Source organism: Callorhinus ursinus, unplaced genomic scaffold, assembly GCF_003265705.2.
Source record: "Callorhinus ursinus isolate GAN/ISIS: 27379988/994484 unplaced genomic scaffold, GSC_fseal_2.0 scaffold50, whole genome shotgun sequence".
Lineage (NCBI taxonomy): Eukaryota > Metazoa > Chordata > Mammalia > Carnivora > Otariidae > Callorhinus > Callorhinus ursinus.
This window is the reverse complement of record NW_027397112.1, coordinates 5315246-5447675: the sequence shown is the minus strand read 5'-3', so window position 1 is coordinate 5447675 and position 132430 is coordinate 5315246. Positions and strand designations below refer to the sequence as shown.

At 48.3% G+C, this 132430-nt stretch overlaps 1 protein-coding gene across 4 annotated transcripts; it reads right to left on the bottom strand.

The window, feature by feature from the left end:
• Window positions 1-26142: 26142 nt before the first annotated feature.
• On the bottom strand, window positions 26143-90461 carry RGS9 (regulator of G protein signaling 9). 4 transcript variants are annotated; one of them, XM_073883229.1, is made up of 20 exons: window positions 90055-90128; window positions 89000-89095; window positions 80281-80377; window positions 77952-78002; window positions 76195-76301; window positions 75941-75992; window positions 75619-75677; window positions 74206-74282; window positions 68259-68340; window positions 61825-61896; window positions 54056-54085; window positions 53269-53330; window positions 51259-51372; window positions 48086-48201; window positions 44293-44380; window positions 42311-42449; window positions 39853-39938; window positions 37514-37631; window positions 28124-28602; window positions 26143-26564 (listed from the first exon to the last, which is right to left on the bottom strand). In XM_073883229.1, exons 3-20 carry the CDS (start codon window positions 80354-80356, stop codon window positions 26414-26416), a joined length of 1959 nt encoding a protein of 652 aa, XP_073739330.1. In that variant the 5' UTR covers window positions 80357-80377; window positions 89000-89095; window positions 90055-90128; the 3' UTR covers window positions 26143-26413. The 4 variants fall into 4 exon arrangements, with proteins under 4 accessions (XP_073739330.1, XP_025745772.2, XP_025745771.2 ...); XM_025889987.2 differs by lacking the exon at window positions 89000-89095 and having other exon boundaries at window positions 61834-61896; window positions 90055-90461; XM_025889986.2 differs by lacking the exon at window positions 89000-89095 and having other exon boundaries at window positions 90055-90460.
• Window positions 90462-132430: the final 41969 nt, after the last annotated feature.

Genomic DNA, 132430 nt, shown 5'->3' with positions numbered 1-132430 from the left:
TTTTTTATTTTTCATTTTTAGAGTCATATTTTATCCCTTCATAGTAGATACCCTTATTTTTGGCATATAAATTGTTCTCTCTTTAAAATTTTGAGATACAGTTTCTTCTAACAGATCAAAATATACCCTAAATCACTAGTGTATGGCTTTGTTCTAGTCTCCTGCCTGATCACATTCTCTCCCTTTTTTTTAAAATTTTCTTCTTTCTTTTTTCAAACAACTTCTTATCCTATCAATTCCTTTTATAAAATCTTTTATAATTTTCATCTTTATAGTCATCCTCCATCCCTTCATTGTATCAACCCTTATTTTGTACATATATGTCTTTCTTCCTTTAATTTTAGGAGGCACTTTTTTCTAACAGACCAAAATACGCCCAAAATCTAGTGTGTGGCACTGATCTATGCAATAGGCTGATCATATTTGATCATATTCGGGTTTTTTTTGTATTGTTCTGTTTTTGTTTTTATCTTTTCTTTTTGTTTTTTTTTTCCTTCTTTCTTTTCTCTTTCTTTTTTCTTTCTTTCCCTTTCTTTTCCCCTGGTTTCAGGTCTTTTCTGATTTGTATAGAGTATATTTGCTGGGGACGTTGTTAACCTGTTAGCATTTTGTTCTCTCATTCATCTGTTCTCTGGACAAAATGACAAGATGAAAAAAATCACCTCAGCAAAAAGAACAGGAGATAGTACCGTCAGCCAGGGACCTACTCAATATGGACATTAGAACGATGTCGGACCTAGAGTTCAGAATCATGACTTTAAAGATACTAGCTGGGCTTGAAAAAAGCGTGCAAGTTATTAGAGAAACCCTTTCTGGAGAAATAAAAGAACTAAAATCTAACCAAGTCAAAATCAAAAAGGCTATTAATGAGGTGCAATAAAAAATGGGGGCACTAACTGCTAGGATAAATGAGGCAGAAGAGAGAATCAGTGATATAGAAGACCAAATGATGGAAAATAAAGAGGCTGAGAAAAAGAGAGAGAAACAACTGCAGGATCACGAGGGCGGAATTCGAGAGATAAGCGATACAATAAGACGAAACAACATTAGAATAATTGGGATCCCAGAAGAAGAAGAAAGAGAGAGAGGGGTAGAAGGTATATTGGGGCAAATAATAGCAGAGAACGTCCCTAATGTGAGGAAAGAAACAGGCATCAAAATCCAGGAGGCACAGAGAACCGCTCTCAAAATCAATAAAAATAGGTCAACATCCCAACATCTAATAGTAAAACTTACGAGTCTCAGAGACAAAGAGAAAATCCTGAAAGCAGCTCGGGAGAAGAGATATGTAACCTACAATGGTAGAAACATTAGATTGGCAACAGACCTATCCACAGAGACCTGGCAGACCAGAAAGGACTGGCATGATATCTTCAGAGCACTAAACGAGAAAAATATGCAGCCAAGAATACTATATCCAGCTAGGCTCTCATTGAAAATTGAAGGAGAGATAAAAAGCTTCCAGGACAAACAAAAACTAAAGGAATTTGCAAACATGAAACCAGCCCTCCAAGCAATATTGAAAGGGGTCCTGTAAGCAAAGAGAGAGCCTAAAAGCAGCACAGATAAGAAAGGAACAGAGACAATATACAGTCACAGTCACCTTACAGGCAATCCAATGGCACTAAATTCATACCTTTCAATAGTTACCCTGAATGTAAATGGGCTCAATGCCCCAATCAAAAGACACAGGCTATCAGATTGGATTAAAAAACAAGACCCATCTATATGCTGTCTGCAAGAGACTCATTTTAGACCCAAAGACACCCCCACATTGAAAGTGAGGGGGTGGAAAACCATTTACCATGCTAATGGACACCAAAAGAAAGCTGGGGTGGCCATCCTTATATCAGACAAATTAGATTTTAAAACAAAGACTGTAATAAGAGATGAGGAAGGACACTATATCCTACTTAAAGGGTCTATCCAACAAGAAGATCTAACAATTGTAAATATCTATGCCCCTAACATGGGAGCAGCCAGTTATATAAGGCAATTAATAACAAAAGCGAAGAAACACATTGACAACAATACAATAATAGTGGGGGACTTTAACACTATCCTGACTGAAATGGACAGATCATCTAAGCAAAAGATCAACAAGGAAATAAAGACTTTAAATGACACACTGGACCAAATGGACTTCACAGACATATTCAGAACATTTCATTCCAAAGCAATGGAATACACATTCTTCTCTAGTGCCATGGAACATTCTCCAGAATTGATCACATCCTAGGTCACAAATCAGGTCTCAACCGGTACCAAAAGAATGGGATCATTTCCTGCATATTTTCAGACCACAATGCTTTGAAACTAGAACTCAATCACAAGAGGAAAGTCGGAAAGAACTCAAATACATGGAGGCTAAAGAGCATCCTACTAAAGAATGAGTGGGTCAACCAGGAAATTAAAGAAGAATTAAAAAAATTCATGGAAACCAATGAAAATGAAAACACAACTGTTCAAAATCTTTGGGATACAGCAAAGGCAGTCCTGAGAGGAAAGTATATAGCAATACAAGCCTTTCTCAAGAAACAAGAAAGGTCTCAAAAACACAACCTAACTCTACACCTAAAGGAGCTGGAGAAAGAACAGGAAATAAAGCCTAAACCCAGCAGGAGAAGAGAAATAATAAAGATCAGAGCAGAAATCAATGAACTAGAAACCAAAAGAACAGTAGAACAGATCAACGAAACTAGGAGCTGGTTCTTTGAAAGAATTAACAAGATTGATAAATCCCTGGCCAGACTTATCCAGAAGAAAAGAGAAATGACCCAAATCAACAAAATCATCAATGAAAGAGGAGAGATCACAACCAACACCAAACAAATACAAACAATTATAAGAACATATTATGAGCAACTCTATGCCAGCAAATTAGATAACCTGGAAGAAATGGGTGCATTCCTAGAGATGTATCAACTACCAAAATTGAACCAGGAAGAAATAGAAAACCTGAACAGACCTATAACCACTAAGGAAATTGAAGCAGTCATCAAAAATCTCCCAAAAAACAAAAGCCCAGGGCCAGATGGCTTCCCAGGGGAATTCTATCAGACATTTAAAGAAGAATTAATACCTATTCTCCTGAAACTGTTCCGAAAAATAGAAATGGAAGGAAAACTTCCAAACTCATTTTATGAGGCCACCATTACCTTGATCCCCAAACCAAAGACCCCATCAAAATGGAGAATTACAGACCAATATCCTTGATGAACATGGATGTAAAAATTCTCACCAAAATACTAGCCAATAGGATTCAACAGTACATTAAAAGGATTATTCACCATGACCAAGTGGGATTTATCCCTGGGCTGTAAGGCTGGTTCAACATCCACAAATCAATCAACGTGATACAATACATTAACAAAAGAAAGAACAAGAATCATATGATCCTCTCAATAGATGCAGAAAAAGCATTTGACAAAGTACAGCATCCTTCCTTGATCAAAACTCTTCAGAGTATAGGGATAGAGGGTACATACCTCAATATCATAAAAGCCATCTATGGAAAACCTACAGCGAATATCATTCTCAATGGGGAAAAGCTGAGAGCTTTTCCCCTAAGGTCGGGAACGCGGCAGGGATGTCCATTCTCACCACTGCTATTCAACATAGTATTAGAAGTCCTAGCCACAGCAATCAGACAACAAAAAGAAATCAAAGGCATCCAAATCGGCAAGGAGGAAGTCAAACTCTCACTCTGCAGATGATATGATACTGTATGTGGAAAACCCAAAAGACTCCACCCCAAAACTGCTAGAACTCATACAGGAATTCAGTCAAGTAGCAGGATATAAAATCAATGCACAGAAATCAGTGGCATTCCTATACACCAACAACAAGACAGAAGAGAGACAAATCAAGGAGTCGATCCCATTTACAACTGCACGCAAAACCATAAGATACCTAGGAATACATTTAACCAAAGAGGCAAAGGATCTGTACTCAGAAAACTATAAAATACTCGGGAAAGAAATTGAAGAAGACACAAAGAAATGGAAAAACGTTCCATGCTCATGGATTGGAAGAACAAACATTGTAAAGATGTCAGTGCTACCTAGAGCAATCTACACATTCAGTGCAATCCCCATCAAAATACCATCCACTTTTTTCAAAGAAATGGAACAAATAATCCTAAAATTTGTATGGAACCAGAAGAGACCCCGAATAGCCAGAGGAATACTGAAAAAGAAAAGCAAAGCTGGCGGCATCACAATTCCGGACTTCCAGCTCTATTACAAAGCTGTCATCATCAAGACAGTATGGTACTGGCACAAAAACAGACACATAGATCAATGGAACAGAATCGAGAGCCCAGAAATGGACCCTCAACTCTATGGTCAACTCATCTTTGACAAAGCAGGAAAGAATATCCAATGGAAAAAAGACAGTCTCTTCAACAAATGGTGTTGGGAAAATTGGACAGCCACATGCAGAAGAATGAAACTGGACCATTTCCTTACACCACACACAAAAATAGACTCCAAATGGTTGAAAGACCTAAACGTGAGACAGGAGTCCATCAAAATCCTAAAGGAGAACACAGGTAGCAACCTCGTCGACCTCAGCCGCAGCAACTTCTTCCTAGAAACATCGCCAAAGGCAAGGGAAGCAAGGGCAAAAATGAACTATTGGGATTTCATCAAGAATAAAAGCTTTTGCACAGCAAAAGAAACAGTCCACAAAACCAAAAGACAACCGACAGAATGGGAGAAAATATTTGCAAATGACAGATCAGATAAAGGGCTAGTATCCAAAATCTATAAAGAACTTCTCAAACTCAACACCCAAAGAACAAATAATCCAATCAAGAAATGGGCAGAAGACATGAACAGACATTTTTCCAAAGAAGACATCCAAATGGCCAACAGAAACATGAAAAAGTGCTCAACATCGCTCGGCATCAAGGAAATCCAAATCAAAACCTCAATGAGATACCACCTCACACCCATCAGAATGGCTAAAATTAACAAGTCAGGAAATGACAGATGTTGGCAGGGATGTGGAGAAAGGGGAACCCTCCTACACTGTTGGTGGGAATGCAAGCTGGTGCAGCCACTCTGGAAAGTAGTATGGAGGTTCCTCAAACAGTTGAAAATAGAGCTACCGTATGATCCAGCAATTGCACTACAGGGTATTTACCCCAAAGATACAAATGTAGGGATTTGAAGGGGTACGTGCACCCCAATGTTTATAGCAGCAATGTCCACAATAGCCAAACTGTGGAAAGAGCCAAGATGTCCATCGAGACATGAATGGATAAAGAAGAAGTGGTATATATGCACAATGGAATATTATGCAGCCATCAAAAGGAATGAGATCTTGCCATTTGCAACGACGTGGATGGAACTGGAGGGTGTTATGCTGAGTGAAATAAGTCAATCAGAGAAAGACATGTATCATATGATCTCACTGATATGAGGAATTCTTAATCTCAGGAAACAAACTGAGGGTTGCTGGAGTGGTAGGGGTGGGAGGGATGGGGCGGCTCGGTGATAGACATTGGGGAGGGTATGTGGTATGGTGAGCTCTGTGAATTATGCAGGACTGTTGAATCACAGATCTGTAACTCTGAAACAAATAATGCAACATATGTTAAGAAAAAAGAAAAAGAAGAAGATAGCAGGAGGGGAAGAATGAAGGGGAGTAAGTCGGAGGGGGAGACGAACCATGAGAGAGAATGGACTCTGAAAAACAAACTGAGGGTTCTAGAGGGGAGGAGGGTGGGGGGATGGGTTAGCCTGGTGATGGGTATTAAAGAGGGCATGTTCTGCATGGAGCACTGGGTGTTATGCACAAACAATGAATCATGGAACACTACATCAAGAACTAATGATGTAATGTATGGTGATTAACATAACAATAAAAAATTTTAAAAAAATAACACAGCTTCTCACAAATCCGTATTTTCCTTGGGATTAAAACCAAGACACTAAATGGCTGGGTTAAATGGTATGTACATCTTCTAAAGTCTTCTGACCATTAATTTGACTAACCCTCTGTATACCCTGCCCAGGGCCCCTTGGTCAGGCTGCTGCCCCTGCCTCCCAGCTGTGGTCCATCTTGACTGCAAAGGGTTCACAGCTGCCCCATTATCTGGGGAATTGCCGTTTGCCTACGGGAGCCACATCCCTAGGAAGAACCTGGAATGTTAGCCTGCCCCCAGAGCAGCCTGCAGCCGATGGCTGATTGATATAGGGTACAAAGGCCAGCCCCTCACCTCAAGGTGGGACAACCTATGGAGTCATTCAAGCCCCATAGTGCCCCAAGGGATGAGCAAAGACCAGACTTCAGCTGAGCTACATCTTTGTTGGGCTTCTTCCTCTATCCTGCCTCCTTCATTTCCTCAAAGTTACTTCTCCAAGAACCTCCTTCAATAAATACATCACTTACATGAGTACCCCTTACATTGAATCTGTCCTAAGAGACTCTTCCAATAGTGGGTGCAGAGGTGCTCAGGTGGGAGGTCTTAGGTGCTATACATAATGTCACTCTTTAAAACTACCTTCAACAGAGCTGGGTAGGATGGGGTGTGTGCTGGTGGAATGGGGTTCTCAGTCACAGAAAGCCCCTACTCCAAATGGTTCTATCTCCCCAAATACATGTGTACAGGATGCCCGTCCCCAGCCAGCCAGTGGAGTCTTGGAGGCAAAGGGCCAGCAAGCCATTCGATGACCTACGAGCCCATCGAATGAGAGGGAGACATGGCTTTACTACCCTTCACAAAGATGGACCATGGAAGCCGGGAAACAGAACTGCGGGGACCAGGAAGTGGCTAGAGGGGTAGGCAGGCTGAAGGTGAACACAAAGGTAGCTGAGACAAAGTTCAGAACGGGGCCAACGTGAAAAATGAACAGTCTGCCCCAGTTCACGTATAACCATTTAACAAGGACACTCAGCAAACCACCTGATGCTTGCATCCTAGAAAAAAATAATAATAAAACACCTGGTATTGCCTTTGGGTTGATAAGCCAATATCTTTCATCTTTCTCTTTCTTTCTCGCTCTCTCTTTTTTTTTTCTTGATGACTGAAGTACCCACTCTGTGCGGCCTTCTGCTCAATCCACACTGGTAATAGTGACAAGACTTTGATGTCCTCCTCATTCAACAGAATGTTGTTTAGTTCAAAGTGAAGAACAGAGGCAACTCTTTGCTTTTAAATTATTAGCTCCCTAAGTCTTCTGTAATGATATAGTTTGACTGAAGTGTGCAGTTTATTAACTACATAAAGACGACATTATCAGAGCGGAGAAAGGCCGCTGTGAGTTTTGCCTTTCAGCCTAGCAGCAGGGGTTCTAGATACTTTGATCTCAATCAATGCTAAATGTCTTTGTGAGGTAGAGAGAGGGCTGAAATTATCTTTGGCATGGCGGCTGCTTCAATTATTCAAGCCCTTTCCCTTATGAATTAAAGTGTTCTTCAACTTCCACCCCACTTGTGGGTTTGGGTTTTTTTTTCTTTTATTGTTTTTCCAGTCAGGAAAGGCACTTGGAATAAATCTCCAAGCGTTCTCTAACCATACTCGAGCTGACCTTTGAAAATCCACATCCACCCCTCCTCCTCCTCCTTCCTGATTGCTCTCCCCACCCTCACTCCCAGCTCTGGTCGGAGGTGACCTGAAGGACGATTCAGAGAAAAGGGGGACATTGTTTCTATTTGGATGCATGCCAGGATGGTCAACAGAGGCCAATGAAGTAGCCCTTGACAGAAGCATTGGTTTGAAATCTGATGAAAAGGAGACGTCCGCAGGCTGTGAGAAGCCCCCCAAGCTAAAGTCAGCTGCTCACTGTGCCCCCTCAGGAAGAGTTCAACTATCAAATTGCCCTTATGACCAAGACCCAGTTCTCTTTCATATGTCCACCCTCTGGGATGGTGGTTTTCAAACTGCAGACAGAGGCCCATGAGTGGGTCATCAAGTCACGTTAGTGGATCGTGTCCAGCAGAATAGAAGGGGAAAGAAAATATCAGAGTTGTTCGATGGGTTTGAGTAAGTATTGTTTCTTGAAACTTCTGTTTCAGAGATAGGCGTACCAGATCATGATATATCATCACCACCTTGCATCCAAAGAGAGCCTGAGACAAGGCTTTGGGGCAAGTAGCTTATTTGGGGGTGGGAGGATGATTCCAGAAAGTACGGTGAGGTAGTGAAGTAAATGAGACAGGAAAGGAGGAAAGCCAATGAAACATGCATTAATGACTGAACTACCACTGTGAGCCACTGGAGCTCAACCCTCCGGGGACCCTTTATGAGACCCCGTGGAAATGCCTCAGAATGTCCTCCTGAAGCACTGGCCAAGAAACATCCATCCCCCATCGGTTAGGGTCTCACCTGGGCATTAGCTCCCTAGCACTTCTGGGATGCCCCACACATAAACCAAGTATGTCCTCGTGGCCAGGGACACCTTCTGGCAGAGAGATAGCGCAGCTGTCAGAATGCAGAAGAACTTTCTGTGATGACCTTGGAATAGACCAAGGGAATCTAGAGCATCAACAAGGTCTGCTCTGTCATGTAAAATGTATTTCTTATCATGGATGGCAGTCACCGTGCTTGGTGCTGTGGGGAATCAAGCCCTTCCAGTGCTGATGATCTGATTGGAAGATAAATGCAAGCACAATATGCCAGCTAGAAAACAGCACGCAACCAGTCACCCACCAAGTCAGAAATGAGGACTTGTCCTAGTGTGATGGTTAGTTTTATGTGTCAAGTCGGCTGGGCCATGGTGCCTAGGTTTTTGGTCAGTTATTCTCCATGTTTCTGTGAAGATGTTTTTTGAATGAAATTAACATTTAAATTGGTGGACTTTGACCAAATGTACAGAAAGGTGGAAGTGCCTGGGGTGATTATATGGAAAGAAGCATGAAATCCTGTGAAGCATTGCTTACATTTCATAATTCCCCTGTAAGAAGATACTGAAGGTACTCTCCTTTCTTCTGAAATCCATCCTTTCTTGGCTTCTTCCCCTTCCCTGTCCTGCTCTCCCCATTGCTTGACTGGTTTCTCCTAGAAGCACTTCCATAATAAATCACTTGCCTGTGGATCCTCATCTCAGGGTCTGCTTTTAGGAAACCCACCTACAACATTGCTGTTGATGCTTTAATGCATCTTCTTCCTTTCTTTTTCTATACATACAGTGTATATCATATGGTTCTGATACATTGTACTTTATGAAAGATTTGGCTCTGATCTCCCCAGAAGCCAGCACTGAGAGAGCCATGATTGGTCATATGACTCATGGCATCCATGAGATCCAAAAAGAAAAAGTCATGACCAAGGAGGAGAAGTATTTTCTGGCATTAAGTGCAGAGAACATTTTCTCCTGTGGCTTGTAGAGAACCACATCCTCAATGGCTTCCTGCAAAGATGATAATAATGAATTCCATAAGATGATGACAAGGAGCCCAAGTGATGTGGTTGAGGGAAATAGCTTTTGATGCTCTGACAAAATCCAAGGATTAAATTCAGTGTGTAATGAGGGATTGCATAAGCAAACGCCTACAGGGGCAAAGCAGGTAATGTGAATGAGGTACCATGTAAGAAAAAAAACCATGGGAAGGCACATTTCCCATCTGAGGGAGCTGCTACTCAGCTCACATTGGGAGTGACCATGGGAGAACATTGCTTCCAGATTTTCAAGAGGACCTGGCATTTTCAAGAGGACATGGAAATCAGAATTTATATGTAAATTAGCTCAGTTTCCAAATTTTGAAGATGGGGCACCTGGGTGGCTCAGTTGTTGAGCATCTGCCTTCGGCTCAGGTCATGATCTCAGGGTCCTGGGATCGAGCCCCACATCGGGCTCTCTGCTCGGCGGAAAGCTTGCTTCTCCCTCTCCCACTCCCCCTGCTTGTGTTCCCTCTCTCACTGTGTTAAATAAATAAAATCCTTTTTAAAAATAAATAAATAATAAAAAAATAAAATATTGAAGATTAATTTTTATTTGTAAGACACTGTGCCAGATATGACTGTGGACCAAATTCAACCCATGACTTAAAACTTGCAACCACTGTTCTTTTTTTTTTCTTAATTTTTTTTTAAGATTTTATTTATTTATTTGACTGAGAGAGAGATAGCGAGAGCAGGAGCACAAGCGAGGGGGAGGGGGGGGGGGGGAGAAGCAGGCTTCTTGCCAAGCAGGGAGCCCAATATGGGACTCGATCCCAGGTCCCTGGGATCATGACCTGAGCCGAAGGCAGACGCTTAACGACTGAGCCACCCAGGCACCCACAACCACTGTTCTAAAGGGAAAAATAATGCCTACTCTTCAGATAAGCCATCAAAACATCTTCCTCACACAATTTAGCTTTTAATTGCATTTTTCTATTGCTAAAAGCAATTGTATAGTCAGTTTTATATTTCTGCTATTTTCTTTATCATAGTATAAGCGTTTTCATACATCATTAAATGCCATCCATTAAAATAATTTTAATGGCTGCAACGTTGAAGTACCATGATTCACTTAACCATTCTGCATGTTTAATAACTTAGAAGGCTTGGGGTGCTTTAGGTGCTTTTCAGATGCTTGCACCTGCAAACATGTATTTCACACCCTGTAGCTGCAATTTGTCTGATCTTGTCTAGAATTAGGTGACATGACTGGGCTCCAGGCTTTGTCTGAGTTCTAGCCTTCATTCCTGGGCATGATCCAAAAGAGCTTGGGTCACCTGGGATACACTTTTCTCAGACTGGAGGGCAGACGGTCCAAGAGAGCTTGTTGGAAACTTGCTGTGCTTCTTAGGACCTCAGCTAGGAGTTGGCACATTCTCACTTTCTCCCCCACTCCCATTGGTCAAAGCAAATCACATGGTTCACAGGGAGGGAAGTATATACTCTAGGGAAGTCATTGCAAGAATGGGGAAGGAAAGAAAAATTTTACACAAATAATAAATCTACCACACTGGTAAACCAGAAAGTCACTGAATTTTGAATTACTGTCTTTAATCCTCTTACTAAATTCTTAATTGATTTAAGTAACTTTAGGTGATTCTTTTGAGTTTTCTGTATTTATAATTGTATTATTTACAAATAATATTTTTCTTGTTTTCTAGCTCCAGTCTCAACTCTTATTGCATTATTATTATTGCATTATTTTAGCAAAGAAAATGGAGATATCTGGTTGGCTCAGTCTGTTAAGTGGCTGACTCTTGATTTCGGCTCAGGTCATGGTCTCAGGGTCGTGAGATCAAGCCCCACGTGGGCTCCAGGTTCAGCAGGGAGTCTGCTGGAGATTCTCTCTCTCCATCTCCCCCTGCTCCACCCCCTTCTCACTCTCTCTCTCTCTCTCTAAAATAAATAAATCTATTTTTAAAAAGAAAGGAGGAAAGAAAGAATAAGGGGTACCTGGGTGGCTCAGTCAGTGAGGCATCTGACTCTTGATTTCAGCTCAGGTCATGATCTCAGGATACTGAGATTGGGCTCTGCACTCAGTAGAGAGTATGCTGGAGATTCTCTCTCTCCCTCTGCCCCTCCCCCAGCTTGTGCTTGCTCTCTCTCTCTCTCTCTCTCTCTCTCTAAAATAATCTTTTTTTTTTAGAAAGAATGATTAAGATGGTACAAAACTACTATAATGAGAAAAATATGATATTGGTGTAGGGACAGCAGAAAGATTTAGTAAAATTTTTGAGAGAGTGTTATATATGCAAAAATTTAACTTGAGGGAAGTATACCAAAATGAACTTTGTATATCTTATTACTATGGTAGATTGTAATGACATTTATTTATATGTCTGCCTTCCTAAGGAGACATTCAGTTTCTCAAGGGAAGAGACAATTTCCTATATATCTAATGTCCAATCATTGTTTATGGCATTGATATTTGAATTAATGAATTTATACCCTGGCTAATAAATGTCCCTGAAGACGTATATTCCTTCTGTCATATAGTGCTCTGTCTCTGTGTAGACTGCTTCTTTGGAAACCCACATGACCTTACTTTGCCACATTCCTGACCTGAATCCAATTCTACCAAACACTGCTTTCTTATCCTTGACCCTCACTCTCCTGTATCCCAATGGTCCCCCAAGTCCTGTTAACCCTACCACCTACACATCTTTCAAATCTTTGTTTTTCTCCATTGCCACTTCCTTAATTCAGTTAATCCATTTTCCCTTCACATCGCTGCTAGAGAGAAATTTCAAACATGCAAATTGTACCCTATCCTTGATTTGAAATCTTTTGATGGCTTTCCACTGTATTCATGGAAAATCTCATATTTAGAATGGCATTCATGATCTGGCTTACCCCTCTAGCTTTATCCCCGGTCCTTCCATCTCTCACACCAATTTTCCAGCAGTGTGAAAATTCTTGCAGCAACCTGAAAATATCAGAAGAGCTAAGGATCAGAAGGTCTGATTGGGAGATATGTAACTTTTAATTAATAAAATGGGAAAATACTAAAGAAACACCGTTTCTTAACTCCTTTCAAATCTGGTAAATGTGGGTGGAATGGGGTATAAAAAAGTCTTTAGTGGTGGGGCGCCTGGGTGGCTCAGTCAGTTAAGTGTTTGCCTTCTGCTCAGGTCATGATCCCAGGGTCCTGGGATCGAGTCCCGCATCGGGTTCCCTGCTCTGTGGGAAGCCTGCTTCTCCCTCTCCCACTCCCCCTGCTTGTGTTCCCTCTCTCGCTGTCTCTCTCTCTCTGTCAAATAAATAAATAAAATATTTTAAAAAAAAGTTTTTAGTGGTGTGGTTTAGGAACCACTGAGATACAGACGGAACATAAATGATCATAAATATGTAGGAGGGAAGGAAAAATAATATTATCACCTGTATGCCCCTCATCACATGTGATGGGTGGAGGAGGTGGGGAGAAATGTGCAAGAAATGTCATGAGTTTATCTTCCCGCCTGATTTCCCAGTCCCTTCCCATGGCCGCTCCACTCTCTAGCGCCCTGGGTTCCATATCTCAGCCAGAGTTCACCCTGTCCTTTCTGCATTGTCACACTCCAGGTCTGTTCAGCTCCTTGGACTGTGCTTTCCAACCTCATTGCTGTCACCAGAGCTCAGTCCCCTTCCTGCTGCAGTCCTGGGGAGATCTCAAAAACTTCTCAGTCCATTTGATCCCTGCCCCCAGACTGATTGTTCAAAAGTGCAGCTCCAGTCAGCCATCTCCAGGCTCAAAAGCTCCCCATGGCTCCCCATTGCCTATCAACTGAAGTGTCTCCTCCTGAACTCAGCCCTGGGACCAACCTAAGTTTATAACATTTTCTCCTATGTTCCTTTAATAAAATGGAATCCTCACTGTTCTTGAGCACATCCCCTTTCTCTCCCCTTGCCGTACCATTGTCCTCATGGTCCCCTCCAACTGGAATGCTTCCCTTTTCCTCTCCTTGTCATGTAAGGTTCAACCTAAACTCACCTATGAAAACCCCAATGGTACCAGTGGGGTGATTCTCCCCACTCTGAAACTCTGTATTCTCTAAGCAATTGATCATTCTGCTTTGTACTATTTTAATGCATGTTTTAGTGCCCTGATAGCTTGGAAAGTTCTTGAGGGTGGAAGCCATGGGAGCCATCCTTGCTCCCCCAGCAATAACCACACAGTAAGTCCTCATAACGTGTGTTGAATGAATCCTTAAAATATCGGTGTTGCTGAGACTCCCTGAGCCAGGCCACATCTACCTCTTCCTTAGCTCTGCTATGAAAAACACATGCAAATCATCACGTTTGTGCTTTCCTCTTAAGTCCAGCGGGGCACGCACATCCCCTCAGTACAGACCCATCCAACTGCTCTCTCTTCAGACCAGAGATCTCTTGCCCTGAGGGTTTCAAGCCAACTCCCCCAGACCAGAATCTCAGGCTCAGAGCTTAGCCAACTTCTGAAAGCCTCGTTCTCTGTCTTCCTGTCCCCGGCTTTCTGCTTCTGGGACAATCTCCAGGCCCAGGAGCAAAGCCAAAGTTTGACCCCAAGGCAGTGTCCCCTCAGAACCAGCTTAAGAGCAAAAAAGAAACTCTGCCTTCCCTGAGATCAAAGCTCTGTGCAGCCAGAGCACCCAGTGGCCTAATGCCACGCTGCTATGGCAACGTGAATTTTAAGCAGTCATCTGCAGAACCTGCTCTTCTAGTTCCCCAAGCCTGGAGCCAGCCTCTTCAGGATGGGGCTCCCCACAATGAGGGTCTAGGGTGTACCTGAGGAACCTGAGTGATTTGTGGGGGGGCGATGGTCAGGACAGCCTCAGCTGGTATCTGACATCCTGAGACCTGATATGGGGAGGAAAGGTGGTGGTCACATTTATGTCTCCAGACATAAAGTACATTGCTGGGAAAGCCATGGGGGCACCGGCAGCTTCAAGGATACAACCCTAACACGGAAGCTGAAGATAGCTCCTCGCTTCTCTCCCCTCCAGGAATCCAGGCTCCTCTCTGCCTTTTGCATCCACACAAAGATGACTGAAGTACTACCCAATCCTGAAGACGTAAGCATCTCTCCAGGAGATAAATCACACACTGAAACAACACAAAGTATATTGCAACTGAGGTCATCATAAAGAGTCCCTCACTTCCCATTAAGCTGAACACCAGACACCGATCAATGACTGGGGGCACCAAACAGACAGCCAAAGCCCCAGCAAGGCTGGAACGTCCCAGAAGACAGGCAGGGAGGCTGTGGTTGTCCTCACTGTCCGTCTTCCCAGGGTTAAGAGGGTGCAGGGAGACCACAGCCCCTGGCATTCTCAGCCTCGAGCCCTGGGCTCTAGAAGAATGTGCTCGACTCCCCGTGGTCTCACTGCTGACCAAGTAAACACCAGCACAGACATGATCACAGTGTCAATATCAGCTCTCTCAGGAAATGATTGCCCTGGTACATTCGTCTTGGTAGAAATCTAAGTGCCTATAGACTTCTAAAAAGGCAATCTGGCATGGGGGATTGGTCTGTGACACAGGCACACTTTTTGACCCAGCAATTTCCTCTTGTTCATTTCTGTCCCGGGAATGCACCCGGTGTTCGTGACAACATTGTTGTCATGAAAAATTGGAAACAACTTAATGTTCATTTATAGAAAAACCAAGCCATGTTATAAGCATAATGTATTAGTTTCCGAGAGCTCCTGTAACAAAGTGCCACAAACTGGATGACTTACAAGAACAGGAATTTATTCTCTCCCACTTCTGGGGGCCAGAAGTCCAAGGTGTCAGCAGGGCCGAGCCCCGTCTGGAGGATCTAGGGGAGGCTCCTTCCTTGGCCCTCCCAGCTTCTGGTGGCCTGAGCAACTCTCAGCAATTCTGGGCTTACAGCCACATCGGTCCCATCTGTGCCTGTCTTCACATGGCAGTGTGTGTCCCTGTGCGTCATCTCCTCTTGGATTCAGGGCCCACCCTAATCCAGTATGACTAATATTTCAGTAAAGTTACCAGTAGGGACTTTTTTCTGGAAAAAAAAAAAGACACTAAAAATCTCAGGCCAGTAACTCCTATGAAGTCATTGACTTTTCATCCTGTTTCAACAAAAATACTAGAGATGTGAAAAAAAAGTAGTAAAAAGGCCACTGATTCGCAATATTAGCCTTAATTTACAAAGTGATATAAGTGGGCATTTGCTGAATAATCAGGAGATTTTTATCTTAATAGATGATCCAACATCTTCAACACCCCACATCCCAAACTGAGTGAGGCACTGCCTTGGGCTCTGGACAAAGATGAGGCTGTGGTCATGACTCCTGCTTTTTAGAGTTCCCATTGTTGACATTTATTGGGATGAGAGTAATGAGCTGTACAAATAAAATTCAATGACAACCATGACATAGTGACAGAGGCATGCCCTCAAGTAGTCTAGAGGCTTGGCCGAAAATCCCAGGAGTGACATGTTACTACAATGCTTCAAAATCTCCTTGCCTTGAAGCCCAAGGAGAATGAGAAAACATTTAGGATTGACCCAGGGAAGGACCAGAGCTGGGGCTCTATAGGAAAGCAGAGAACTCAGCAATCTAGGTCGTTCTAATGTCTAATTAACACAATAAAAGTTATTGATGTGTGTCAGGTGTTTGGACCCTACTGGGTACAAAGCTCGTTGTCCTCTTGGGGTGTGTAGCCATGTTTCCCTGATGGCTGAAATATGCTCTGCTCCTTCCTTGCTCCTTGGGTCTCCAGGAACTGGATCACAGAAGATATATTATGTCAGCTTCTTACTGAGGTGGATGTCTCCTTCATTCTGCACTCTCTCGTTTTCATATGGATAACATCTCACCATGTTCTGTTGCATTTTATTGAAGGTGAGTGTTCTGAGATTATTTTTATATGTTCCTGGCCTTTCCTACCACATTCCCTCATGGGAACTAAAACTTTCCATACACTAGCCCAACATATACACAGAGCCACATTATGGGGCCAATAAGATTTTCTAGAGGTTCTTTTTTCCTTCAGTACCACCTCATATATAAAAATAGCAAATATTCATCAAGCACTGATCTGAGCTTTTTACACAAATTAGCTCATAATCTTCACACCCTTGTACAAGGCAGGTATTACCTTGATTTCAATTTTATGGATGAGAGAACTGAGGTTTGGAGGGCTTTAATAAAATGCTTAGGTCACTCGGCTAGGAGAGAGTGGGACCTGGATCTGTCCTGCAGCAGACGAGAGTAGGGTACACCAGGCAATATGCTCCTAGCTGTCATGCTCTTGCACCCCCTGCCAATACAGTGTACTCTGACTCTTAGTTTAAAAGTATGCTTTCCAACTCAACTATGAATCCTTGAGAGCAGGACCTAACTTTAGTCATGACAGCATACAAATTGTCTAGTAGGCACTTGATGAAACTTGGATGAATGGATGGATGGATGGAAAGATGGATGGATGGATGGAAGGATGGATGGATAGATAGAAGGATGGATGGATGGATGGAAGGAAAGATGGATAGAAATGTTAGGAGAAGAAAAAGTTTTTCCCTCTACCAACTTATGTTCAGGGATTGGGGGAACCTGAAAATTAACTGACAAAAGAAAGACCAACAGATTAATTAACAGAGATTAATCCTCAGAGTAACAGAGAAAAGACTAAGTTTATTAACATGCATGAGAGCACACAAAGAAATGGCTCTTGGGGCACCTGGTTGGCTCAGTCGGTTAAGTGGCCGACTCATGACGTCTGCTCAGGTCACGATCTCAGGGTGGTGAGATCAAGCCCTGCACTGGGCTCTACACTCAGTGGGGAGTCTGCTTCTCTCCTTCTCCCTCTCTCTCTCTGCCCCTCCCCCCAACCCCAGCTCATGCATGCTCTCTCTCTCTCTCTCTCTCTCTCTCAAATAAATAAGTAAATCTAAAAAAAAAAAAAGAAAAAAAGAAATGTCTCTTCAAACAGCTAGAGTTAAGGGCTTATATATCATCCTAATAGGAAGAGGGGTTAGGATTTCAAGGGAAAGCAAATGGTGGGAAGTAATGAGAAACAAGTAGGGAAACCAAGCAAAAGGAATGAAAGGAATAGAAAATTTTGGTGAGGTTTTGTTTATGTAACTTCTCATCCAGGTGCAAGAGGTCCATCTCCTCTCTAACTGTAAACCTCCCAGAGAGGGGATTTTGAGAGACATTGTTTAACAGGAAAAAAAAAAGTTTAGATATCTTTTTTTCTATGTCTGCTGTTCGTTTAGATGTTTTCAGCTTAAGTTGAGCTTCATGCCACATCAGCGGGTCCAAGCGGATCCCATTAGTTGGATGGATGATTGGATGGTTGGATGGATGATTGGATGGTTGGATGGATGGATGGATGGATGGATGGAATGTTGAAGGCAGATGGTATAGATCCATTTGTGTGTTTATGATGGAGAGTGAAGAAACATTTCATGGCAGGGCCACACCCAGAGTCAACCTCATAAATATTCACTGAGTGTAAATCTCCCTGCCCCCAAATTATATCCACAACACGTTTGGTGTCTACCATTCTAAGTTTGGAGTTGCATTTCCTTGAACCAGAGGTCCCTGTTAAAATGGAGCTACAATGAAGAGGGAAATACACACACACACACACACACACATGAAATATATGTATATAATAATAGGAGAGAGAGAGAGAGGTGGCTGTGTGGCTGTGTTGTGGTAAAAAGAAGGTCCTGGGTGGACTTCTAGTTCCAGCAACAAGACAACTGAGCTAACACGGACTCCCCTGTTACAAAATGTGGAAATCATACTGAATGAAGGTAAAAATGACAAAGGCCCTGAAAAAGAGCAGTAGGGGGCTGCTGGGGCCCAGAGACTTGGAGGATCTGACCTAAGACCCCTCCATCAAGCTGGGATCCCAGAAGAGCTGGTCAGGACAGGAAAAGGAGACTCAGAAAAAAGGAGGGACTTCAGTCCAAGGTATAACAAACATATAATAGGAGCTGCCAAAAGAGAAACAGAGAGAAGGTGGAGGAGGAAGAAACATTTGAACAAACAATGGTTGAGAATCTTGAGACTGAAAACCAGACCTGAGCCCTCAGACTGAGGAAGCACCACCAGAGCAGGACACCCACGAGCCCATCCATACCTAGAGGCACTGCAGGAAAACTGCAGAATGCTCAAGACAAAGACCAATGCTCGGAAGCAAAGTAGAAAAGAAATCTATAAAATAACAGCAATTGGATGTCTCATCAGCAGCAAGATAGGACAGCAGATGATGATATAATATCTGAAGTGCAGAGGGGAAATTACTCTTAGAAATTACTCTTACCCTTTTTTTTTTTTAAAGCAAGCTCTACACCCAATGCAGGGCTTGAACTCACAACCCTGAGACCAAGAATCACGTAATCCACCGACTAAGCCCGCCAGATAGGTGTTCCTCAACCCATCCTTCTTTATTCAGGCAAACAATCATTTAATAGTAATGAGAAAGATAAGAATAGGGCACATTTTCGAGCAGAAAACTCAATTTGCTTCTCTGAGCCATCAGTTAAAGAATCACTAAAGATGCACTTCAGTACAAAGAAAACAGGACTTGAAAGGGAAAAGTAGGGCACTAGGGGCAGAGGTGAGCAAAGAGCTGGGTAAATGTGAAGCTGAAGCTACATAAGCATTCACCATAATACACAATACTAACAATCACAATGACTCATTTTTCAAAAAACCATAATGAAGCTCATAACACAGAACAAAGGTTGGCAAGCTTTGACCCTGGAGCTAAATCCAGTCAGCAGCCTGTTTTTAGATAGTCCTAGGGTAGGAACACTGTTTATATTTTTTATTGTGGTAAAATATAGATGACATAAACATTACTTTAACCATTCCTAAGTGTACCGTTTCATGGTGGAAAGTACAGTCACATTGTTAAACACCTGTTACCACCATCCATCTCTGCAACTTTCTCAGCTTCCCAAACCGAAGCTCGGTTAAACAATGATTGCTTAATAATGGGAGGTTTTGAAACAATAACTTCCCAACCCCTCGTCCCCCAGCCCCTGGCAAACCCCAACTTTACTTTCTGTTTTTGTGAATCTGACTACTCTAGGGACTTCACATAAGTGGACTCATACAGTATTTTTTTCTTGCTGGATCCTATAGTGATGCTGGTTTTAACTTTTTGAGAACTGCCATACTGTTTTCCATAGTGACTGCACCATTTTTTTAAGGTTTTATTTATTCATTTGACAGAGAGAGATAGAGAGAGCATGAGTGGAGGGGGAGGGGTGGAGGAAGGGGGAGAAGCAGACTCCCCCCTGAGCAGGGAGCCCGATGTGGGGCTCGAACCCAGGACCCTGGGATCATGACCTGAACCAAAGGCTGACGCCCAACCGACTGAGCCTCCCAACTGACTGAGCCACCTAGGCGCCTGGTGGCTGCGCCATTTTATGCCCCACCAGCAGCACACAAGGGCTCCAGATTCTCCACAGCCTTGCCAACACTTGTGGTTTGGGGGTTTATTTGACAGTAGCCATCCTAATTGATGTGAAGTGGTAACTCACTGTGGTCTTAATTTGCATTTACCTACAGATCTGTGATATTAAAGCATCTTTTCATATGTTTACTGTACATTTGTGTATCTTCTTTGGAGAAATATCTATTCAAGTCCTTTGCTCATTTTTTCATCAGGTTGGAGGTATTTTTGTTGTTGAGCTGTAGGAGTTCTTTACACATTCTGAATATTAACTCCTTGTCAGGTATAGAAAGATTTTACTTTTTATTTATTTATTTTTTTTAAGTAGGCTCCACACCCAGTATGGAGCCCAATGCGGGGCCTGAACTCATGACACATGACACTGAGATTGAGACCTGAACTGAGATCAAAAGTTGGACACTCGACCAACTGAGCCATCCAGGTCCTCCAAGATTTTACATTTTTTATGTTTTTTTTTTTAAAGAAGAATGTGTGACAGAAATCAAATGTAACCTGCAAGCTCTAAAATATTTAATAACAAATACTTACTGAAAAAAATTGCTGACAGATGCCTTGATTTTTTAACACATCACAAGTAATTAGGGCAAAATGTAGACATGAGTTAATTCTGGGCATATTTTTAATTCCAAACTTTAAATATAACACACAGAGAGAAAGAAAATCAAGTGCACTAGACGTCAATGGTAGTGTTTCTACCAGATGTAAGTGGGAAGTCACATCTTCAAATGAGGCTAGTGGTGCTGTCCTCCAACAGCTCTGTAGTTGAGGATAAAATTCAAGCAGGAACTCATGGGGTGAGTCTTTAGATGCCAGCCTGTGAACCAGGGCTGTCCAGATCCCTAACTCCCTTAGATGGAGAGTTGAGGAGGAGAAACAGGGGTTACCAAAGCTGGAAGATTCCAAGAAGAGACCCACTGTAAATGTGCTGGGACCAGTCCAGAGCATGGCCTTGACCCTGTCCGCTGAACCTCACTGCACCCCAGGCCCCTGGTCTAACACACTGTGCCCACCTCTCCCTGAATGTTTGGGTCAGGGAGATAGGCATTCTTCATAAACATCTAGTTTCTCAAGAACATTCTTGTGGTGCTTTCCACATGTACCATGATCTCCAAGTTCACCGTCGAGTGACTGCTGTGCTGGGATGCTCGTAGTGTGGCCTCCGTAGCCGGCATCAGCCCCCCATCCACAGCATCCCCTGCATGCACCACACAGATGTTCCATGCACCCACGGCCCACGGTGAACACATGTGGTCCCACCTAAGTGAACACACACACTTCTCTGCACATGGCAGGACTCCTCTCCCTCTTGGATGTGATGGGTGCTGATACACCAAGCCGGCTATCCCTACTATACCCTTCCTACTCACAGGGACCTTTAAATACCCTTGTTCCACTGTGTGAGAAGCAAAGGAACCTGCTCCTCCCTTGGACCCTTGTCATATGGCCACACACAGGTCCCTCCCATCAGCAGAGAAGTTGAAAACCGTGTTTTCTGATACCATGCATTTGCCCTAAATATCACCATGCTGTGGCCCCTCTGCCTGTCCCAGGCTTCCATCTTCACCTGCTTAACAGAGGGGCTGACAGATCACTGGGGCCAGGAAGCAGACCCTGAATGAGGCCCCATCAGCTCCCAGTCCTACGGGGCAGAGATTTGCACAAAGAAGTCCCTCAAAAAGTGGAATTCTATCACTGGTCTGTGAGCAAGGGAGAGAGTCTCTTTCTGTGGGACTTTCCTGCAGAATGTCAACCCACACCCAAAGTCAGTAGGAACAGAGCATCAGCCCTCGTCCCCACCAGAGCACGGCATCCTGGAGAACCCTGCGGGGGGTGGTGGGGAGGAACAGCCAAGAGCAGTGAGCAAGAAGCTTCTCTCGCAAGGTCCCCACCTCTGCCAGTTCCAGGGGCTCTAGGGCTGGGGACAAGAGAACAAAGCTCATAGGGGAGGCCCAGTCCCTCCTGCTGCCCCGAGCACACACCCCCCCCCCGCCGCCCCCAGTCTGTACCTCTCTCCAAGACCCCTCTGACTTCTCCAATGCTGGGCTCTGGATTGCTGAGGGGAAATCTCAGCCACCTCTCTTTAGGGATCTGTGAGCCGTGGACTCCCTCTTCTGGTGAAGTGTGAGGAGATGGTGCCCAGAGCAGAGGGCCGGGCCTCTGAGGCCGAGGTGAGTGGAGATCCCACATCCTCTGACCCTCCCCTGCTCACCTTCTCTGCACCCGGGGACCCTGCAGTACTTGGCTGGTACAGACTCCTTAAAGATATTTCTTCTTTTCTTTCCTAGCAAAGAAGCAAGGGGCAGCACTGTCTCTTCTCAGGCTCAACGCATTCATAGCTTCACACAAGCCACCAAGGGTCCCCTCCCCAGAAGGCAAAGGCACAACCACCTTAGGACTCCCAAAGACATTGCTCTGCTCGTGAAAGTGTGACAAATAAAATGGAATGTTAAAATAGGATTCGTTCTGTCTCCATTTCTGCTGTGGCCCCAAAGGCCAAGAAGAAAACGGTAGGTGCCAACCACTGGCCAACCAGGTCCCAGTGAAGTGCTGGACACGTGGGCAGGACTACCACAGGGGTGGTCCAAAGTCATTCTTGCAAACCCACTCCCTGGGGAAGAGGGTCCTTGGCTATTAAGCTAAGAAAGGAGTTTTATGAGTCACTTAGAGGGCTTGACTTGGGCAGTCAGAGTGAGAGGGAAAGAACCAGAAGAAAGCTGAGATCAGGTAAAGCCACGCAACAGAGAGGAGAGGAAAAAGGGCAGGGCTGCCCGACTGGGGCAAGGATGCCAGGGTCTGAAGGGTCTACACAGAAGGGGGCTGGCGCACAGTCATTTGACTCTTGCCCCAGCAACAGGGGATGTAATCACAGCCGAGATGTGGACCATGGGATGAATTCCTCATGCAGCCGGCTGGAGGAGACTCGTGGTCCCTTCTGACCAAGGAAGGGACCAGAAGACCCCAAGAATCCAAGAAAACCCCAGCTAAGGAAGAGCCTGCGGGTGAATCCCAGCAAGCACCATGACCGATGCTTTTTGTGTCTGTCAACTAAGAACTTCCTGGCTCGCCAGCCCACCCCTCCAGGAGCCACGGGCTACATGGTGAGTGGGGAAGAAGAAAAGCAGAGCAAGACAGGAAAGAGAGAAGAAGCTGACCCCCTTCCCCAACCTGGCTCAATTCAAGGGGAGGAGGGAAGGAACTTTACCTCTGGATGAAGTTCTGAGTTTTGCTCATTACACTAACATCTGAACTGCATGCGGACAGAGCTACATTGAGATGGTTCTTGTCACTGACAGTGCTTGGAGGATTTATTAACTGGAAGGGATCAGGAAAGTTATGGGACTTGCCAGAGCTTTCAGCCAGGGTTGGAAAACCAAACTAACTCACAGTGTAGGTTTACAGGGAGGGAGAGGTGGGTGGGAATGGGTGGTGGATAAAGTTGTTTCCTTCTTGCCCCCTATAAAGTTCTGAACAGGCAAAAAGTTTTATATGTATCATTGCATTTTATGTGTCTTCAAATAACCCCATGAAGACGGTCGAGTTAGCAGCCCCAAGCTCGAAGATAAAGGAATCGAGGAGCTGTCCCACACTGGGAAGGGGCAGGGTAGGGGTAATCTTGTGTCTACCAGTGACCTGTAGATCTGACTTCCCCAGCTTGCCTCTGAGCAATAACAGAATTCCATGAGAGAATCAGCTGCACTCTTAGCACCTCACCTGGGGTTTGGTATTCATTCTGAATGAAGGCAAAGCCACCCAGCCACGGAATAGAGAAGAGGCATTTTGTAGATATTGACCCAAGATTTGGCCAAACACAAACGGATCAGCCACTCTCAGCTTCTCTTGCCCCACCTCCTACTTTCTGCCCTTTTCCACCACACACTTTCCACTTCTTCCACCAAGACTGTGTAATAGTGGGGGAAAGACTAAATTCCACCAATATCCGTCCTACCCATCTTCCTTCCTACTGTTGGAATCTCCAGAAGCTTACCTAGTGACAAGCTGGCCTAACAGGAGGCTACATTTCCCAGCATCCCTTCGGCTAGGCGTGGCCACGTGAACAAGTACAGACCAATGGGATGTGAGTGGAAACGGCAGCTACTACTTCTAGGTTGTGAACTTAAGACCCCACCACTTTCTTTTTTCCTATTGTCTCTCTGAGCATGAACATGGATGTGGGGGCCATGAACCAATTTCAATCACTACCCCAGCCTGGTGGTTCCCAACCTTGTCTGGACATGGGAATCATCTGGGAAAGTTTCTTTAAAAATCTTGATGCCAAGGCTCCACCTCCAGAGACTCTGACTTGATTGGACTGGGTGTGGCCTGAGCATCGAGATCTTTCAAGGTTCCAGCAGATTCTAATATCCAGACAAGGTGAATAAGCCATGCCAGTGACTAGGGGTTGGGTGGAGCCCTTAGATTTCCTCTCTTCCCTGGAATCTGCTCACCATAGTCTGCCTACCGCCTTTGGGCAGTTATGTGACAGAGTCAAAAACTCCTTCATGTTTGAACCCCTTCCTTCCTTCTGGGGTCTCTTTGTTACTGCCCTTGAGTCTGGACCTCACCTAATCCAATCAGCAAATCCTGTAGCCTCCAGTAGTTGATGCTGAAGATCCAGGTGGGCTTGGTTTCTCTTTAGGACCCTGGGGGCTTAAGGAGTGGAAACCCATTGCTATAGGGTGCAAGTCTGGGCACAGATCCAGCCCATTCTGTGTACTCTCTGCAAGAAAATTTCCTTACCCCTGAATGAGTGACTCTTGAGCCCCAAGGAGTGGGTTCCATAGAATGTAAAATGATAGGCTCTTTCAGTATAAAATCATCTGGGTCTCCCTGCATGGTTGGCAAGTCCTGGTTTTGGCCGTGCACCTAGCCACCATTCATCTCTAGAAGTATCAGGACAGATGACTCAGTAGCTGCAGGATTTATGGGCTCAATAAGGTAAGTTGTCCAACGTTCAAAGCAAGTGAGGGGCTTTGATCTACTAATTGAAATCTGATGAAGCTGGGGATTAGGGGGACGGGCATGATGAGTGGTTTGGCAACCCATTCGAATTTTTTTTTCCTGTGAGAACTTCCCATGCAACTTTTAAGAAATGTTTTTGTTTTGTTGTTTTGTTTTTCTTTTCTGTTTGTTTTGTTTTTCTTACCATGTAGCCCTTAATCTCAACCCACTGTTTAATCCAATCATAATCCCAGCAAGACCCCTTCATCTAATACTTCAGGGCTCTGAGCAGAAACCAATGACAAGGGGCACATGGCCAGCAACACAAGGCCTAACCTGTAATCTCTATTCTAGGATTTCTCAGCAAGGGCACCTGATATTTTGGACAAGATCATCTTTTGTTTGTGGCTGGGTAGGGGACTATCCTGTGCTTTGTGGAACTTTAGCAGCATCCTTGCCCTCTACCTACTGGATGCCGGTAGCATTTCCCGCACCGGTCTTAACACCCAAAAACATCTCAAGACACTGCTCAGTGTCCGCTAGGGGCAAAGCTGTCCCTGGTTGAGAACAACTGATCAAGACGAATTCCAGGAGGCCAGGAGTCTTACCCACAGCTGCAACCCCAGGGCCTAGCACAGGGCGTGGCACATAGTAGGTGCTCAACAAATACTTGTGGAATAACGACTAGGAGAAGAGGGTGGGGGCACCACCTCCAGGGGAGCCTACTGGGTTACATGCAGCCTACAGGAACATGTGTGCTCAGGTCCCCTGCCGCAGGGAGCATAGGGACCGAGGGCCACCAGTGTGTCTGTGCCAGGGCCAAGCATCTCCCCAGGGGTCACCAGCCAGTGACCTTGCATGTGGAGATCTTAAGGCAGAACCATTCCTGCCAGACACAGGACCCCTCCAATGTGACTTTGCCTCAGGGACACCCCAGTGGTGTGGCCAAAACTTTCTTGGAACTGCACTGCCATCTGAGACTCTCCCTACCTGCTCCTCCTTCCCCAGAGGCCAGCCCTGCACATGGTCCAGAGGCCCTCACCCTCTTCTTCTTCAGCTCCCGCTCTTTATCCTTCATAGGTGTTTCCCCCAAAAAATCCCTTGCCCATCTACTCCCCTCTTGTTTCTACTTCTTGGTGGATCTGAACAACACACCTGGCATTCTAGAAAGATGCTTTTCCCCAACACCTCCTTCCTGAATGGTGCCATACTATGGGGAGCTCCATTGATAAAAGTGACATGTAGAAACCAATTTAGACAGGGAGGGAGTTCTTAGAAGTGACTCAGTGTCCCTTTGTCCCTAAAACCAAAGAAGAAATGAGTTTAACACATAAACTCGTAAGTAACAGCTCCTAACTAATAAAACCAGGCACACACTAACATTCCAATCCAAAAGACTCTTACAAGTTAACCTTTTATCGGTTTTAAGGCAGCAAGTAAAGTTGTCTGGTCCACATGCCTTTCTTCTGCCCAAGGGAGGGAAGGTCAGGGGGAAGGGTAGGAACTGGCCATCAGGACCCCAGCCAGTGCACACCTCCCCATAATCCATCCCATCTTGTCTCTCTGGCCCCCAAATGTGATCGTAATGGACTCTGGTTCGAGAGCAGGCATGCCCACGGCCCCCTCTGGCAGGGTCTGCCAGGAGCGTCTTCTTCGTCCAGGGCCCCCGGCTCAGGTAGCTTTCGCCTCGGCCAGGCTCTCCCAGGGGCAGATGACCTCCTTTTCTATGGCCTGGTCACCCGCGTCTCCTGCCCCAGCGTCCTCTGAGTCCATCAGGCAGGTTCCACTCTGCGTAGGCACATCCATTTTGATCTGGAAAAAGCTTCAGGCACAAAAGGAAAGCAAGTGCATAGGGACAGGAAGGACACCAAATCCTCACCTTACCCTGACATCCCCAGAGAAGGGTGACTCGCAGGTGTATTTGCCAAAAGCTTTGTGCGCAGCAAATGGTTCGGTGGATCTCTGTAACTGGCGGTAGCAAGGGACTCATATTTTTCTGCTGAATTAAGGCGGAGTCAAAAGACGCTTTATCTTCATTTTTGAGGGGCCTGAATTTTTATGGTTTTGGTGAGTTCAGGATGTCCCTTTAGGACAAGCCTGCGCTTAATCCTCAATCTAGTTAGACTGCCTTCTGATGAAGAGGTAGCCCCTCAGCCAAGAGCCTCTTAAAAGCCCCAAGCCCATGTATGGGGCATGGCAGTGGCCGCGAAGCTAGAACATTCCCTGAGCAGGGTTAGTTGGGAAGAATCGATAGACAGGCTCACCCTCTGATCCCCACCCGCCTTCCTCCTGCCCCGACTGACAGAGGCAGCAGAGAAGTAATCACCTCTGCCCCCTGCTGTCCCCCAAGCACACTGCGAGGCAGAGGCGGGGGAATACTCAGGTATCCATGGCAACCTGAGATCTCTGCAGGGAGCGTTCCTTTCTCGCACCAGGCAAGGCCAAACACAGGAGTAGTTTGCTTGGTGCAGGGATACTCCTGACTGTCTCCCCAAAACCAAATAAAGGTGGGGGCTGGTTCTCTGTTTTGCATTGTCTACAACTTTCCTTTCTTCCACTGGTCTGGGAGCTATCGAGCACCCCTCAGAGTGTTCTGCACCGGGTAAGGTGCCTCAGGGCACTTGGGGTTCTCAGAAATCAGGCTTGTGGCACCACCCAAAATGGAGTCGAGAGGGCCACCTGTCGGAAGAGATTGGGTACTGTGGTTTTCACAGGAACGACTGTGGAAGCAGGGGTCCCTGCAAGCCCCTCTGGGAGTCTGCAGGTGAATGCAGGGGTGGGGGTGGCGAGGCGAGGTGAGGGCACCTCAGACAGGGAGGGGACTGGAGCCCCCACCCCCTGTGGTTCCCATGGCCGCCACTGAGCCTTCCTGCCCTTTAAAGGCGCAATGGGTTCATTAGACTAACATTCAGGGGATGAGGCAGGGTGGGGGCGGCACAGAAGGAGGAACAAGATGGAAAAGAAAGACACAGGTTCCTTTTCTTTCTCAGGAAGCAGGGGGGGACAACACCGAGTTTCTGGAAACTATCCAGAGGCTGAGTAGCCTGCTTTCGTGTCTGCTAGCCTAGAATCCTCATTACCCAACCCACCAGCCCCCAGTTCCAGACCATGTTCAAGCCACACAGCCCCGGTACCCACCACAGACATACATGCACACACATGCACACTCATGTGCCCACCGATATGTGTGCACACACGCACACTCACACAGAGAAACATGCATGCACACACACATACACATACAGGCAAATGTGCAAAGGTGCACACGTACACACAGGCATATGTGCACACATGCATGCTCACACAGAAACGTGTGTGCACACCCACAGACATGTGCACACATGCATGCACACACACAGCACAATCCCTTCTGCTTCTTACTTCGCTACTCGCCTGGATTTCAGTCGTGGCAGCTGCTGGCCCGCATCCCCCAGGGGCTGCACCTTCCCGTGGGACACAGGGGGGCACTTGGGTGAGAGCCTGGCAAAGACGGGGGAAGCTAAACAGCCCCGTCTCAGAAACCTGCTGAAGGACAGAGCCATGCGGGCCTTGGGCGGGGACTTGGGCTGGGGCCGGGGCCAGGGGTGCTCGGCGGCTGAGGCCTCGCTCCTGTCAGTGTCGGAGGGCCCGGGGCAGGCACTGGATCCGCTGGCCTCCCCCTTCTGCTCAGAGCTCTCCAAGGCCACCCTAATGGGCGAGGGGCAGATGGCGCTGCTGGGCCTCCGGATGAAGCGGCCCGGTGAGGGGAAGGGCCTCCTGGGGGAGCGGCAGGATGGGGAGAAGGGGCTGGAAGGAGAAGGGGGCACGCAGGTCCCGGTGTACACGGCCAGGTGAGGACTGGGAGCAGTGTGCTGGCCCGGCTGCAGGGAAGGAAAGAGAGAGCTCAGAGTGAGTGGCGTGGGCTGATGGACGGGGGCCCTCTGCTAACTTAGCCCCTTTCCGGTGCCCGGAGCTGGGCAGTTGCATCCCAGACTGACCTTCCTCTGGGCCTGGAGTGCTGTGGCATGGCCAGCTGGATTTCCAATTGCCCCTCAACTCCCATCCCCCAGCGAACGATGCTTAGTACCCACTACATGCCATGTCATCCCTCCTCCATCCCTGGTTCCCAGACTGAGGACTGGAGGCATCTAGACACGTGTAACAGAGCAGTGGACGTGATACCAGAAGACCCACGTGTGCCCCACTGACTCTGCCAGGCTTGAGACCACCCACCTGGTCCTGAGCCCCGGCCCATGTCCCACTGGCCATCCCTTGGGGATGGCCCAGCCCTGGCACTGGCCCGTGCCTCCTGCAGCAGAGCAGGGTGGCCGGAAAGAAAGGCTGAGTGTGGAGCCTGGACATGTCAGCAGAAAAGGGAAAGACTCTCAACCTCCCTGGGCTCCCGCGGCCCCAGAGTCAGGGAGCAGGGGGGCAGGAATCCTGGGCCAGGCAGTTTTCTTGCAAAGACGCCCAAGAGAGCTTTGTCTGAGCTGACAAAGTTAAAACTGGAATTTTCAGGGAGGCTCTCTGCTGTCCCTTTCCTCCACAGATGGGCCTCCAAGGGGCCATCAGCCCAGTTTGTCAGGCCCCCTCCTGAAGGCCGGCTGTGGCCTCGCACCACACCGAAACCCAGCTAGAGGGTGTGCTGGTCCTGGCGGGGAAGGGGCACCCTCTGGCACAGTTGGGGCGACACTGCCTCTGACGTCAGTGAACAACAAACCCTCTTGGAACCTGGCACGGCCACGCAGACGCCCGGCTTAGAGAAGCCTGCCTGCCCCTGGGGCCGGAGCACTGCCCCAGGGCCCCAGGAGGGCAGCTCCAGTCGCTGAGCTGGAGGCTGCTGGCTTCCTTGGGGCGTGGCCTGATTTCCAGGTCACCTGAGTGAGCCGATCCCAACCTGAAGAGGAAAGGGCAGGCATAGCCAAGGACAGTTTTTGAAGGAAAAGAAAAGCCAGGAGGCCACAGAAGTCTTTGCCACGGGGAGGGGCAGGGGGACGGTCTCCATTCTCCCCCACCAGCTCCCCGAAGCTCCAGCTCCATTCCATCCTGAAACAGCAGCTGGGAGTCGCTGATTCTGTTCCTCTGCTCCGACACCCACAGGCCAACCAACCAGAGCCAAGGCCCAGACCTGGGGCCCCAGGGCAAACAGACTCATCATAACTGGCATTGTTCATATGCAGTGAGAATTAGCAAATACGAGGTTCTGGGCTGAGCACTTTTCATGGATCATTGCACTTCCTTCCCGGAGCCACTCGGTGAGGTGACCAACTCTCATTATGCCCATTTTACAGATGAGAAAACTAATGCTTCAAAAAGCGAGCCCCAAGGACAGGCCACTGGGGACGGTGGGGCAGGCTTGGAAACCAGGCTCGTGGGCTGCAGAGTTCACACGTGTAACAACGAGTCGCACGTCCCAAGGGGGGCCTGCATATTAGCCCACCTCAGAATCACCCCGGGTGTCTGCTGCAAGTGCAGATCCCAGCCCCAGCCAGACCCACTGAAGGAGACTCTCAGGGGGTACAAGTGAGGGAAAGCATCTTCTACCAGACACCCGAGGTCACGGTTTTGTTATCATGCCCAGTGAGTTTGAGGAGCCCTGCACTGTGCTTCTGACTCTGTCCTTCTATGGGGACAGGGGTCTCCACCCAGGACACAGTTTGCAGACAAGAATAACAATAAAGGGGAGGGGCGTCTGGGTGGCACATTCGGGTCCAACTCCTGGTTTCCTCTCAGGCTGTGGTCCCAGGGTCCTGGGATCGAGCCCCGCATGGGGCTCCCTGCTCGGTGGGGAGTCTGCTTCTCCCTCTGCCTCTGCCCCTCCCCCTGCTCACATACTCTCTCACTCACTCTCTAAAATAAATAAATTTTTTTTTAAAAAAAGAATAACAACAAAGGGGAAAGCTTGCTCTAATTAAGGGTTCAGGAGACAACGGTTAGGGGAAAAGAGTATGACCCTGTCACTTATTAAGCACCTACTATGTGCTAGGTAATCTATGTATCTATAACTCCCCCATTTTAGAGAACAGAAATTTGAGGCCCAGAGTGGTTCATCACCCTCCCGAGGCTCTCACAACCACCAGGGGCTGTGGTATGTAGACTGCTACGTGGCCCCTACATTCTGCCCCTGTCTGCCAGGGTTGGTGTGAACTGTAAATGTCACATGACAGCCATTCCGTGGCCAGGCTACGTGCCATGGCATAGGTGACGTTAACAAAGGGTCATTTGAGCAAGCCTGACCTCATCACATGAACCCTTCAGATCTGAGTCTAGAGGCCAGAGACAGACGTCAGAGAGGTTGGAAGCACAGCAGGAATTCAACAAAGGAGAAATTCTCCGTTACTGGCTTTGAAAGTGGAAGGCGGACACCTGGAGAGGGATTAGGGAAGCTTCTAGGAGCTGAGTACAGCCGTCAGCTAACAGTCAGCAAAACAAACAAAAAAAAAAAAACAAAAAAAAAACGGGGGCCTTCAATCCTACAATGAGACACTGAATCTCACCAACAATCTCAATGAGTCTGGAACAGACTCTTCCCAAGAACCCCCAGATAGGAACATGACAGCCAAGCATGACCTTGAGTGTGAGACCATGAGCAGAGGACCCAGCCCAGCCTCACTTGGCAAACTATGAGCCGATAAACAGCTGGGTCCGTCCTACTTTGTTACACAGCAATTGATAACTAACACAGCAACTAAATGAGAACTCGATCCCAGGAGTGTGTAACCCCAGAACCCCTGCTCTGTCTACTGATCCATACAGCCATCCCATTGCCTGTGGGACTCAGATAGGACCTGGGGTCCTGCAGAGTGGGCTGAAACACCAAAACTAGGAGACAGACTTGTTAAGAGAGATAGAGTGGCAATAAATTGAGAACACCCCACCTCCGGTTCATTACCTTGAATCCCACTTTCTCAGAATCTGTGATGAACTCGTTATCACCCCCATTTTACAGATAAGAAAACTGAGGCTCGTGGAGATGACAACTTGACCAAGATCATACAGTTTATGACAGGCCATTCCGTTTACCTCCCTGCACCCCAAGTCTGTGCCCTCCTCCTCATTCTACACCTCCCTCAGCACTTTATTTTCCTGGATGAATGACAGGACAGGTGAGGATGTAGTCACTGTCCTGCTTGACTTACCTGGCCCGAGAAGGTCCTTTCTTCTGGGCAAGTAGTTATTAGCCCCATTGGCCCCGGCCGCTTGAAGTGGGACACCTTTTTGAGCCCATCCCACCATGACTCCGGCCCTTCCCACAGGGACCTAGCCCCGCCCCTCCAGCCCAAGCCACACCCACCACGGGTGGGAGGCAGCAAAGCAGCGGCATGCAAGGCACGTGGCAAAGAAACGTGACACGCAGAAACACAGTGAAGCTCTGAGAGTTCGGTTTGTTTTATCTTGTGCTGCTGTTTTATTATGCAAGGAGCCAGCAGAAGAGGGAGAGGAGCATGAAATGGAGTGGGTACATTGACACGAGAACACGATCACAGGCTTTTCGATGGAAGGCAAAGCAGGCGGTGCAAAGAGATGCGATTCATTTTCTGCCTAGAAACTGGCTGAGAATTTGAGGGAGACCTCGTGGCCACCTGGGCTCCCGCGTCCTGTGAGCCACACTCAGGTTCAGCATGCAGTGTTCGCAGCGCCCCCTCTGGTCCCTCCTTGCTCTCCCTTTCCCCACTGCCTCCAAAAGCCAATAAGCAAAGTGGGCTCCCTGGAGAAAAATCCACAAGTGTGAACACATCATTCTTCCTACCATCTCGTTTGGCACAGCCCAGCACAAGACCTTCTCTTACTGTAGCCATGGAGCTTGGAACCAAAGGACGGACCAGTAACCACACTGTTGCTGGTCAACCCTTCATAGACAGAGGACATGACATCAGTGCCCACTCTCCTCCCTTCAAATATCTCCTAATGGCCGCTGGAGAGCGGGGAGAGCCACACTGCAAGACTCTGAGAGAGGAGAGAAGTAAAATGGTTTAGGGAAACGAAGCTGTAAACACACCTCAGGAAATGCCCTAAATAACAAAGAATAATGAAGCACTGTACGGGACCGCACTGACAGATGCAAGAAAGCCCAAGCTTACTCTGAGACCATATGCTACTAGGGATGGTGATGGTGGGATAGTGGTGATGATGATGGTGATGGTGAGACAGTGGTGATGGTGATGGTGGTGATGATGATGGTGGTGATGGTGGTGATGGTGGTGATAGTGGGGATGATGATGATGGTGAGAATGGTGATCGTGATGGTGGTGATGATGATGGTGAGAATGGTGATGGTGATGGTGGTGATGATGGTGGTGATGATGATGATGGTGAGAGTGGTGATGGTGATGATGGTGATGGTGGTGATGATGATGATGGTGAGAATGGTGATGGTGGTGATGGTGGTGATGATGATGGTGAGAGTGGTGATGGGTGATGGTGGTGATGATGGTGATGGTGGTGATGGTGATGGTGAGAATGGTGATGGTGGTGATGATGGTGATAGTGGTGATGAAGGTGGTGATGATGGTGATGGTTATGGTGGTGATGCCATGGTGATAGTGGTGATGGTGATGGTGGTGATGATGATGATGGTGATAGTGGTGATGGTGGTGATGATGATGGTTGTGGTGGTGATGGTGATGGTGATGGTGGTGGTGATGGTGATGGTGGTGATGATGATGATGATGGTTATGGTGGTGACAATGGTGGTGATGATGGGGGTAGTGGTGGTGGTGATGATGCTTATGGTGATGATAATGGTGGTGGTTTTGTGGCAGTGGTGATGGTGATGATGGTGGTGGTGATGACAGTGATGTGAGGAGGAGGATGGTGAGGATGATGATCGTGACGGTGATAATGGTTGTGATACTGATAATAGCAGCTAGCATTTACTGAGCTCTTATTATATGCCAGGCATTATCCGATGTATCCTACCTATTGTCCCTAGCCATTGTATTACCACAACCCTCACAAGAAGAACAGTCCTCTCTCTAAAAACCAAGCTTGAAAATGCAATTCTACAAAGGAAATCCTGGTACTTTACCCCATAGTTTATATTCTAGCATAAGATATACACCACCATGGGTAGAGAAACTCAAGCTATTTAAAATATGGCATTAAGGAATTAAGATGGTACCTAAGTACACAGATAACATAGAATATCAATCATTTAAATATATCAATAATAGTGTCCAAACAAATACTATTTTTGAGGCTATTTGAGATTCGAACAGACCTCCTGGGGCTGCTGTTATGTCTGCCAACAAAAACAAAGTTAGCAGGAGAGCCGCTATCTGCTGGAGCCCAGCAGCAGACACTCTTAGGAAGCCTCTCAAAACTGGGCAGGGCCCCGTGGCTCCTTTACTACCAAACACGAGAACGTCCTGGTGGAGTTCCCCCCCCCCCCCAGTCCTCCAGGCCAGACAGACGATCCTCTTCCATCTCTGTTCTCTCCTGGGGTGTGGTATGCCACCCCAGCCTTGATCCCATTCTGCTTCAGCTGCAGCCATCTGTATCCATACACCCTTGTGAGCCCCTCAAGGGCGGAGAACCTCTCGTCCATTTTTGTATCTGCCATAGGACCCTTCGCTGGTTCTTACATAGAATAGGTGTTTAGGAAACACTCGTGGGATGGAACTGTTGCCATCCAGGAGTGAAGCCCTTTATCTCCTGCCTTCCTTCAGATGGGCAGTATCACAATACTTATTTACACATTTATCCCATAAGCATGATAAGCAACTTTAGTTACGTGCCTGTGTCTCTCATTAGACGGTGGGATCATTGTGTGTCTGACACTGAGAAGGTTTCCATTGATATGTGTGGTGTCCCTACCATGTGCCTGATACAGAGCCCTTGGCAGTCGGCTGGAGGATGGGAGACCTGTCAGGCAGACACATCTCACGTGTGGGGAGTGGGATGGCAGATGGTTGAGTCAAAGGTGAACACGCCATAGTTTGTAACGTGAAAAATTCACGATGCATTTGACACCCCACCATCCCCACCACCGTTGTGCCGGGCATGTGATCTCAGCCCCTGGGGGGTAACTAGAAGGGGTAGTGGATATATAGCTCTGGTTTCATGTTTCTCCAGCTTCCCCAAGAAAGTAGGACAAACAGCAGGAGAGCCGGGTAAACATCCTCCCCCAGGAGTCTGAGGGCAAAGCTTAAACCTGCCACAGCCAAGCATGAAATGCCACTGATGTCTCAATTTTTATCTTAAAAAATTAATGTCCATGTTGCATTCTAATTCATAATATATTCATGATTATTTTAATGCAAAAATTGAAAATTACCTGTTTCATCCCATTCCAAATCCTCAAGTAAAATGGAGGCCCCAGGCTGGGTACCTTCCTGGAACTCACAAAGTCTGTTTCAAGAAGCAAGAATCCGGTCCCAACCCCTCACTTCACGAATCAGGAAGCAGAGACAGTAAGTGACTTTTTCAAGACCACATGGCTAGTGGTAGAACCAGAGATCGAGAGGCCGTCTCCAAACGCACAGCTCTTTCCCTTCCTTCCTCCCTCCCTTCCTTCCTTCCTTCCTCCATTCATTCACGTAAGACATGTTTCTGCAGAACCCGGCAGGCCTCAGGCATTAGGCTCCAAGCGATGAGACATGGCCCCGCCTGATGTCACTCAATATACAATGGCCATTAACTAAAATTTCTGCTTGGGGTGCCCTCCCTGAGTTGGAGGACTCTGACATTCTTCAAAAGAGAGATGACCAAAGCATACCTCTGGTTGCCCTTCCAGAGTGTAAGCTAGTCTACAACTAGGGAAAACGGAGAGAGTAAATGGGATCATTTTGCTAACACAAAACCAAGAGCCACAAACTCCTTATGATGACCTAAAAAGTCTCTGATGACCTGGCCTTGCCCACTTGCCCACTATAAGCTCATGCTGAACCATTTCTCCTGCGCTCCATTCGCCTGGCCCTACAGTTCACTCGAAGCTGCTTCCCCCCAGTGGGATTTTACACCTGCGGTCCCTTCTGCCTGGGAAGCTCTCCCTGCCTGCCCACACGCTTTGTATGGCCCACTTTTTCTCACCCTCTTTTCTGTCACTGCCTAAGAGAGGCCTCCCTAGTGGACGCAACGCCCCCCTTGCTTATCATGGCACCATCTCCATTTCCTTTCTAACACCTGCTACGGGTTTTATCACATCTTTGGGTTGTCGATTACAACGATGGCCCTGATTCTTCATCCCTTCCTCTTGCCACATCTTTTGCAACAAGACTTTAAAATTTCTCTCACTAAGGAGACAGAGTCTATTTCCTCACCGCTTGATTCTAGGCTGGCTTTGTAAACTTGATTTGGCCAAGAACATGAGGTAGAAGACCACGCACTGGTTTAAAGCCTACACCTCAAGACCCTTACGCATTTCCACTCACTCCTCTGCAATTCCACCACCACCATAGATCATGCTGAGGCCAGGCTGTTGGAGGACAGGAGACATGAGAAGCAGAGAAGAATCATTCCCCTCATCCCAGCTCAGGTTCCCACAGACCAAGCCCCCAGGCAGGTCACCTCCAAGATCAACAGAGCCACACAGATGACCCTAAACCCATGAACAATGAATACTGATCATTGTATGCCGCTCTAGCTTTGTGGTTGTCAGCAAAGGTACTGATATGGTCGGCTTCATTATTGTTTGTCAGTCCTGGTCTATAAGCTCCATGAGACGGAGACCATGTCCATTGTGTTCCCAATGCCTGGTGCATAGTGGATTCTCAGTATATGTGTCTTTTTGCTGTGCAGTGTTGGTCCCTTGCTCGCTGACTTGTTCTAGCTCCTTTGTGTTCTTAATGAGGTGAGGCTAACTTCAAAAATTATCTTGTCCTCCCAAGGTCAGAGTGGGAACTGTCCTCTCCCTCCACCCTGACCACAGGGCTGACCTAGGCTACAGCTACACAGGAGGGACGCACCGACATCTAGAAAATATCCGAAAGAGTATTATCTTTGACCCTAACTCATCTTGAAAAGGTCCCAATATCTACCCTCTCTCTTCCCATGAATGAAGACATCAGTGCCTTTCCTTTATCCAGACTGATGCTCCTCAGAAGGTCACTTCCCCTTGACTGCTCTGGAGGCTTCCGGCCTGAGTTCTTCATCCCTACCAGCTACATATTCCCCTAGCAGGTATCAGGGGATGGGGACACAAAAGGGAAGGACCCTCCATAACTGTGACCAAGAACAAGCTCACCAGCAACGTCTTAGCAGGGCCTCTCCATGAAGATATAACAGGGGAGTCCAGGGGATGTGCATCTCTAGGGGACCCTGCAGCTAGTCCCTCGGAGGGATCCCAGACTGCTTTAGAAGCAGAGTCTCAATTGGAGAGGTGGCGTTTGGAGCTTCATTAAGCTATCTGAAACCGATGTACCTGAAAGAACGATGACTTGAGGGAGGAGGGGGGCCTTCTCGTTCATTCTCCAAAGCAAATGGTGGTACACAAAGCAGACTGTTTTCTCTATGCTCCCACTACAAGATCCCCCACAGTGAGACAGGCAGTCACACAGCAACTGAGTCAGGTGACCTCCCCCCACCACTGCTGACCCTGTCGCTTGGTGAGCTGGAGCAGGAGAAAGAGCTCTAGTTGCCGAGGCATTGGGAAATCCACCGTGAAGGAGGTCAGGGGAATATGGGATGAACCTGGTTGCCCCACTAACGGGAAATCGCATCCTCTAGACTCCGACAGACTGCCTTTCTTTGCTCGCCTCTCCCAAATGCACACCCCCACCCCCAGGAACTGCAGATTTATTTAGGAGGTAGTTCTCTTTTGAGTTGGCTCCTACGGTCCAGCTTGCTCATGACCTGGGTGATGTCCACTGTGTTGGCAGCTTCTCGAGCCTTGGCTTCTTCTTCCAGCTGCCTCAGGATGACGGGACTCGGGCTGGAGCGCAGGTGGCGCCGCATAAACGGGAGGCTGGAGCTGGAAGGAAGGACAGGGCTGCGGTTGGTGGAAAGCCGCCCAGCTCACCCAACGGAACACAGTAGCCCCTAGGGGGACATGGAGCTGCAGGACCAGAATCTGGGCTTGTTCCCTCATTTTCCTGGTGAGCCCCAAGGGCGGGGAGACCTCAGGGGCGTGTTCAACCTTAGCTCTTTCTCCTCCTTTTAAGGATGGACCAGATGAGTACCAGCTGCCATCACATTTCTGGCTAGGCCCAAGGAGGACTGCCTGTGGTGGCGATAACATACACTCTAGAATGTTTAGAAATCAATGTGTCTGCTTAACCTCCTGTGGGCTCTTCCTGAAAGAAAGGGATAAGGGGAGTTTGATATTGGAAGCCCAAGGGTTCTGGCCTCAGAGGGAGCTGGAGCATTTGTTTTCAAAAGCCAAAGATCTGGGAAGGAGGGAGAGAGCTGGGCTGTCCAAGAGGGCAAGGCGGGGCCCACAGAGAAAGGGGGAAGAGCCCTGGAGAGGGCTGGGGGGCTGGTGGTGCTGGGTGCATGCACCGGTTGAGTCAGAACCTCGAAAGAAGTCAAACATGGGCTCTTGGGACCCAACTCTGTCCACCACAGCCTTGAGCACCAAGACAAAGCTCTGGGTGTCTGAGTGATGCAGGCAATGGGGAGCAGCTGAGCCACCCACGTGCCTGGAAAACAAGCATTTCAGCAGCAATGGTGGACTTAAAACCTAGAACCTCCCCAAAGCCCTGGACTACAAAAGCCCAGAGAATTCTTGTATCTACCCTAGGGAAGAAGAAGAAGAAGAGGGCTCCCCTACCAGTAAATCAGTCCTGAACTTGGGTCTCCCACCAGCCCTGCCAAGGGGGAGCTTGGAGCTCAATTTAACTTGTTCTAGAGAAATTAAGGTTCACATGTTGCCTGCCACCCTCGAGCCTTGGGACAAACTCACACCCAATGCAATCCCCACATATTTACAGGCTGAGCTTCCCTTAGTAGGAGAGCATTCGCACATGTCTTCTTACTCGCAGGGACATTCTCAGACCACAGTTCCCCAACCAAAGCCAAGTGGTGCAGCTGGGGCCTCTTGCCAGGCACCTGGGGTGCTCCAGAAAAGATCCCAGCTGATTTCTCAGGTCGGCCCCAACTGAGAAAATATCTGGAGAGAGAAATACAAGACTCTCCTTCCTTCCCTACTACTTTCTGGCAGAACTTCTGGAGCGCTTATGCCCCTTTCTTGTGGCTTAAAGGAGAAGCTTTCAAGCTCCCAGGGATGCTGAACTCCCTTCCTTCCCTGGTAAACCTAGAAGAAGAATAGCACCACAGAGACCTCCTTTCTCTCCTTTTTATAACAGTGCCTTTATCCTCAAGAATGAAACCAAGTTGGGTTTGTTTTTGTTTTTTTTTAAGCTCCTCTGATAAAAGCTCTGGTTCAATCACCCCTCTTTTGAATTGACTGGTGATGCTGGAAGAGGGCCCAGTGTGAGCTGAGCCGGCAAACGGGAACATTTACTAACTATGGGGGGACAGGCCACGCGCTGGCGCTGGAAGAACCTCCACCAAAGTCCCATGTCTTTGTTCAAGCTGTCATTTGGTTCCTCTTTGGAATCCTCAGTCCCTACAGAGTTTTCTTTTTCCTCCCCAGAAAAGAGTTCCGACTGCCCCTCAGAACATTTCATCCTTTGCCCATGGGTTCGGCCAGCTGGAATGACCCATATCTCCAGTGAGGAAGGTGAGCACGAGCCAGTTTACAGGGCACTCGCCAAAAGGTAGTCCCTGGCGTCAACAAGGACACTCAGGATGTCAGTGTTCATCTCCCCCATGAGTTGGCCGTTTTTCTTGGGGGTGGAGTCTGCTATGCTCTCTAAGGTCTTAGGACTTTCCAAGGATACAAGGATGTGGCTAACTTAATTTCCACAAAGCAGTTCCAAGGTGAGGAATTGTAGCAATTAACAAACCAGTGAGATGCTTCTGTTTGCGCTGGGGTCAGGATTGGTGGGAAAATCAGCACTTTTTCAAACCCGTGTCAGGGTCACAAAACTTTACTCACAGTAATTACTAAGGAAATCTTCCTAGGGTTTTATGAAGCCAACAAGGCAATCCTACCCCTAAGAAAACCTTCCCAGTCCCCAGTATTTCCATCAGGCACACATCTCCATCATGGCCATTTGGCTGAAAAAGACCCTCCCTTCCCTGCAAACAAAGCGGCAGGCAACCAGCAAATTATAGGTCTCTCCACTTGCCTTCTCTTGGTGGTTCCCTGAGGTTCAATAGCTTTGGCCAGCATTTCCTTATAGATTGGAGATTTTAAGTAGCGAGCATAAGAATCCTAGGGGGAACAAGAGAGAAATGGTAATTAAGAGAGGGGAAGTGTCAAGTCAAACTACTGTGCTTGCAGTTTTCAAGTCCTCCCTGGGCACCGAGATGGCAACGTTCAGGGCATCCATATCCTTGTGTGAGAGGCATTCAGATGTGTGTCTAAAGCAATGGTTCTCCAGCGTGGTCCCCGAACTGGCAGCGTCAAGTTCACTGGCAAATTGTTAGAAGCACACGTCTTCAGGCTCACCCAGGCCTCCGAAATCAGAAATTCCCAGGTTGGGACCATCGGAGTCTTCACAAGCCTTCTGTGGGTCCTGCGGTACTTTGGCTGCACTGTGGTCCATAATCCCCCACACTAAAACCCACCTTGGGGGTCTTCCGTGAGGTAAGCAGGAGATGACAGGACACCTGTACCTCACCTCCCCCCACCCGGTACCTCCTTCCAAAAACAAATGAGCTGCTATGAGCACGGAACCCACTTCAAAGCCCACAAACATCCCCCTTTTTGCCCTGAATTTAGGTATCAAAGCAAGAGAATTAAAAAAAAAAAAAAAAAAAGACGAAGAGTCAGGTTTCTCTTGTGTGGATCTTTCCTGGGACGTTGGGCAGGTTCAGAGAAGTCACTTCATGACTGCTTGTCACTTCCACGTGAACTCAAAACTCTCGTTCTAACAAATATGGGACAATGTCCACAGCAACAACCCAGGGAGTGAGAGTTTTTTAAGTTTATCGAAACGGTCCCATTCTGAAGACTAAGTGGTGGCTAAAAGTTATGAGAACCAGGACAGAGTCTGGGAGTGGGGATTACGGATCACTGGGTCACAATGAGTGTATTGCCATAGGACACAGCTTATCGCCACACAGAGTCTGCTAAGCATATACACCGTTCTTAAGTTACCCACGACTCCATTTAATTCTGCCAAGTGTCTGGCTTCCCTGGGTGTCTCTGTGGACGGTTGTATAAAACCACATTTTTAAGAATCAAAACATATGTTAAAATACCTGAAGGAAGACCATTATTATGGGAACCTTCCTGTGAATCTTCTTGCAAGGCAAACAGAGAAACCCCACTGATGGAAAGCAAGTGGAGAAAAGTGGCTAATCTGACTGGGTGAAAATTCTAAACTATTACATATCTTAGAAGCAAAGTAAAAATATTTCTTTATAACACAGTATATATCAAAACTAAATTAAAAAAATATAATTAAGGGATGCTAATAAAAATTTGCCACTCAAACAAACCGTCATCACATAATGAAAGTTTCTAGAGATAGTTTACCGTACGAGGAATAAGTAGTAATGTGAAGTTAAAGCAACTGAAGAAAGTCTTGTTTCTTTCTTTAAGATTTGTTTATTTATTTGAGAGAGAAAGAGAGACTGCGAGCAAGCGGAGGGCCAGAGAAAGAGGGAAAGAGAGAATCTCAAACAGACTCCCCACTGAGCGCAGAACTCCATGTGGGGGCTCGATCCCATGACCCTGAGGTCCTGACATGAGCCAAAATCAAGAGTCAGTTGCCCAATCGACTGAGCCACCCAGGCACCCCCTGAACAAAGTCTTACTATGACACCAAATAAGAACCAAACTAGGCAACCTCTCTTAGGCCAAGGCTGAGCCCCAAATTCTGTTTCTTAAGAAAGAGACTGATTTTTGTCTCAGGTTTTGTTTTTTGTTTTTTTTTTAACAATTTCCTAAAACTTCCCACCGTGTTCACTTTTTATTAATAACCCAGAAAGGCTACCTGAATTCCTGCTCGGTTTTACCATAATCACGCCATATTTGTCTCTTTTACATACTAAACGCCCCACCCCCACCCCCAACCTGTGATATTTCCTTCGGGCCAGGGCCACCAGAACTGCCACCATTCACAGTTTGATGGTAGAGACTAAGAGGTCAGCCTTCGGAGGCAGGAAAATATAGTTTGACTCCCGACTCCACCCCCGAGGAGACTCTGGACAAACTAGACTCTGGAGAAGCAAGTCCTGTTCCCTGGGTGGTCCTTGACACAAAGTCCCATGCTTTGCACCATGACTGCCACTCCCAAGCCCTCAGGAAATAAGAGCTATTCCAGCAACGTCTCATTCCCAATGGCAGGGGTACCTGGACCACTATCGCCGGGGATCGCCGGGTGACAGCCCCTAAGGACACACATAGCAACCGTCAGTGGTCCCCGCCCCCATCCCAGCTGCCGAGGCCGGAGGCCCAGGGAGGTTCCAGACCAGTGGTTGTGGGGAAGAGACCATTGACAATCCTGCACCCCAACACCGGCAAAGCAGAAGCCACACGGCATCTCCCTGTGTTCCCATATCTAAAGACTTTTCCAGGTCCCTGAGAAGGGAAGGGCTTCCCGGCCCCAGATCAGCATCCATGTAGAGCCCACCTACCTTCTTCATGAGCATGTAGATGTGCGTTTGTGCCGCATCCAGCACGTAGCGGTGGGGATGCCTCAGCCCCTTGACGGTGATGTCCATGGTTTTGCCATCTATGTTTATCCACCGTCTCGCCCCTGGGGCCAAGAAGAGCCTGGAGTGGGGAGCAAAATGTTAGCCAGCAGCCCGACCAAGCTGGCTAACGAAAGTGCACGGCTGCCTGTGAAGGAGGGATCGCCGTGACTCAGGTCACCCGGAATGAGGCAGGTGCCCGGGAATGAAAGCAGGCCTTTTTTTAGGAGACACTGAAGAGTCTGAACAGGTTGTCAAGCGACATTTCTTAGAAGCAAGACAACAGTCACGCCAGTTTTCAGAAGGTGAATACTGAACTCTGGTGTTCCTAACCTGTAGGAGAGGGAGCAAAATGTTGGCGGGGCAACACCAGCCATTAGAGTAAAGAATCCAATTTCCAACTTAATGCCTTCTGCCTTGTTGATGAGGATTTGGGGCCCACCTGGAACGAGACCGAGACACCTCCAAACAGGTGTTCTAGGCCTTCTGCTCTCCCTTGGCCCAGTCTAGGTGCATTTAGAAATGCCTAGGTTTGGGGTTTTTTTTCCAAATCATCTTTACACCCAATGTGGGGCTCAAACTCGCTGACCCCAGGTCAAGAGCTGCTAACAGAGCCAGCCAGGCACTCTAGAGGTAGTCAGAAATGAATCCCACATGCTGAGTCAGGAGGCAGCCCACAGTCCCAGCACCCAGGGGGTGGACCGGGGCATCCTTGCGGATGGCCCCACTGAGAACGCAATCTCAGCCGCACGGCTCCCCAACGTTTCCCGTTCTAACTTGTTTCAGGATTAGAAATACGTGAATGTTTTGCCACACTGCGAAGCTGTACATTAAAATTTTGGAATTCAGGTGAAGACGACGTAACGGAGGAGGCTGGGGAGAAGAAGCTGATAGAAAGTCAGAGGCAGCAGGGTTTTTTATAGGGGATCTTTGGAGTTAGGAGTCGTGTGTGTGTGTGTGTTGTGGTGTGCAAGGCAGTCGAGCACGACTGTTCTGAGCATGGGTGTCACAGGACCTTCCTGGGAGGACAAGCCCACCTGCACCCCCCCTTCTCTCTGTGCACGCAGCCCCTCCCTGTGGGAGGAGATGGGCACATTCCTGAGAAAGTGCAAGAGCCTCCAAGTATGAGGAGTGAGCCCTCAGCTCTTCCCTTTGGGGTTTTTGGCACCTTCCCGAAAGCTGCAGTGGCCCCTTCTGAGTCGGTTAGAAGGACACCAGAGGTCCAAAGGGGCGAGTGCTCGGGCCCGCAGCTCCGCAGCTCCGCAGCTCCGCAGCACTGGGGGTCTGCTCACCCCTCCCCTTCCTTCCCACCCGGCCAGAAGAGGCAGGTCTGGCCCTTTGAACTGGAACCTTGGGTTCGTGGGCAACATAGAGGGCAATTTCGGGGAGAAGCAGGCCTGGAGTGGAACAGACTCACTGCTACACTTAGTGGGGTCTAGAGTCATTACATGCAAAATAAGAAGTGGGCCTACATTTGTACCTCAAGCTGTGTGCACGGTCCCAGAGACTTGAGGAAGCTCCCTCCCCTTATGGTCTTCGCTTCCCTAAGATGGCTGGGGATGGGAGGTGTTCCTGCCCCGCCTGTTGTCCCTCTCTCACTCTCAAACACGCACACACGCACACCCCTCTCAGGACATCGAAGGGGGGGGGTTAGTCAAAAACAAAGCACTGCACTGTAACTCAGGGCAGCTTGCTCGAACTCCTGAGCATATTCCCCTCGGAGCAGGGCAGTGACATCATGTGCTTCCCCAGACTTTCTGGGGGAGGAAGCCACAAGCCTAAGCAGGGAGGTATCTATCGAGAGCATGGCAGGTGCAACGACTGAGGCTGACACCAGGAATGTGGTCCCTCCCATTCCATCTCAACCTCCAACGCAATGGTGTGGTCCACGGGGAGGCTCTCCCAACCATCTGGTTAGTCCTCACTTGTAAATCTCCTCTGCTTTCTCCTTGACCTTGGACTGATCTCCGTACTTCAGATCTTCACAGGCTTCCCAGAATCCCAGATTCTCCCCTGCACGGGAAGGAGGGGTCCACGCAGATGAAAGCCAGGCAGGAAACACGGCGGGAGAAGAAAAGGAAAGAAGAGAGATGGGTCAGCTGAGGCCAATTCAGTCCCCGCGGCCCAGGGAGCATCTCCCCTCTGCAGAACAAGCCAGGGCACCCCGTGAGGCTGGACAGAACACCCCTCGAGAGAAGGAGCCACGTCTTACTTCCAGAGCCCGGGAGAACATTGTTAACCCCGGGATTGCCCCACGCATGGTGTCTGAAATGAACCAGACTGGAGCCCACCACGTCTGCAGCTGTATGCATCTACTGTGCTTGCGGGCCGTTTCCGGGCGACGCACAGGTCAGAGCTCATAACAACCCCCTCGGACTGTCCCAGCCTTCCCTGTCCTGGAGTTTGGCTGGAGCAAAGCCTGCTCGAACAAGTTAGCATAGGATAGGCTTGTGAACAAGTCCTGCTTGCTACCCGATAGGCTTTCTTCACAGCGGCCCCTGTTGACTTTGCTCACGTTCCGTGAGCGCACATGACTTCTGCCTCCCTTGCGTGCGCAGACCCCTGCTTGACAGCCCCCCACGGGGCATATTCCAGCCAGGGGTCCTTACAGAGAGGCTGCTCCAGGAGCAACGCTGGCTGACTGACTCTCGGGGAAGGCCCAGCCGCTGGAGGACTTCACAGAGAGTCACCGGAGCCACGGAGACTCAGCTCCTCTGGGCCCAGGAGGAAAGCCGGTCTCCTCTCGAGCCCTCCCTTCCTTTCAACTTCAAGCTCTCTACTCAGTTCTCCACGGCACCCACAGGGGGTGTGAGCACTTGGGTACAATCATCCCAGGTTGTCATTTTTGCCTGAGAAAATAAAGATGATCACACCAGTGGGACAGCGAGTGGCTGCATGTGAGCGTGCGCACGTGTGTGCATACTATGTACGTGTGTGCATGTGTGTGAGTCACGGCATGCTGTGGGTGGGGACACAGACGAGAGCACCTCCTCCTCCCCTTTCACAGTATTTGCTGGAAAGCTCCCGGGTGCGTCGGAATGGAAAAAGCAGCATAGTTCTCAACTAGTGGACGTCTGTCCCATCGCTCTAGAGAGGTCCCTTTCTCTTCAACATGAACTTCAGGGTGTTCTTTGGACTGAGATCACGGGCAGGAGTAGACAGACCAGCGATGCTTTTAAGTGACAGCCAATCAGTCTCACATCAAGTGCAATGTAGACCGCCTTACCCATGCAAAAGATAAGCCATTGCTTAAGGTCAAAATTAAATGAGCAATTATTCACAATAGCCAAAGGTGGGAGCAAAAATGTCCATCAGCAGATGAACAGATAACCAAAACTTGGCATATACATACAATGGAATATGATTCAGCCTTAAAAGGAATAAAATTCTAACACAGGCTACAATATGGATGAACCTTGAAGGCAAGCTAAGTGAAACAAGCCAGTCCAGAGGGACAAAAAAGATATATGATTTCACTTCTATGAGGTACCTAACATAGAGAAATTCACAGAGACGGAGCGGTGAATGGTGATCGCTGGGAGCTGGGGGGTGGAGAGAATGGGGAGTTGGTGCTTCACGGGGACAGAGTTTCATTCGGGAAAGATAAAAAGCTCTGGAGATGGATGGTGGTGATGGGAATACAGCAAGGTGAATGTAATGACCACCACCAAACCATACATTTAAAAATGGTTAAAATGATCAATTTTATGTGATGAATATTTTATTACCATAAAATATTAGGGGTGCCTGGGTGGCTCAGTCGTTAAGCGTCTGCCTTCGGCTCAGGTCATGATCCCAGGGTCCTGGGATCGAGCCCCGCATCGGGCTCCCTGCTCGGCGGGAAGCCTGCTTCTCCCTCTCCCACTCCCCCTGCTTGTGTTCCCTCTCTCCCTATGTCTCTCTTTGTCAAATAAATAAATAAAATCTTTAAAAAAAAATAAACGAGCACACAAAAGTGTGTGCATGAATGTGCAAAGCAGCATTATTCACCAGAGCCGAAAAGTCTAAACAACCCAAAGGGCCACCAAAGTATGAATGGATAAACGAAACATGGTTTATCCATACAATGGGATATTACCTTAAATACCCTGATAGGGATGAATCCTGGAAACACTATGTTGTGTGAAAGAAGACAAAAAGCCACACATCGCATGATTCCATTTATATGAAATGTCCAGAACGGGCATATCCATGAAGATAGACAATAAATTAGTGGTCACCTAGGACTGTGGGGGAGGGGGAAGCAGAGGAGAGCGGCAGAGGAAGAGGAAGAGAGAGGAAGAGGGAATGGCTTTTAATGGGGTAAAGGGTTTCTTTATGAGGTGGTAAGAAATGGTCTACAATTATATAGTGATGATAGTTGTGCAGCTTTGTGAATACACTAAAAACCACGGAACTGTACACTTTAAAAGGGTTACGGCGTGAGAATTACATGGTATGTGTATTTATGGTATGCGAAGTAGATCTCAATTTTTTTAATGTTATTTAAATTAAAAAACTCACAATTCGGGAATCTCTTAAAGAGATCGCCAGAAATACTACTTTAATAACACAGGGAAATCTTTTCAAGGGATTCTCACTGGTAACCAAGCCCTGGGTGGGATAAGCCCAGGATGCAGTGTGTCATTTCGCCACTAGATGGCACCCTAGCCTCTTCTTCTGGAATTGCCTCCGGGCCCTCGCCAAAAGCACTTGCCTTTCCCATCATCTATTCTGGGTTTTATCATATCATGGCAATTAGGCTTGATTAGAGAGAAGGATTGTCAGGAATCCATATTATAATGTAATGTGCTGCATCAGGCAGTCCAACAGGCTAATGGCGTGTCCCCTGGGATTAGTTTCAGGCGAAACCCCATAGACAAATGGGTCTTGGGAGCAAGCGGCTGAGAATGGAGGTTCAAATATAATGATGCTCTGCAGGGCTGGGAATTCAGTAAGCAAATGAACGAGTCCCATATAAAAGCACATCTGCAAAGCAAAAGAGAAGCCACCTGAATGCTCAGCCTGATGAAATTGGTCTTAATCGTGCCTTTAATTTTCAAGTTACAAGTGCCTCCCTACCATGCTGAGACACCCGGAGACGGAGTATAAAATGCGCCCCCCCCATCCCACTAAGACCGGCACACTCCTAAGGTCCTGTGTGTAGGCAGCAGAGCGGGAGCTGAGACAGTGGTTCTCAATCACAGCCACATATGAGAATCACCTGGGGCGTTCTCGCACCTGCGGGGATCACACCCCAAACCAATTTTAAAAAGGAGCATCTGGAGATGGGATCTTGGCAGATGTTTTTAAAATACCCCAGGTGAATCAAATGCACAACCTGGGCAGAGAAGCGCTGAGCTGAAGGAAACCAAGCTGCTGGACAAAAAGGGAAAGCGTGCACTTGGCGGCGGGGGACACGGACTCTTGGACCGGTGACCCCAGAATCAGCATGAGGAAGTGAGAACAGCCAGAGGGGACGGAGCCCTTGCAGACGCGAGTCGCGCTGCATTAGCTGCATGGATTTCGTCTGCGGATTCAAGCCCCCCCCCCCCCCCCACCCCGACCCCCACCCCGACTGTGGGGCCTCTTGGAACAGATGGAAAGGACAGGTCCAAGAAGAGCACACAGCAACAGAGCTGGGAAAACACCTACCGAGAAATCCTCGAAACCCTATACCAGACGAGACAGGAGTGTTTCTAAAAGCAAAAAATTGTATTAAAAAATCAAAAGACCCACCACTGAATTCTTTCTTGAGAAAGTACTGGAAGCTCTGTCGGCCCTTGGGGTCTCGGATCAATTCACTGAAGTTGAAGGCCCATCGTTCCACCCGCATCTTGGTTGGGATTTCTACCCTGCAAGGATGATGATTTGTAAATGCGCCAGACACTCAATGCGAGGCACAGGCCCCCACGAAGCTCACGAGTCCCACGGCCCAGGGCTCAACCCAGCCCTCCCCCCTCAATCCCTGCACAGACGGACAATCCATGTAATTACTTGCTAGGAACATGCAGCCTCAGATAAGTCCCCTGGGACTCATCTGGAAAGCTGGTACCCCAGAGGTGAGAAGGATGCTCACAGCGAACAGCCTCACACTCCGGCCCGCTTCAGGGCAAAGGAACACAGATGCCCCCCTCCAAGGCCCGTGGAGACTGGCCAGCAGAGTCAGTCAGGCCACCCCACCAGACCGGAAGAAAATTCCGGAGCAACACCGGTGATGGGTGCTGGGGTCACTGCCACCCCGCCCCACGCCCCATCACTACGGGAGCACGGGCGCATCTAGGAGGAGTCGATGATTCTTCCTGTACCTGCCTGCAGGCCCCGAGCCCCAGGCAGACCCTACTGTCACCGAGGCACCCTCCCTCAGAGCCCTATCCAAGATGCAAGTCCCAAACCACTCCCCTGTTTGGAAAGGTCTCGACGCTCCCAGGTAGGACAGTAGAGCGTGGCTGGCTGAGGTCTAACATTCCAGAAAATGAGGAAAAGAGTTGGCGTTTCTCCTATTCCTTATGAAATTCTCCAGAACCCAACACAGCCCCTCGGAAACAAAGGTTTCCAAGTCCACGACACCACACCTCCCAGTAACGTAGCAGCTAGAACTGCGGCCAGCTACGATTCATGGGCTCTAAATGAGCCAAGCAAGTTCATGCTTTCTCTGACAAGAGCGTGAAAACAGTAACAACCCGGTACTAACATTAAGAGCCACCATTTACAGAGTGTCACTGCCTGGGAGGCACTGTGCTTCACACGCACGTCACCGGGTCCTTAATAGAACGCTGTGAGCTGACCATTCTCAACCCCGTGTTATTGCTGAGAAGACCAAGGCTCACACAAGAAGCAGATCCAAAAAACAAACGGACAAAAATAGTGATGTGCAAACTTCAGCATGCGTCTGAATCACCTGGAAGACTCAGACAAACACAGATTGCAGGGTGCTATCCCTTAAGTTCCGGATTCACAGGGGTCGGTGGGGCCAAGAATTTGCATTTGTAACAAGCTCCCCAGGGATGCTGCAGCTACTGGTCCAGGGACCACACTGGGAACCAAAGCTCCAAACTGGTGTTAGGAATTCTGGCTGTTCACTGAAGTCAATGGCAGCTTCTAGAAACCACTGGTGAGGATAAGAAGGTAGCCTGGGCCAATTAAGAGGCTTTGGGGGTGAAGGCTGGACATTGGGATTTTTTTTTTTTTAAGATTTATATTTCTTTATTGAGAGAGAGAGAAAGATAGAGAGCAAGAGAGGGGGTAGGGTCAGAGGGAGAAGCAGACTCCCCGCTGAGCAGGGAGCCCGATGAGGGACTTGATCCCCGGACTCCAGGATCATGATCTGAGCTGAAGGCAGTCGCTTAACCAGCTGAGCCCCCCAGGCGCCCCTGGACATTGGTTTTTGTTTGTTTTTCATTTTTAAGCCTCCCAGGTGATTTTAATACAGCTTTAAGATCTCACCCATTCCAAACAAGGCTTCCTGTCTTCAGTGGGGCATTTGGTACCTCCCGTGTTCTTTTCCCCAGTAAATCTCTGCCTCACGCTTCAATACCATATTCTCCATTTCATTTAAAATCCGGCGGCTCTCCACGCCTCTGTCCCAAGCCCTCCTGGGACAACCCTTCTCCTGGCCAGGTGGCTCCGCCGTCTCCTCCACGGACAGCTGAATTCTGCACATCCTTGCACACGAGGAGATTCAGGTCACTTCTCTGCCCTGACACACTGGGAGGCAGGCGTAGGCTCCAGAAAGCCACCACAATAACTGGAGCCCCCAGAGTGGGAGGGAAGCGTCTCCAGAGGGTGGTTCTAGAGTCTTCGGCTCTGCAGGGGACACTAGTAGACAGGTGACCCCAAACTCCAGATGAGAGCCCTCCTTATCCCATCAGCTGCCCATAGCAGGCCAGGAGGAATGGGTGCAAGGGTTCCCCAAGCTATGGGAAAGCTATGTCTCTCTACTTAGCTGTGCTACCTGCATGTCCTCATGCCTTAAGTGGTAATGACTCTGGTGGTGACCTGAACTGTGATATGCACCTGATGCTCTCGATCTTTCCCATCACCCCACCTGCCTTATCCACTCCTACCAGCCGCTTCCTTCCTCCTCTCCTCCTCCATCTCTCCCTCTGATGTGACTGTTACACCTTCTCTTCTTCCTTCATTGGCTTATGCTTTCTTTCTGCATTTCCGCCTTTGTCAGGAGCCATAACTGTTTATAATTCACAAACAGAGCAAAGGAGTGAGTGGTGTAACTGCCAAGGCAGGTGGAGGGCTCTGCCCTCCAGGACTTTATTTTTCCTCTCATTAGATGTCAAAAAATGCAAGGCCATAAAAAAGATCGTTTTCTTTTCAGAAGCAATATATTGTGAATACAGAGTTACCATCTGACCCAGCATTTCCACTCCTGGGTACACAACCAAGAGAAATGAACACATACGTCCACACAGAAACCTGGACATGAATGTTCACAGCAGCATTATTCATAACAGCTAAAAGACAGAGGCAACCCGAATGTCCATCAACTGATGAATGGATTTTTAAAAAGTCTATCTCCTTACAGTGAATATCACTCAGCCATAAATAAGGATGGAGTACTAATCCACTGCACCACCCAGATGAACCCTGAAAGCATTATGCTCAGTGGAAAAGAGCTAATCACAAAAGATCACATATTACACAATTCCATTTAGACGAAACGTCCAAGTCGTCAAAGGCATAGAGACAGAAGGTAGTTTTGGGGTTGCCTAGGGCTGGAGGGGTTTTGGGGGGTGGAGGGGTTCTTACTTGGGTGATGAAGATGTTTTAAAATCAACTGTGGTAATGGCTGCATGACTCTAGGAACATAGTAGAAACCACTGAATTGCACACTTTAATTGGATGAATTGTATGGCACGTGAATTATAAGACAAAAAGCTATTTTTTCAAATACATACAATTTGGCATTTAAGTCCCAGAACTGGGTGTCATCTGTTATCCAAGGATTGCTGGGAAGGCAGCCTGACATGATGGCGTCATTGGACAAAAACTGCTCACTGTATTTGACGATCCTGAAAAGCAAATGGAAAACAATTTCCTAGAAGTTCAACAACCAAGAGACGAAATCAATACTCAGGTTGATTGACCAGCCTGTCCTCCTTTCTCTTTATCGATTTAGTTACATACTTATTACTGCCTTCTTAGAAAACCGCTCTAATAGCCCTCAGGATTGGCAGGTATTTGACAGGATCTGTCCCCGTTCTACTCGTGAGATGAAACATCGTCTTCCCATCCAATTCCTTTGCAATTTCTCTACCGCACCTATTCCATTAAAATAAGGCCTCTTTATATTATATCAGGAGTTTTCCAAATTCAAAGCCGACTCGGTTTGCGTGTGCTCAGACCAGTGTCTTGGCGCCATCTTGGAAGCATGAGGTTGCCATGGTCTCTCTGAGATTCCACCCTTTGTCAGGAGAACCTCTACATTTGGGAACTTAGATTCATCATTCAAAGCCTGTGGTCTCACTGAGGTGTGAACCCCACATTCACATATGTGAGCAAGAGCTAATTCCTTCTCTATGAGTTAGACCTTCCTAGGCAACACATTTCCTAGTACGGTATACACATGAGACACCTACTCTAACATCTGCCCATAGCTAGGAGATTTCGATAGAACAGAACCCATGCCCTAGAGATATGCCAGAGCATTAGGTTTATAGTTCTGTGACAAACTCAAGCCCCTTGGCTTCATTTCTCCCAAGACCCTCTTGTATTTCTCAGCAAGACCTTTACAGTAGAGCAGCTGAAGGGAAGAAAAAGGAAAACTGGCCTCAGGTCCAACCACAAATGATGTCAAATTCTGGTAATGAACCACTAAAACAAATAAAAATTGGAAAGTGGGTGTAAGAAGTATCCAATAGCCTTGGAGTCTCCTTCAATGTGCTTTCTGTTTGGTTTCATTAAACTGGGTTTCTGGAACAACACTGCAGATGGGTTTTACTTTATCATAAAACAATGATGATCGTTATAACCCAAAGGTGAGTGTCCACTGAGTATATGGGTACACGCTCCTCTGTGACCAATGGAGCTCAACAGCTGGAGACAGAAGTGGTTGAAAAATGTGGGGGAGGTCAGGGCACATTTTCTCAGGTGGGTGGTTTTGCAAACTAGCGATTTGGGAAGATGTAAAAAGATATTTGAAGATTTTTATAGGAGCCTAACTCCTAACCATATTGGAAGAAAGGCACTGGGCAAAATATAACATCTTCCATCTTGATTAGTACCATTACTCAAGTCTCACACAGTCAAAATAAATGGGTAGTCACGTTGTGCCTCTCCAGAAATAAGCCATGTGTGCAGGAAAATCTTAGTTAGCAAGGTGGTCCTAAAATGAATTGCACATTTTAAAAGGATAACTGCTTACATTTGGGGGGCACTAAATCCTTTTGTGTCTCCCCAGTAATGTCGTATGGGGGACTGGATCAAGGTATCCTGAGTGTTCAATACGTCAAATGTAAATTTCCAATTAATTGTAACTGGATTTTGAATCAAAGATTAACAGTGGACATTTAATAATACATTGAACCAGTAAACGTAACTCACATATCTCTAATAAATTTGAGTGGTTGCTGATAGGAACACGGGCTACTGTGGATCCCCCACAGGGTCCAGTCTATGAACTTTCTATTCTTCCCACCTTGTCCATCCACACATTAGTGGATTCCAAGAAAGGTGAGGCTTGTATAAAACCTCACCCATCCCTGATTTTGCCTAACCCAAGATGAGACCTGGACACACGCAGACTGAGGACCTAGGAATTTAATCCTTAAAAGACTGGTTTCATCCTTCAGAGCTCCTTAGGATCTTATGTCAGCCCACAACCGCTCAAGTTTGCCTTAAAGCAGAAGGCTCTCTTCTTGTCTACCTCTTGTTCAAACCTCAGCAAGACCAACAAATTAGAGACATACCCTCCAAGGGACACTGAAGACTTCACAGTGGACCTCATTAAGGCCTGTTGGTAATACATGATCTGGAAGAGACACAGTGGTTGGAGGATGCCCGACTTCCCCACCCTTGAGTGCCACTAACACCGGCCCTTACACGTGGCCTCCAGAACCAGAAGCCACTTCCCTGCCATCCCACCCCCTCAAGCCACCCACCACAGTACTAACAGGACAGAGGGCCACAGTAGACAGGTGATCCCAAAATCCAAATTAGAGGCCTCTATAACCCATCATGTATCAGTCTGGGAAAAGGCACCAATTGGAAATACAAAAAGTTCTAAGGAGCATTAAATTGAGACATGGGGACAGATGCTGGGCTTTTCCCTCAGGTGCCCCTGACTCACAGAGCAGGGCTAACCTCAAGAGCCAATGCCTTCCAGGGCTCTGTCTTGGGCCCTGGACACAAGATTTGCCAAAATAGGTAGTGTGTCTATTCAGAGAGATTCTGAACGGCCCTGTCATTGTAGGAGCAGGGGCCGGGGTGGGGAGGCAGACACTGTGGCATCCATCCCACGTAGGTCAGGTCTGGGCCTTCTGATGGTGTTTCATATCCTGAGCCTCAGCACCGATCCATTTCGATCTTACAAAAGATGCTTTGTCATTCTGTGCGGTTCATTAATTTAGAAATAATTGTTTGAACATTACACATGGTTTTTCATTTCATTACTGAGGGCAGAGCGTAAAGCCAAAGTACATATAATTTGTTAGAGGATTGAAAATCAAACTTCCCTGGGACCAGGAAACTAATTACCTCTTTTCTGACAGCAGTGATTGTTTGTTTCTGTAAAAACAAAGAAGCAAAAACCATTAAACAGATGCCATTAAGTCATTACAGTTCAAGTACCCATTTGAGAAATAAAAATCCTTACCCATGAAAAAAACGGTTTCACCTTTTCTTACTTAAAAGACAGGCTTTCCCCACGACCACCGCCACTGGAGAATTAATTCAACTAAGGCTCTGATGAGGGAATGCATATGATTTACTACTATAACTGTATGCTGTTCTCCCAAAAGCCAAGATGAATTCAAGACTATGCTTGGGATTGGTCCCAATCTACCATAGTGCCTACAGAACCATCCTAAATGGGATGAGACACAAAGTTGGGAAACAAGTATGCAGCTGGAAAGTTTGTTCTTTCCTCCCAGGAGAGAGCTCTGAATGGTGAAATCCATTCCTTGGGTATTCATAACAACTTGACCAATACAAATTGGGGGGAAAAAAGCCACATTGCCAAACATAAAGCACACAATTAAAAAACTTGAGACCAGCGCCCACCAAGAGCTAAGCCCTAGAGTGGAGCTGTACCAATGTAGATCATATCAGGTGGGTCCTATCATCTTGTTGAAGCAGCTGAAGCAGGTTCATGCCTGGGGTGAGCTGCATCCTCTCTCTGGATTTTTTGTGATTGAGCAGAGAAAGGCTGGCTCTCAAAAGAGACTCCATGTATAGGCTCTTAGAAGCTCCTGGAAACCATTCAGACCTGCCTCCTACTAAAACCCTTTATAATCTGACATGCTTCCTTAGCATCACTTTTCAGCTCCATGCAACTCTCAGAAATTGGGCACAGTTGGTGATTCCAGTCTTGGTTTTTCTAGCTTTGGTTGTGTCCAGGGACCGCTTGGTACTGACTCTCATACTTTAAATTGATCATCTTCGTTCCTGGCTGCCAGTATCCAAGCAGCTGAATACAACCAGATTTTCACTGGGAAGAGAATCAGAAGCCCAAGGAGGACACTATTTCCCTTAGCCAGTGAGTAAAATAAGTACTGGCCCATGAGCCCATTGACAAGGAATGGAGGAGGGTCTGATCTGGAATGTCACATACAAAACTCTCCTTACTAACCCATGCGGGGTTTCATTTTGCTTCATTGGACTGCTTTTATGTAATTGCTTTTCATAGGAAACCCTTTTTCCCGAGTGGGGGAGGTAGGGAGAGTTATCTTGAAAATTAAATGTAGGTCTCTCTGTTTTGGACTCACACACACCCCAACTTCTTCCTTCATAGCACTTACCACAACTGTAATTAAATATTTGTTTGTGCCATTCTATTTCATATATGTATCATCCACCAGGCACCATTAAGAGCAGGGCGACCATCCCTGCCTCTAGCCTAATTTCTGGTGCACAGTAGATGCTCAAGAAACCTCAGATAAATGATAACTGCCATGTGCTTGGATGCCTAGAAAAACGGAGATGTATTCTAAGTTTAATAGAATATTTTTCCACCTAAACAGCTGAAGACACTCCCCAAATGATCCATATTTTGGCAACGGCACTGATTATCTGTTTCTATTGTCTCTTGACATAAGGCACTGTTTTAGAAGACTAACATTTCAGAAAGAAAAGGACCCTGGGACCAGAGTGGCTTTGCATTCCAATCTAATACAATCAGACTCTCTTGTTAGAGTGTGCTCAAGTAGATTAAAAATCATATCTACTGGTCTACACCTTCTGTTCAAAGCGGATGCCGGACCTCTGCCTATAATAGTAACCACTTAGCAATTAAGTGCAAAGCAATTTACACCTCTCTGATCCCTTACAAAGTTTAAGGGAGGAAAGTTTTCTTATTCTGATTTTCAGCTGGGGATACCTAACCACTGAGATGTTACAGCAACTTTCTCAAAACCTCCTGCTCAGCAACAGGTTGAGCCAGGATTCAAGCCTAGATTTTCCATTTGCAAAGCTGAGGAGTGATCCATGAGCCTCAGAAAAAAAGCCTACACTCCTCACCAGTTCCTTCTTTGCCTTAAAGCCACGAGTGCTACACCGTGGACTGATTCTGTCCAGCCATTTAATTTAAAATTAAAACAGTGGGGTGTCTGGGTGGCTCAGTCATTAAGCATCTGCCTTCAGCTCAGGTCATGATCCCAGGGTCCTAGGATCGAGCCCCACATCGGGCTCCCTGTTGCAAGGGAAGCCTGCTTCTCCCTCTCCCACTCCCTCTGCTTATGTTCCCTCTCTTGCTGTGTCTCTCTCTGTCAAATAAATAAATAAAAATCTTTTAAAAAAATAAACTAATTAAATTAAATTAAAACAAAAAGAGAGCTAAAGCCCCAATCACAAGATGCAACAGAAAGACAGGAAACACTCTTTAATCAACACTAATGACAGAAAAACAAACTCCCCGCTGGAAGAGAAATGAGATCTGGCGATCTGACGCACAGCAAGGTGACTTTAATTAACAACACTGTTTTATATACTTGAAGGTTGTTAAAGAGAGTAGATCTTAAATGTCATCACCACACACTCAAAAAAAAAAAATCCTAATTATGCAAAGGGGTGGAGGTGTTAACTAACCTTATTTTGGTAATCATTTTGCAATATATGCATAGCTCTAATGATCACACTGTACACCTTAAATTTATATATGTTATATGTCAGTAACCTCTCAATAAAGCTAAGGAAGAAAAAACACTAACAGTAGTAAAGATTGCAGTCATACTAGGCTTGTGCTCAGCAGCCAGAGTGCCTGAACACCCTCCTGCCAAGTGCCCAGGAGCCAAGATCAAACCTCCTACGAGCATGGGACTCCTACTAAGCGGACCAAGAGAGATTAAATGAGCCAGATTCTCAGTCTGCCTGTCCCTCCCTGGGCTCCGTGGGGAGCCATCCCTGCAAGTCAACCACAATCACACACACTCTCTCATCTCTCCTCTACCTGGCATGGCCTGGCTTTTAGCCTAATATGTTTCTGGGGCCATTATCTCAGTCTTCGGTGTGTTAAAATATTTCGTATTTTAATTCACTTTATTTGATTGTATTACCCCATTAGGGCTTCTGCATTGGTGGTGCGGTTTGCTGACTGTTCTCAGATTTCCAGGATTACCAGCCACCCTCTGGGAGTCAGACAGCAGTGGATTTGGTTGAACCGGAGGCTTCCCCCACCTCTGCCTTGGATTTCCCACATGGATTTTACTGGTTTCTAGCTTTAAAAATAGCTTTCTATGGGATCAGTTTCCTCTAGACGGACATACAGGGCATCTCTGTCCTGTTAAGGGTGTGTGGACATTGGGATGGTGCAGGAGAGGGTCCTGGACTTTTCTAAAAGACAGAAAGGGAATGTGATTGGGGAGGGGAGGGGCAGCTTAGGAAAGAGAACAGACTTTCAGATTGGGCCCAGGTCAAATTCCTGGTTCTGCCACTTATTGGCTTGACTTGACTTTGGATGAGTTATTTAGCATTTCAAAGCCTCTTTCCTCCTTTGTAAACGGGGATCACAAAAGGGGGAAGGCATTAAATGAGATAATACAGAGAGGTGACTGGCACAGAGCAGAGGCTCAACATATTGTGGCTACTGAGTAGGGTTCATACACTATTGCTGAGAGGAGGCACGGTGTGGTGTAGACCCTAATTACAAGATAAAACACAAGATGCCCCTGCAATATTTGGGACATACTGATACTAAAGAAGTTACTTGTGGTTTATCTGATAATCAAATTCAACTGAGCATCCAGTATTTTTATTTGCTAAATCTCATAAATCTGTCCATGTTGTTATTACTTAGCCAAAGGCCATAAAAAAGACATTAAAGTCATTAAAAAATACACACGCGCACGCGTGCACATTTCTAAGCAATTCAAGACAACCACTTCATGACAACATAAGAAATAAACATTTTTTTCTCCCTGTAATTCATGCACAAACCCGTTGCCTTCCCAACAGTTGGCCTTGCTGGAGGGAAGTCACTTCTTTATTCCTCATCCGAGTGACACACTGTGCTACACTAAGATACTCTGCCTAAGGAATCTTCAAATGCTACGCATTCTTGGAATTCTAACTTACTCTTTTCCCCTTATAGGAGTTACCCAAATAGGGATGCCTCCAGAGCCTGTTTACACAGCTCTGTGGCTGGCTTGTTGGCCTCCCAACCCGGGTGCAGGTTGCAGACAATTGTCACAGGGCAGGAAGGGTCAGTCAGGCCATACCCTGGGAGGGCCTGGGGCCACTGCAGACAGGGGTGTAGAAGCAAGGAGGAGGGACAAGCAAGGACCTGGGACCAGGCAGCCAGGCAGGAATGTGCGCTGAAACAGAGGTGAGGGGTCGGGCAAGCCACAGAGTGAAACACAAGATGGGGACAACCATGAGGAATCGGGGAATATAGGCATTGAGAGCAGAGAGAGGGTCAAAAGTCAGAATCCAGGAAATGTGGGGACTGACGGAGTTAATGCAAAGCAGACAAGAGATGGGAAGAAGTGACCTGCCCAAAGAGACAAGAATTTGAGGTCGCAATCCCCTGAGGTAGTCTGTCCTGCCGCGAGCTTCCGGATCAGTTGGAGGCAGGACAGACGGCGTTATTTACAGGGCCCGTTGCAAAATGCACATGCAGGACCCCTCGTCCAAAGAAAGCATTAAGAATTTTAAGGCGGTGCCAGGTGAACACTAGCCCAAGTGCAGGGCCCTACTGAGTGCGGAGCTATGGCCCAGTGCACAGGTCATCCCCCCATGATACTGACCCCGGGCGCAGACTGGAAGGGTGTGGTAGGGGGCAGGGGCCGGAGGGCAGGGAATAATGGGGATCAGAGAAGAGCAAGAGTCACAGACCTGGGAAGTCACAGAGCCAATAAATGACAGAACCAGGAATTTGACCTGGGCCCAATCTGAAAGTCCAGTCTCTTTCCTAAGCTGCCCGTCCCCTCTCCAATCACATTCCCTCTCTGTCTTTTAGAAAAGTCCAGGACCCTCTCCTGCACCATCCCAGAAGTGACCTCTCTCACAGCATGGCGACCATTAGGATAACGACAGCTACTGTCCGTGGACCGCCTCTGCATGTTGGATACCATTCCAGACACTTCACATAAATGACCTCATTTAATCCTCGGAGGAAAGAGCTACTGTTATTCCCATTTTATGGGTAAGGAAACTTAAGGCTATGAATAACTCAAGAGCTTGTCCAAGACCACATGTCCAGGGAGCGGCTGAGCTAGGACTCACGGTGAGATCAAAGCTTTCTTCAACACCCCACACTGGCCCTCATCACAAAATGACTATGGTCATCCTGTCGGGGTCAGGAGAGGAAACGCCAGCCCTAGGCATACCACCGCCCATGGCTAGTGCCCAGCCGCCATTTTGTCTCCTCAGTGAAATAAAAGGAAGATGGGGGGCTATGTGTGCCTCAAGGTAGGGGAATTGAGAGAAGACATGCTCTCTGGGTGCGGCCTTGGGACCACGGGCAGTTCCTCCCAGGGCTGGGCAGCCACACCAACTCGTGGCCACCAGCCTGAGGAGGTCGGTCACCCAGAGCCCTAGGACACCGCCAACCAAACAGCCTCTTTCTTACGCTTGCTGGTGTTCATTTCTTTTGGGTTATTTGCCTCCATTTAAGGAAAACAGGCATCTTTTCAAGAATTTACTAATTCTCAGAAATGGCCTCTCTCTTCAAACCAGCAATGAGAGATCTTCTCTGGAACGAGACAAAAATCCAGAACGTCTGCATGCCCAAGGCCTCATGGAGACACTTCACGTCCTCTCGACCCTCTCCCCTCAGGGCAGATAAACTGGGAAAATCGGGGGCCACTTGGTCAGTCGGTGAGAAACGTTGCCAACACATCAAACATGGCACCAGCCTCCATCCCCCCAGTGGCTGGGCCTGACACACACTGGGGCTGGCAGAGAGGGAGAGGCCGTGCTCTCATGAGAATTACGGTTCTTTATTCTTCAGAATACTCCAGAGTAGCCAGAGTGCAGACAGGAGAAAGAGAGCTGGTGGGAGAGAGAGAAACAGAGAGAGATGAAGGGTAAACAAAGTGAAAGCACCCCCGTGTCAAACATGGCCACGGGAGGGTCAGCCCCCAGCCTCACGCACTGTCTGGTGCTCTGACTCTGAGCGTCTGGCAAGAAGTGGGTAGTAAGTGCCAGAAGGTATGCTCTTCTTCCAGCCTGACCCCCTGTGAGCCTGAAGATGCTCTCTCAGTGAGAAGGGGTCTGGCCAGGCTCCTTGGAAGTTACCCCCAAATAGCATGGAGGATGGAGCACCTCAGCTCCTCAGCTGTCCTCCCAGAGCTGGAGTGTAAGGCCCCCTGCACCACAGACACACACAGACACACGCACACACACACTCACACAGGTAGGCCAAATCCCAGCTGGCTAGGGTCAGAGTAGCGTGATGTGCTTTCCACCTGTACCCTCCCCTCCTCCACACCACAGAGGTTTCCAGAAATGCCAGTTATCCATTTAAAAAAAAAAAAAAAAAAAGCAAATCTTCCACCCCGGTTCAGTATTTTCCTTGATGATTCTGTTTCCATAGCAACCAAGCCTACAAGCCTCAGCAATTATCTGTCATTTGACGAGGGGAACATGGAAAAGGCTGTGAAGGCTGACAGTGCCATGCATGTATTAAAGGCAGGATCACTTTGAGTTGTGGGCAAGGGACCTAGCAATGCCCCAGGGGATGCCCTCTGGGGACTCAATGTCCCCTCTCCACATGGACTCCATTCCTAAACCCATGCCTCTGTCTCTGCACTGGTGGGGGTCCCCACAGCTATCTTGAGTTCCAGGTCCCAGTGGACTTCCTTATTCCTCCTTTCTGGCATATTCTTCTCACCTCCCACTCACGCCTTTATGTACTGCCAAGGCTTAGAGATGACACATGAGGCTAAAATGTCCCTGACCCCTTGCTGCCCATGGACAACATTAGACAGAAAGCAATGGAACCATCTAAGTCTAGGTCAAGTGTGTTTTAGGCTCCATGATTCTCAGCCGGGCCAATTCTGCTCCCCAGGGCACACTGGACAACGTCTGGGGACATTTGTGATTGTTAGGGCTGGGAGGCTGGCAGAGAAAAGCATGGAGTTACTGGGATCCAGTGGGTAGAGTCCAGAGGTGCTGCTAAATATCCCACAACATGCAAGAAATCCCCCCAAGGAATTATCTGGCCCCAAATAATAGTGCCATGTTTGAGAAACCCTACCCTGGATGCCCACTGTTTCAGCAGCTTATGCACTGCATTCCTCTAAACAAAAAATTGTCTTAGGAAAATGGCCACCCATCATAAATGGTGGCCTATTTGGGGAAAGGGTCCTTCTAAAACTAAAAGCATAAGAGAATCTTTGCAAAGGCCCCACCCTACTGAGATGCAAAAGAAAGTGGGACATTCTGGGTCATGTGGATTAAGGTTTCAACCCGAAGTTGATTCAAGGGTTTTGAGCCTGGGGCCTATAGTCTCCAGGAGATCAGAGAACTGGCTGAAATTATGTGCAAAATGTCTGTCTGGGCATCTGGACGGAATGGGTTCATAACTTTCACCAGATTTTCAAAAGAGGAACTGCCTCGGAAAAGTCTGAAGCCCATCCACATAGATCCCATTTGCTCTGACCTGCACTCTACATTCTCTCGTCTATCATCACACAAGACCCTCGTCATGGCCCTGCCCCTGACACCGGAATCACAAGATATCTTTTTGGAAGTCCCAAAGGTGAGACATCATTGCCCCAACAGATACAAACAGACAACAGTCATGTGGACAACTTCCCAGCCTAAGAACCTGACCTAGGCCCTGCCCAAAGTATGCAGCCGAGACCTACCTGGTTTACCTGGACTTCATTTGGATTGGTCACTCGGTCCAGGCCATAGTCCAGCACGTTGTTCATTCCCGGCTGAATGGAATAAAAACAATGTAAGAACCACCCCTGGAAGAATCTCCAGTTTCTGATTAACTTTGGGTCTTGGCCAAACTGCCAATTATGAGACTGAGCTGAGAAGGGCTTGTGGCTTAGCCCATAGGGAACCAGAGTTATTGTAAGACCCTCTGGGTGAGCTGAGAAACTTCATGGAGCTGTTCCACCACCAGAGCATCCTCAGAACCCAACACAGGATGGATGGGTGCGTGGATAGGTGTGTATAGCGGTGGGTGAATGGATGGGTAGATAGATGGATGGGTGGATGAATGGATAGATGGAAGGGATGGATGGATGGATGGATGGATGGATGGATGGATGGATGGATGGATAGATGGATGGATAGAAGGGTGGATGGATAAAACTCAAACTCAAGAGTTCACTGGGATTAGTACATGGGACTCTCACTCCTCTGGCAGTGCTCCTTCCCCCTGGCCCCCACCTACAGTGCAGTGCTTTGGAGAGTCCAGGCTTCAGTTAGCACCTTTGGGTTCCAATCCTGGATCTGCCACTTCCTAGCAGTGAGGAAGATTTTGGAAACTACTTCTCTCTACACTTGCTATCCCTCCTGAGAAATGGAGATGATCCCTCCTACCTGTCAAGTTCTTGCTGAGGATTTAACAAGATGATGTGCAAAGCATTCAACAAAGGGTAGCAATTACTGAGCAAGGGCTTGTAGTCATTTAAAGATGGCATATGAAAACACCTGGCCCAAAGTGGGGCCCTCAGTCTTTACCAGTCCCCTTCTCCACCAGGCAACGAACTCTCCAGCCAGTCTTGCTTGGTCTCTCCCTATTCCTTGGCCAGCAAGTTGGGTCTTTCACTTCCTTCTCCGTTAGTTTGGTGCAGGCCACCATCAAGTTCCCAACACATGTGATCACCCAGGCCCACTACACTGAGGCAGGAGGCCACGGAGCTTTCTCCCCATCAGATTCAACCTCATTAGGATCAGCTGCATGTTCAGCTCAGAGCTATGGTTGCCAAGTAAAATACAGGATGCCCAGTTAAGCTCGAAGTTCAGACAAATGACAAATAATTTTGATACATGATTTACATAAAAATATATTACATATGTTTTTAATATAAATATACAATAAGCATAAAAATAGTGTGACATGAATTGTTTGCTGTGTATCTGAAATTCAAACTTAACTGGGCATCCTCTGTTTTACTTGTTACATCTGCCAACTTAGCTCAGCAGGCTACCATGGGGGCAAATATTGGGCACACCGTGGAGGCAAGGAAGAGAAAAAATCAGTGGGGAGAAAGACAGGGGAAGGGAGTGGCTGTTCTTGTCCCAGTTGTCACACCCGAGGACCTCCATCAACAAATACTTATCACGCACTTCCTATGACGGCCATTGTGCTCAGCCTGGGAGCCTGTGGGGAATGGGGCACTTCCGGGCATCCCCAGCTGGCATCTCAAGGCACCTCTGGTCTTGTGGGAGAGGCACTCGGCAATTTATCACACAAATGATAAATCAGAGTTGTGACAAGTGCTATGAGGGACAATATGGAAGTCCAAGCCAGCCTTCAACGGGATGGAACCTAGCATGGGGGCAGGGGGCGGGGGTCATCAGAATCTGTGTGCCTTTCCCTCAAGTGAGTTCTAGGAACTGTCCTCTCCATCTGGTACAAAGAAATCCCCCCAGGGTAACTGAGGACAGACTTACACACACACACACACACACACACACACACACACACACACACACACAGCCCACACTCCTGGCCCCTACAACCTCAGCAGCTTTGGTGCAGTTGTGTGCTCAAGTCTTGAATTAGCTCTCCATATCTTTCCTTTGAACTTGACCCACGCTCTGATATCACTTTGGTTGCCCCCGTGCTCACAGGTGCACCTGCATTAACAGCAATCAGCACAGGGCCACCCCCAGCTGCCCAGACCAGACGGCCTTGACTCTGAGAGCTGTAGCCACCCAGTGGGCTTCACGACCCTGCCAGTCCGTCCAGTACCATCCCCTCCTGGCTTTCCTCCACTCTGCAGGCGGCCACCCATGCCCTCCTGGCGGCCCTGTCTCCTGCCTCCTCCGTGCATCTCCGAGGTCTCAGTTGCTTCCAACTGAGCCGTGGTCCCATCCCAGCGCCCTGACCTCAAAGCCGCCCAGGGGGCTGCCTTTCTGCCTCTGCTGCCTTGGAAGACTCCCAGAATCAGCGTTCCGGAGCAGCGCCAGGCCAGGAGCCGATGGACACTGCTTGGGGGCCCTCTACCACGTTCTTCCTGTCCCTTCTCCTGTTCTGTTCTCCTTCATCATCACTCTTTTCCCTAACGTATCAGCTCAGACACTTCCGGTGCGTGGGACAGAAAACAAATAATAAAATTCTAAATAGCTGCATAAACAGAATCAAGCAGGGGAAAGAGACAGTGGTGGGGCTGCAGTGGGAGGCAGGTCTTGGCTGGAACATCAGTCCCAGACCCGGAGCTGACGCAGGACCCCTGCCTCTTTCCAACTGTCCTGCCTCCCTGTACACACTTGCGTGTGCAATCGCGTCCATGTCCGTCTCTCCACCAGACTGTCAGCTCCTTGGAGGCGCAGGCCACCGTCTGCCCTAGCTCATCATTCAAACATCCCCCCTGCCTAGCCAGCACCTGGCACAGGGCGGACACCCACCAAATAGATGTCGGTTTCTTTCTTCATTTGACTCAGAGTACATGGGTTTTCCACCTGTTTTTATGACATCACATTATATGTCGGACCATTTTCCCTAGGTCAATAAAGGGCCCTGGAAAATACAATTTTAATAGCTTCCTGATATTCCTTCATGTGGATATCATCTCGTATTTAAAGATTTAAATGCATCTATTTATTTACTTAAATTTATTTTGCAGTTTCTCTGTTGTTGGACATTTAGCCCGACCTCAACCGGAAACGGAAGGCAGACACCTTCTTCTCTGGCGAGGGTCAGTGCTGGTGGTTGACACGAAGGCCAGTTGGATGATATTCAGACAAGCGACCCTGTGATTCAGAGCACACCGTGCCGCCATCCCTGGACCATATCCTCCATACACCCGTGGTCCCTACGTCAGCAGACCCTACCCTCAGGAGACACAGAAGTAGCAGGTGGCACAGCAAAGATGCACAGAAGGCCCCCGAATGACTTCCTTAAGGGAACCGTTGATTTACACAATGAACTGTGCTTTGCATCCTGCCCAGATCTGCACTCTGTTTCATTTGGGTAAAAACACAGGAGACGAACATTTTCCTTCACTGTTCTCCCCTTGTCGACCCTGTCCCCAGTGCCCGGATGCTGAGTCCCCGGCAGCATCTGGGCTCAGGATGGGGGTTGGATCACGTCCCTCAGCCCCCACCATCCACATCAGGGCTTGGCCTCTGCCCATGATCATATCCCTGATACAGCATCCGGCACCACACTCCTCCCCACTCCCTTAACCAATCACCCCCCACCTTACCCTCCGGGAGATGCTGCTCGCCTGTTACAGCTATCTGGATTTTGTGCCCCTGGAGCTGGGAGAGGGGCCGCATGTGGGTGCCCCGCCTACAGCAGCAGTGCATCAGACAGACGTGGCTTTCCCATCCCAGCGCTGTGCCGCCTACCGGCCCTCTCTGAGCCTTGATCGCCCCATCTGAATGTTGGGGATAGGGAGACTCCCTACTCGCCAGCATCATCACCAGGTACTTGGGATCGTCCACACCAAGAGCTTACCACGGGCACGTAGCCGGGGCTTGATGATTTTTAGCTGTTATTTTACGCCCAGCACCAAACTGAGCCAGCACAGAGTCAGGGCCCGTGAAGGTTTCACAGATCAATGACGAGACAAGGGAACAGGGGACCTGCTGCGTGACAGCAAGCCATGTCCCACACTACGACAGTCGGTTAGACAGTCCACATACCAGCTGCTCAACGCTCCACGGAGCCAAAAGCTTTGTTTGCCTGGCTGGTTTTTTTTTCCCACCAAACTGACTGTTTGTTTGGGTCTCCTGGAGACAGTCTGACAGCCCCTAAGCTCCTGGGCTTCACGGGTTTGTCAGGGAGACTGCTCAATTTCTAGACTGAGACAGACTTCAAACAGGATGCTCTTCAAACAGAACGCTCCACCGAGAGGCTGCCGGTGTTTTAAGACAGTCCGGGAGAGCAGGAGCCAGATGCACCCCAGCCTCAGCGTGGACTGCTGGTCCAGTTTGGGCTCAGGAGAGCAGGACTTGCAGAGACCGGATGTGAAAATGGTTTTGTGTCTGTGGGGTTTTACGACGGTTCTGGGGACATCAGAACCTCATTGAGAACTTGGCTCCCCAGCGCTATCCAAGAGAGACTGGCTACCCTTGAACCCTAGCATCATGTTTGTTAGAGCAGAGGGATTCATGCGATGCTCTAAGGACCGAAGAGGTGACAGAAAGGCCTTCGATGCACTAAGACATCACGTGCCATTTGTGGTGGGAGGCAGAAGAGCACAGGGACGGGGAGAGAGCGCGCTGCAGTCTGACCCTCACTAGCTGTGCAACTCTGGCAACACCCCTGAGCCTCAGCTTCCCTATCTGCAGAATGGGACTAATAATAGCACCTTCCCCACGGGGCTGCAGAGATGAAACAAGAGAACGAACGCGGAGTGAAGCCTAGCACAGTGCCCAGCACACAGTTATGTGCTCAGTTCAGGTCGGCTGCGATGATGATGATGGTGGTGGTGGAGGTGGAGGGAGAGGAAGTGGCTGCAGTTGGGGAGGGAGTGGAGGCGGGGCAGGTGATGGCGGAAGCAGTAACCATAGAGTTGCGTTGTCAAATTTAGGGACTTCTGCATCATACTGTGAGGAGCCACTCAGCCGTCGATTTGGCCGGTATGGGGGCTGAGAGCTTGCCCCCAGAGAAGTCGGGAGAACTCCAATCATCTGCTTTGCACTTGGTTCCCTACGGGCCTGCTGGTGGCAAGGACAGAGGGGAGGAGAGAGACCGGCGTGGGGGGGGGCGGTCTTGGGCACAGCCAGTCTATGCCACTTTGCCAGGTGGGCATTTCCCCACCACGGAGTCTCTGCAGGTAACGTGGAAGCCGTTCCCTGCAAGGAGCAGGATCCCCCCATCACGAGCGCCACGGGCACCAGGGCATCTTGCCGAATGAGGGGCTTCCCTACCATGTGCCCTTATTCCCCCCCCCCCCAGGCTCCCCCTTCAGGAACAGATGACAGAAGGCAGGCTGAACCATGCCAGTGACTTTCTCATACAAAGATCTCACTCCTGAGCTACCATGGGGTGGGGGGGGGGGGGGGGCTTGTGCTTGGCTACTTCTCTAGGACCCTGTCGTCCCAGCCATGTACTCCTTCACCCAGCCCCAGCGACCTGTGTCAGGCATCAGCTAACTGATTTGTCTGGAGGAGGAATCCTGGAACAAAGCAAAACCACACGAGCTTCTTGGGGATCAACCCCAGGACCTTAACCTCAGCAACGAGGCATGGAAACCAACACCCCCACTCATATGGAACACCATACGAGTACTGTTTTGAATTTAGAAAGAAAATGAGCAAAACGGCCAAAATCTGATGAGCTCAAAGTTCCAAAATCCAGAAGCTTTGGCACCGTGACTGACCCAGTTCACCTTCTGGTTCTGAGAACTTGGACAGCTGAACAGCAGGGAAACTAAAGGAGGAAGATGAACGACATTTGCTTTGACCCCTTCACTTTTCAGAACCCCTTTGACATCTCCCACCTTCAGTGACCCGTAGGCAGCACCCGGGTCTGCCCTAGGAGGAAACTGAGGCAGCAGAAGTAACCCCAGTGGGTGACTATTCCTGATAATGAGCCGTAACGAGTCACATCACTTATGCACAGCTTGTCCCTCTGGGGCCCAAAAAGTCCCTGAGCCAGAGACACAATGTGCCCTAGGCTGTGAGGCACAGCACACACTCACTCCTCACCTCCTCCCACCTCAGCTGCTGGGGATGGAGCTGGAAAAGGAAAAGGAGCAGGGCAAGAGACCCAAGGCCTGGCTTGGGCTGTGCAGACTTCCAGTCTCTACCGCATTTTATGGGAATCCTGCGTTCTAGTTTTTTCTTCTTGTAATCCTTTTCCAAGGTGTCATGGCAAAAAAAAAAAAAAAAAATCAGCCCTCATAAAAGGCAAGCTCATTCGGGTTCCTCCCGTAGGTCACTTCGCTTAGACCCAACATCACCAGACGAGCCATAAGCTCGTTCCATCCAGGCAGCCCCTTTCCTCTTCCACAAAGAGGCGCTCGGGGGCTAACCCAACACTGAGCAACACACTCCTGCTGATTTAGTTGCAGCCCCAGCAGGAAATGAGCTGGCAAAAGGGATGGTGAGTACAGGGTGGGAGTGGGGAAGGAATAAGATGGGGGAAGCCAGGAAGGCTAATACTCACGGGGCATCGGTGGACCAGCCAATACGCCTTCTCCTGGCAATCCAGTGCATACCTGTCTGCTTTAGTCCTTTCCTTTCCAGTCCTGAGAAGCCAAAAGCCACATAAAGGCCAGTAAGACTTCACATCTTTTGCTCAGTGAGGTACCCCATTCCTGATGACCCAGATGACTCTCCCCACTCTCCAAATACTCTGTGTTTGCCGTAATAATAATCACAGCAAACACTAACATCACATGAGTACTGACTCATTTAATCCTCCCAGTGACCTCATCCCCCTGACTTAGCAGCTCCAGGGACTACAGCAGAGAGAGACTGAATATGCCCCTCGGAGGGTCACACTGTCAGCAAGGAGCAGAGTGGGACTTGAACCCGCATCAGGCCCCAGGGTCCAGCTCTGCCTGAGAGCAGAGCACTGTCAACATGCCACCCCAGTGTGACCGGCCCCAGCATCGGACCTCCACAACCTGCACCACTGCAGCAGGTGGAGGACATTCTGGACTGACATTTCAGCCCCTGGCTTCATGTTTCCCTGCCTCGATAAACAACATCGTCAACATCTGGACAAGTGGGCAGCAGGCCGCGCCCACGCTCAGTGCCGGGGAAAAATGCGGGGCCTCGGGGGGTTGGGGGGTGGTCCACGTGTCTCCCCTCTACCCGGGCCGCTCCGTCGCTTCAGAGACTTTGTGCCAAGTTAGGGTTTTCCTAGACCTCACTGATGATCGTAAAAGGTTATTTATTTTCCCTCTTTTCTCTCTCTCCCCCTTTCCCCACGATGGAGAGGAAACGATGCTGTGCTCTCCTCCCAGGGAAGCCGGGCCACGTTAATGATCATGCCATGGGTCCCCTCCAGCACCATTTCCACGGCGACCTGCGCTCACACGCTGATGCTTGCATGCCCAGGCAACGTGGGATGACGCACATGCCCTCCACAAGACAGAGACGGCAGATTTATGGGCCCACTAGTGTATTGTGAATAACATCATCACATCTAGAGAGCCAGATGGGTGGAGAGTGCCCTTCCGGCAGGCTGTTTTGCCAACCTCCCCTGGAAATTAAATATAAACACTGTCACTTCAACTTCCCCTTGCCAGCCTAACTGCATTTTCCACCAGGTTAACGACCCTATGGCCTCAGGAGGATGGGCCACAGACGGCCCAGGGCACTGCGGAGTCTCCATCATGCTGGAGAGCCTGGTAAATACAGTAGGTCGCTAATTGACAATAATGGTCCTTTCTGGCTTTGCTCTGCGGCTCTTCTGTGACAGATGAAAGAGGAGACACTCTCCCTCTCTCTCTCTCTCTCTCTCTCTCATGTGAGGACACAAGAAGGCAGCCATCTGAAAGCCAGAAAGAGAGTCCTCACCAGAAAGTAAGCCCTGCCATAACCTTGAGCTTGGACTTCCCAGCTCCCAAAACTGCGAGAAAATAAATGTCTGTTGTTTAAGGCACTCGGTGTGTGGTGTTTTGTCGTGGCGGCCTGAGCGAACACAAACACATATACCATGCCCTTGAGTAGCTTTTGGTCTAAACACTGAACAAAGAGGAAATAGAAAATCACAAATTGCAGGATGAGCTCTCAGGAAAAGTTCAGGTGCTCTAATGCAGAATCAGGGAGGGCCACTGTGGTGCTTTTTAAATATGTCTACAATTCGGGGCACCTGGGTGGCTCAGTCATTAAGCATCTGCCTTCAGCTCAGGTCATGATCCCGGGGTCCTGGGATCGAGCCCTGCATCGGGCTCCCTGCTCTGCAGGAAGCCTGCTTCTCCCTCTCCCACTCCCCCTGCTTGTGTTCCCTCTCTCGCTGTGTCTCTCTCTGTCAAGTAAATAAATAAAATCTTGAAAAAAATAATAAATAAATATGTCTACAATTCTTTGACACTCCTTCCATTGCGGGGGGGGGGGGGGGGTCCTATGTCCTCCACTCCTGGAAACCAGGTGGGTTTCTTGGGACTTGTTCAACGAACGCAGTATGTCAGAAATGGCCCTCTGTGATTTTTGAGGCTGGGCCATAAAAGGTGAGACAGCTACCTCCTCACTGGAATGTTTGCCCTCGAGGCTTCCAACCACCTGTAAGCAATGTGACTGCCCCAGTACCACCATGCTGTGAGGAAGCCCAAGGCACCCGGAGAGGCCCAGAGGCCCCATGACAAGGACACGAAATGCCCAGCCAGGGCTACAGGCCGCCAGCTCCAGCCCTTGGCCTGCAACCACTTGAGAGACTCAGATCTAGGACTGCCCAGCGAAGCCCTTCCCAAATTCCAGACCAAAAGAAACCTTGAAAAATAACAGAGCAACTGTTGCTATTTTGAGCTACTAAGTCTTAGGATGATCTCTGTTCACTAACAACTAATCAACAAAACCTCTTTGAGCATGTGACATTCGAACTGAGAGATCTCTCTCTGAAGGGTGACAGGACCCTATCTGGGTTTCAAAAATGGGGGCAAATGGGAGCAGAGAGACCATTTGGGAGGACATGGCCACAGCCTGGGTGACAGTGAGGTTGGTTCAACCAGGGCAGGGAGGTGGGGGCTGACAGAAGGGGGCAGGTGGGGCGGAAGGAATTTTGCCAGGGGTGGCAACAGGACCAGATTACTAGACACTGGGCATGGGGGCTTAGAGGCAGGAGGTGAATGGGGTTCCTTGCACTGATGTGGGTAACACTAGAGGAAGAGGTTTGGTGTATGAGGGAGAGAAACATTCCATTATGAACAAGTTAAGTTTGAGGTGTGACATCATCCTGAGATGTTAAGTAGCTGGATACTGAGTCTGGGTTCAGAAAAGAGGTCTGTGTGTAGAGGTTCAGTATAATAAAATGGCTACCTCATGAGCCAGCCTACACGGCCAACCTAATTTTGTGCTAAGACCCTGTGTTTGTATTAATCAGGGTTCTGCAGAGAAAGAGAAACAGTAGACTAGATAGATACGTAGATAGATAGATAGATAGATAGATAGATAGATAGATAGATAGAGGCACAATTTATTTATTTTAAGGAATAACATACATTGAGGAGTCTGGCAAGTCTAAATTCTGCAGGACACACCAGCAGGCTGGAGAGCCAGGGAAGGGCTGATGTTGCAATTTGAGTCCAAAGGCAATCTGGAAACAGAACTCCTTCTTCCTCAGAAATCCTGTCTTTTCTCACAAGGCCTTCAACTGATTAGTAAGGCCCACCCACACTATGGAGGCAATCTGCTTTACTCAAAGTCTACTGATGTAAATGTTAATCTCATCTAAAAAATACCTTCACAGGGGCACCTGGCTGGTTCAGTCGGTGGAGCATGAGACTCTTGATCTCAGGGTTGTGAGTTTGAGCCCCACACTGGGTGTGGAGATTGCTTAAAATTCAAAAATTAAAAAAAAAAAAATAACTTCACAGTGTCATCTCAGACTGGTGGTGGCCCAGCTCTCTAGGGCCCAGCTATCTAGGCACCATGGTCTAGACAAGTTGACACACAAAATTAGCCACTGCAGACACGAAATCTGAAATTGGAGGCAGGCTTTGAGTCAAGCAATGGAATTAGTGGAGAAAAGCCAGGATCTCAGAAGGAGAGAGCCTTTTATGAATTTCTCATCCCAAGGCATCTAGAAGTGATGGAGGAGAAGATGTCCTACGACACGGGCAGCATGGAGCTTTATCTAGGCGAAGGCATGAGTGGTGGGGCCTGTGGGAGCCACTGAAAATAGCCCGGAGCTGTAACAGGCAGCTAGCATGTCCTGAAAGGCGTATGTCAGGGTCTGCAGTCCTCAGGATCACTGGGCTATCCTGCTCAGAGCAGAGAACTGGAGGATGAAAGGGTTCCAGCCCAGTGTGGAACCCAGTAGAAAATCAAAACTGGTGCACTGACTGGAACTAAGTAATACTAGCCCAGTCTCGACCATTACCTCACAGAGTGACCTTGCCATGGACTGTTTAAACTCTCTAAGCCTCACTTCCCCATTTGTGGATGTAAGGGTGACAAGAATTACTGCTATGAGCACTTCCCTCTCACCAACATGAAAGGAGACAGTACACAGGACTCACCCCATGAAGCCTTATGAACAAATACAAGTGATGGGAAGTTAGAGCATTCCCCCCAACTGCTCTGTCTCAAACATACCTAAGCAGAAACATGTCAATGGTGAAAGGCCCAGGCCAGGTCTCTGAGTAATGCTCCTCTACCTGAATCCCAAGCCTCAGAGCAGATATTCCCCCTTCAAGGCAATAAAGCCATCTGCCATTAGAATTTTTGTGCTTCCGGACCCAGCACTCCTGCATAACAGCGCTCACCTCTTGTGATGGCTTATTTTATGTGTCAACTTGACTGGGTTGCGGGATGGCCAGATATTTGCTCAAATATTATTCTGGGTGTGCCCCTGATGGTGTTTTCAGATGGGGGTATTTTAAGTTGAAGACCTGAATGGAACAAAGGGGATGATACTCCCCTAAATGACAAGGAATTCCTCCTGCCCGATGGCCTTGAGCTGGGACATCAGTCTTCCTGCCTTCAGACTCAACTAAAACACCAGCTCCTGGGTCCCCAAGCCTGCCAGCCTTCAGACGAACCTAAACCACCAGCTCTTCTGGGTCCCCAGACTACCAGCTGCAGGTCTTGTAACGTCTCAGCCTCTGTAATTGTGTGAGCCAATGCCGTATCATAAATCTCTTGATATACATACATACATATATATCCTACTGTTTCTGTTTCTCTAGAGAGCCCTAACTAATCCCCACTATTCCAATCCTAAGGCTGCTTGATGAGAGTCCACTGTCCAGCCCAACTATGCACCAGTTTCTAGACCTTCCAGAAACTGGACCTGCCAGAGTGAGCCTGGGCCAGCCAGACTTACCCATTTTGGTAATATATGGTATCAGTCTCCGGATATTCCTGACTCCCCTATGTCACAGGCACACGGTAGGATTGTACATCCCTACCCAAATGCCTTTGAAGTTGGGCACAACCATATGGGGAGCTGCTTTGGCTAATGATTTGTGAACAGAAGTGACATCCATCACTTGTGACCCGCACAGGCTCTGCCTCCCTCTGCTCCAGCAACAGGCAAAGGCTGGATGGTGCTGCTCCTTCAGCATGGCTTCTGGAGTGGGCACAAAGCACATCAGGGCCCCCACCAACCCACAGTGGACATGTAACACAAGCAAGAAATGAACCTGTGGTTTCATGCTCTCAGGACCTGGGGGCTGTTTGTTATGACAACCTGACCTTGTCCTGACTGATTCACTCTCTCTAACATTTACATCTGGCTCTCAGACACAAGGCAGAGCCTTCCAGGGACTTCCGGCTCTAGTTCTGAAGTGGACAGCAGGCAAAATGAGAGCTGCAGTGAGTGGTTCCACTTAAGATCTTTTTATGGCTCCCGTGGCTCCCCATGGCCCTTCACACAAAACAGTCTCACGATCTACTCCTGCTAACATCTCGGGTCTCACTTCTGTCAGTCCCAGCCTCTATGCCTGGGACTCAAAGCCTTTGACTCTATGCCTTTGACTCAAAGCCTGCCTCCAATTTCAGATTTCATGTCTGCAGTGGCTAATTTTGTGTGTCCACTTGTCTAGACCATGGTGCCTCTGCTCCAGCCACACAGAACTGCATCAAGTAGGCGTTCCCTGGACTCCAGACTCTGGTTCTGTCTGCTTAGAAGATCCTTCCTTATACCTCGCCCTTCCTCTCCATCCACCACCACCATCGTTCACCTGGAAACTCCTGTGCAGCCTCCAGGTTCAATGTTGTTTCTCCAGCTCCTTCTGGAAACCCCTGTGTGAGGCACTCACTTCGGTGTAGCATCATGGCCTGTTTCCTCATCCGCCTGATCCCAGACTGTGCCTTTATACTCCCCAGGCCTAACCCAGTGTTTGACACATAATGCCCAATAAAGGTTTATTTGAATTAAAGGAAACAAAGAAGGAAGGGAGGAAGGAAGGACAACCAGTGGACAGACATCATCTTTTGCTTACCTGTATTGCTCTTTGGCCTGCATAATGACAAAGTCCCATTTGTAGTTAATTTTTTTGTTCAAGAAATCATAATTTTCCTAGAAATGGAAAACGAAAAGAACACTAAGCCCCATGACATACGCTGTGTGCAGAGGGCAGAGAGCTCTAAGTCAATGAGGGCATGCCTCTGGCCCTGCAGCAACCTAGCCCCAGCCAAATGATCTCCCATCCCAGCTTTGCAAAGACATGCATTCAAAGGGTAGCACCAAATTCTCAAAAAGCCTTTACAGTAAAAGCCACACCCTGGCTTGGATTTTTTTTTTTTAATAAATGTATCCCAAATCTGATTAGGAAGAGGAGAATAGAGTGGGAGAAAACTCAGAAACCCAGTATTCAATGACAGAGCATCACAAATGCACAAAGACAAGTCCTAACATTGGCATGATGCTGGCTCTTCCAAAAATATGTCTGTAAATAATAAAAACACAGCAAGATTAAGGCTGTCTGCCCAGAAATCTAGGCTTTTGAAGGCTTGGGTGTGTTCTTCGAGAAATCTGACTCACCTGGCCTAAAACAAAAGCTACACTATTGTCTTCCCATCACAAACTCAAGTTCAAATCTGTTCATCACATAATATCCATTACCATGCATATTAATTGTCTCATGTTCTAGGACAGCAAAAAGAATGTAGTAGCTATTGTGTGTCCAGTAGTCACTGAGGCAAGAGCTTAAATTACAGCAGGAGAAACTGAAGTTTGACATGGGGAAGAATTGATTTCAGGAGCTGCTTCTAAACAGATAGATGGATGAATGGTGGATGGATGGATGGATAGATGGAGGGATGGATGGTGGATGAATGAATGGATGGTGGATGGATAGATGGATGGATGGTGGATGATGATGGATGGATGGATAGTGGATGGATGAATGGAGAGTGGGTGAATGGATGGTAGATGATGGATGGATAGACAGTGGGTGGATGGATGGATGATGAATGAAGGGTGGATGGGTGGATGGATGGATGGTAGATGGATGTCTGGATAGATAGTGGATGGATGGATGGACAGTGGGTGGATGGATGGATGATGGATGAAGGGTGGATGGGTTGGTGGATGGATGGATGGTTGGACAGATAGTGGATGGATGGATGGATGGATGGATGGTGGATGAAGGGTGGATGGGTGGGTGGATAGATGGATGGTGGATGGATGGATGGATGGTGGATGGATGGACAGATAATGGGAGGATGGATGGATGGATGATGGATTAAGGATAGATTGATGGTGGAAGGATGATGGATGGATGGATAGATGGATAGATGATGGATGGATGGATGACGATGGTACATATGACGTAGCAAAGGAGGAAGAGAAAAAAAATAGCTCAAGACTTTATTCCAAATATAACAACTTGTACTTGAAAGCATCTCTGTACCTTCTCATATTCTTCTAAAATCCCTTTCTTCTTTATATTTCGCTTGGCTAAATAGATGGCTGGAAAAGAAAACAATGACATTTTCCATCATCATCGTGTTTTAAAACTGCATCTGCAGCCTTTACGTGCATGAGGCTGCTGTGCTTGGCTTGGTGGGAAGAAGTCTCAGCAGACCCCTGCTCCCTTCCCTGAGAACACTCCCAATACAGATGTGAACTGACATAAAGGTCATGATGACAGCAAGACAAATGTCACCAAAATGCGGCAAGTAAATAAGCAGCATGTTAAGCGCTACCAAAAGCACAGGGGGCTGGAGTTTTACCATAGTCTGTATCTTCAGCCGGCCACTGCTGGGTGGGCCAGAAATACGGCGTCTACAAAAGAAACCAGGAAGCCATGCTTAAACACTGGGCTGTGACTGTCCCCCTGGGACCCCAGCCCTGTGGCTTGAGATGAAACTACTTTAGCCCGCCTACCATTTCTAAAGTTCTGATCTGTGAGGATATGAAACCACACAATTACCTTCTCAGATAAGATTAATCCCATATTAACACCAAGGTCAAGGCCAAGACCTACCTGAAATCGGTAGAGGCTGTTATCAGGCTTGAGGACGAGATTCCTGGGATCTTGCAGGGGGTAAATGTAGCCATACTTGACAATAAAGCTGCCCAAGTTCTGTGCCTCTGAGAAGAAACAGTTAAGACACGGAAGTCAAGAGCAGACACAGAAGGCAGAAGCTCACTGCCCGACCCCCACACAGCACCCCAAACTCCAGGAGAGGTGCCCCCCTCCTAACAGCACTTCATCCAAGGAGTGAGGACAGTGGTTCCTGAACTTGGCTATGGGCAAATATCAGCTGGGGAGCATGGTAAGAGGAAGCTTCCCACAGCCTGACCCCCGAGAATGACAACTCCTAAGTCCAGGGGGAGCCAGTGAACCCAAATGTTAATGGGTAGCACAGGTGGTCCACTACAGGTGTTTGGAGAAGCTTCTTTGGGCCCTTTGGGTCTGGAGAAGTCCCCAGGAGCAGGGAATGTCTCTAACCTACAGAAAGTTCCTCACTCAAAGAGGAAAGCAAAGAGGAGGCCAAGTTTATTGTCAACTTCTATCCCAAGCTCAATTCTGCTTGCATCCCGGGCCCAGATTCCACGCCCCCTCACCTCACTTTAATTCCCACCCACCTTCACTGAGCTTGGAAACACACTCTTGTTTCTGGATTTGCATCAGTTAAAGGAAAACCTTCCTGGCTCTTTCTCAGAGGCACCAGTGAAGCAGGTGTCTTCCCCTCCATCACTGAGAGAGAATTCCATCCCTCCAGTCCTCAGGCCCAAGGCCCCAACCCATATCCCATCCCCCACCTCAGCCTCCAAAGCCTGAGAAGACTTTCTCCCTGTATCTCCTTCTTCATGTCTCGCTCCCTCCGTCATCAGGTCTCATGTTTTATGCCTTGTTGTAGCAACAGCCTTTTTTTCTAGTGGGAAGTCTGTTCCTCAGATTCTTTCTGTTCCGATCCGTCCCTCAAATTGTTGCAAACATCCCAGCTTACATATGATTATCATGCATACTGCCATGCTCAAAAATCCGCCATGGCTTCCTATTACTTGTCTCCCAGATAGAACTTGGAATTTGCAGGGGCGCCCGGGTGGCTCAGTCAGTTAAGCATCTGACTCTTGATTTCGGCTCAGGTTGTGATCTGGGGGTCCTGGGATCGAGCCCGGAGTCAGGCTCAGTGCGGAGTCTGCTTGGAGTTCTCCCTCTCCCTCTGGCCCTCCGCCTGCTCACTGTCTCTCTCTCTCTCTCTCTCAAATAAATCTTTTTTTTTTTTAAAGCTTGCAATTTGCAAACATGCCAACTATACTCCTATCCCTACCCCTCCACTACCCTCCACACCCAGCTGAAGTCATTTCTCCCAATTTCCACTTGTTCCCGCTCCCTGTCTCATTCATTCCATTTCTACACCACAGCTCCTGCTAGTTCCCCCAGGAAGACAAACCCTCAGGGCTCCCCTCCACAATTCACAAGCATCCCTTCTTTCGAAACCAGCTGTATGTGTGCATCACCCCCTCCAAGAATTCTGTCTTGGCTGATTCTTCCCCAATTACCCATTATTCACGTGCTCTCAATATTTTGTATGAAACAATTATTTTCCCCCCCTGATTATCACGCCATCACTTTTGATTTGGGTTGTTTTACACATGAATGCCTTGTCTCTCTGATGTCAACTTCTCAGAGACAAAGGTTAAGCCTCTGCTTAGTCTCTACCCTCCAGAGATTCTTTGGGGGCGCTGCACACAAAGCTGTCCTTGTTGCCGGGGTGCCGGATGAGCTCTCACCCAGATTAGAGATCCAAAGCCGCTGGGCGATCCACTGTAGAACGTCACTTCCTGCAAACCAGAAGTATTTGGCCATTGTCAGAGCTTCTAAGCACATCCCCTGACCTCTACACCCTCCTCCACGCTGTTGCCTGACTGGTCTCCGCTGGGCTCAGCTGGGATCTCGTCCCTCTTCTGCTCCAAGCTTTCAGGGACTCCACTCCACTGCCCCCTACTATGTTCACTCCAAACCCTGCAGCCCATGATGCAGGGTCATCCAGGATCTGACTCCAGCCAGATTTCTCGTTGAACGTCCCCCACACACCCTCGATAGTACTTATTTTCTTACAACAATTTGTGCATGGACTATCAGTCATCAGATAGGAAGTAAACAGCCTAAGTCTTAACACTGGAATAAAATCAGACCTAAGGGCGTGCTGTCTGTGGGGCTCCAGATGGAGCCTGGTCACATGAAGGTAAATCAGAGCAAGAGATGGGAGGAAACATGGGGATGAGCTAAGGGTGAGGGGACGGTTCTCCTGGACTCCCAAGTTCCCAGGTGGAACTCCGAGGAGTCAGAAAATGCCAAATTCAGACCTGGCCTCCCAGGTCATTGTGAAGGTACTTTGGTCAAAGCAGGAGGATGGGACGTATTTTGGTAACACTCTGAGGGCTGATTTATAACTTCGGACAAGGGGATGTGAACTCCACTTGTAGTCCTGCCCTGGGCTCCGCAAGTCTTAGGGGCTGGCTGGGGACAATGCAGAGTGAAGACTGGTGTGAAATAAAGCAGAAGAGGATGACAGGGAGGAGATCAGGGGAGGTCAGAAGAGAACCAGCATGCCCCCTCCCACCCATTCCCCAACGATGCAGTTTTATCTCAGGGCCAAAGCAAGCCAAGTTCCACCAACAATCCAGAACTGTCATTGGACCGCAAGGAAGCTGCGTGCTTCCGCCTCACCCTGGACCCTGCAGCCCCATAAGCAGAACAGGCTCCTTGGAGGAGGAGGGTGATAGCAACTCCGAGGACAGACAAGATGCCCTGGAACCAACCACTCCAATTCAGACGCCATCTTGCAAACACCAATGACCACATGTTCCAGCAACTTCAGCCTGCTTTACAAAGGCCAAGCTTGGCCCTGACTGCATGGGAACTGGCCCAGAGAACATACCAAGAAGGAGGAGTCAGGTCTGAGACCCCACTGCTTGTGTCCTTGTGGCTAAACGTTTCCAAATCCTTCCCTCCTCAGTGGTAGCGAAGGGGCATTTCTTCCGGGTCCCTCCAGGGAAGGCCCTTATGACCCACTCACACACTGTCTGGGCTTAATTACCTGCCCATGGCGTGGCTAAGGATGGACAACCTGCAATTCTCATCTTCCTCTCCATGCCTGGGGGCACAAGTGTCCAGAAATTACCTCTGTCTATGCCCACATGCCCACTGTTATTGCTTTCAGTGGGTTCTCGTCTGTTGCTCTTAGTTTCATTCACCCCTGGTTGGCTGTTCTAAAGCAAAATTCTTCATCTCAAATCCTACATAAACTCCTAGCTAGGACTGGGTGTTTTAGACTTTCCACCTGGGGTCTCCTTGAATGCTACTCAGAGGTATGCAGACCGAGAGAGAGAGAGACCCAGGCAGACAGCAGACTGATTAGCGCTCTCCACCAAGGAGCCGAGGGTTTTCTCATCCACTTGATTGCTTCCTAAAATAGACCGAATAAGATTACAGGCCACCAGCGTCTGCACCACGTGGTTTGTGGAATAGCGTGGCAGGCTCCCAGATCAGCCACCTTTATCCCCAGAAGTCCTGGGTCACCTGCCACCTGAGGAGTTGTGTGCCGATTACCCAATTTGTTTGTAACAGAGCTGATGCATGACCCAAGGCTTCCCCCGAGTCCTGTTCCAACGGCAGCTAAAATTCACCCACAGGAGGAAGACGAAAAAACACGGCAGGTGGGCAGCCTCACCCAAACCTGGGAACCAAGTGTGCCCTGTGTGCAAGGAAAGAAAGTAGCTTATGCATACTGACAGCAGATAAGGGGACGGACACTGGAGTCACATTGCTGGGGTCAGATCTGAGCTCAGCCATGTGCGAGTTTAGTAACCGGGGGACCAGTGGCTGAACCTCTCTACTTGTCCATGGCCCCATCTGCAAAAAGCAGACGGTCCCATCGACCCCGAACTTGACCGTGGGTATTAAGTGACACAATGTGGGAAGTTGCTAGCTATCGCCACACATCAAGCATCCGTGCTTGCTGACAGGCCGCGGGCCGAACTTGGACCTCGAGCTACAGATTGCCAACCCCTGCATGTGGATGGTCCCAGGCCAAGACTAAGTCACAAGATACATTACCTGTCATGGCGTGAGGGACACTGGTGACCAGAACCTTCTGGCTCTGCATTCTAACCCCCGTCTCCGGATTCTGCATGTCCTTCACTAGGGCTTCGATCTGCAAAACAGAACCAAAAACACTGGCTGACCAGAACTGTTTCAAAAGCCAAGCAAGGCCCCTTTCTGCAGCACCGAGGGAGCAAAAGATGGGAAGGGGAGTACATGAGGAATTTGCGACCCGCCTGGACACTGAGTAATTCCAACACAACCAGATTCAACATGTGATTCACAGACACAAACACCCTCACTGGGTGCAGGAGCTCGGAGAGGTGTGCCCAGACTTGGAGATTCTGCACAGACTCAGAGGAGAAGGGGAGGCTCAAAAAAACGAGGATTTTGCTGGACAGAAAGTGAGAAGCCACAGACGTCGGTGCCCAGGGCGAGAGAGGGACAGACAAGGGGGGTAGATGATGCAGGAACGACAGCCAGGGGCCGGATCACAACAGGCCTCGAAGGCCGCTCCCGGGGCATGCATTGGGCTCCCGCAGTGACTGCTGGGCAGTGGCATGGTTCCGCCCAAGCTCGGGAAATGTGGCCCACGACAGTGAAGAACGCTGAAGTATGAGGAAGTTTGCCAAGAAGGAGAAAAGGGGAGAGATCCATTTGAAGCTACTGCAATGGTCCCAGAAAGAAATGGTGGGGCTCCCTGCTTGCCACTTCTGCCCCATGGTGTCTTCCCAGATGAGCAGCCAGAGAGAGTCTTTCAATTATTTTAGAAGGTGTCACTCCTCTGCTCGAAACCCTGCATCGGCCATTCCACTCAAGGCAATGGCAGAGTTCCCCTACTGGTCTATGTGGTTGGGACCCCTTCCTCCCTTGACTCTCCCCCCACCACCGCCCACCTGGCTCCCTCCGATCCAGCCACACTGGCCACCTTGCTGCTCCCTGCCCATGCCAAGCACATACCCAGCCTTCTGCCCCAGGGCCTTTGCTCTGGCTTTTCCCTGTGCCTGGACTGCTCTTCCCTATGTAACTAACTCACTCACCAGCTTCTTCAGCTAACATGCCCAAGAGGCCCACCCTGACCATCCTACTTAACACTACAACCTTGAACTCCTGCCATTCCTGATCCCCTACTCACTTTTTCGAGAGCACTCACCCTCTAACATGGGAAATTATCTGCCCATCGATCACATTGCTTACTGTGTGTCTCCTTTGTTCCTAGAAGGTAAGCTGTTCAAGGGCAGGTCTTCTGTCCGTTACGGCCTGATGCTGTTATCGTGCATGCTGGCATAGTGCCGGACACGTAGCTGGGACGCAATAAGCAGCTGGTGCACGAGTTAATATGTAAATGAAGGCAATGGCAGGGGCGACAGGAAGGCACCCCTTTTAGAGCCCTAGTTAACTCGAGTGAACTGTACTTGCAAGTGATTGACTTGTTCAGTGAGGATGGCAAAGTTTATAACTCCTATGCTCAGAGGTGCCGGTTCCCAAAATAGAAAATGTAGGAAGTGCCAAAAAGAAGGTGCACCTTCTGAAAGCAAAAGCTCCTGCTTTGGAATGCTGACTGAGCTCGCCACGGTGTCTGGCAGGTGACAGGCAATGAATGCCCCAAATGCAAAAGAGATAAGGGTCAGAGATACAAATTAGTCACGAGCATCGGAGAGAGGTGAAGCAAAGCAAACCAGTGAGCTGTCCAAGGGAGAGCGAACTTTCTGCAGGAAGACATCCATCCACAAGGATGGCCCTGGTGCTCTTTTTTTTTTTTTTAATTTTATTAATAAAAAATAGTTTTCTGCTTGAAAAATTGAAATGGAAGTAAAATCAACCAAAGGGTATTTTTTTTTATTTTATTTATTTATTTGAGAGAGAGAGAGAATGAGAGATAGAAAGCACGAGAGAGAAGAGGGTCAGAGGGAGAAGCAGACTCCCTGCTGAGCAGGGAGCCCGATGCGGGACTCGATCCCGGGACTCCAGGATCATGATCTGAGCCAAAGGCAGTCGCTCAACCAACTGAGCCACCCAGGCGCCCAACCAAAGGGTATTTTAAAACAAACTGGATGGGATGGCACAGTTAAAAAAAGACAACCCACATGTGTCTCTTGTCAATGTTTATCATGGGCACTGACAAAGCCTCATGTATCCAAGGTTTCAAGCTTCCTGTTCCCCTAGAAAACCCCTCACTCCTGAAGAAACCACACATCTCCCAGCCTGCCATGTGCTTACTGTGGTCAGTCAGTCATTCAACAACCAGGCAGTCACTCTGGAAAACCAAAGATAAGGCGATGTGGTCCCCGAGCCCAAGGAGCTCACTGGTGCAAGGATATTATGGGACAACATGGGAGGTACAGTGACAAAGGTGAGTTCAGGGTATGATAAGAACACAACAGCGCCAGGAGAGGGTCAGGAGTGGGGACTCCTGGAGCGAATCTTAAAAAGATGAATAGGAATCAGGCACCAGAAAGTGGGGGAAGTGGCTCCGGGGAGAGCAGGAGCAGAAGCACAGAGTATGAATGGGCAAGTAGGAATGAAAACCTTCCCCGTCCTTCTCTGTCCGGAAACCCTCTCCTGCAAACAGCTGGATGTATCCTCCTGGAGGGCTGCATCTCAAACCCAAGCTGGCCACGTTCCAGCCGCTACGCAAACCAAAACAGGTCACTGATTCACCTGCTTCCCCCCAATTTAACTAACTTGGTTATCTCATCATTATTCTCCTGCTTTTAAATAAAATAACACTCCCGCGCTCCATACAGCCCTTTACAATTACCAGTCCTTCAGACATTGCATGGTGGCTGTGGTACAAAGAAAAGAAACCCACGGTTCTCACAGCTCCATGGGGCTTCCTTTCTCTAACTAACTGTGGGATTTCACTGGACCTCTCTGAATGTCCTTTCTCTACCGTGAAATGGGGACAGCGATAGTCTATGCCCAGGTAATTAACACACTCTTGCAATCTCTTAGAATCTCATTAATTGTGTAAAAATGTTTTACAAGGACAGATATGTTATATACTCATAAAGATATATACTTTATCAGGGCGCCTGGGTGGCTCCGTCGGTTAAGTGTCTGCCTTCAGCTCAGGTTGTGATCCTGAGGTCCAGGTATGGAGCCCAGTGTTGGGCTCCCTGCTCAGCGGGGAGTCTGCTTCTCCCTCCCATCCCTCTCTCTCTCTCTCAAATAAATAAAATCTTTTTTTAAAAAAAAAGATATATACTTTATTAGGAGAGATTCATGTTAGTGGTTATGGTTGGAATCATTAATATTAGTAGCTTTTGTATAACTAATGCATCTTTGAAACTTTGCATGCAGGCTGTGTTCAGACGCCTGCGAATAAAAACCCTGCTCTCCTCGCTGTTCAAATACAGGTATTTATTGAGCATGATTAAGTGTGCTGCACTGTGGGGGGTGATACAACAAGGTAAAATACATTCGCCTAGTCCACAGAGGACTGGGAAGACATTTATATGAAAATAAAAAGTTAACTAAGATACATGCTAGAGATCTGGGTGCAGAAAAAGCCCAGTTCAAATCCCTGCTCAATGTAGAAGCTAAGTAAATTGCTAAATTTCACCAGGACTCATTTCTCTGTAAAATAGAGATGACAATAGTACCTCTATCACCAGACGGATGTCACGAAGATTATCTGAGATTATGTCTGTCAACAAATGAATAAGGAAAATGTGACAGAGACACACAATGGAACACTGGTCAGCCTTTAAAAAGAAGGAAACTCTGCATCAATAAGGATGAACCCAGAGAACATTCTGCTATGGAGAACATTTTGCTAAGGGCAATAAGCCCGTCACAGAAGGACTGCATGATCCCACTTACGTGGCATACCTAAGTTCACAGAATCAAAGAGTTGGGATGGTGGTGCCAGGGGCTGGGGGAAGGGACACGGGGGGCGTTGCCAACCAACAAGCATCAGGTTTCAGCTAAGCAAGGTGCAGAAGCTCTAGAGATCTGCTCTGCCACATGGTCTGTACACTTCATAACGTAAGGGGGTAGATACAGTAAGTGTTCTTAGCACAATAAAATACAATTTTAAAAAGCAGGATCGACAGAGACTGACCCAGCTTCACTGGAGGTGAAGGGTCACGCAGGGGAACAAGCCTGAGGGCAGGCTGCACCTGCCCAGACACTTTCTCAGCTCACAGATTGTTCGGGAACAGAAACTATCCATTTTGGCACCATTCAGAGCTGCCAACCTTGGCCTTCTGCAGGGTCAGGGCCTGGTAGCGTCTTGGCCACTGGGTCAGCCTAGAGCTTCCAGCAGTGAGGGAGCAAAGGGGCGAGCCCAGCACTTCTCCACACGGTGGACCAAGAAGCAACAGATGGCGGGAGTCACTCCGTCCGCAAATTTATAGGCTACTCCAAGAAGTGCCTGATTTTCTGAGGTGCGGGCTTCGGCCTCCCCTTTCCCACATTAGCTGCCAGATGAAATCCCATATTTGTTCAAAATAATTTTTGGATGAAACAGCCATGTTTCATAGAAACAGGGGGCCCAGATATTGGAGAAGAAAGAGAAATTGCCTTATGAGTGAAAAATCTGAGTTCCTCCGAGAGAAAGTCGGCGGATTGGATTCCTTCTCTTCGTGTTAAGGAAAAAAAAAAAATCCAGTTATAAAGAGTTTGAAAATAATCTTCAGGGGAGGAATAATGAGAGTTATTTTAAAAACACAATGAGGGGAGTCACATTTCTCTCCAGCAGGTGTGTCACCGTTCACAGAAAAGAAGGGCCAGTGGGAGGAGGGAGCATCACATGAACCTCGAGAACAGTTTGAGGGCGTTCAGCCCAGTGCAGTTCCAATCAATTTTCCTTAGAACATTCCTCAGAAAAATTCCTCTGCGGGGTCTCCCCAGTCACCCAAGGAGACAATGAAAGACTCTGTTATGGGCTGAACTGTGTCCCCCCCAAAATGTGTATGTTGAAACCTTAATCCCCAGTACCTCAGAATGTGAGTGTATTTGGGGAGGGGGTCTTAAAGTGGCCATTAAGGTAAAATGAGGTCATTAGGAGGGCCCTGATGCAATACGACTGCGTCCTCATAAGAAGAGACTAGGACATGGGCACGTACAGAGGGAAGGCCATGTGAGGACATGGGAAGGAGACGGCCATCGGCGAGCCAAGGAGCGACGCCGCCGAGGAAACCAGCCCTGCCGACACCTGCTCTTGGATGTCGAGCCTCCAGAGCTGTGAGGAAATGAGTATCTGCTGTTGAAGCCACAGAGCCTATGGTACTTTGTCATGGCGGCCCCCCAAAAAAAGAGTAGACTCTGCATTCTCTCATCCACTCCAAGAGAATCCCAACCGTTTCCAAGTTCTCCAGAGAGCCAGCGAGAAGCCCTGGCCTTTCTACTCCAAAAGGCTGCCAACTCTCACACCTCCCCCTGGTGTCCCGTGGGCGTCCCCGGAAGACGAGGCAGAGGCCGGTTCCCCACCATCAAATGTCAAGGCCCACTCCCAACCAGACTCAGCCAAATCTCCTTCCCAGGCACGAATACATGGCTCACGGCCAGGTGGTGCTGGGCCGCCTGGGACCCTGTGTTGGGGGACGGGGCGGGGTGGGGGGTGCTGGCCCCACATTCCCTCTCTCAGAAGCCAACGTGCTGTGAGGTGACTGCAGGCGTGCCAGGGAACCCCGACATCCCAGAGGAGAGGCCACGGTGGCTTTGACGCCCCGACACCCCACCCTCCGCGCCCACACCGCTCCTCACATTAAGGAGCTGTCACTCGCTGTGCAAGATCTCCGAGCCTGGAATTTTCCTTCCAGCCGGAGAAGGCTCCCAGGGGGATGATAATAATCAGTCCTTCTCTACACAAAGAGGGGCAGAGTGACCCAGAACCACCGGGTCGTTTTGCGAATAGACAGGAAGGTGCCCCTGCTAACCAGCAGGGCCACACAGAGGCCAGCTGACGCCCCACCGCCTCACTCCGCCGTCTCGCACACCCCCGTGAGCCCCGTGCCCTCATCGGGACTCAGGGGTCTTTCCCCAAGTCCTGCTGCTCTTCCCACCTTGGTCAAAGGCCCAGGATGCATTCTAGATGGCCCCAGACAATAGCAGCCAACTTCTGTTGACTCTGCTTTTGTTTCTGAGGTGTGTCTTACCTGCCCCACTAAATCCTGCCTCATGGGCCCCTTGAACCTCCTCTCTGGACCATCAGGCTCTGCCTTCCTGGCATCTGCCTTTCAACTGGCACGTCTCCAGCCCCCAGTGTGTCGTCCTCCAGCCCAGGGTCCCCAACCGCAACACTACTGACATTAGGGCCCAGACCCTTCCTCGCCGTGGGGCCAGCTCTCCTGTGCATTGAGGGATGGCTAGCAGGACCCCTGCCTTTCTTTACCCTCTGGATGCCAGCAGCACCCTCGTCCCCAGATGTGACAACCCCAAATGTCTCCAGATCTTGCCAAACGTCCCCAGGATCTTTCGGCTTAGCTGTATAGTCAAATCCCCCAGAAGCTTTTTTAAAAACACCAATGCCTGGGCTCGGCAGCACTGAGTGACTTAACTACCTGGTAAGTAAATCAGAAACTCTAAGGACGGGAGACTTGATATCGGTCTATTTATAAGTGCAGCCAGTGTGGAGAAGCACTCGGACCCTCGAACCAGAATCATCCTTCTAGCACGTAAACCGACTCATTTTAAAACCTCAAACGGCTTCTCACTGAACGCAGAAAGCATCCAACTCCTCAGCACGACGTCCAAAGCCCCCAGGTCTGGGCCCTTCTTGACTAGCAGCCTTAGCACCCAACCACCTCCTGCTAACCCAGCCCCTCCCTGATGGCTCTCCCACACCAGCGTGCTGTTTGACACGTCTGTTTTGTATCTGCCTCTTTGTATCTGCTCATCTTCCCATCCTCCTGGCAAAGAAAACTAATTTCTTGTACCTCAACTCCGTTACAACCCCCCTTGTGACCCGACCCCCTCACCCCAGGCAGAACTGACCATCCCCCACTTTGTGCGACCTGTAGATGCGTACCTTTGTGTGTGTGTATCTCCTCTAACAAGGTCTGCCACGATCTTGAGACCACTTCTCTCCTTAGTTATGCATCTGTCTTTCTCTGTTAGACTCTAAGCTCTGGGGGGAAGGGTCTGTATCTTAATCCCCACAGGGTCCCCAGCCCCTGGCACGGTGCCCAGCACATAAGTGCACGATTATGTATTTGTGTTGAATGAAAGAAGGATACAAGCAAAAGATATCCTGCTCTGCCCACACCTCCTAATAGTTCTGTTTCTGCACTCCCTTCCCAAGCAAAAGCAGACGCCAGAAGCCACACCAGGAAGCACAGCATCTAACAGAAGGCTTCTCCATGTGGCACCACGAAAGTCAATGCCCTGGTGTTTCCCAAGGGCAGCGGCGACTGGTACTGGCGGGGATGGTGATCTGGACATCACAGAGGGGACAGGCCAGCCCTGGTACAGGAACCCACACGTGTGGCAGCCATAGGGGGCCATCCACCGTGCGTCACACACACACTGAGCACATGCCGTTCCCTCTGCCTGGAACATCCTTCTCTTTCTCTCTGCCTAGAACCCCCCCTTATCCTTCGGCTCTCGGCTCCACATCCCCCATGCACTTAAGTCAGGCCTTCCCACAGCCTCCTCTCTGCCCCAAGCTCATAGCATAGTATCGCATTTTGGCAACAGATGACGGTCAGTCCTGTATTTTTCCTGGTTCCACCCCTTAGTGGCTATATGACTGGGGCAGGTCACCTCTCTGACCTTCAGTTTCCTTCTCTGTAAATGGTGATGATAATGTCTGACTTGTGGACCGGTTGGGATAATGCAAGTACGCCCCCACTATGGGGAAAGAGCACACTTTATAGTCACTGAACATTTAACTGAATATTCCTTGAGTAGTGAATGACACTGCACCCATGTCCACATTCCTTTGGTCTGGGTCCTTCTCCAGAAGGCCGGACATCTAGTTCAGCCGGCTCATCGTGAAGGACCCCCTGGCAGGGCTCTTGAGACCTGCTCTAAGGAGCTCTGGGTGGGACCTGACTGGGGACCTCAGAACACACAGACAGGCAGGTCCCTCCCCACAAGGCAAAGGGAAAGAGAAGTCCTGGGGGTGTGGGCAGTCTGTGGGGCAGCGAAGGAAGTGGCTCAGCTCCAGGGGCTGGGGAGAACCGGCCTTCACAGCGGAAGAGTGGGAAGTTGGCAGGTGCGAAGGGCAGAAAGGGCTTTCCCAGGAAAGGAGCCTGAGGTATGAAAGGGCACAGGACTGTGGCTGCTTTGTTTTGTTTCCCTGGAGGTCAGGTCGGTGGGAGGGAAAGAGAGATGGGTCAATGCAGGATCCCAAGTGCCTGGGCTGAGCAGGTTGTACTTGATCCCATGAACATGGGAAGCCCGCGGAGGGTTTTAGGCTGAGGAGATCAGCGTTAGCTTAAGAAAGAAAATCAATGCGTTTATGAAGCATACTGTGGAGGTAAGCAGGCTGGGGGGGTGTGGAGGGAGGCTGGAAACCCAGACACCAGCCAGAAGGCCAGGTGAAGACAGGAAAATCTACCAGATAACAGTCATGATGGAATAGCGTGTCGAGATTCAGAAAACAGAATGTCTCCAGACCATTGCTCTCTGAGCCACCAAGCCAGAGCTGCCTAGGAGAATCCTGGAAGATGATTTATGGCTTTCAGATATCAGACTTCGGTGGTTTCTTCTGCTTTTAGGAACTGGTGTCTGCGATACAGGCTCTAAGGATTCTTTTTATGGATGAGCCTCACGCCTCTACTACCTGGAATATGCACCAGCTTCTTGAAGTAGGTGGTCCACGTGTTGACTGACTGTCTCCATCATGTCTGGCACTGCCCAGGTTTTAGCCCTGGAAGTCCTGGTCAAATCAGGACAGTTGGTCACCAACTACAGCAATCTGCTGAGCTCCAAGGGCTCAAAGCGGGCTCTTAATTGTCACAAAGCATTCAGCTAATTCTACTCAACAAGATAAGCCTAAAAGGGTTGACACTGCACTGTGAAATACGGCTGTAGAAGGGATGAAGGCTGGGCAAGTGACCTGGGACCTAATCCTTTGTCCATCTCCTCTGACACTGTTTATCTCAAAAGTCCAGAACAAAAAGGAGCCAGTCGGAACCCAACACATAACCCCACAAGGTACATGCCACATCCCAAGTGTCCACGGGATGGATACCCGGTGCCTGGCCACATGGTCTGAGAAAGCCTTTGCAATGGAAGGGAAAGACTCTGACTTCTGCCAACACAGACAAACCCGAGATACACAAGTACACATACTTGAATGAGGAATCTAGGGGCTCTGGGAGCAGGGTGTCCCTTTATCCTACAAATCACACCATTTTTGTGGTCTATGTGTACACACCACACACACTCCAACTTAGAAATACTGCAATGTGGGATTCGAAAAACAGCAAAAAAAAAAAAAGTTAATTCAACATCTGGGAACCTTATGATAATATCAGGATTCTGTCTGTAATCTGACACAGCCTCGGCTAAAATGCTTTCCGGCACCTTCCTCTCCAGAGTAACAGGTTGTTTTCCAGTTTCCAGCGGACCATCGCCCCTGCTTCAGATTCTCCACTACAAACAGGTTACGTGGAAACCTAATCATTTTAGTCTTTAACACACACACACACACACACACACACACACACACACGTCAAGTAAGTCATTTAATAACACCAAGCAGCACTAATGGACCACAGGGATGCCCTCCCCTCCCGGCCACACGCCCCGCGCCTCCCCAGCATCTCCGCGGACACTTCCCAGAGTTGGGACCCCGCGCACCTCCCAGGACCCAGGGCACCGGACCGCGCTCACCTTCTGCAGAAATGCCATCCTCGGCCTGTACTGTTGGCCTTGGTGTCGGATCGTCATCCTGGACCCGCGACGAACGCCGAACCAGAACTCGAGCGGACCGCAGCAGGGGAAGCCCCCGGCGAAGGCTCCCGCGCGCCCCGCACACGCCCTGTCGTCCCGGGGGGAAGAGGGCGGCCCGGAGCGCGGGGCGGGGGCGGCTGCTGCCTGCGGCGCCCCTTTCCTCGGCCTCGGCCCCCGCCCCGGGAAAGCCGCTGGCATCCGCGCCAGCCAATCAGCGCGCCGCGCCGCGGGCTCATTAGCATGCGCTGCGCTTGCGCCCACCTGCCGCCCGGGGGCGGTGTTTGGCCCGGGTGGGACCCCGCGGAGCCTCAGGTGAGACCGGCTTGTGGCTGGCGCGCCGCGCGTGGGCGCATCTGTCGCAGATAGTGGCCTTTTCACCTGGGGCAGAAGTCTGTTATGTGCAGAAGTGAGACAAAGCAACCTCACTAATGAGCGTGGTGGGAAAAATGGTCTTTCCCTTCCCAGCTTTGCCACTAGCTAGCTGGGCAAACTTGGGCAAGTTTCTTAAATTCTAAGCCTCAATTTCCTTACCTGAAAGGTAAAAATGAAAAATGGGATGGCCATATCCAACAGACGGGTTGCTATATCATTTAATGGGGAAATGTATAACACAGTGCTCGGTCCTCAGCAAGTGTTTAGCAATGTCTAGGGAAACAAATCATAAGTGGATTGGTGAGGTGTTGGTTAATGAAGGAGGGGAAGGAAGGGGGAAGGGAGACAGGAAAGATGCAGTCACTACTGGGCCAGCTGCCTGATCTAAGCAAGTTATATTTTCCTTCTCTGGTCCTTAGTGTTTTCATATCTAGAAAATGAAAAATGACCTTACTAAGTAATCAGCGAGACTCTTTGTCTGTGAAGCATCTTATTTTTTCATACTAGCTGGATGGCGATCGATTGTGGCAGACAAAATGTTTGAGTTGGAAGGAGAACAATGAGGGGTTTGGCTCAGAAAGGCACACCAATCAATGTCCCTTTAAAGCATGGTTCTTATCCATATTTTTGGTCATACCTGTAAAACGAAAGCTATAGACATTTTCTCAGGAAACATGCTCATGGGCACATGCATGCACATATACACACAACACACACAGTCACACAACACTGACTCAAGTTTGCAAGCAATTTCAAGGGCTTCATGGCTGGTCCCCTCTGAGAGTGGCCCACCACTCCCTTTTGCTTTGGAGAATCCAGGACCCAGTAGGTGTCCATCCATGCAGAAGACCAGAGATCCTACTAAGCAAACCAGGCCACTGTGAACTCTGTTCCTAGTGTGAACTACAACCCAAGAAAAGTGCTGGAATACCCATATCCAAATATGACTTTTTTTTTAATAGAGTGTCTTTTGGGCCTGGACTTATGTAGAACACACATTGAGATATGCTGGAGCAAATGAACTATGAGTTATTTTCCAGCTTCAACATTCCTTGATTCTATAAACCCTAAGCGGAAAAGAGAAAAGTGGCTTTCCTACATAAAATCAAGGATGAGAAAACTTAAATTGTTCAGGAGCAAAAACAGGAAAAATACATGAGATCTTGCTTAATAATCAGAGAGGAGAGACCCCATAATGCCTGCCAATGTCTTCTCCTTCCCTTCTATCAGGCCCTGCCCACGGAGCAACCTTGCTTTGTGGGACCCACCCTCCCTTAGCTCATTGGACCAGGGATGCTGAAGATGTGAGCCGGCAGCCACTCCCTGCTCAGGCTGTGGCCATGATATGGATCTGAAAAGCTTAGATGAGCTTGCTAGACTATTACCTTCACAAAAGTCAACTTGAGCCGGACAGAGGTAAAGTCAGGGCCGGAGGAAGCTGAGGCCAAGTGAAGGTGAAGTTACAAGGCAACAGAAATGAAAGTTGAGCAGAGGAAGCCCATTGGAAAAAAGAAGCAAAGAAACTAAATAGGCTGAGAGCAGAGGAGGGGCCGTGAGGTCCCTAGAGCTAACCTGGCTCCCTGCCTTTCCAAGGGCACGTGCATCTCTACAAATCCTCTCAAGTAACTTCAGTCCTTGTTTCTTGCAACCAAAGGGGCTTAAAACATAATGTGGTGTCAAGACTTTAGTGACAGTGTCCTGAAAAATAGAATTGATTTAATTTGCCTATTCATTTAAACAACAAACTATTGCATGCCAGGCATTGTGCTAGAGCAGTATATGACCCAGTCCCTGTCTCGAGGAGCTCACAGGTTCATGGGGGAGAAGAATACTTGAACAAAAATATGTTATAATTCGAATCTATATATCATGGAGATCCAGTCAATGTAACACAGAACTTTGTAGAAAGGCACCTTATCTAGCCCAAGTGGAAGAGAAAATCAGGGAGACTTCCTGGAAGAGGAGTCCTAAAGGAAAAAGGGATTGCCGCAGGCACATTAGAGAACAGCAAAAGAATATGCATAGAGGCAAGGATTAGCATCATTTGAGGGGGGGTGGCAAGGAATGCATTGGACACAAGGTCTCAGGAGACTGGATAGAGGGAGGTGGGCAGGAATCAGACAATGGTTGGCTTTGGGTCAGGGATTAAATGGAAAGAGGTGTAAAGGAACTTTCTGGAGTGATAGAAATGTTCTGTATCTCAATGAGAATGGTGGTAACACAGGTAAATAAGTTTGTCAAAACTCATCCAACTGTACTCTTAAAATTGGAGCATGGCACGGTCTGTAAACCATACCTCAACAAAAGGATTGACTCCCAAAAGCAAATATTATCTTGCAGCATGATAGAGGGATGTGATACAAAACTGAAATCCTCCCAGGACTCAGGTAAGTGAGCATTCCATCATCATCATTGTCACTATTGTCATCAAAGGCCTCCTCCTCATTAACAAGAGGGTGTCATTCAGACCCTAGATGGGTCATGTTGCCCTGGATACTATTCAGTGTAATCGACATGGGCCTTAACCTTGTCCCCTGTAGGATAAACCTTGTCCAGGCACAATGACGTGGTCATCCATACCGCAGTGTCCTTAAAAACCCAGGTCTAAGGTCATCTCTCAGTAAAATGTCCCTGGCCAGCTCAACAGTTTAGTTCAGTTCACTGCGCTCAGTGCTGAGGAGGTAAGACTTTAGAAAGCCAGGCTCCCAGCTCCCAGACTGGGAGGGGAGACAGATTCTTCAACAGGTCATTCCCACATGATGGGTATATCAGACCACTTCCAGGCAGAGACTTCACAAAGTGTCTTCTTAGAGGTGGGGCAGGATTAAGGGAACCCCTAAAAGAGGTCGAGGCACCCAGAGATTGACAACCATGGAAACCACTGCCATTATCCAGAAACAAAGGGCTGGGGGGCCAGAGCCTTGGTGGAGGGGGCTGCCTTGCAGGGCTGTCATCTTGAAGGGACACAGCCATGGCTAGATAGGATGCCAGAGGAATAAATACTCTGACCTGCTCTCCTCCTGGTGCCTCCCATTGCTCAGTTCTGACCAGAAGCCAGGGGGCAGTGGAGCCTGGGTAATGCACCTGTTAGGGTCAGCCTCCTGGAGCACAGAACCACGCAGACAAGGGCAAAGGATTCGAGAGGTGGGAGGGACACAGAGTAGGTAAACCATAAAGAAGCAGCATGACGTGTTAAATGTCTTTGATAACGCAGAAGCCCAGAGGATCTTTCTCAGAGTTGATCCTGTGTCCCCAAGCACTTTGAACAGCTCAGTAACAGCACCTCCCTACCTACACAGTTGTCTCCCTGACTCAGACAGAAATCACGTGGAACTCATATGACTTCCCGGGCCACTGCCCTTTTCTACCCCTTGTTTGCATTTCATATAATTTTGTCTTGTTTGAATTTGTTACGAGTGTGTATTACATGTGCAATCCTATGCTCATTTAGAGAAAAAAAACTCTTCCATGCATGAATGTTTCTTTCTAGCACCTGCTAGAGAGGCAGTCGCTCATGAAAATGTATTCTGTAGGAAGACCAGAGGGCCTTATGTTCCCACAGTGAGCATACCGGGCCAGAGGGACAGAATCTCTTGGTGCACCCACTGGTCAGCTCTGGTTCCGTAATAAAGCGAAGTGCAGGTGAGGCACACACCCCCTTCCCACCGTACTTTCACCCTCTCCACAAAGAAGCTATGTTAGACCTCAGCAAGCTGGCCACACCTGGTGACCCTGGCTGTTCAGTCTGGGAGAGTGAAAAAAGAAAAAGGACTTGGAACCTTTCTGGGAGGTTCCCTGCCTCTTCCTCATCCAGGGATTTCTCAGAAATTATCTTGGCCCACTAGGGGCCATCAAAAGTACAGTACATCACAAAGTACAGTCCTATGAAAACCCCATCCTTTATCCTTTTTTATCCTAAATTACATTGTCTGGATGCATCCAGAGATCATACTTTTCACGAGGATCACCAGAGATAAACAGGTAAACAGAACAAAACCACACATTGCCCTGCCCCCCCCCCCAACTCTGTGGGGCTGTCTATCTACGGACCGGGTCACACTGGAACTTTCTCAAATGACATCTGCTACTTTCTGGTGAAGGGTGTTATTATTTTACATTATAGAAAATTTGGAACTGTGGAATTTTTAAAAATGACATTAAGAGAAAAGGCATTTTTCACAACTTGAAGTTGGTTTTGGTTTTAAGACAGTGTTGGGGCTAAGGGGAGGTGTGAAGGCCTCAAGGCACAAGATGTGTGTTCTGGGCCCTGCTCTAGTTCTCACAGGATGTGTGATTTTTTGAGACAGCTTTATTGAGGTGTAATTGACATACACCAAAACGCACTATATTTAAAGTGTACAATTTTGTAAGTTTTGATATATGTATACACCCGTGAAAACGCACCCATGATCAAGATAGGGAACCCCCAGAAGTGTCCTTTGTGATCCCTCCCCCTGCTGTCCCTAGGCAACCACCTGTCCCTTTTCTGTCACTATGAATTAGTTGGATCAAGTCACCTAATCTCTAACCAAGTCACCTAATCTCTCCGAGTCACTAGTTTCTTATTAGTAATAAGAAAGTATTGGGTACCTGGGTGGCTCAGTTGGTTAAGCGACTGCCTTCGGCTCAGGTCATGATCCTGGAGTCCTGGAATCGAGTCCCGCATCGGGCTCCCTGCTCAGTGGGGAGTATGCTTCTCCCTCTGACCCTCCGCCCTCTCATGTACTCTCTCTCTCAAATAAATAAATAAATAAATAAATAAATAAATAAATAAATAAATAAATCTTTAAAAAAAAGTATCAAATTTGATGAATTCAGAAGTCCTCTATTTTAAAATCATATGATTTTAGTATTCTAGGTAGAATAAATCTCCATCAGCCCCAAGGTAGACGGAGTGGGATTTAGTGCTCCCTGCAAAGCAACGCCCCTGTGAACTTAAACCAGCCACCCCAAAAATGGGATTCCATGTAACAGACATTCAAAGGTGCTGAGTGCCCATATGATTTCACTCATATGTGGAATTTAAGAAACAATATAGGTGAACATAGGGGAAGGAAAAGAAAAATAAAATAAGATTAAAAACAGAGAGGGAGGCCAACCATAAGAGACTCTTAACTCTAGGAAACAAGCTGAGGGTTGCTGGGGGGGAGAGGGTAGGAGGAGGGGGTAACGGGGTGGTGAGCATTAAGGAGGGCACGTGAAGGAATGAGCACTGGGTCTTCTATGCAACTGATGAATCACTGAATTCTAACCCTGAAATGAATAATACACTATATATGCACTAAACTGAACTGAAATTTTAAAAAAATAAATAAATTTAGGGCGCCTGGGTGGCTCAGTTGGTTAGGCGACTGCCTTCGGCTCAGGTCATGATCCTGGAGTCCCGGGATCGAGTCCCGCATCGGGCTCCCTGCTCGGCGGGGAGTCTGCTTCTCCCTCTGACCCTCTTCCCTCTCATGCTCTCTATCTCTTATTTTCTCTCTCTCTCAAATAAATAAATAAAATCTTATAAATAAATAAATAAATAAATAAATAAATAAATTTTAAAAACTGCTGAGTGCTACCATCTACACACCCCCAACCATTCCTGCAAGTGATCAAGAGGGGTGGGAGTGAGAGGCAAGAAAGACCCCCTTTAGGAGAAGAGACCCCAGGAAAATGTATCACTTGGTGCACCCCAGTAGCCTTAATCTCACTGAAGTCCCTTTCTATTGTCAGACCTGCTGTGCCCATCCTTCGAGGATTCTGAAACCAAATGCATGCAGCCCGGGGTCCTCAACTGACAGCCAGGCTCTCCCCCTGCCTGTGTGGGTGGCTCAGGCATGACAGCCCAGGTCCCCAGCCCCTCTTCCTGCTGCCAGCCACCATCACTGCCTTTCGTGAAGAGACCAGAGAGCAGCAGAGAGCAAACGTCTTGCTTAAGGCTTTCCAAAACAAGGGATTTTTCAAAGTCCCTGCCCCTTCTGCTTTTCCCTTGGTTTCCCTAGGAAAGGCAACATCTGAAAGGATGGGTCTGCAGTTTTGAAGGCATTAGCCTGCTACATTTTCCTTTGCCTAGCAAAGTCATAAAACTATCGTTCCTCTTTATCCCCAAACTCTGTCTTCCTGTTACATTTCAGCTCCCAGAGCACAGAGGTCAGTTTTCGACATTAGGACTCAGTGGGAAAACTTTCTAGCAACCAGAACTGTCCCATAAACTTAATAGGTTATCTCTTGGACCAGGAAACTGGATGACATTGGAGTGTTCATGGTCTAAGATGTTGAAGATGAGATCTACAGTACACTTAGTGGTAAACTATATAAACCTGTTCATCTCTTCCAACTCTAAGAATTTTTGAGTCTTAGATGGGTATGACTCCAAGGCCATATGGCAGAGAAATGGATGCTGCTATTACTCACCCAGTGTCACCATCAGAGATTAGGCATTCACCCATGAGAAAGGTTTCCTGGCTGGCCTGATCAACCCCTTCCGTGCCCCTAATGAAGCCTTCCCCCCTTAAGCTCCCTGTCCACTTTGTATTATCTGTGTGAATTTTGCATATGAGTATTGGGTTTACAGGGTGGTATCTGATATCCTGAGGATGGATTTGACCTCTCTAAAGGCAATGGTCATTTCTCCTGACAATCTCCAAGGGAAGAGATGTGTCCCTAAATCAGGAAAAGGAAACAATAATTCACAAAGTCCGCCTTAGGTAGCAGTCTATTATTGCTGGAACTCATCTGCCCATTATATGAGAACAAGTCCCTGACCAAGAAAAGATGGAATCTGTAATTCCTAGGAATCAGACCATTTTTTGTAAGGAAATTTTTCTGACTTCATGTGGTTTTCTCTACTTCCCTTTCATCATCTAGCATTTATTACATTTTCATGAACTGTTCCTGATTTCTCCGTTCTGTATTGGAAAGTGTTCAGTTTTGTCCAACTAAGCCTTATTGAGCACCTTTTCTGGGGTGGGTACTGCTTAAGCACCTCTGGTATAAAGAATAAAATACAGTCCTGCCTTTAGGGTATTTCCAGTGGGAAGGAAAGATATAAAATATAATTCTGGGATCATGCAGTAGATGACATTGCAGTATGTGGAAGGCAAAGGAAAACTAAAAAAGGAAGGGTGGTAAGAGTTTGCTTGGAGGCAAACAATGGTAACAGTCGTACCTAACAAGCATTAGTACACCAGCTTCACTCATTAGTCCCCACCACAACGCTATGAAGCAGACGTCTATCATCCATATCCCCATTCAACAAATGAGAAAATGAGACGCAGTAGATAAATAACAAGCTGAAGTCCATGAACCTACTAAGCCACAGAACCAGAATTGGGAACCTGGCAGCCCGGTTCTGACTTCGAGCCTTACCTTACCTCCGGCCAGGCTGGGATATCCTGATTGGCCAGACCTGGGTCACGTGCCCACCCCAGAAGTAGACTGAGGCTTAGGTGTTTTCCCACAGAAAAATCGTAGTGTTAAAATCAGAAAAAAAGAAGACTGGTTGTTGGGCAAGCAAAATCAGCAGTTGTCCACTGCAGAATCACGTCAGGAGTGCAGCTCTTCCTTTCTCTTGGATTATCTGCTTGGGATGAATTTTCCACAGATGGTGTCTCACTGATCAGAACCTAAAACACATTAAATGGCTCTTGATGTAGAATGCCAAGTAGTTTTTCAACAGGATTGCCTCTTTACATCCTGTTTGCCCGGAATGAACTTATTTCACCATGCCTTTATTTGTGTTAGATGCTATTAGATTTGAACCTAGACAATTCTGGGGCACCTGCGTGACTCAGTCAGTTAGGCGTCTGCCTTCCCCTGGAGTCCTGATCTGGGGTCCTGGGATCAAGCCCCGCCTTGGGCTCCCTGCTCAGCGGGGAGTCAGCCTCTTTCTCTCCCCCTGCCCCTGCACTCTCTCTCTCTCTCTCTCTCAAATAAATAAAATCTTTTTTAAAAATAAACCCAGACAATTCTAATTTTACTAGATTCTGTATGTATATTTGCATAGTCTTCCCTTTCTCCTTTTAGAGCAGAAAATCCAAATAAGAGGGTTAACACGAACCTCTGAATCAACAGATGAGCCAGTTGGGGCCCCAGGGGTGAGGGGAAGGACAGGTGTGCCCACTCATCCCTGCAGTGTTAGAGGACAAAAGAGCTGGGTCTCCGAGAAGAGAGGAGCAGCAGGTCCAGCCCCTGCCTGGGGTTCAAGTTCAAAAGGTACTTCCTATGTAAAGCCTTTTTTAAAAAAAAAATTATTCAGGGTCCCTTCATCTGTGTTACTGTTTTAAAAGTTAGACCTCATGCCAATAAAAAAGGTACGTGCGCATCCGCTATTAAAAACATGCCACTCTTGATCTCTGGGTTGTAAATTAATTAATTAGTAAATAATTAATTAATTAAGTGCAGTCTAAAAAAAAAAAAAACCAGCTAGAAAACTGTTGAGAACTCGGGGGTGCCCCATTGTGAGTCCGTATCTCCATTTATGGCAATTCCCAACTCTCTGCCACTAGTGCTGCCAGATGAACACATAAAAAAGGGCAGTAGGGTGTCCCAAAGACACAGATGGGCGCTCTACCCCGCGGGCTCAGCACCCCCCTTTCCGTCCTGCCATACCGCCGCCCGGGGCCAGATCATAGAGGTGATGATACCTCCAAGCTCCTAGAGAGGAAACGCGACTCTCGGAAGACAGACTTCCGCTGAGGGCCACTTCCGGCTCTGGCGCAGCGGACGCGGTGCGGCGGGTTGGAGGGGGTGAGCTGGGCGCTGTCTTGTGCCTCGGGCTCTGGTACGCCAGCGAGGTGGGCGCAGGCCCCAGAAGGCAGGCCCGGGGCCGCGGGGCGCCAGCTCGGAGGGTCCCGCACGTCGCGTGTCTGGAGGGCGGGGAGGAAGGCTTCCCGGAGGGGCCACCCTGAAGCCGTGGCGTCGGGGCCTCCCTCCCCGAAGTGATGCCTCGGGATCGGCCCCTCGAATACCCAGAGCTGTGGACTTGTTTCTTTTTGATGCCTTCTCGAGGCCGTCTGGCTTGTAGAAAATAATGGCGACACCCTAACTGAAAAATACATAGTTTAGGGTTCGTTCCCATGTATCAGAGAGAACGACCCCCTTGTCCATTTAAAACAGCTAAGTAACTAAAACAAAAATAAGTGCCTGAGTATTTCGTTGTGGCCAGATACGGGAGACAGGATCCTGGCTCGGGTCGAACCATGAGGAACCGTGGCCCGGGAAGAACGGGGTAGAGGGGGAGTACGCAGAGGGCAATTTGGAAGGAGGTCGGAATACCCTCCCTGTGGGAGAGGAGGGTGAAGGCTTGGAATAAAGAAAGACCTCTTAGGACATGTTACTGCCACTTACCAAGGGGAAATGGGACGCTCGCCATTGCAGATTACTTGCGGGATACAGGCCTGGTTCTTTCTCTTCTTGCAACAGGCCGACTGCCTAAACATTTGAACTCGATTGTCCTTGATTTTAAGTGAGGATAAAAAGTAATTAATCCTAAAAAATAAAGTGAGGATGATGTCTGCCATCTCCTGTGTGTGATTGTACAGTGGTATGGGTTCTTTGATGAAACTATTTTACTAGATTGTGGAATACTTCACATAATGTGTTTAGCACAATGGACAAATAAGTTTGGATTTGAACTATGGTCTCTTAGTACAGTTAATAATAGAACACTAAATTTTTTTTTTTTAGATTTTATTTGTCAGAGGGAGAGAGAGAACAAGCAGGGGGAGTGGCAGGCAGGGGAGAAGCAGGCTCCCCGCCGAGCAAGGAGCCCAATGCGGGACTCCATCCCAGGACCCGGGATCATGACCTGAGCTGAAGGCAGAGGCTTAACCGACTGAGCCACCCAGGCGTCCAGAACAGTAAATTGTTCTGAGAAGCCCTGCAGTAAGGGAACTTGTCTAACTTTGTTTAGCCTGGTGTTTCTCAAGCATTTTGACCACAGAAACTTTTGAGTAACACCCTATTAATATCTCTCCAGTGCGGTTTTTCCCAGAACAAATTTTGGGAAATACTGACAAAGAAATCATTCACCTGGGCGCAGACCTACTCAGAAGGCACTCTCACTTCTCAAAAGACATTTCAGAAAGTACTTTTTTGAAAATCATCTGACTGGATTTCAGTAAGGATGGTTGCGTTTGAGAAAATGGTCCATAATTAACAAAGTACTACAAACCATGTAACATTTGGAATAGGAAATAAATGCTCCTTGCCTTTCCTCTTACATGTCATGGACAATAGATAATATCTCATTGAGCAAATATTATCAATATACAATTATAAACCAATGGAACAATTATTGGGGGGGGGGGGGACATGAATTGTTCCCAACAGAAATTCTACAGTTAAGACTTCTTAATGACAAACGGAGGAAATCTGTTTATGGACTCCTAGAAGGACCTACTTTAAATAGAATGTAGCTAAAAACCATGTGAGTTTATACGTATGACATTAAGTGACATTCACTGGAAACTTGCCCTAACAGAATAAAACGTAATACAAGGATTGTCTTGAAATTTGCTCAGGATTGCTTAGTTACTGAAGTAACAACAGAAGCTCTTAATGAGGTAGTTTCACATGTTTGGCCCAAACCTCTGTCAGGGAGAGCTTTGAAGTAACTTCCTAGTATGTTACTGAATTTGTGGTTTCTAGCAAAACCTACCTAAAGATGAGGGTGAGAATAGGTTGGAGTGCCCTTGTTCCAGTGTGTAGGGCCAGAAACCTAGTTTCATTACTTTGCACAGAGATAAGCAGAAGGCTCCAGAAGACACACTAATGCTAACCAAACTCAATGGGACTAATGTATAAACCTAGAGTGTGAGTTAATTCCTTTCTAGTGAAAAATATAATTTTCAGTCATCTGGATAATTTTATTTGCCAACAGTGTGTTCCTTCTTGAAGGAAGATCTACGTGGGAGACCAGATTGTTATACTATGGTATGTTGTATTGAAGACAAATAGCATGAAATCAACAAGGAGAATGATATCCAAGTTTAATGGCATCTGGTGTCTTCACTCTACAGAAACACCTGTCAGATTGGCTAGATATTTATTTTCATGAGTAAAAGGCACTCTCTCCTGTGGTGCTAGAGACAAGATAAAAATTCCGTTTTAATATCCCTTTCAGAAATGCTCTCCCCGTATTTTCTCAAGCTAGAGTTTAATGCAATTAACTTGGTTTAAGCTTTTCTGTTCACAGCCTCTATCCAGCTGTGCCTCCCTGAAGTTGCAGCCAGGTCACCAAGTTTGGATGTGGGATCTTTATAGATAGCCTCTTTGTCCTTTCTATTGATGATTGATTCCATTCTATATATTTGATCTCTTTCTGAAATTTAAGTTCCTATTGGCCCTGTTGTTGGTTCAAAATCTTGGGAGCTTCCTAGGTGAAATCTGGAACTGTTCCCCATACACAGAAGGCAAGGAGAGACCAAAGGAAAAGGCAAACCCCAGATTAGTAGGTAGTAGGTCTAATAAGCAAGGCTTGCCACGGGTGGCCGTAAGACAGGTAAATCTCATCCACCCACCAGAATCTTAAAAGTTTATATAGAAGCCTTAATTGATAGCCAGTCATCGGAAGTACTGGTGACCTGGGACTTGGACTGGCATCTAAAGTGGGGACAGTCCTGTAGGACTGAGATCGTAAACCTGTGGAGTCTGACACTAACTGCAGGTAGTTTCAGAACTGAATTGAATTGTTAGACACCCAGCTGGTGTCAGAAAACTGGGGAATTGATTGGTGTCAGGAAAGAAAACAAAAAACAAAAAGCCCCCATTCATGAATTAGATGCAAAATCTGTAATGAAATATTAGCAAATAAAACCAAGCATCCAGGGGCACCTGGGTGGCTCCATTGGTTGAGTGTCTGACTTCAACTCTGGTCATGATCTCAGGGTCCTGGGATGGAGCCCCATGTCAGGTTCCCTGCTCAGTGGAGGAGCTTGCTTCTCCCTCTGCCCCTCCCCCTGCCCGTGCGTGCGCACTCTCTCTCAAATCAATAAATTAAATCTTTAAAAACAAATAAATAAACTTTTTAAAAAAAATTTAAAAAATCAAGCATCCAACTAGGTTTTATTCCAGGAATGCAAGGATGATTCAATATTCTAAAAATCAATCAAGGTAATTCATCACAGTAGAAAAAAAATTCATAAAACTTCCGACATACCTTGTTTTGTTGTGCTGTACTCTATTCACTTCACAGATACTGTGTTTTTCACAAATTGAAGGTTGGTGGCCTCCCTGCTCACTTTATGTCTCTGGGTCACAGCCGTAATTCTCACAATGTTTCATACTTTTTCTTTTAAGATTTTATTTATTTATTTATTTGAGAGAGAGAGAGCACACGGAGGGAGCGGGAGAGGGAGAAGCAGACTCCCCGCGGAGCAGGGAGCCCGACAAGGGGCTGGATGCCAGGACCCTGAGATCATGACCTGAACCAAAGGCAGACGCTTAACCAACTGAGCCACCCAGGCGCCCCTCAAACTTCTGCATTATTATTATATTTGTTACAGTGATCTGTGATCAGTGATTACCACTCACTGAAAACTCAGATGAGAGTTAGCATGTTTTAGCAATAAAGTCTTTTTAAATAAAGTATTTTTAATTAAGATACGTACATTGTGTATTCAAACATAATGCTCTTGCACATTTACTAGACCACAGTATAGTGTAAACATAACTTTTACATACACCGGGAAACCAAAAAATTCATTTGACTCACTTTATTGCAATGTTTGCTTTATTACAGTGGTCAGGAATCAACCCCACAATATCTCCAAGGTATGCCTGTCTCTTGATAGACGCATAAAATGATGACTTCAGGGAAAGTGATTTCAAAAAGTGACACTGAATTCATCTTTCCTTCCTCCCTCCCCCTGAGTTCTGTCCCTCCAGTTTGAATTAATTCGTAGGGAACTGTAGTCTATGCTGGCCCTGGCCTGTGCCATAGATTATACCACCCGTTATGTTACAAGGGCCCTTGATTCTGTAATCACGGGACCCTCTGGCTTTACACTTTGGTCCCCATCTCTGGCTCTGTGTGTCTTTTACTAATTCTTCAATCTGCAAGACAAAACAGAAGGAGGCTAACAAGCAGGTACTACTGAATGATTAATCATTGTAGCAGGTACTCTGGTAGGTACCAGACGGACAGATAGGAACCGAGGTCCTCACCAAAGGTCCCATTGCTGATAAATGGCAGGGCTGAGATGTGAGATGTGAACCCAGTCAGTCCAGTTCCAGAATTCATCCTCTTAATCATTCCGTGTCCCTAACTCTACAGGTACATAAACCAGCCAGGATACTAAGCACTGTCAGATAGACATAAGGTACACATGATGTCAAAGTACAAAGGAAAGTGATTAGTTCTGACTGGGCGTGGGTTGATTCTGGAAAGCTTTTAAAGAAAGAGGTAGCAGGGTACCTGGGTGGCTCAGCCAGTCAAACGTCTGCCTTCTGCTCAAGTCATGATCCAGGGGTCCTGGGATCTAATCACCCCATCGGGCTCCCTGCTTAGCTCAGCGGGGAGTCTGCATCTCCCTCTGCCCCTCCTCCCACCTCACCCCCCACTTGTGCTTGCTCTCTCTCTCGCTCTCTCAAATAAATAATAAAATCTAAAAAAAAAAAAAAAAGAGGTAGCATTTAAACGGGGACTTAGAGGGGGATTTGGGCAGAAAATGAGGCTGTATTAGTCAGGACTGCACTGTGGAATTGAAAGCTTAACACAACAAAGATTGATTTCTCTTATGCAAATGTGAATTCCAGGGGGCTCCCTTCCAGGGCATTCCCTCAGTGTCCTGCCTCTGAGATCCAGGCTGCTACCATCCCTGGTCCTGACTACTAGCCCCTGCTTTCCTGATCTCGATGCAGGGGAAGAGACAACAGTGTGGGGTGTACACACGTACTTTTCACTGCTTTCAGCCTGGGAGCCACACACATGGCGTCTGCTTGTGGCCCCTGGTTCTAACAGGAGAGCACGGGGGCTACTCGGTGAGAATGTATTGCCTCGCCACAGAGAAAAGGGGCATTCCAGACCGAGGAGCAAACGTGTGCAAAGGCCCGAGAGCATACGAGGGCATGGTGTGCGTGGGGAAGAAGCAGAGGGATCCAGGACCCAGAAGACCACAAATGTCATTTCATACGTGTATTGGTCTGTTCTGGCTGCCGGAGCAAAATACCATTGACAGGGAGGCGGGAAATAGCAGGGTTGGTGCAGATAACTACAGTAAGACAGAGGACTTGCCTTGCCCCCGAGCGTAGTCCTCCTCACCTTCCCCATAGCCGCTGGGTCTGGCCTGCCACATCTCCACCTGGAGGACCCCTGCCAGCCACGGCTCCCTCTCGATTTAACTGTTTCAATCCTGCAGTAGCTATTTTTTTAAAAAAGATTTTTATTTATTTGAGAGAGGGTGAGCACAAGCAGGGGGAAGTGACAGGCAGAGGGAGGAGCAGACTCTCCACGGAGCAGGAAGCCCCGGTACAGGGCTCGACCCCAGGACCCTGGGATCATGACCTGAGCCAAAGGCAGACGCCTAACGACTGAGCCACCCAGGCGCCCCTGTGGCAGCTGTTTTCCCGCAATTCATCCTAACTCTACGCAACATTGTACGAGCCCTGAGTTCACAAGGCCCTATCGGTGCGTGAATGTACCTGCGGTCCCAATGGGACCACGGGTCTTCCCTGCAAAAGAGAAGCTTTCAGGGTCAGCTCTGTGACCCTGGGACCGTCATTTAACCGCTCTGAATCTCAGTATTTTTATCCACTGAGGGGAAAAAAATATAATTCCTGTCCCATCTATTTAAAAGGGTAGTTGTGAAGAGCAAATGAAAACATTGACTATGAAACAGATACTCTCTAAAGCAACATAGGAGCCGAGACAGCTGGGGTGGGGTGCCAGCCATAGAAGTTATCGTCACAATCTGCCCTTCAGGGACCAGCCAGCAAAGCTACATAAGAAAAACGTAGCTTGGGCGCCTGGGTGGCTCAGCTGGTTAAGCGACTGCCTTCGGCTCAGGTCATGATCCTGGAGTCCCGAGATCGAGTCCCGCATCGGGCTCCCTGCTCGGCGGGGAGTCTGCTTCTCCCTCTGACCCTCTTCCCTCTCGTGCTCTCTATCTCTCATTCTCTCTCTCTCTCAAATAAATAAATAAAATCTTTTTAAAAAAAAGAAAAATGTAGCTAGACAACCTAATCCAGAGAGAGAAATGTAACTGAATCCTTCTTATGGATCCACTTCTACGATTGCTAAAAAGAAACAACATAATCTTTGTCTTCCAGGAGCTGGAGTAGCAGGACACAGCCAGAGATCAACGCCAAGCACAGGATAAAGTGTGCCCCACACGGACCGCACAGATCCAAACTGCGCAGGACCTCAGCGGGAGCAGGGATGATCAGGATGGTCAGGGAATGCTTCCCGGAGGAAGTGGACTTTGAAGGGAGCCCGTGATGCGGCCGGGGAGAGAGAAAGGCAGGTACCCCGACCTGGCTGCGTTGGAGGAGAAGAATCGGGCAGGGAAGCCCTGAATTGGAGAAATTCTACCTGCCATCCCCTACTCAGCCAGCCTGCTCCTGAGGCTGGAAGGCCCCACCTTCCCAAAGATGGAAGGAGTGTGGAACAATGTCCTAAATCAATGCGAGGGGCTGGGGGTGGGGGGGAAGGGGGGGGGGGAGGTGGGGAGATGCCTATTTCCTTCTGTTGCTAAACCAGTATTTGCAGCTGAACCACCATCCTGAGAAACGGGCTGGAATCAGGTGCATTGTCAGTTGAAACCATTCCAGACACAGTGCCTGTGGGAAGGGCTGGGGGCCCAGGGGGCACCCCGGGCTCCTTGTGCGAAACTCACTGCATGCTTCCTCTGCAGGGACGCTTTCTTGGCTCACAGATGGCTCCGGAAGGGTGGCAGCATCTTGGCTGCTGGGTCAACCAGGTGCCCACAGAACAAGGGAGTGGGAGGGCTGGAAGGAGACTGCTTGTCCTGGACATGGGGGGCTGGGGAGCCACAGGCTGTGGGGGTCCCTCCTGGTGGGGCCAGCCAGAGGTGCATTCTTCCCCAACACACACACACACACACACACACACACACACACACACACACACACAGTCAAGCTGGAGTTGGTTTCTAATGACACGGCTGAATACTTCCCCCTTTCACTCATAAGTTCTCAGGTTATAAATAACTTTTACCAAAAATACTGTATTTCACTGGATGAAACGGCCGTCTTCTTGGTAGAGTCCAGGGAGAGGGCGGGCGGGGGGAGGGGGGTTCTAAGCAGCAGATGGAGGAGTTTTACCCACTGGGTCAATTAGAAATTTAAACTTCTCTGATAAAAATATCAGCAGGTTCCTTTCTTTCCCTTTGAGTTTAAAAAAAAAAAATAACCAGTCTATGAAGAATTTGAAACTAACCTTCAAAGTGGATCAATAAGAACTATTTTTAAACACCCCAGGGATAAAAGAGGCCGATTTCTTGCCAGCAGGAAGGTCACACTTTGTATAAAGGGAGGTCTTGCTGGGGAGAGGGGAGTGTGTGTGTGTGTGTGTGTGTGTGTGTGTGTGCGCCATGTATATCCTTCAGGAGCTGCTATGCTCAGAATATCTGTGTCCCCCCAACCGTCATACGTGGAAACTGTTAAAATCCAAAACAAATGAAGACCAGCCTTGAAAATTCCTGAGGCAAAAAAAAAAAAAAAAAGTTTAGTCATACAAACAAAGGTTGTTTTAGTTTTTTGCAAGGCTAACTTGACCTGGGTCATTTCTTGTTTATGCCTCTGGAAATTACAAACAACATGTGAACTGTTTCCCCAGGTTGGTGTGAGGTAAGCACTGTCCACTTCCTTATCATTTATGAAATTTTTGATATAACCAATCACTGTAAAGAAAAAATCACTGCCCTCACGCATTCTAAGCTGTTTTAGAACAATATGTCCCTAAGCCTCATTCCACGCTTCGGTCTGAGAGCTCCCTGTTTGCAAACTATCTCTTTGGCGTGGGCACAATCAACTTTTACTAATTACTACTTCGGTGATTCACTAGTTTTACTTCCGTAAAGGCTTCGTCAATGAGATGAGTGCCCTTATTATAAAAGAGACCCGAGAAAGCTCCCTCGCCCCATCCACCATGTGAGGACGCCACACAAAGTATGGGAGTGGGAAGGGCGCTCTCACCAGCCCCGACCAAACTGGCATCTCAGACTTCCAGCCTCCAGAACCAGGAGAAATAAATTTCTGTTCGTTATAAGCTACCCAGGCTGTGGCATTTTGTTACAGCGGCCTGAACAGACTAAGACAAGAGTCTTTCCATTAGGGTCCAGAATCATTTTCCTTTGACCTTTTCCAATGTAAATTCACTTAAGTGGTTCCCTAAAAAAGGAGTCATAATAAATCTAACGCGCAAAACATAGGACTGACTCCTAAAGTCTCAGAGAGGTGATCTTGGCCATCTCCTCGTCTTCAGTGAACACTGCCCACCACCAAGAGAAAGCACACCTTGATTTTAAAGCTCTCCAGAAAGGGTATGGTTGGGGCATTTCTCTGCCCCCCCCATCTTTGTGTTCTGTGTGCATCCCTCCTGAGGTACCTTTTTTCATTAGACACAGTGAAGACCCCCTGGCCCTTCCCAACTCTGGCACTGCCAACACACACACATACACACACACACACAAACAGTGTTGTCCAGACCACAGCCTCCTGGCTCTCTAGAATCCTGACTTCTCCACGACTAATTCCTGAGGCCACAAACAAATGATGCAAGAAAGAGGTCATCCTTGGCCTCTCTGACCCCACAACAAGCCTAGCGTTTCCCTTCTCAGAGTCCCGCTGACTGAGGTATGACATTGAGCACTTCAGAGAATCCCAGACCATCACTACAAGCACTTCAAAAGCAATAGCGTTAAAAGAAACAGTCCACAAAACCAAAAGACAACCAACATAATGGGAGAAAATATTTGCAAATGACATATCAGATAAAGGGCTAGTATCCAAAATCTATAAAGAACTTCTCAAACTCAACACCCAAAGAACAAATAATCCAATCAAGAAATGGGCAGAAGACATGAACAGACATTTTTCCAAAGAAGACATCCAAATGGCCAACAGACACAGGAGAAAGTGCTCCACATCGCTCGGCATCAGGGAAATCCAAATCAAAACCTCAATGAGATACCACCTCACACCAGTCAGAATGGCTAAAATTAACAAGTCAGGAAATGACAGATGTTGGCGGGGATGCGGAGAAAGGGGAACCCTCCTACACTGTTGGTGGGAATGCAAGCTGGTGCAACCACTCTGGAAAACAGTATGGAGGTTCCTCAAACAGTTGAAAATAGAGCTACCCTATGATCCAGCAATTGCACTACTGGGTATTTACCCCAAAGATACAAATGTAGGGATCCGAAGGGGTACGTGCACCCCAATGTTTATAGCAGCAATGTCCACAATAGCCAAACTGTGGAAAGAGCCAAGATGTCCATCGACAGATGAATGGATAAAGAAGAGGTGGCATATATACACAATGGAATATTATGCAGCCATCAAAAGGAATGAGATCTTGCCATTTGCAACGACGTGGATGGAACTGAAGGGTGTTATGCTGAGTGAAATAAGTCAATCAGAGAAAGACATGTATCATATGATCTCACTGATATGAGGAATTCTTAATCTCAGGAAACAAACTGAGTGTTGCTGGAGGGATGGGGTGGCTGGGTGATAGACATTGGGGAGGGTATGTGCTATGGTGAGCGCTGTGAATTGTGCAAGACTGTTGAATCACAGATCTGTACTTCTGAAACAAATAATGCAACATATGTTAAAAAGAAAAAGAAAAAAGAAGAAGATAGCAGGAGGGGAAGAATGAAGGGGAGAAAGTCAGAGGGGGAGACAAACCATGAGAGACGATGGACTCTGAAAAACAAACTGAGGGTTCTAGAGGGGAGGTGGGTGGGGGGATGGGTTAGCCTGGTGATGGGTATTAAAGAGGGCACGTTCTGCGTGGAGCGCTGGGTGTTATGCACAAACAATGAATCATGGAACACTACATCAAAAGCTAATGATGTAATGTATGGTGATTAACATAACAATAAAAATTTTTTTAAAAAAAGCAATAGCGTCCATAGCCCATCCACCCACGCTCTTGGTTTCTCCTCCCATTAAGTGGCTGTCACTCTCCATAAGATGTCAGGGAACAGAGCGTTCCAGTAAACCAGAGAGGGCTTCCTGGGGACCATACTAATCATATCCTTTGTTGTGCAAAGATGTAATAGGATCCCAAAACACTGCACTCTCTTCACCAGTAGGGACTCACGCCCCAACTCCACGGCTGCAAATCACAGTCTATATGCGCAAGTCCCACACGCCACGCTAGCTTATGTCCAGCCTCAAAAAGTCCTCATTTCTGTTTCATTCTCAACAACCACCGAGAACCTTTCTCAAGTATTCCAGAACCTCCTTCTGGAAATGGAACTGCCTGTTGGCCATCACCATCCGACTCTGGTCAATGACTGACACGCAGTAAATCCACAACTAAATGCATGTCCTCCCGCTCCCATGTCTCGCCTTCTTCTGACACCCCATCTGCCTCAAGAACACCCTCGCGCCCTTCAAGAGCCAGCTAAAGCACCACAGAATCTTCCAGAATCCTTTCATGATACTGCACCCAGGATAGAGTGAATGTGCACACTGTGGCACTTCCTCTACCCTCCAGGTGTCTCGTGGCACCTGTGATGAGCCACTGGATTGGTGTGTGTGGCTGTCTCCCCCCACTAGACTAGAAGCCGTCTGCAGGCAGGGACCATGTCTTGAATGTCGTTGCTATCCCAGTATCTAACGATGTCTGAAACACGGCAGATGCTCCATGTGTGCCACATGGAGGGATATAGAGATGACACGAGCAATTCTAAATCCATCCAAGCCTCCTTAAGATCCCTACTCCTTGTAGTCCTTGCCCAGGCCCAACTGTCTCCCTAAGTTGAAGAGACAAACATTTTAGAGGCCTGGAGGAACGTTTTGTCCCCCTCACCCCTAGCTGGACGGAGCTGCTGGGACACAGGACATAGGCTGGAATCAGAACAGAGCCCTGTGGGTGCCGGCGGCCATAGCAGGTCGCCTAGCCACGCTCTTCTGTCCGCTGTGTGGACGGCACGGAGCCCGATGTGGGGCTCAGTCTCATGACCCTGAGATCATGACCTGAGCTGAAATCAAGAGTCAGTAGCTTAACCAGCTGAGCCACGCAGGTGCCCCTCTTTCTGCCACATCTTAAGCAAGCCCAGGAGCCCTCCCTGGTGGGGTGCCAGTCATCAGGCCCTGCAACCGAAATCAGAGGTGGTGGCGGCAGGGCTGGTGGGCCTGGCTACCCAAGAGTAAGATGGAGCCTAAGATGGAGGCATGGCAGCTGGAGGAGAAAGAAGCAACCTTCTGACCAGTAACCTTTCTCCCAGCCCTTGATAAGTGTGTCACTTCCTAGGCAGCTAGAGTTGTAGTGAGCACAAAAGGACTTGGGTGAATCCTCTCAGCTCAGGGAAAAGAAGACATCCCATCTTTCCCCTGGCTCATATCAGACTGGCCTTTCGACCTTGATCTTGAACTTGAATCTGACCACATCACTCACCTGCTCCAAATTCCTCTGCGGCTCCTTCTGGGGGAAATCAGGCCACCTCTGAAAGGCACAGATCTGTATGATCTGTCCTTGCTTGCCTGTCCAGCCCCACGGGGCTGGACTTATTATACGGGGGACCGTATAATAAGCTCAGCAATAGCAACAACCCGCCTCCAACCCCAGACACACACACCCCTTGGCTCTGGCACACGCCACCCCCACCACCTGGGTCTTCCTTCTGCCCTTCTCCGGCAGAAGTCCCTTCCGCTCAGCCTCAAGGCTCTCTGGACTGGGGGTGCCCTCCCCTACTCCTCACACAGAATTGGAAACTCCGACCCACTGCAGGCTGCACACTTTATGTTTTTACTGTTGTAATGAGACCAGCTTCACTGTATCACACCAGTTCTTCCAGTCTTGGTCCTTAACAACCTGTTTCCTTACCTGTAAAATGGGGATAATTAGGGGACCTCTGAGTGTTGGTGAGAGGGCTGACCCCTGGAAGCAGCAGTAGGTAGCTGGGGAAGTGAGCCCGGGGAAGGCAGGAGGGCCACACAGGGGGCATTCACGTGCAGGTTACCCTGTGGATCACCGGAGTTAGTGGGAACCGCTGGGAGAAAGGGTGTAGAACACCCTCGGAACAGTCCCACCTGAGCGCATATGAAGCTCTTCACCTTCCAACATTCCGCCCAAGCTCTGCTGATTGTTCAGGACCAGCGGGAAGCTTGGAAACCTGAACAGATAATGTTGTTATTACAATACACATCAGTCACTGAAGACCACAGGGATGCCCTCCCCTCCCGGCCACACGCCCCGCGCCTCCCCAGCATCTCCGCGGACACTTCCCAGAGTTGGGACCCCGCGCACCTCCGAGGACCCAGGGCACCGGACCGCGCTCACCTTCTGCAGAAATGCCATCCTCGGCCTGTACTGTTGGCCTTGGTGTCGGATCGTCATCCTGGACCCGCGACGAACGCCGAACCAGAACTCGAGCGGACCGCAGCAGGGGAAGCCCCCGGCGAAGGCTCCCGCGCGCCCCGCACACGCCCTGTCGTCCCGGGGGGAAGAGGGCGGCCCGGAGCGCGGGGCGGGGGCGGCTGCTGCCTGCGGCGCCCCTTTCCTCGGCCTCGGCCCCCGCCCCGGGAAAGCCGCTGGCATCCGCGCCAGCCAATCAGCGCGCCGCGCCGCGGACTCATTAGCATGTGCTGCGCTTGCGCCCACCTGCCGCCAGGGGGCGGTGTTTGGCCCGGGTGGGACCCCGCGGAGCCTCAGGTGAGACCGGCTTGTGGCTGGCGCGCCGCGAGTGGGCGCATCTGTCGCAGAGAGCAAGGCTTGGACCGCATCCCTAAAACCTGGGGAAGTGAAGACAGCATACCGTGGGGTTTGGATCCCTGGCTAGGCTGCCAACCGAGTCACTGTGTGGCCCTCAGCAAGTTGCTTCAACTTTCTGAGCGTCAGTTCTTTATCCAATTGGAGAAAAGCGACTGAGTAGTGAGAAATGACACCTGTCTCTCAAGAGCTTTGAGGTCGGAATGAAGAGCCCAGGTAACTGGCAGTGAAGTGTGATGCTCACCTGCCAGGTGGGCTGGCTGTGAACCCTGGATTTCCCCTAGCTTTAGCATCTCAAGCAAGTTATGGAAACTTTCTGGACTTCATTTTCTCCATCTGATCAGTGAGGCTAGAGCACCCTCCTCTTTGTGTTTTTTTTTGGGGGGGGGGATGGGGACGACTTGGTTTTAAGATTACTGAGCTAATGCATGTAAAAGCACTTAGAATAGTGACTGACATGTGGAGAATATCAGGTAAACCACAGTTTCTCTCATCTCTTGGGACACTTTCTTTAAAATTACCATGCCTGGTGGCTCCCTTATATACATAATCAGAGATATATGTCATCTCAGAATAATATGAGAACTCTTGTAGTAGAAAATGGAGGTAAGGGTGTATGTAGCCCCTGGAATCAGATTACTTGGAGTCAAGTCTCAACTCTGGTATTTACTAACTAGCTGTGTGTCTTTGGGCAAGGTACTTAACCCCTCTGTGCTTCAGGTTCTGTAAAATGGGGATGATGTAGTGACTGTCTGCCTCATAGGGGTTTTAAGGGGAGATGAAGGAGTAAACAAATGACTAGCTATCACTTGTTACTATTATTAATATTAATATCCTTAAAGAGAGTGTAGTAGTAAACACAAAACTTGAAATGAAATTAGGCTCAACTTGGCAGTTACCTTCCTTCCCCTCTTCTCAATTTCTTCATCTGTAAAGGGAGGGGATAGAATTAACCAATCTCTGACAGAGTGAGACCTCCAAGATCTGAGACTCGGGATTCTCAAGGTCAAACACAAGTCCGTGTTTCGTTGCTAGAGCCGGCCAGCTGGGGCGTGGCCCATGAAGCTGCTGTCACAAGACGACAGGTGGGCATTTGCCCGAAGAGGCACGCTCAAGACCAACTCTGCAGACAATCTGCTTCCCATCCTGGTGGAAGAACCAGGTTCCTCCCAAGCTACCCAGATATCTTAGCTCTGACTTAAAGTGCTGGAAAACGGTTTCAGAAACCAAATTCTGAAGTCTGGTTGACTCACAGGGAAATGACTTGACAAAAAGCCATGAGCTCTATAGCTCCCAGCCCCAGTGAGGCCACTGCATTGGTGTATGACAGACAGCAGGGAAAGCACTCATATCATCCAGGTTTTCAACTTAACTGGAATGGGTTTTAGTGAAATAATTACAGAATCCTTTTAAATGTTTCTCCACTCTATTTTGTTGATTTGGGCTCCCTTTTTTCTTGATTATGTTAAGTCATGATTTATCTATTATAGTGAGACTGTGTGTGTGTGTGTGTGTGTGTGTGTGTGTGTGTGTGTGTGTGTTTACTTGAGAACTGGGTTTTATTTAAAAGTTAGAACTTTAAGATCATCTAGTTTTGGGTATTTATGTTGTTTAGGTTAGTTAGCAGTTATGAACTGTAAACTAGAAAAACCTTTACGTCTGTAGAATGACCACCTATGTCACTTGGCATCTCTTCTCCTGAAATAGTTCCTCCTGTGGTCTCAAAGTGACCATGTTTGGATGATAAATTACATGATCACCCTAATCTCATGTTAATTTACTCTTCTAACAAACACTCTAATCAAGCCACCTCACTTCCTAGCTGTGGGAGACGTCATGGGGCATCAGAGAGAGAATATGACCAGGGCTCAGGACCTGGATTCTGATCACAGATCTATTCCTGACCCATGGGGGGACTTCAGGCAAGACACTTTGCTTCCCAAAGTTTGCTCTACAAGGTGCTTCTCAGGCGTTAATGCCCACACTAGTCCCCTGAGGATCTTGTTTAAATGCAGATTCTTATTTAGGTGTGAGGCTGAGACTCTGCATTTCCAACAGGCTGCCAGTTGATGACCTCCATCTGAGTGGCAAGGGTCTAAAGAGACTTGTTCCACAGACTATAAATCAATATGACATTTTTTGAAAAGGCATGGAAGGGATTATAGTGAAACACACTCAGAAATCCATATGCCTAGGATTTTTTTTTTAAGATTTTATTTATTTATTTGGCAGAGAGATACAGAGAGAGAACAAGTAGGCAGAGAGGCAGGCAGAGGGAGAGGGAGAAGCAGGCTCCCCGCCAAGCAGGGAGCCCGATGCAGGGCTCCATCCCAGGACCCTGGGATTATGACCTGAGCCGAAGGCAGCCGCTTAACCGACTGAGCCACCCAGGCGCCCTTGCCTAGGATACTTTTAAAGGATTGTTGGGGCGCCTGGGTGGCAGAGTGGGTTAGGCATCGGACTCTTGGTTTCGGCTCAGGTTGTGATCTCAGGGTCTTGAGATCAAGCCCCGTGTCAGGCTCCATGCTCACCACCCCCGAAATAAATAAATAAATCTTTAAAAATAAATAAATAAAAAGAATGTTCACTGTAGGGCCTTTAACATACTTCCAAAGAGAATGACTTGAGCCACTCAGCAGAGAAGATTTTTCATAAAGACAAAAGTGTCTATTTTGTAATCTGATGTAACAGGGCCAGGAGGGCAACCAGTGTTCCCAAGCTTATGCTCAATCCCTCTCCCAGATGAATAGATGAAGTCTTTGATCACTTGCCATACTTGCATCTCATTGCAGGGAAAACTGTTTCACCCACGGCTCCCTCCACAGCCCCACCCGCACCCCCACCTTGGCTGGACCGTGTTACCTGACCCATGGTTAACTGATCAGAGACAGTACCTGATCCAGGCCACCAGTCCAGAGGCTGGCCAGCAAACTGTAACATGGCCACATATAAAATGATGACCCGGGGAACAAGATTAGCACTCTCCGAAATGGCCACCTGAGCCAGCTAGTAGACTAGTAGACATGGTCAGATCTGAAGAGAAGCCCCCAGGACGAATCAGGCCCGTGAGGAGGTAAAGCGTTAGGTGAGCTGAAAGTATGAAGGAGACAAGCCTGAAGCAGGCAGTGGGAGCCTGGGGTAGATCTGAGAACCAAAGCAGCGCAGAGCAATGCGGAGAAACCCCCAGAGCTCTTAGAACTTAGAAGTTGAAGCCTTGGGTGGCTATCGTTGGGTCACAAAGAGCAAATGATATCATCCTTAGTTTTTGGTGGAGGTGGTGGCTACAGATTAGGAGAGTGATGGAAACACAGTATAGTTGTGTTTCAGCCAGACATTTGTGGACCAGAGGGAAAAAAAGTGAACTTTGCTTCCTCTCTTCCAGGAAGCTCTAAGCAAATAGCAGCCAAGTTGTAACAATAGAAGGACTTTATTGCCATCATATCTTCCTTCTGGCCAACCTCACCCTATATCCACCCTGGTCTTGACTCCATATTTAATTTGTTTTCCTTGTCCCAATTTTTAATTTATAATTCACCATTGTATATTATGCATCTTCTTTTTTTTAAGATTTTTTAATTTATTTTTTAACAGAGAGAGAGACAGCGAGAGAGGGAACACAAGCAGGGAGAGTGGGAGAGGGAGAAGCAGGCTTCCCGCCAAGCAGGGAGCCCAACGTGGGACTCCATCCCGGGACCCCGGGATCATGACCCGAGCCGAAGGCAGACACTTAAAGACTGAGCCACCCAGACGCCCTATTATGCATCTTCTGTATGCTGCATTGACTTAATTGTGAAAAGAGATGGGGTATAAGTCAATCAATCAATCAGTCAATCAAATGAGAGCTAACTTAAGTGGATTCATATCTGAATGATTGTGTCACCCTTAATCATCAGTGTAGGCATAGAGGTTAAATGTCTAGTTGAATGTCATAGGATTCACCCAAAATACATCCTATTAAAAATCAGAATGATTGGATGACAACATTGATGACACAGTGTTTACGTTTTCAAACAAAGATGCAAAAGAATGGCTACTACATTAGAAAATCACATTTGCATCCAAAAGTTCTCACCAGCCTGAGCTTAACCCCGGGGCGCTTTCAAAAGTTGATCAAATGCCCACGCTGAATCAGCATCTCTGGGCTAAACTCCAGTATCAGGATTTCTAACTCCTATCAAAAGTCATCATAAGAACTAGCCATGTGAATTTCTTTTTGAAAAAATTATGATTTGATCCAAAAACTGTTGTCCAGATATTGCCCATCCCATTCCCCTACTATGTAACCTAGGAGAAATTTCAAAGTGTAGTACCAACATAAATTTAGTCTTCTCCAAAAAACAAAAAAAACAAAAAACAAAAAACAAAAAACCCCACAGTGTTTCCTTTTCCCTGATCAAGAGAGATGTGTATCATGTTTCCTTTCACATCCTGACCAGCAGAACACTCCCAATCTGGCATTACCCTCCCTTGGAGCAACAGGAATCAACATTTAATTTTTTTCTCCACTCTGTTTTCCTATTTGAGTTCATATACTATTGGTTTTATCGTCTGGACTTTTTTCTTTTGGTAAGCCACAGCTTTTTTGAAGTGACTTGAGATACAAATAAATAATCTATGAAATGATGAGTGGGAGGTGGCTTTGATGAACGGCACAAGGAGGGGAGAAAGGAAAAAATGAGCAATCTGAACACTCTTCAAGATAAGTAAGTCTATTGAAATCAAACCCACATTGTTTTATTTTAGTCCATGATACCTGCTAAAGGGATGACAGTGTGGGGGGAAATGTATTTGACTTTGATAAACATCTTGCTCTCCTTACAAGACAATTGATCAGAGTACTTCTGTCCATCTGAATCGATTGGCTTAGCTTGAAAGCAGAAGGATGTCTCATTCTGCAAGCCATTCTCCTCTCTCCTCCCTGCACCTCCATCATCTCCAGCTGAGGTGGGTGAGGAAGGGAGGCAAGGAGGGGGGGAGGGATGGGGACTTCAGGGATTTCAGAATAACCTGACCTAAGTAAGACCTCCTGATCATCCCCAGCATGCCATCCTATAATTAGGAAAGTCTCCCTTCCATTCTTTCCGTCTTAAGGAGTGGAGTTCCCACAATGGGTCCAGGGAGAAAATTTCCCAGAAACCCTTGCTCGAAATTGTCAAAGGCAAATATGACAAGACTGTGCCATCTTCTGAACCTCTTCCCCATAAAACACCACAAATGTGCCTCCCTTAAACCAGAGCCAGGTTTAGCAGGGTTCTGCTAAATAATATTGATGTCCTTGCTTTAACAAGTCTCTTTTTTTCCACTGTCAACAGGCATGCTCACTACCAAAAGTTTAGAAAGAGAGAAAAGCAATTTTTTTACAAATTTAATAATACCTAATCTGGGAAAAGGGGTTTGAATGTCTTGAAATGAAAAGGGACATACTGCGCAGCAGGAGACGTGGATTCTGGTCCCAAGGCTGCTATAGCTAGCCAGGGTGGCCTGGGGCAAGTGACTTATTCTTGATTTTTTTCATTTATAAAAGGAAAAGTTTGGGCCAGGCACACACCACTCTTCTAGCGCCCCAGGATCACAGGACAAACAGACAGATGCTATTGCCTGACTGCCTGGGCTTACACTCCCAGCATTATTATATATGAGTTGTTTGAGCCGAGGTAAATCTCATAGCCTCTCCATGTTTCATCGTCACCAACTATAAATGAAGATCACAGTAATAGCTATTACTTATTGATGGCTACTTTTGTTATCATCAACATGGTCCAGTCTGCCTGTCCGGCCATACCTAATGTCACACAAGACCTTTCTTCTGAGAACCCCATGCCCTATGTGGTTTACACGGCTTCACCTTGACCCCACAGGTCATTTGGGAGTCCCAACTTTGTGATGTCCAAAAGTAAGTGAATACTCCCCATGCATCTTAAACCTGTGCCTCCTTGACTGCTCCCTATCTCGGCAAATAAGACCAACACCCACCCACTTGTTCATCCCCTAAGCCTGGGAGTGGAACAGATACCTCTTCGTCCCTTACTCCTGAGATCTGATCAATCAAGTGATGTTGACTGTCTCCTTAGTGTTCCTTTCAGAACCTACTTCTATCATCTCTCCTGCCACCAGCTAAATCCAAGCTACCAGCTTCTCTTGCTTGGGCAACTACAATGGTGCCTAACTGGGTCACATTCATTCCTGCTCCCACACCTACTTCTAGCTTCCAATTTTTTCCACTCGTGGTGACCAGAGTGATTATTTTTAATGTTAGAGATTTCACCCTTCTGCTTTGAGGGCATCAGTTGTTCACCGTAGCTCTTAGGAAGAAGCCTATTTGTAATGAGTGCTACATGACCCCTAGACCCATCCCGTGTCCCTCTCCTCATCTTTATGCCCCTGCCACACTGGCCCCTTTTCCACTTCTGGAAAACCCAAGCCTCCTTCTGCCACAGGACTGTCACATGTGGCCAAAATTCTTCCTCACTTACCTTTTACCTGGTTAGCTTTTCATCCTTTGGGTTCCAGCCAATAGGTGACTTCCTCCGGCAAAAAATCTTCCCTGACTCCTCCCCGCAAGACTGGTTTAGGTCCTTCCATTATGTCTCTTCTGGGTCCACTTTCCTTAAATATATATATATACATATATATATGTGTGTGTGTGTGTGTGCATGTATTTTTTTTTTTACTTGTTAAAGGAAAGGGTTGGATTTGTACACCCACATTCATAACAGCTTCGGTCACAATAGCCCAAAGGTGGAAGCAACCCACGTGTCCATCAATGGATGAACAGACAGATAAAATGGGGGTCTACACAAACAGCAGCATATTATCCAGCATTTAGAGGGAAGAAAATTCTGACACACACTACAGCATGGTCGATAATTATGTGCTTCTCTCCATGCTGTCTGTCTTCCTAACAGGACTGTCAGCCCCCTGAGGGCAAGAGCTTGCTTCTTCCATTCAGAAGCTAGAGCCAGCCCTTGGCACCACGCCTGGCCTAGAGCAGGCTTTCAATCAGCCCAGGAGAGAAGAATGAGATTCAGAAAGTCACGCAGAGAACAGAAATGAGGGACCAAGTGGCCCAAGGAACCTCAGGTTCTGTCTGTTCAGCTCCAGCCCTGGAGAGGCCCTGCTGTCCCTTGACTTGGTCGCCCATCCTTGGGTGCACAGAAATGTCATCGCAATCACTTTACCTAAGGTGACAAGAGGGTCTTTCTGTCCCTGGAAGTGCTGAAACCGTAGCTCCTCCTTCAAAACCCGCTCAAGGCCTTCCGAATACTAGTGACTGCAAGAACAGATGTCCGTAACATCAACCTGTTATGAGCCAGGCACTATCATCAGTATTTTCAAGACCCCTCACTTCATCTTCCTGACAACCTCCAGAGTGAGGTCCTGGGACCCAGTCCCCATTGCTCGGGTGAGCATCCAGAGCTGGTGGGACAGGCACAGAACTAGGAAGTCGCAGAGGTGGGATTTGAACCTGAGAGTCCAGCCCCAAAGTCCCAAAGTTAATACATAATTCTTTTTTTAAAAATATTTTTATTTATTTGAGAGAGAGAGAGAGAGAGCAGGGGGAGGGGCGGAGGGGGAGGGAGAAGCAGACTCCCTGCCGAGCAGGGAGCCCGATGTGGGACTCGATCCCAGGACTCTGGGATCATGACCTGAGCCCAAGGCAGATGCTTCACCGACTGAGCCACCCGGGCGCCCCCATACATAACTCTTATACTGCATTGCAAATCCCCCCTGTAAGCTTGGTATCAATGTCTGTGGAGTGAAGACACGAGAGACGTGGAGTAGCCCAATGGTAGGGAAGGTTTGTTCTCCCTGCCTGAAGTTTTCTTCCTCCATTGTGGCCCTATGAGAAAGCTACAATTATGAACCCCATTTTACAGATGAGGAAACTGAGTCAAAAAGGCTTTGAATAACTAGCTCAGGTCAGGAAGCCTTGAACAGTGAGTAGCAGAGCTGAGGTTCCCCCCCACCCCCACCCCCAAGCAGGCTGGTTCCAGAGTGAACACTCCACACTCTGCACCCGGCTACTTCGGCCCAGATGAACACCAGCCTGATGACCCCAGGGGACGCTGGCTACCAACGTCTCCCCGCCTCCAGGGTTTCGGTGTCCCTAGTGTTTCTGTGACAGGCACAGACTCAGTCTTCCGGATCTTCAGCCCTTCCTTCTGCTTCTAGAAGAAGACAGCCTCTTTCCTGAGGAACTGATGGGGGAGCTCGAGCCAGTGTGTCCGTCCTACTGTGACTTTCCCAAGCGAGGGGTTTTCCAGAGTTCCGCCCAGCTGCTTTCTGCCTCTGGCTTTCCCAGGGAAGGCTCCTTCTGGAAGGGCGCAGGAAGGTGACTGATCTTGGATAAGCAAAGGAAATGAAAGCGGGAGCACCTGCGAGGATTTTGACATCCACAGGTTTCCCTTTCTGTAGGTGGACAGGCTCATTCCCGACCCCATTCCCCTCCCTCTTATTTCTCTCTGCTCCCACGTGGGTGGAAACTCAGCTTCTCTGCCTCCCTTCCCCGCCCTCCCCGCCCTCCCCGCCCTCCCCGCCCCTCCCCGCCCTTCCCCGCCCCTCCCCGCCCTTCCCCGCCCCTCCCCGCCCTTCCCCGCCCCTCCCCGCCCCTCCCCGCCCTCCCCGCCCCTCCCCGCCCTTCCCCGCCCTCCCCGCTCGCTTTCTCTTGCCCCAGTAACACTAGCTGGCACCTCCGCCTTGGAAACAGAAGCTGTCCTTTTGCCTCCTCTGTCTCCCTTCCGAGGGCTTGCTTTTGATTCGAACCCTGAGAATTTATCTTCCTCAAGGATTGCTAGCATGCTAGCATCCCTTCTTCCAAACTCCTCCGTGACTCCCAGTTGCCTCCCACAGAAGGACCACAGCCCTGCTCCTGGCATTCCAAGGCTGACCCGCATCAACACTCCCTGAGACCCTGTTCTATAGTCAGTTCAGGTGACTTGCTTTTTTTCCTGGGCACGTGTTGAACCTGCTTTGGGCTCTGGTCTCTCCCTCTGCCTGAATCTCCTCCTCCACATCCTTTGCAGTCGCTGCAGCCCTGAAGCCCCCCTTCGGGAACGTCTCCCTGCACCCCCATCAGAGTCGCATTTCCTTCCTCTTCTTTGGCCCCTGGTGCCGGGAGGGAGCGGGAGCGCCACATCCCCTCTGGAGGGCAAGCATCCCCAGGGGCATAGCCAGGGGCTCCAACAACTTCCTCTCAGGCCTCACCCTGCCCCTGCATTGCACACTTGTCCAGGACCCACCTCCCTCCCCATCTCTGCCACACTCCGGAAGCCCCCTTCCTAAACAAACTCCCCTCCGTCCCCCCTCAGTGCCTCTCCCTGCAGAACTCTGCCTGCCGGGGGGGAACCCCGGCCCCCCCCCCCCAGGGCACCACCTCCCTAGCTTCTCCCCTACCCCCTCCCTCATGCCCAGAGCAGCGGCTTCCTGCTTCCTCCCACCACCACCCCTCCCCACGCTAAAAGCCCTCCTCCTCTGGGGCTCATTCCGCCAGATAGCAGCCTCCAGGTTCCTCCCCTGTGTTCCGCCTTTCGTCTTCATGTTGTGTGACTTCAACCTCCCCCCTCCCCAGGTGACCCATCCGATGTCCCAGTCTCATGAATTCCCAAGGACCTTGGCTGCCCCTTCACCTCAGCCACCCCCGCTCAGAGCCACACCCTGGACCTTGTCCTCACCCAGAAATACGCCTCCTTCGAAACCTGGGTTTCAGCTCCTGGCCACATGAGCTGCTTCCAGACTTTCCCACTCCTTCCCTCATGCTCTCTCAAGCGCCTCTCACTCCAGGCCTTCCCTGGCCACACGTCTCACTCCACTGGGCCGGGACTCCGGGTCGGTGGAATGAACCAACTTCTCCACAGCCTCTTTGAGCCCTCCCGCCAGCAGGTGCACCCTCACAGCGCCCAGGCGGGGCAATTCCACCTGCCGCCGATGAAGAGAAACTGAGGAAAACCCCAGCTGCGAAACCTGGTCTGTACAATCCCAGGCTACCGTCAGATTTGGGTCAGCCCCTCCTTGAACTTGGCACTCCCTCTGCAGGTCTCCCACACACCAGCCCTCTTCTCAGACCTGACCAAACCCCCATCCCTCTCATTCCCCACAGGCCACAGGGCATGAGTCTGGCTACGCAGCTTGCAGCCCTGACCCTTCCCCTCCCCCACCACCTGGAAGCCTTGAGCCCTCCCCACTCCCCTCCCATCACCACAAACGCATCTTCAGGAGGGTGTCACTTCTCCTGTTCAAGGCCACCTTGTCCGCCCCGTGTGTGCTCTTGAGTCTTCTTCTTACTATCTCCTCCTTGACCTTGCTCCATTCCAGTACTCTCTGTCTCTGTCTCTGTCTCCTGTCTCCTCCCTTGGCTAACGGCCTTGCCAAGAGTGGTCTGGTCTGGTATGGATTGAATTGTGTCCCCCCCAAAAAGATATATCTAAGTCCTGACACCTGCTACTTCAGAACGTGACCTTATTTGGAAATAGGGTCTCTACGGGGGAAATCCAGTTAAAATGAGGTCAGGTTAATACACCGTGATTGGCGTCCTTATCCAAGGGGGAAATTTGGACAGAGGGAAGTCAGTGGGAAGACTCCCAGGGAGAAGAGAGCCATGGAGGTGGAGTGATGCATCCACAAGCCAACGGGTGCCAAGAAGTGTGGGCAAACACCAGAGGCAGAAGCAGCAAAGGGGGATTCTCCCCTAGAGCCGTGGGAGAGGGTGTAGCCCTGCCCACACCTTGATTTAGAACTTGCAGCCTCCTCATCTGAAACAATGCATTTCTGTTGCTTCGAGTAACCTAGTTTGGGTACTTTGTTAGGGCTGCCCCTGGGAAACCCTTGCAGGTAGGGGTGCTGACCCTAAGAAGGGCTTCAGCATCTCCTTGCTGTGAGGCCGGGGATGGACATACCGCTGAACGTGGTGGCTCCCTGCGAGCCTCCTAGAAGACTGAGCGCCTCCTTACGGAGTTAAAATTGTGCTCTCAGCTGGCTCTAGTGACCCCAGAGTTCTGCACCATGGGGTGATTTATAAACCTGAGGTCCCCCCAGGACATAGCCTAAGTGCATCCAAATCGCCAGCTCCTAGCCCAGACCTAACACCCACAGGCTTCCAAGGCTATGCATAGAGTCGGTAAATTCTGGCCAGCCGAAGGAGCAGGGAGCAGGAGTATGTGGAGAGCTCGGGGTTGCGAGGGGCGTCCACAAGCCTGGCACAGCTTTTGCACACATCCACACGGGGCAGCCCGTGGGACACATTCAGCTTCCTGCCGCAGTCAAGATAACCATGCAAAACGGAGTGATGCGCTGGGGCGTTCGGCAGCCTATTTCCCAAGGGTGACTCACAGCTCTGTGGAGAGAAGCAGGCCGGGACAAGAGCCTGGGCTTTCTTTCCCTTCTTCTGTCTTTCCAGGAAAGACAGGAAGCCCTTGGAACATGATGTAAAAGCAGTTCTTCTCATCGAGCCGGGCATCCTGCTTCCAGAGGCAAGATGCCGAGCAGGCCACAGGGGTGACATTCGAGTGACCATGAGCACGATGTTCCTATTTTTTTTATTTTTTATTGTTATGTTAATCACCATACATTACATCATTAGTTTTTGATGTAGTGTTCCATGATTCATTGTTTGTGCATAACACCCAGTGCTCCACGCAGAACGTGCCCTCTTTAATACCCATCACCAGGCTAACCCATCCCCCCACCCCCCTCCCCTCTAGAACCCTCAGCTTGTTTTTCAGAGTCCATCGTCTCTCATGGTTTGTCTCCCGCTCCGACTTACTCCCCGTCATTCTTCCCCTCCTGCTATCTTCTTCTTCTTTTTCTTTTTTCTTAACATATATTGCATTATTTGTTTCAGAAGTACCGATCTGTGATTCAACAGTCTTGCACAATTCACAGCGCTCACCATAGCACATACCCTCCCCAATGTCTATCACCCAGCCACCCCATCCCTCCAGCAACACTCAGTTTGTTTCCTGAGATTAAGAATTCCTCATATCAGTGAGGTCATATGATACATGTCTTTCTCTGATTGACTTATTTCACTCAGCAGAACACCCTCCAGTTCTATCCACATCGTTGCAAATGGCAAGATCTCATTCCTTTTGATGGCTGCATAATATTCCATTGTGTATATATACCACATCTTCTTTATCCATTCCACGATGTTCCTATTTGAAAACAGGAGCCCAGCAACTGTCTTCCTCCTCCCGTGTCCAGGCCTTTAAAGTGGTCTGATGATACATTCCACTTTTTATTAGTCTTCCTCGCGGGATGTTAGCACCTTGGAAGCAGGGAACCTGTCATATTTATGTCATATTTATGTCATCTTTATGGGTTGGGGTTCTGCTCCTAGCAGGACCTCAACAAATGTGTGGTAAATGCATTTTTTTAGAGATTTATTTATTTGGGGGGGGGAGAGGCAGAGGGAGAGCGAGAGAATCCCAAGCAGACTCCCCCCACTGAGCACGGAGCCCGACACAGGCCTCGATCTCATAACCCTGAGATCATGACCTGAGCCGAAATCAAGAGTCGGACACTTAACCAACTTAGCCCCTCAGGCGCCCCCCGTAAATTGAATTTTTAAGGCAATCATTGAGTTGGCAGGTCAATGTTGGAGCAAAGTGACACAAAGGAACCACTCAGAGGAGGTTTGTGGGACACCTATTCGATCAGGCTCCTTCTTGCGCTCCTCATGGTGAGGGTCTTGAACAGGGACTCAGTTGGACAGATTTCACACCCTCTTTTCTCCCAGGCTCTCCCAGCCTGGACCCCCAGACCAAAAGTCAGAAGCTGACGTGGGCTGATGTTTACATGGAACCTGAGTGATTGTGCTTTCAAATGAAATCGAAGGCAGAGCTTCGTCTCACTGATGAAGGTACTTTTAATGTCCACCAGGCCCCTGGTGGGAGCTAAGTGCCCTGGAATGGGCAGGAGAGAAGCCTAGGAGGAACAACGGACGTGGATGGCCACAGGTCCAACTCCTGCAGGAGTCTGTCTACAGAAACACATTTCTTCCTGCAGCAACATTGTTTCATGCAGTGGTGGCTTTGCTCTGGAAAAGCTTTACCGTATTTACGTGTGATAAGTGCCACAATCAACCCGGCTGAAGGGATGAGTGCTGAGCTAAGCGATGCAGTACATGTGCAAGCATTTGTCGGGCACTTATTATATGCACATTGTGGTGGAGAATCAAAGGCAAAAGACACAGTCGCTGGGCAAAGATTCTGCTTGTATGGGGGAGCCGAGAGCCACAGAGAAGAGTGTAAACAGCATCGGAAAAAATGATGGGAGGCATGGGCTTTAGAGCCAGGCTGGCTTCCAGGCTCAGCTCTGTGTGCCCTGGACCCGTTACTCAACTTCGTCCTGTCTCACTCTCTTGGAGTGGAAAATCGGAATGATACTCCCCATCCTACCTACTTCATAGGGCCACTGCTGAGCACTGAACGGAATTTGTGTGAAGCCCTGAGTGCGGTTTCTGGTACTTGATCAGTGTTAATTGATGTGATTATTACTATTGGCTCTACTGTTAAATGAGTTATCGTATATAAAGTGCTAAGCAGCGCCTGGTACTTCTCAAGCACTCAGTAATGCTAACTGCCATTATTAGTGCAATTTTCATTTCGAAGTTCTGGGTTAGTTATCTACTGCTGCATGAAAAATCACCCCCATATTTCACAGCCTCGTGCGTGCAACAATACACACTGATCTCTCAGAGTTTGCAGGCGCCGGGAACGGGGCAGCACTGTATTGCTGCATGATTCTAGCTTGGAGCCTGTCAAGAATTGGCAGACAAGCTGTTTGTTGCCTGGGTCTGCTTCCAAGGAGGCTCGCTCCCATCCCGGCACGTTGGCTCTGGCTCTTGGCAGGAGGCTTCAGTTACATGGACCCCTGCAGGGTGCTGCCTGAGGTCCTCACAATATGGTGGCTGGTTTCCCCTCCAGTGAGTGGTCCAAGGGAGCGAGGCCTGCCCTCTTCATTTGGGGGAGGTGGGGCTACCCAAGGGTGTGAATACCAGTAGAGACTCACTGAGGGCCATCCTGGAGGCGGCTGGCGACACAAGTCCCTAATCGTGTGGCAGAGACATGATTTCCATAGGAGTTCAGATGAGAGGGAGAAAATGGAGTGCTCGGGAATGTTTGGATTTTTTTTAGCTAGATCTTGACCATTTCTTTTTTCTCATATTCCTTACTTCTGTTAGCACTTGGGAAGAGAGGACGGTAGGACTCATAACCAGAAGGGAGAGAGGGAGGCAGGAAGTATGGAGAAAAGTTTAAAAGGGGTGAGCAGGACCTGTTGGAGGGACAGTAAGGGAGAGACTGACATTGGGCGTGAAACAAAGAGGCAGCTGGGCCCCCAAGCTGAGCAAATAGGCTGAAACTAGCTGCGGTAGGAAGTCAACGTTAAGGGCATAAGGCTTTGGCTAAACACATTTTCAAAATGCCTGCAGGCTTGTTTGATGTGGGGGAGTTGAGGCTGGGTGATGGGTTTTTGAAGGTGAAAAATACTCTCCTCTAAGGGACATTCACCTCAATGCAAGCGTACCCTGGCGAGGTCAAGGCAATACCAGGAAATGGACTTTAATAGCTTCCTTCTATCAGGGTAGGAAGCTTCAAGTTGATAACAAAGTCGGAATCGAGTATCCCACTTGGAGGAGGAGTCTCCCCAAAGGAAGCATTGGAGGGGGAGATAGTCAGTGTTTATACAGCACGCCCTCGATGTCTGCAGTTTATACAAACTGTGCATCCTCGGGCCTTCAGAAGATAGACCCGCCTGACCTAGAAAAACCCACATCTGCTGCCCCACCAGCACCTCGAGGAAGTGCCTGCAGGGACCCACCCTGCCAAGAGGCTCGGAGCTGCTGGACACGTTGGGGGCTGGAGCTACCTTCCACATTCTCGCCTCCACACTGGTCACTGCAGTGCCGGGCAGGGCCCTGACCATCACTTAAGCATCCCTTGCATGTCCTAAATGGAACCACCTGTTCAACCCTTCCGGTTATTCCCATCAGCAATAGGGAGGCCCTCATGACCATCCTAAGACAAGACTTCGGTCCACTTATCAAGACAAGAATAAAACCTAATGTTCCTAGATCAGTGTGGGGACCCCAAGGGCTCCCAGGGTGAGGCCGAGGGATTTGCCGGCCCTGGAGTGTACTGTGGGCTGAGAGGCGAGGCACGAGCTGGGCATTTCTGGATTCGAATCAGCATCAGCCCTTGAGCCTGACCCTGGCAAACTTCAGTTTCCCCATCTGAGAAATGGGGAGCAGTCTCACAGATAAGGAGTTCTTGGACAGTGCCTAGCCTCTAGCAAGAGCTGGTAGACAGTGACCACCACCACGATCTAATTATTAGTCCATTATTCTTCCACGCCTCCTGGGCTTCATCTGGATGTTATAGGGCTCCCCCTTCCCAACTCCCTCTTCGTCTTTCAAAACTGTGCTTCCTGGATGCCGGGACGGCTTAGTCTGTCAAGTATCTGATTTCAGCTCAGGTCATAATATCAGGGTCCTGGAATCGAGCACCCGCATTGGGCTCCATGCTCAGTGGGGAGTCTGCTTCTCCCTCTTCTTCTGCCCCTCCCCCCGTTCATGCACTCTCACTGCCTCTCTCAAATAAATAAATTAATTAATTAATCTTAAAAACAAAACTGTGCTTCCAGAGAGGCCCCACATGGAGCTCCCTGACTGGTGGAGATGCCCTAACTCTCATGGCCTCAGGCAGCTGTCCCTGGGGCCATCACTTAGCATAGTAATGGCTGGTTGACCAGTTGGCTGTGCCCACTGTGAGCTCATCATAAACTCATTCTCTTTGTGTTCACCGACGTGTAGCGCGGAGCCTGGTCCAAGCAGGCACTCCCCACATGTCCAGACCATGCAGCGTTGGGTGTGTTTCCTAGAGCCAGGCCAGATCCGACTGCATGCCAGCAGGTCCAGCAGGCTTGCTTTTGACCTGGGCCATTGGTCGGCTCGGAGATAGGAGATGACAGTAACTTAGGCCACTTGGAGGATTAGGGCGTCCCAGGGAGCAGCTTCCTTTCCAGCAGAGCCTTCCCCCTTGCATCTAACAAAACCTGAATTCACGGCAGAAGTAATGCTTTTTTTCCCAGAGAAGGCATCAGGGGTACGAAAAATGAGCCAGGGAGTGGAAGTCAGACCTTTCCTCTGACTTCTGAGAAGTCCTAAACTCTGCTCTGGCCTAGACCCCGCACCCCAAGGAGTTCCCGAGACCTAAGGAGTGTCTTCCACAATCTCAGAAACTCTAGGCAAAGTCCAGGGTCACCGTGTGATTCAGAGGGTGGAGGTGGTGGTATAAATTATACATTTGCTTTAAAAACAAAATCCATAAAAAACACAGTCTCCTGGGCCTGGATTCAGCCATTTGTCTTAGGGACATTGCTTTCTGATAATCGGCACCAGCACCCTGGTCCCTTAAGCCTTTCCATGTTAACCCGGTCCCCCAAGTGTGCAGCCCCCAAGCCTCCCACCATCTTGCCCCTTTCCTCACCCTTGCCCTGAGGAGCCTCATCACTTTCTAAGTCCACAAGCCAGGCTTTGAAATGTCTCTGGATGGTTCTCTTCACTTTCACACTAGCCAGCTGCTATCTCTGTGCACCTGAATTACCACAGCCACCTCCAAGCTGCTTTCCCGGGTTGCTGTCTCTCTCTTCTCCATCCCCTCATGGGCACCAGATGGATCTTCCTAAAACAGTACACAGGTCACCAACCCCCTGCTTAAAAATACGCCAGTACTGGGTCCCTGGGTGGCTCAGTAGGCTGAGCATCTGGTTTTGATTTCAGCTTAGGTCATGATCTCAGGGCCGTGAGATCCAGCCCCACTTTGGGCTCCACGCTCAGTGGGGAGTCTGCTTGAGATTCTCTCTCTCCCTCTGCCCCTCCTGCCGCTCATGTGCTCGCTAAATAAATAAACAAACAAATAAATAAATAAAATCTTAAATACTCCAGTGGTTCCCCTTTAGCAGCAGAATAAAATCATAACATCATAACTCAGGATCCAAACCTTTCCCAACCTGATTCCACCATGCCTCTTCAACCTCAACTGGTTGGTTCTGATCAAACTGGCTCCCCTGTTGTCTGGGGCACACACCAGGTCCATGCCCACCTTGAGGCTGTTCCACTTGCCTGGAATGCTATTCCTTCCTCCTTTCCTTGTAACCAGCCATTCAAGGCTTCTGTCTACTCCCCATGGATTGGCCCAGGAAATAGCCACTAGCTCTGTGTAGCTATCGAGCACTTGAAATGTGGCAAGTGACACTAAGGAACTTCATTTTTAAATTTTATTTAATTAATTTAAAGACTGATACTCGACTCAGTTAGTGGAAAATATTTAAGTGTGTTTGGAATCTGCTTTTGTGAACCTACTTTTTCAACTCTAAATTTTATGACATCTAAACACAGACCAGGTCTCTCTGATGACAGTTCAGCCTCTGAATTGAAATTGCCACGAATGTGAAGTGCACACTGGGTTTTTAAGACTTTGTACCAAAAAAGAAGAATATAAGATATCTCTTTAATAATCGTTGTATCAATTATATGTTGAAATGATATTTGGGGTATATTGGGCTTAATAAACTAGATTGTTAAAATCAATTACTTTTTTTTTTTACTTTTCTAATGCGGCTACTAGAAAATCTAAAATTACATATGTGGATTGCATTTTATTTCTCTTAGGCAGCCATGCTCTAGACTCTAGATCCCTGAAGCAATGATCAGTATAGTTCGTTTAAAACTTAGCATATGTGGGCCGCCTGGGTGGCTCAATTGGTTAAGTGTTTAACTCTTGATTTTGGCTCAGGTCATGATCTCAGTCAGGGTCATGAGATTGAGCCCCACCCCAGGACTTTGGGCTCCGTGCTCAGCAGGGAGTCTGCTTGAGATTCTCTCTCTCCCTCTGCCCCTCCCCCTGCTTGCTGGAAAGAAAGGAAGAAAAGAAAGGAAAAAAGGAAGAAAGGAAGAAAGGAAGGAAGGAAGGAAGGAAGGAAGGAAGGAAGGAAGGAAGGAAGAGAGAGAGAGAAAGAAAGAAAGAAAGAAAGAAAGAAAGAAAGAAAGAAAGAGAAAGAGAGAGAAAGATCTTTTTAAAAAGTGTTAAAAAAAACTTAGCATATGCAACTTTGCATTTAAAATCTTTATATAAAAAAATCCTTTTAACAGCTTTTAACCCCCAATGCCTCACAACAAATGCTACTATTATCCGACAGCACTTTGGGGCCAGGTACTTTGCTACGTGCTTTACATATGTTATGACACTTAATACTCCCAGCAACCCAGGGAGGTGTGGGCATAATTGGCTCCATTTTTCAGATAAGGAAAATGAAGCTCAGAGAGTTTAGGTGGTTCATGCCAGGATCCTGATGATAGATACAAGAGATAGCAGAGCTGGGATTTGAACCCACCCCTGCCCAATTCTCGCTGATGTTCTTTGTGACCCCAGCTCATGCCTGATGAGAATGGGCACCCACTAAGTATCTGCTGTTGCTCAAGTTCAAGTTTCTCATGACACACAGACAAACTCCACTGTCCTGCTTGCCCCCACTATGAGCAGGCTATTTGACTGACATCCAACATGTGATGATGTGTCCCAATCACCCCACCCCACACATGCCCTCCAGGTAGTTCAAGTCACTCAGTAACCCGTATTGTGATATTATCTAGCCATTCCAAGTTAGCACAGTGTGTAGCAAGGTCCAGGTCCTTGGTTCCGACAAGTCGGTCTGAGCCAGAAGTATCCTCCCTACTCCCTGTATAGATCCCTCCAGTCCTGGAAGCCTGCAAATCCAGCTGGCCACCCTCAGAAACGCAGGAAAGCAACTTGGAAGTAGGCAGATGGTTGCATACTCATTTAAATTACATACATTTAGCAAGCCATTAGGATATGACACACCAGATGTTGAAGATAACAAAATAAGTTAGCTGTGTCCCTTGCCTCAAAGGGCTCGCATTCTTGAGCAGTAGGTGAGGGAGGGACAATTACAGCTTAGTGTCACCTGTGCTGTGATGGGGTGAAGCAAAGATGCTGTAGGACCAAACGGGCCAGATACTTCCTTTGAACCGACATGGGGAGGGAAAGAGGGGAAGGAAGGGGTGGGAGGAGTAAGGAAGAAAGGATAAGGCAGATGGAGGGAGGGCACAAAAGGAGGGGAAGCCCAAAGAAAGGGAGCTAGGGAAAGAAGGATGGGAGATAGGGGAAGATAGTCAGTCTGGAAACCCAGACGGGGAGAACTTCCAGTGTTCATCACCACTGCTGGCCAAACTAGAGACAGGGCTGGTACTGTTAGGAAGGGCATGAAATTTACCAAGAGAGTAACTGGTCAAAAGAAACGTCTCCCTAAGAAAATGCTATTATTCCATGACAGGGCTATACTGGGGGTTGGACAGAAGGCTTTTCAGAAACATTTCCTAGCTGGCTGTCAATAAAGTGCCCACTATTACTATTTGCTCCCTCATTTATGGAGAAGGTTAAATAAGAATAGGGACATGGAGGAGCAAATCTTTTGGAGACCCAAGACAGAAATGGAGGTCTATAGTTCCTTCAGATTTTCCATCAGAACTCAATTGCGCCTTTCCCTCGTGAGTCTGTTGGGTCAAATATGTTTGTCCCAGGAGAAGTTAAATAGCCCCCAATCCCAATTCCTTAATTGTTGTAACAAATTAGCAGAGACTCTGTGTGATTCTTAGAGAGAAAACTGCCCAAGGCAATAGGGGTTAATCTTTCTAAATCTGAGCATCTAGCCCTTTCTGCCCTCCAAAATATAGAGTTCCTAAATTACAGAGGATGAGCTTTGCCTTAAGGGTATCACCCTCCGCACCCTGCCGGGGGCAGTCCTGCACAGCTCCCTCTCCTCTTGGAGCTGGGTTTTAACTTCTAGGTGGTAACTTCCTTTGCTTTCCCTGAGGACCTTAGCAGAAATCCAGGGTGAAGGAACTACTGAGGGAATGGTCCAAAACACATTCATTATGTATCTCCTAGTCTATAAAGCACTCATTGATTTCTTGTCCAGAGTGGCCTTGGGAAGGGCAGTAACGACCCCGAAATTTAGCAGGCTCCTACCAGTGGG

Coding starts and splice junctions, on each gene's coding strand:
- RGS9 (XM_025889986.2), bottom strand. CDS start 90,312: ATGCCAGCGGCTTTCCCGGGGCGGGGGCCGAGGCCGAGGAAAGGGGCG. Junction 54,086..61,824: donor ATGAAGTCCAGGTAAACCAG/GTAGGTCTCGGC, acceptor TTGTTTTTACAG/AAACAAACAATCACTGCTGT. Junction 39,939..42,310: donor TCTACATGCTCATGAAGAAG/GTAGGTGGGCTC, acceptor TGTTCCCCCTAG/GATTCTTATGCTCGCTACTT.